We start from the raw sequence: 143,772 nt of genomic DNA, 5'->3' as shown, positions 1-143,772 counted from the left end.
TCCTTTCATTTATTTCCTTTGTCTTACCCAAAATAGAACTTGACTATTCTATCCCTGGTTCCATTCTTCTTCCTAACATAATAGCTGTACTTGCTAACTATATCTTTCAGAGTCTCTATCGCGTTATCATATGTCTGTGCTACTCAGATTTGGTCCTTTGACCACTCTAGCTAGTACTTTCACTAGCATTTAGATTATATTGCATCTGCAATCAATTGCCCAAACTTTCATTCTGCACTTTCTTTATCCATTGGCCTTCTGTGATTTATCTTCGCTAATTTATTACTCTTAACACTATTATAATTAGATTATACTATTGTTTTGAATAATTTGAAATTAGAAAGGAACTCAGCAAATTACTGATCATACTTTTATTGTATGATCTCTATTCTTATCCTTTAGCTTACATAATACCCTTACTACCTCGAACCGATTCTGCGATAATTTTATTTATTATTATTTTTATTATTATTATTATTATTTTTTTCCATGTTTACTCAATTCCAAAACTTAAGATTTCGGCACCCAAACCCGTCATCCAATTCAAAGGATTTACATCCATCGTGATCTGATTATATATGATTCCTATAATGGAACTTGTATCCTCTCCAGGATACCAGAGGCAACTACTCTCTACCACACTCTACAGTCCCATCTGGGACACTATTCCATAAGTCATCATTATCAGTAATAACCTTCGATCCATTACGAAAGATAGGACTATATCCTAACTTGTGCAACAAAGGTACTACATCTACCACCTTGCCGAACCATGTCAATTTAATGACTCTATTATCATATCATAGCTCTATAAATCATCAATTCATAGTTTCGACCTTCTCTAGGTAGTAGAGTTGTACTTTATTCCATACTGATACACACAAGGTATACTATTCTCACTCTATAAGTGTCACCTTTACTTTGCAACTAGTCAGAAACCTCTGGTCTGATGGCAACTCTTGATGTAACTCTAGCTCATGCTGGGGTAACTGAGTCACTGACTCTAGTTATCACCCAACTGTGACCTTTCAATATTCTAACTCTAGACTCTTAGCCAGGAGTTCCCAACTCTGCAAATATAGAACTCTGCTCGCATAATCGTACCAAAGCGAAGCCATCTCAAACACCCTCATTATGGAGCACCACGGGGATGCGCGACTCTACACAATAATCTCATGTCTGATCTAATCTGCGACTACAGAGCGGACATCGAGAACATTGTATAGTTACTACGATACGTCTGATGGACTAGGTCTCCTAATTTCTTATCTCTCTGAATCTTCTATTATCACAAACTTATTCGATCGAGTCATCTACCGATGACCAAGAGTGGTATCCTCATCCTTATCTAGGCAACTGTACTTTTAAGACTCACTTTTATGTACTCGTATCTTACGAAATGGGCACACCATTTAAATCCATCTTGACAAAAATATAACATTTCTTGGAGTACGTATTCTCATGATAGATCTCACATGTCTACTAACTCTATTTCACATTTCTGTACTCCACGAAAATCAAGACACTAAGCGAGGTAATCTTATATTTCCGAGGTATAATGTAGAATCTAGAAACAAAGAATTACAGGAAAAGGCAAGCAGAATCCTATACTCCATGTGACTCTAGTAGACTCTTCCCAACACTTAGATAATTTTTCCCTATGAATCTGGAGCTTAAGCTCGATACCACATTTGTCACGACCCAACCTATGGGCGGACCGCACTAGGACACAGGCGACCTAAAGCCCCGAGGCCCGTAGTAAGCCTTAACTATTCATTAACCCAACTCTAAGGCCCATTTGGGCCCAATTTCAAGAAAACAAGCGGACAGTCCGGCCATAAAATGGACTTTCTAACGGGAGTTTTCGACTCACCGACACTGTAAACACAATAAACAATCCATTGGGAGCTCGGCTCACCCTCCACATACTCATCAATATAATAATAAATGGGAGCTCGGCTCCTCATCCAATCCATCAAACAGACTTAAAATATTAAGTTTCTGGTCCAACATGAATATAATATTACGGACCAAATTCAAATAATTCTGCTAACACATGCGGAAATTCTAGGAGTAAATAAAATTACACAATTATTGATAAACACTGCGAAGGAAAAGCGAGTTAACCTGAACAAAATATCCTCCGTGGCTGTAAAAATTTTTTAACAGGAGTGAGCGTTCGACTCAGAGAGTAAAATATCAATTTTAACTATAATCTCTATAACTATCTAGTACTAATGCAACCTGTGGAGTGAAATGCAACAGCAACAACACTTTCACATCATAACATCAAAAAGGTAAATTTGGAGCACTCACGCACCCTGTAACATCAATCATAATATATGGGAGCTGATCCCCTATACAGCTCTCTTAAATCCAACCTGGTGCGTGAAGAACTCACTCGGACTTCCACTTAATAACCAAATCGAGGGTCCTGAAGAACTCAAGCCGTGACTACCCCTCGAAGGATCGGGTCCCAGCGAAGAACTCAAGCCGTGACTACCCGTCCTATCCATAGTCCACACCACATCACACGCACGCCAACGCACGCACACTGCTCCAAATTACCGCAACAACATTCATGGCACTTTAACAGTTATCAATGCAACATAAATCGTGCCTAGAGTTTAACTACATAATTATATGCATATAAGTGATGCATGGGCATGCTGACATATAATAATATCGAAATTACAATTAAAATTAATATTTTACTCACAGACTTGACGGCAATCACTGTGGCGGCTGGGCGAAGGAAGAAGGTCATCGGCTCACCTGACAATTATATTACAATTATTTAATACAAATGACTCAATACAAATCAAGAAAAGACCCAATACGTCCTAAGTCGTGCCGAAAATCCGGCATAGTCTCCCCTATACCTAGGACCTACCCAACCTGCAAAAGGGCTCAAAACACACTTCTATATCCATAATCCATATATCCACAACTCAATCACATCACACAGCCCCTCCTGGGCCCATCAAATCAATCATTCATCACAATATGTAAAATTTCAATTTAGTCCTTATAATTGATCATTTTTGCAAAAACTGCTCAAATAAGCTCTAAAAATTATAAAACTCGCCCATGGTCCTTAGAAATATTACTAAGCTATTGCAAAAAGAATCATAATTTTCTAAGCTACCACGAATATTTTATGGATTTTTAATCCTATTTAAGCACTAGAAAATTACGAAAAAGCAAGGTTCGGGTTTACCTTTGCCGATTCCGACTTCGGGAACGCGCTCGGGATGCCTGACAATGGTGGGGTAGCTAAAACCTCGATCCAATTCGGAGACTTTTCCTAGTCGGGTGCTGTTCGCGGAAATTCACAGATCCGGACAACTGTCGAATTTCCGCGAATTGAGGATACCTACACGAAGCCCAATAATAATATATAAAAAATCAGGGGTGTTACATGGTCAGTGAAGATTTCACAAGTCTCACCATACAAATAGTGCGTCCAGATTTTCAAAGCAAAAATTACAGCAACCATTTCCAAATCATGAGTTAGATAATTTTGCCCGTGCCTTTTCAACTGACGAGAAGCATATGCAATAACCCGTCCATGCTGCATCAAAACACATCCTAAACCAATCCTAGAAGCATCACAATATACTACATAACCCCCTGATCCAGATGGAAGGGCTAACATCGTGTCAGAGTTAAATGAGTCTTAAGCTCCTGAAAACATTTTTCACAAGCCTCAGACCACTGAAATTTCACATTCTTCTGTGTCAACTTAGTTAAAGGTGCTGCAATACTAGAGAAGTCTTGAACAAACCGTCTATAATACCCTGCTAAACCCAAGAAACTACGAATCTTTGACACAGTTGTGGGTCTAGGCCAATGAAGCACTGCCTCAACTTTGTTCTTATCAACGCACACCCCATCCTTCGATACTGTATGGCCTAGGAAAGCCACACTATCTAACCAGAACTCACATTTTGAGAACTTGGCATATAGCTTGTGTTCTCGTAAGTTCTGAAGGACAATTCTCAAATGCTGCTCATGCTCCTCCTTACTTTTTGAGTACACTAGAATGTCATCGATGAACACTATAACAAATTGATCTAAGAAAGGCTTGAAAACTCTATTCATGAGATCCATAAAAGCGGCCGGAGCATTGGTAAGACCAAAAGACATTACAAGAAATTCATAGTGTCCATACCTAGTCCTAAAGGCCGTCTTGAGTATGTTTTCTTTCTCGACCCTAAATTGATGATACCCAGATCAAAGATCAATCTTGAAAAAATACTTTGCACCTTGAAGTTAGTCAAATAGGTCATCTATGCATGGAAGAGGATACTTATTAAACACAGTCACCTTATTCAATTGCCTATAATCAATGCACATTCTCAAAGACCCATCCTTCTTCCGTACAAATAACACAAGTGCACAACATGGAGAAACACTAGGGTGAATAAACCCCTTATCTAGTAGGTCCTGTAGCTGCTCCTTCAACTACTTAAGTTATGCGGGTGCCATACGATAAGGTGGCATAGATATGGGCTCAGTTCTAGGAACTAAGTCTATATCAAACTCTACCTCTCGCTTCGGGGGTAAACCTGATAAATCTTCTGGAAATACATCAGGAAACTCCTTAACCACTGCAACATTCTCCAAACCTACACCTTCTACCTGAACATCTCTAACATAAGCTAGATACCCCTTACACCTCTTTCGCAATAATTGTCTAGCACTCACTACGGAGATAAGATTACTAGAGGCTATACTGCGATCTCCCTGAAATTGAAATTCTGCCTCCCCAGGAATTTTAAAGAGTACAACTTTATTATGACAATTCAATGAATCGTGATAAGTGGCTAATCAATCCATGCCTAAAATCACATCAAACTCAAACATATCCAAAGAAACAAGATCTGCAGCTAATTCCCTATCTCCAATGTGCACTATACATCCCCTATACACCATATCAGTGTCTATTGCATCCCCCATAGGTGTTGATACAGATAAATGATACTCTAATAAAGTAGGTGGTGTACTAAATCTCATGGAAAAGTATGGAGAAACAAAGGAATGATTGTGCCCCAGTCTTAGCCATAGGCGTCTATTCAGATGTCTGATTAATAGTTTGAGGTGGTACCTCCCCTGTTGGATCAAGGTTTGCACCATTAAGACCCTTGGCCCTAGTTCTCCTCTTAATTCATTTTAATAAACAAGCATTAAATTTGAAAATGTGAGCCAAATTAAGACAGGTGAAAAAGTACGAAGGACGCAGATATCTGAAGCAATGATAAACTGAAAAGACGTTAAGGATCCTATACTCCGCAAGTTTACTAGACCTCAACCGAGCTTTGATACCAACTTTGTCATGACCCAAAATTCTGAACCGTGACCGGCGCATAATTTAAATTTCTTAAATCATGCAAGCCTTATCAGAGTATCTTGAATGAATATATTGTCACTTACTAATCCCCAAAAAAAATAGACAAAATCCAAATAAACAAAATGCTGAATAAACATCATAAATATCCCATAGGTAAACTGCAGAGTCTCTACAGATTTCAATAAAAACTTAAACTGTTCAATAAACTAAACTAATTATTAGCCCGAGAAAACATGAATTCGGGCATACCATGAGAACAAATCAAAGTTGTCCCTCTCTAGAAAATGGACTGAATATTTGGATCACTGCGAATTCTACCGATCCAAATAGATAATGCAGAGAAAACGTGGTTTGAGCTAGATGCTCAGTGAATGATAATTATAGCACACAACGGAATAGGAACAGGCAGACGCTTGATTAATTTCACAATAAATTTTCTATTCAATAAATTCATGCTCATGCTGCCAAAAATCATTAATAAAATAACTTCATAAAACATATATATAAAAGAAATTCATTCAATAAAAATTTTATGGTACAGTGCACCAGGGTGATGATACCCCACATCACCAAAGGCCAGATGGTAAGCGCGCTACCAGATATTAGATACTTTCCTCCTCATTCACAGATATCAATGCATATGATACTAATGCAAACCATAAACTGCAATGATGCATGACTCAACAATGCAACCTAATACCGTGATAGTCCACACGGAAGGGCCAGATAACAGAAACAGATACTGGGCACAGGTACCAATTCAAAATAGAAAATCAATTTGTACAAATCAATAAAAAGTTTCAGATAGCAAATAATAACTGATAGTGCAATTCTAATAGTGTATTTCAATAGTTTCAGAGAGTCAATAAAATCAAATCAATTCAGTACTACATCGGTAAATTTTATAGTCAAATATCAATCAATATAAATACATTAAAGGCCTGTTCCCGGAATCCTAATGGGTCTAATGCAGAGATAGTTGACAAAATCAATTATTTAATCAAAATCGAAATAAAATTCAATAATAAAATAAAACTCTATAAAATCACATATAAAATAATTGTTAAAATATTGATTTAAAATTTCATTTAATAACAAACTTAATGCTAAGAAATTTTAAAAGGGACTAAAACGGTGCCATGTACTATAATTACCACTCACCTGGAACCTCCAAGACAATAGTTATTTTCAATGGAAGAGAGACAATTTCAACTGACTGATCGAATATTCAAATCTCCTACACACCCAAAATATAAGAGAGAAAAAGAGAAAAGAAAAAATATTAAATAATAATAAAATATAATATATATATATATATACACATTTGCGGATTTGGATCTGTGCATGCGGGACGAATGGTTTGGGGATTTGCGGTGGAGGATTTGTGCATGTGGGAGGAATGGTTATACTGACATATATATATATATATATATTTCCAATAATAATTATGATCAATCCAATTCAATATCAATTATAAAAAAAAAAATAAATTTATAGAGTAGTTGTAACAGATCAAGAAAATAAAATAAAATTATATTCACCTATTTTTGAACAAGGGATAAGAAATTTTACCTTAAAAATAGAATCGAAGGTGATGAATAGAGAAGTAAAAATTTAGGGATTCTCTGTTGAGAGTATTTGATAGAAAAAGGAGGTGACAAACAGGTTTTGAGAGCAAAGTTTAGCAGAAGAGATGATTAGGATATATATATATTTCAAGAGTTCTATTAGGTGTAGAATGGGATAAGAGTTATTATTGAACTGGGTTGTTCAGATTGCAGATATATATTTAATTTCAAAAATAATATATATATATATCTAAAAATAATTAAGCAGACCATCCAATAAAATATATATATATATATATATATATATATTTATAAATATATTAAACTATTATTAGCTAATTAAAATAAAATAATAATAAATAATAAATGTATATGGGTTTCCACACAAAAAGGGGTACTGCTTGAACTACTTAAATGGGGGATACCCTTAAATTGTTATTGACTATTAAAATTTATCTTAATCAAATAATCTAAAAGGGATACCCTTAAACTACTTAAATAGAGAATACCCTTAATTTGTTATAATACCCTTTAATTTGTTATTAGTTATTAAAATCATTTAAAATTTTCAAATAATATTTTTAGTAATTAAAGGGGCGACCCCTCAAACTACTTAAATAGGAGGATGCCCCCTAAATAGTTCTTAATTTATCAAGTCAAATAAAATATTTTTATAAAAACACTTTTTTTTTTATGTAATTAAAGGGCTACCCCTTAAACTACTTAAATAACTTAAATAAGGGGTACCCTTTAAGTAATTCATAATTTATTAAGTCAAATAAAATATTTTTATAAAAACACTTTTTATTTAGTAGTTAAAGGGGGCTACCCCTTAAACTACTTAAATAGGGACGTACCCCTTAAGCTACTTAATTGGGGAGTGCGCTCAAATTATTATTAATTAATTTGGGCCAAATAATTTTTTATAGTTTTCTTAAAGGGATCCGCTCAAATAGGGAATACACTTTAAATCATCTAAATTAATAAAAATGAATCAGTCCTTTCTGCATAAAATGTCTATTTTTTTAGTAATTAAAGTGGGTACCCTTTAATTACTTAAATAAGGGGATACCCCTTAAATTGTCATTATTATTATTATTTGAATTATTAAACAATTTTTTTGTGAGGTTCTTTTGTTCATTGTGCTTTTAGTGTTATAAATTGCAAAGTAAATAAATGACTAATTGAAAGGAATAACAAATAAGAGTATTTTAAGTTTAGTCTAGTTTCAGTCAATGTCTTACCTAAAACCAAAATCGACCTCTAGTTGAATTTCTTTATTTTATTTTATTTTATTTTATGTGATTTTCTTGTTGAGATGGAAAATGTATGAATAAATGTGCAGGCCAGTATGACAATTTTGTACAAGTTGGGTTTTTGGGAAACTTGCTGAATTTTCAGTAAATTTATAAGCAACTAATATTTGATCTAATATGTATTAAATCTCTTTTGTTATTAAATTATGTTTAAGTCATGAATGATGAAATGTGTATGGTATTTTTTTTAGTTTGATTAAATTAGTAAAGGTTAAGATTGTGATTAATTAGTGCCAATGATGAGACTTTGATATGTTTAGTGAGATACTCACCAGTGGTCAAATTATTTAGGTATTAATTGATATATTTTTTTAATTGGGGTACTGGTTAAAAGAATGAAAGCCTTGACCTATATTAATTTAATTTTATTTCTGTAATTGTTAAAGATGTTTAATTCATGGATTACAAAATGTACGATTGCTAAATAATTGAACTAATAAAAGTATGTTTTTTAACAAAACTAGTAAATAATAAATTTATTTGAATTGATAAAAATTAAGATTATGGTTAAATTAATACCGATAATGAGACTTCGATTCGGTTTGGTGGGAACACCTGCTAATTAATTAAACTCCTTAGGCATTAAATTAACACATTCATTTTAATAGGGGTACTGGTTAAAAGAATGAAAATTTTAAGTTGTATTAATCCAATCTCTTCTCTACGATATTTAAATTATGCTTAACTTATTGATAATTTTTTAATTAAACTAATAAAGATTAAGATTGTGGTTAATTAGTGCCGACGATGGGACTTTGACCTTATTAAGAAGGGTACCTGCTAATGGGTCAAACTCTTTAGGTATTAATTAATCGTTCTTTTTTAATTGGGATACTAATTAAAATGAATCGAAGTCCTAATCTATATTAATTTAATTTCTAGATCGATAATCAAATTATACATTGAATTTTTTTAAATTCTAAAATGGCTTTCATTTTTGACAATGTGGTTCTATCTTAAAAATTCACCCCTTTTAAGCAAAACCTAATTTTCAGTTGGCGAATGACTCAATGTTCAATTTTATTTTTGACATACATTTTAAACTTTAGCAAATTTAGTTTTCATCAAGAAATTCTAGATTTTATTTTCCCGCAAAATTAGCTCTCAGTCCCTCTTTAAAATAATTTAAAAGTTATGATTCATTATCATAAAAATCACCAGTTATCAAACTGGACAGCCCCCTTCTTTGCTATATTATTTTAATCATTTTATTATACATATTAGAAGATCAAAATTAAAAAAAAATTGACTTTTTTGGAATAGATAAAAAGATAAAAATAAATAGAGTTGAAATTCACTTTTAAGATCGTTTCACTTACTTTTATATTTGACTTACCCTAACAATGAGATATTTATGTATTTCTACATTTATGCCCCTTTGTTTTTTTGAACACAAGGAACCAATATTATAATTTAAACTTCATTAGAATTACTGACATTAAATTATTGTGAGCTCATTATTAAATCTACTTAATGTTTAGGGACGATTGTAGGGTGCCTAACACCTTCCCCACATGTGTACGGACCTCGAACCCTGGATCTCTAGATTAGAAATGGTAAATATTCTTTTCTTTTTTAAAATAATAAATAGTTTTCTTTAATTTTCCCTCGAAATTAAAGTGGCGACTCCTCATTTTTCACTTCGATAAGAATTGCCTGGTGACTGCAAAATCCTTGCAACATGCATGAAGCAGAAGATGGCGAATGGAAAAAAGTAAGAAAGAAATAGGGATTTTTAGGGTTCTTTGTCGAATGAAATAGGTAAAAGGTCTCTCACCTCTCAAATGGGCTTGAATGGTTGAACCTTAAAATGCATAGTCTTTAGTAGGCTTAATTGGTTGTTCAGTTTTAACCAGTAAAAAAACCGAACCGAACAAAAAATGAAACTGTTAAAAACCACTAACTGAACCAAACCGCTGGGACCGAAAAACTAAACTGATTAAACCGAAATGGCTCAATTCGATTCGGTTTGTCTGTTTAGACCGAATACTGCTCAAGCCTAGTCCTATTATATTAGTTGACCTCAATTAGGAGTTTTTTTTTTTTTTTTTTTTTTTTTTTTTTAAAGTGGGGTATTGGAGGAGTAATGAGACTCGAACTTATGACTGCCAAATAAGTAATATGCCTTTAACAATTAGAGCAAATTAGGCTAGGCGACCACAATTGGGAGTTTACTAGTCATTTGCAGTTCTTTATTAGTTAATGTGAAAATTACTTTTCCCAATGGAGACTTATTAAAAAAAGTTTATATATATCTTTATCCTCCCATAAGTTAGATTTAATTTATATTTATTTTTATTTTTTTAGTTAAAAAATTGAATTATTTGCTTCCTTTAAAATAAATTATTTATAAGAAAATAATTTAATTGAATTATCACACAATTATCTTTGATTTTTATTTATTTTAAAATAAAAAAAAACTTTAAGTTAAAAAGAATTAAATTCTCTAAGCTGCGTTCATATCTATCTTCAATAAAAAAAATTTAAATTCTTTCATTTCAAAAATAAGAATTAATAAGAAAGAAATCAATTGAATTAAACATTTATAAATTTCTAGTTTTCAAATAGGTTGTACATGAATCGAAACAAACATTGTGAGCCTAGTTGCAAATTTAGTTGTACTATTAGTTAGTTTGATTTTGCTTCTAACCTACTTATTTAATCATCATACTGATGATCATGGAATTCCTTTTGCTCTAAGTTAATGATATAATTATCACATATGATTCTGTAATTCGTATACTTGAGTTACAATAGTATCTTAATCAATGGTTTAAAATGAAGAACTTGGCTCTCTCAATGATTTTCTAGGGCTAAAAGTTTCATGCAATTTTTATAGGGTAATTTTTATAGTATGTCTCTAAATTTTACTCTATATTTCACTTTCGTCCCTTGACTTCAATTTATTACTAAAAAATTCCTAAATTTTAATTCTATTTCACAAAAATCCTTTTAATCTGTTATAGCAAGTTTCCAGATTAAAAAAATAATGAAATTATCTTTTTATCTCATTTCCTCACACATTTAAAAATATTGGTCATTTCAATCACCATTTGGATTTATCACAAAAATACTAATACTGTTACAACAATTTTCTAGAAATAAGGAGAATTTATCTTTCATCAGAAAGTGCTAAAACTTTATTTGTAAACATCATACTATAGCTTAGAAGATTTTTTTTTTTTTTTAATTTGGAAATCTGCTATTGTAGATTAAAGAGATTTTTATTGAAACAAAATTAAAATTTAGGGATTTTTTAGTAACAAAATGAAGTTAAGGGATATAAGTGAAACATTTGGCAAGGTTCAGGGATGAGCTATAAATTAAAAATTACCCAATTCTTATGAATATTAGGGAAAGTCTTATTTAAACCCAATCCATCATGAATTTAAGATACAAATATATGAGATTAATATATTTAATAGGTGAGTCTCATCATATATTTTGCATGTTAATTTTATGATGGACTGATTTAAGTAAGAAAAATCCATTAATATTATCCTTCTTGATCCAAACATACCATTGACTTACTTTCCTATGCATGAATCACATATGGCAATGATAGAGAGAATAAAGGAGGGAGGAGAGTGTCTATAGCAGAGGAGATAAGGAAAAGGATTTAAGTAAGAAAAATTCATTAATATTATCCTTCTTGATCCAAACATACCATTGACTTGCTTTCCTATGCATGAATCACATATGGCAATGATAGAGAGAATAAAGGAGGGAGGAGAGTGTCTATAGCTAAGAAAAATCCATTAATATTATCCTTCTTGATCCAAACATACCATTGACTTACTTTCCTATGCATGAATCACATATGGCAATGATAGAGAGAATAAAGGAGGGAGGAGAGTGTCTATAGCAGAGGAGATAAGGAAAAGGATCACTTCAATTTTATTATACCTCTTGTCTTTTTCACTATTAAATAAAATGAGAATTATCAAATAGCAGGTTGTCTGATTTAAGGATGAAAATAGATAAAATACTTGCGAAAATTGCTCTAACTAAATCCGAACTTGATTAATATTCATAATACGTGAATCTATTTTAAATCTGATTAAAATTTACTCTCAATTATTTGAACCAATTCCAAATTCGATTGTAATTACTGAAAAAATATTCAAAATCATTTAATTTTATATTTTAATTAATAAATTATATAAAAATATTTTTTACATAATTTATATTTAAAAATTTTAATAATTTTATAAAATATTTCAATTCTATTTATTTAAAATATAATATATATAAAATTATAAATAATATTATAAAAAACTTATATTTTATATTTAATTAATTATTTATATAAACGGATTTAAATAACGGATATTCAAAATAAAAAATTCAAATCCGATTCAAATTTATCACAAATATTATTTATCAAATCTAAATTTTTCTCAAATTTAATTATTTACTATCTAATACCGTCCTATTAGAGTTTGATCGAGTTAAGCACTTGTAAATACTTGACCTGTTGCTATCTCTAGTCAGATTAGTCTTTTTTTACCTGTAAGGTGTAAGGAATGAGGAGGTTTGAGTTCAAACCTCTTCATTTATCGATTTTGAAATTATTTATTTTTGTAATAAAAAAGGAAAATGATTATCTTTTATTGTGTAATTTATCAATTATTATTCAATTTATTTTACCTGTATTAAAAAAATAAAATAAAATTTATTTTTTCTATCACAATCAACAATCAACAATTTTCAACATTTTTTCAATCAAAGGAGTGAAGAGGTAGTTAATAGAGAGAAAAAAAAAAAAAACTCCATTCTTTATGATTGATAAAACTATGAAGCCTAAATATGGCATATAGTGGAGAAACATGGCAAGGAATTAATTTATTTATTTGTCAAAAATAATTATTTAGTTAATATTAAAATATCATTTTAAAAGTATTATTTAAAAAAAATTCAATTATTTTATATTTTATAATTAAAATATATTAAATTTAATTTTAAGTTAATTTTAATACATTCTGATTAATATTTAAAAAAAAATTCAATAGCAATAGCAATGCTAGACACACTATATTAATATTTTAATTAATTTTACATTCTAAAAAAAATAAATAGTCTTAAAATAATAATAATAATAATAATAATAAAATAGTCACGTGAGAAATTTTCCTCTTGCTGTTACTGTTGCAGCAGAGCTTCTGTTGTCACTCGTTGGATTCTCTGGTGTCCACTTATTTCCTTTCTCACCATCCCATTTTATATTTTCCCGGAAAGCAAACATCCAATCTCTTTCTCACTTCTCAAAGTCAAACGTACCCCTAATCCGATGGAGCTCCGACCCTTGGGAAACACAGGGCTCAATATCAGCTCTGTGGGTTTTGGGGCATCCCCTCTTGGCAGTGTCTTCGGCCCTGTATCCGAGGACGACGCCGTCGCCTCCGTTCGTGAAGCCTTCCGCCGGGGCATCAATTTCTTCGATACCTCTCCGTATGTACTCTCTATATAGTACACATTTTTTTTTTGTTTGTATTTCCATCTAAATTTTAATGTGTGTATGTTGGGTTTCTGGTAAAATTGGGGAAACTCAAGGAAAGTTTAGATCTTTTTAATGTAGTTCTATTCAATTCCTCTGATACCTTGTTGGATGTTATTTTTGTGTTCTTGGGTGTTGAAATTTACACTGGTTTATCATTTTGGTGACCGAGAAAATGTAAAATTAAGAAGAGGAAAACGTTTATGTGTATGTGTGTGTATACAGGACGCGCTTTTTGTTAAGGTTTCTGGAGAAATGTAGTGAAGAAACCAGTTAATGCTACCATAAAGTAATTGAATTAAAAATTTTGACTCATCAGATTCTCGTTGTTTTGGATTTTGTGACTATTGACATGTAAAATTCTTTTCTAGAGCCGGGAAATAGCCATTTAGGTGTTGAGAAGATGTAATGAGAAAAAGATATGTGAAGTTTTGAGTTTTTGAATTTCAGTTTTTTGGTTTCAGGTAGAATAAATTGTCAAGAATTTGTGTTAATGGTAGGGAAACTGGGAAACTGTGTACTAAGTGTTGGGATTTCTGAGAAATTGATATTTTGAACTCTGTTACTTCATTTGGTTTCAAGTTTCTAACAATAGAAACCTATCTGAGTGCTTGAAAGAAAAAAGACACAGTTCTTAAAGTCTAATAATTAGAGAAAGAAAAATATTCATTCACATACCCTAATACCACATGTCTGGCTTGTTGAGATGAATTTTCATTGTGATGCAGGACTGCTTGTTAGGGATTTTAGGACTACGTGTTTCAGTAAGAAATTTAGAAAATGGTTTATTTCATTTTCTCATTAGAACCAGGAGAGCCTAAAATGTTGGAGAGACTTCTTGCGAGCCTTGTGTGGGTATCATACTTATGGACGTGACATCATCTCCAACCATTGCCTGAAGCCATTAGGTCTGAGACCTTCCCACTTATATTTTCCTCACTTGGCCAATAATTCTACGTCACATTGTTGACACCAAAACAGTATAGATCCTAAGTTGTGCACCTTTGTTCCCTTATTATTTCCTTGAATTTTGTAGCAACCAAACTTACAACAAATCAAAATAAGTTTCCAATGAATTCAACTGTATTTGCAACTAATATTTTCTTTTTGTTTTTAACCATTATTGTTCTGAATTCTTGTATCCATAATTTGTAACCCATGACCTGGCTTCAACAATGTGAATTCACCTTATTTATTGTTTGCTTTTGCCTGTTCTTTTCAGTAACTTTTCATTCCTATTTTGAAGGTATTATGGAGGAACATTGTCAGAGAAGATGCTTGGTAAGGGACTTAAAGCCCTAGGAGTTCCTAGAAATGAATATGTCGTGTCAACAAAGTGTGGGCGGTATAAAGAGGGCTTTGATTTTAGTGCTGAAAGAGTAACTAGGAGCATTGATGAGAGTTTGGAGAGGTTGCAATTGGACTACGTTGATATATTGCAATGCCATGATATTGAGTTTGGGTCTCTTGACCAGGTCATAGATTAAAATTTCTGCTTAGTCTTTTGTTATTGTTCTCTCTCAGTTTATTTACTTGAGATTATATTATAAATGTAATAGGTAGAAAATATTCTCATGATTTCTATTAGTGGTTCCAATGGCAGATTGTGAATGAAACAATTCCTGCCCTTCAGAAACTAAAGGAGGCGGGGAAGATCCGTTTTATTGGGATAACCGGACTCCCTCTAGGAATCTTTACTTATGTGCTTGATCGAGTACCATCTGGTACAGTTGATGTGATTCTCTCATATTGCCACTACAGTATTAATGATTCAACACTGGTGGATTTACTTCCATACTTGAAGAGCAAAAGTGTAGGTATAATTAGTGCTTCTCCACTTGCAATGGGACTCCTTACAGAGAATGGTCCTCCAGAGTGGCACCCTGCTTCTCCTGAGCTAAAGGTTCACCTTATCACCCTGCAATGATCTATGATGTTTTTTTCCCATGTCATCTTAATTACAGTGCTGCTTATATCGAAGGACATTTTGCCAGCAAAAAAGTCTGGTTAGGCAGCATTATCTCAACAAGAGGTGTGTTTGTGCCTCTGGATCATGAATTTAATAGGCATGCATCTATGCGTGCACGCTGATGGTGCATCAATCCACTTCCACTCTGTATGCTCTTTCTCGTCCACCCATGCGTACTCTCACTGTTCTTTAAGATGACAATTACGCACTGATCAATCTTAGAGCTTCCTTGGTGCAAATTAGGGGAAACTGAGTTTGTAATCATGAATATTGAGTTTTTACATGGCATATAGTTGTCTTCTAAATAATGCCCCTTGCTCACTTTGGAAATTTTCAGGGTCTAGAACTAGGCAACTAGAACTTGTATTTTGTTCTTTTATAGGATAAAGAACTGTTGCTCACTGAATAGCCAAGATCTGAGATTATGTTGTTCAATATGGATCTCATCAGAACACTCTAACTCAGAACTTAGACATGCACTTGATAAGGTGCCTACTCCCCTATTAATGAAAGGGTTCTACCTTGAGCATTTCACTAGGTCAACAATTGAAAGACTAATCACCGTTATTCATTGGCTAACTGGTGCAGAGGGCTGCCACATCATATGTCTAATCTATAAGATATTTTCAAATGCATTCATTTTTTGCTTGCTTTAAGATGTATTCTTTTGGCAAATTTAATTAATCATGATAAGATGTGATTTGTCTGTTCTCCCCCCCAGTCTGCATGCCAAGCTGCTGCTGCCTATTGTAAAGATAAGGGAAAGAGTATTACCAAGTTAGCAGTGCAATACAGTTTATCGAACAAGGATATCTCTACAGTGCTGGTTGGCATGAACTCTGTTGGACAGGTTATCATGCATAGTTTGCCTTAATTGCTATATTTTCTTTGATATGCAACTGTTAAATACAGTTTTGTATGCTTCACATTTTCTAATCCTTTGATAGTGTTCAACCTGTTTCTTGGGAACTAAGACTACAAAGTCAAAAATACTTTACTTTGACTGATTCTCCTGTCTCATGTTCACTAATCACTACTTTAATGGTATGATCTTGCACATTATCATTATCTTTTTTAGATGGAGCAGCTCTATTTCTGTAGATATTATAAGCTAGGATGAGTGCTCTGTGACCTGCTCAAACGCTTGTATGTTTGAGACATGAAAAGAAGCTGCCTGATTGACTAGTACTCATTTTTACACGAACTGTTATCCAAATTCTTATGTTTACTGTTGTTATTGGATAATGGAGTGCAAGTTTATACTAATGGCATTGACATCCAGAATGAGATTAACTGCCAAAAAACCTTTATGCTTTATGCAAGAGAATTCTGCTTTGATCTTGAGCAAAATTTTTATGCTTAAGAGATTTGTTATCGATTTGAGCTTGAGCCGAACTTGTAGTTTGGCATGTTAGTGATACAAAGCTTTTCAATGATCAGGTTGAGGAAAATGTTACTGCTGCCCTAGAACTTGCTACATTTGGGAAGGATCAAGAAACACTAGCCGAAGTTGAGGCGATTCTTAGCCCTGTCAAGAACCAGACATGGCCGAGTGGAATCCAACAGGGCTGATGGTTTTGCCATCTCTGAAACCGTTTTCCTCATGTACTGTTCATAATTTCAATTGCCAACAGTGCCCTACTTAATCCATATGGTTCAGTGGGAGGGCCTCCTCCATTACAGTTCTCCCCTCTAGAAAAAATGAGTTATGAATGGAAAGAGAGGGTCATCACTCATTGTTATGCAGATGGATCTTTGCTTAATAAATTGTATGATTTTTTCATTCTGGTCATGAGACATTCAAGAGGTGAATATTGTAAACTTGGATTTGGTTTGTATTTCAAGTCGTCGTAAAATTGTATCGTAATATTCTATTGTAAGCTTCCCTCAGCTAATATTTCCATTTTTATTTTGGTATAATGCTTAGGGGTAGATTTGTTCCTAATTCCAACCTAATATGATAAAAATTAGGATAAATTACAATTTAGTTTCTGAGTTAAAATTCACTTTAGTCTTTACATTTTAATAAATCTGCATATTAGTTCCTACTATTTAAGTTAATTTTAGTAAAAATAAATTTTAATTAATTATAAAATTATTCATATATTTTATAAAATATCTCTGAATATTATAATTATTCATAAATAAGTACTTATACTTTTATCATTAACAAACATGTAAGGATCAATTTATAAATAGTTATAATTATTAAAGAATGAAATAATTATTTTAAGATCTTTATATCTTTTTTAATTACAAATTTATCCTTATATTTTAAGGATATAACATAAAACATAAATACAATTTAATAGCTATTTTGTAAAATTAGATACAATTCAAAACAATTAAAAATTAGGATTTATTAATAGTTAGTTCCGTAAAATTTCACCCTATTAATTATTAGTAATTTTATAATTAATAGTAATTTTGTAAAATTAACTATGAATTATATGAAAATTTTAAAATGTAATTTAAAAAAATTTAATTTATAAAATTAAATGTTAAAAAAATTTTAAATTTTAAATTCTCACATCAAGAACTATTTTGTTAATAAATCAAAATATCTCGGAAACTATTTTGTTTCATATTTAAATTCATAAATAAAGGGCATTTTGATATTTTTTTTTAAATTAATAGTAATTTAGTAATTTAGATAGAGAGTATATGTAAGTTTATTAAAATATTAAGGACTAAATATGTGAGTTTCAAAAATGTAAAGACTAATATGTAGTTTTCACAAAATTTCATAAAAATTTATAAGTTTTACAAAATCTCAGGAATTAAATTATTTCAGACAAAAAATAGAGCAAGGCCTTTTGATATTTTTACTTAAACTAAGGATGATTTAACCGTGATTTTAATAGTATAGATTAATTTATAGTTGATTAAAATGTTAAAGACTAAATAGATGAATTTTAAAAACAGAAGAACTAATCTGCAAATTTTATCAAATCTCAAAATTAAATTATAATTTAATCGAAAAAATATATAATATTAACATTCGATTAAGCGAGCAAGCGGAGTTGATACGAACTCTTTAAATACCTCTACTCAAGATAGGGGCAAACTCAAACCTGTCCCTGTGCTACTTTGTATAAATGGTAGAGTTGATAGTCTCAGTGCTCAAAAAATACTTTGCACAAACGGTAGAGTTGATTATGCACTGATCAGATGGTAAACCAAATGGTTTTCTCCAAGATCTATTTATTTATTCATTTATTTAATTTATTTTTATTCTCGATCTAATGATAAAAAAGATAAGAACCAAACTAATTTAAAATTAAGAATTAACAGTTATTATTGTGTTCTTGATCACTTTAAAATGGAATGTTATTCCTAGTTCCTGACATTGATAAAAACTTATTCGACTAACAGCTTTTAAGATAAAATTTAATATTTTAACCTTAATTAAAATATTTATAATATAATATTTATATTAATATTTAGAAATTAAGTGAGTAATTCATGAAAAGTTACTTCTTCTAGTTTTTTTAGAGGTTGAGAGGGCATTTTCATACGGGTCAATAAGATTATATAACTATTTTTATATTTAACAGCTAATCCAACGGCTATTTTTAATTGACACTTCTGCTTTAATAGCTATACAAACAATTAACTAATAAAAATTAATATCTGACCGCTAATAATTAATAAAATAGCTGACAGCTACTAAAACAATTAACAACTATTAAAACAGTTAATATTGCCGAATAAGGCCAAAACATGAAAATGGGTCGAATATTTCACCTCTATTTCTATTTCATGGTATTGAATGTACATGGAATGATCATTGTATTATCTATATTTACCAACACGAGTGAGAACTGCACAACAATACAAGGATCTTGGCATTTGCTGGCATGACTCCACCTACCAAGGCAGCATTTCAATGCATGAGTTCTGGCTGGCAACCTGCTGTAATGATGGCCAGGCAATTTCATCATCATCTGTATAGCCATGAATAAGGAAATCTGCAGAATTCTTTCTGCATCCATGGTTATACGGATTCCGAAACCATCCATCTGGACTACGAAGATATCCATAACGAGAAGCATTTGCAAGTTCATTAGTAGTGATATTCCGAGCTATCTGTAAAAGATATTTATAAAAGATATCCATTAACACTGAACTTTAACCACAAACCTCTTTCATATATTGCAAAAATCATTTTCACCTCCTTCCCTTTGGTTGGGGAGGGAGGAGCCTTATCCAAATTAATCAATAATATCCACAAGATTAATTATTTCTTATTCCTCTACGCTTGAAGCCATTGTGGCATATTGTAAGCCAAGGTTCTTTACAAAAGAATATGACCCACTATACGCCACAAGCCTTCTGCGAAAAGCAGCAGCAGAGAACAATATTTCATCTTCTTAGGCCCGCATAGCTTGCTTTCATTTGGCATAAACAGATGAAAAAATTTAACAGGAAAATTCAAATCAATTTCAGAATCAAGATATAACATGGATTTTTAGTTAATTACCTGTAACGCTTGTGCAGTGGTTAAACTCGAAGCAGAAAAGAAAATAATCATGTCCAAAACCAAAAATGTAACACCAGGATTTTGAACTACCACATAATGAACCCATCTTCCTTCTGTATGCAATGACTGCTCAGCTGTCCAAATCCCTGTAATAGCAAAAAGAATACAAAAAGATTTAAAAGAAAAAGAGGGGCAAAACATACTCTAAAAGAGCTAACATGTATACCGCTACACTGTACTGGTGATTGAAGATTGATGATCTCTACGGGGGGACAAGGTGATTTTTCAGCAAGTCACTTACTTTGAACTGTAATAGCAGCACCGAGGAATGATGTCAAAGTTCCCAGGCATAAAAAATTAACAAAGTCCGGTTTGTTCCTCTTCAAAATACCGAAAAAAAAGGTGGCATATGAGAAGATTGGGAGAATGAAATTTGATAGAGAGTCGCACATATTAATGCCATTGTCCTTTAATAACTGAAGCAAAAAACACATGGCAATGACAAATTTTGCTAAGTGTCTAAAATAATTGCATAGAAGTATGGACAGCTGATATAAGTTGCACAGATCTCTATGTCAACTTTTGATTTTGCAGAACACCACTGCCACAGAGCTACATGGTGACATCATCTGCTAAATTTCCACATTGTCATTGGAATTAGAGCTTGTTATATATCAGACCTGCACAATTACTGAAACAGAGAAATAGGGAGAGAGAGAGAGAAAGGAATTTGGCGAGAAGAGAATTAGACTGGGTAAGAAGAGAAATAAAAAGGGATGAGATTAGAATTAGAGGAGATAAAAGAAGAATTTTGCATTTGTTATTGATTCTGGAAATGCCCAACTACAACTGTTCTCCACCCATTTATACTAACCCCAACAAAATAACAGAATACTGTCCTGTCCATTACATTCAGCCCACCAGCCCACCTAAGTCAACTTATCCAGCCCAGTCAACTCATATAGCTCATCCCATACCTTAGTCATAACAGAGCATATGCAACAGCTAATCACATCCACTTGCAAGTATCGAAAAGAATAAGACCATTAAACAAAGAAACCAACATTAAATAACAGAAGCACCCTTATGAACCATGTTATATGTCATGATAACTAAAATAGGAAGCCCAATTTCTCACCTTTCCCACACAGTTAGATATCCATGGAAAGTGGTGGTCAAACTGCTCTACGCAGCGCTTACATGCACAGCAGTGCTTGGAGCGAACAGGTCTAATTATCTGAACAGAATTTTAAACTAATGCAAATTAGTCAAGACAGCATTTAAGCCATGCATGAAATAGACATCAATGCTATTTGCAATATATCAAGTCTTTTGACCATACCTTGCAGGTAGGGCAAAGCTGAGACCAATTCCCCTTCCATACAGAGGAGTTGTTCAGATCGACATTTAAGAAGGGATCCTACATATTGTCTAATAGTGATCAGATAATGAAGTGGTATACAAGAAAAGGTTAAAATAAGCATGGCCATGAATCTGAAAAGATACTGATTATAAAAACTGTTCTGCTGCAAAGCATGATGCCTAGATATCCAAAGATCAGGAATTGAAATTTAAAACTGAACATAAAATAGATAGAAAAATACAGTTATCCTTCTTATGATCAACAAAATAGTAAGAGTAAAGGAAACCATAATGCTACATTTGGCTTGAGGGAGAAAGGATGAGGATAGAAACCTGATGCCAAAAAGGAAGGGAAGACCATTGAACTTTGAACCCATTCAGTTTGAGGAAGAAGGAAGGAAGGAAGGAAAAGAGAGAGATACCCACTTCTTTCAAGTCCAAGCATTTACACTCACCCAAACAAGAGGGATAAGAAGAGAGTGTTTCCTATTATTACCATCTTTTCTTTTGTAAAATTTTTAATCCTACAGAATCATATAACACTGGTTTTCTTGTCTATAAACTAAATGAGATTTCACATTCCCTCCTCTAACCTTGAAATTAACAAAACCTGAAAGTTGTTATCCCCATCCCTCTCTTTCCTCCCTATCTTTTCTCATCATTTTCCTCTTTTCCAACTAAAGATAGTGTTAAATGTCTAAGAGGTATCACCATTCATATATCATTCTTTCCTGAAATTCCAAAAATTACAAAGCCAAAAAAAGGGGGAAAAATTACCCAAAAAAAGGGGCCCTTTTATATTTCCACTCGGCTATGGAACAAGTACTTTAACAGAAACAACTAATACATATAATGATTTTTCTGTAAAATAAGACATTTTACAATGAGAATGGCACAGAAACAATTAATTCACAGAAGCTGCATACCTCTGTATCTCTGTCTTTGCCCAAATCTTCAGTCTTTTGATAAAACCTGGATCTCTACTGCAGGTAATTGTGAAAGAACAAGAAGTAAATTCCAAGAACAAATTTTTGAAGAACTTAAATCAGCATCTCCAATATGAAAGAGATGCATATTCTGCAAAACAGCAAATTTTTAAAATGCAGATGCAATAGTAGGAAGCAGAAACTGCAAATCTAAGTTTTAATAGAATAACCCAATGGGCACCTCAAGCTAAATGTAACTATCAAAATAATTGCAGCACAACAACTAACCCAAAATCAATTGCAGCACAAGAAATTACCTACTACACCAGTAGAACATGATCAGTGAAACAACAGCCATAGAAAGAGCAGCCCATCCCCAGAGTCCAACAACAGCAGTTATTTTGGGAAGATTTGGAACTGGAATGACAGTGAAAGGATAATCATAAATGACAAAAGGACATATTGCCATCCACCATCAAAGTTAAACTTGAAACATTAGAAACATACTATCTTACCTGCAATAACTGAGTTAACAAAGAGGAACATAAGAAAGATTATAACAGAAAATAAGAGAGGAGCATAACCAATGTTCCCCATCTTTCCACAGCAAATTTTGTCACCCCAGCGTTTCCTTTTTGCTTGTTGTGCATTAGACTGAAAAAATAAAAATAAACAATGTAAATATTTGACTATTAATTGTGAAGATATAGATAGTCTCAACGCATCCTATGAGATATTTCCACAACTGAATTCATAAAAGGTTAAACTAAAAATTTGACGATAGTAGATACCATTGAATTACAAGAGAGAGAGAGAGAGAGAGAGAGAGAGAGAGAGAGAGTAGAAAGGTGATCACTAAAATGTACAAGTCTAATAGCTAGAACGGATAAACATCACCATCCACAATAACAGTAGCACTAATACATGCCAATACACCATTTTTCAAATGCATTTATATTTTAAAAAAAAAAAGTTTCCATTATAAATAATGTTTTCTTAGCGAGAGTTCTTCCATTCCAGCATGCCTTTATTGTCAGAAAGTCATGGCTCTCATCTGAATGTTGATGCATAGCCATGCTATGATATCACATAATAGGGAGGAAGATATTTTTTAGGCTATGAAAATGGCACCTTATCATAACAACTAGGATACTTGAAAATAACCAAAATTTTTCTGTCAAGCAGTAATAAAGAGACAGAATAGAAGGCAAAGATGCAAGAACTCAAGCCAAATTAGCTATGAAGCACAGTATGAGATAATTCTCCAGTACCAGCAAGAAAGCCAACTACCACTCATTATTCAGTGACGTCTGACATGTACTTTGGCAAATGAAGGCCAAGGCTACAGCATCCAAGTGTTAACTACGTCCAGCAATTGATCTTATATTCTTCAGCATGAAATGCAGCCAGCCAAAACATTCATGAAACTTGTAGGCTCCTCACACCTCAGATCCTTATAGGTATTCACATTGACAGAGCTTGGTCTAAAGTTTATTTGCATTCAGCTAGGAGCTATTAAGGATACATTATTAATACACAGTTACGTACAAGGAAAAGAGCAACACGCTGATGACCTTTATCAGATGCAAGCTGAACAGGAGTAAATCCGGCTTTATCCTTCGCTGTCAGCTCCTGCTTTGTGCAATTTTGCCAGCATGTACAAGAACAGTGCATGCCTCTACATTTCCTCTTAAAGCCGCCCAATGCAAAGGGGTGCAACCTTGTTAAGATATGTACCATAAATAGCTAGGATATGTGTATTTGTAGTGATTGTGTGAATATATTTAGGTGCTAGAATTGTGGTTATAATTACGTATTTAATTAAGATTGTATTTCCTATTTAGTTGTCCTGTACAGATTATAAATTGACACAATTGGCTTGAAGGAATAATAAAAGCTCTTCAATCATTCTCAATATTCTTATTCTATTATATTTTCTCACATGGTATTAGAGCACTCCGTGGGTCTGATTTGAAATCTGAAACAAAGTCTTCATAGGGAGGAACTTTTTCTCTTTTTCCAGTCACTTTTGAGAGTTCGTGGCTGTCACAGCCTAGCCTAGTGGATTACGTAGCCCAAGATCGGCCTCAGGCGACCTCAACCACGCTGGTCCCGTCACCTGTTTCTCACTTTTTTGTCACTACCTCTTCATACAATAGGCTTTTCTGACGTATTTCTGAGCAATATTTCAACGTGCTTCTCTTACCAACATGTTTGAAATTCAGGAGTCCTCCAATACAGCCTCCAACACAGGTTTTAAGATTCTCACACTCATATCCAACACGGATTCTGAGATTCTCAAACTCATATTTTCTTCCATTAGTAATTCACCAGCTATTACTACTGTTAAATTAGTAGGAAGTCAAAATTATATGTCTTAGGCTGCATGAGTGGAATTATAATTTATGAGGCAGGGCTATGATGATCACTTGGTTAAAAATGCCATAAATATAGCTTTAACAAATAGAGCTAATTGGACTAAGATTGATGCTCAATTATATAGTCTCTTGTGACATTCTTTAGACCCAAAATTATTTAATATTTTTCAGTCTTGTAAAACCTGTTGCAAAGTCTAGACTAAGGCGAAAACCTTATATACAAATGATGTGCAATGTATTTATAAGATAGTATCAGATATGGTTCATCTGCAGCAAAATCAACAAGATATGTCTAGTTATTTGGGACAGATAAAATCACTGAAAGATGAATTTAATTCTATTATGCCATGTACTGATAATATTTCTAAGCAACAGCAGGACAGGTTCTTTAAGGTTTTAGCATTGATTGGGCTAAGACTTGACCTTGATTCTGTTAGAGACCAGATATTAACTAGTACGGTTATTTTCACTCTAGAGAATGCGTCTGCCAGCCTTCTACGCATCTCATCAATAAGAATAATTTCTCTAGAATTGAATCTTCAGTTTTAGCTGCACAAAGTGGAAACCAACCGAAATAGGGTACTTATCATTGAGGCAAGGGTAAAAGGCTCCATTGCACTTATTATGATAAGAGTAATCACACTCAAGACACTTGTTGGGCCCTTCATGGTCGACCACCACTCCCCATTCAGTCAAATAATGTGGGCCGATCAACTGCTCATATGGCTCAATCCAGTGAAAATGGTATTCTTCCATTACCTGATGGAAAGGATCAGATGTCAGATTCTATCCTATTAAATGGAGCTGATTACAAGGAGCATTAGCAATAGCAAATAGCCAAACAACAATCTTCCAGCAGTGCTCATTCTGATAATTCCTTTGCTTGTCTAACACAGTCTTCGCTCACTAGTCCATGGATCCTAGACTCTAGTGCTTCTGATCATATATCTGGTAAAAAAAGTATTTTCTCATCTCTAGTTTCTCCTCCAGTTTTGTCTAAAGTACTTTGGCCAATGGTTCACAAACTTTAGTTAAGGGCATAGGAGAAGTAAAAATCTTTCCATCTATTCCTTTAACTACAGTTTTATTCACTCCAGAATGCCCATATAATTTAATCTCCATTAGTAAATTGACTAAAAATCTCAATTGTTCTGTCACCTTTAAAGCTGACTTTGTTGTTATACAGGATCGGAGTACGGGGAAGATGATTGGAGTAGGATGTGAGTCACAAGGGTTGTACCATCTTTCTACTTCAAATTCTCCAGTTGCTCTTGCCTCTACCACTTCCGCTGATTTTCTTCACAATCGTCTAGGTCATCCGAGTCTTGCCAAATTGTAAAAATTAGTTCCTAGTCTTTCTAGTTTATCTTCTTTTGAATGTGAGTCTTGTCAACTTGGGAAACAAAGTCGTGTTTTCTTTCCCAAGCGAGTCAATAATAGGGCTAAGTTCATGTTTGAAATTTTCCATTCAGACATTTGGGGTCCAAGTCGTGTTAGTACAACTTTGGAATTTCATTATTTTGTTACTTTTGTTGATGATTATTCTCATTGCACTTGGTTATTTTTAATAAAGACTCGTTCTGAATTATTCTCTATATTTCAAAAATTCTCTACTAAAATATGTAATCAATTTGGTGTTTTTATTAAAATACTTCGTAGTGATAATGCAAAAGAATATTTGTTTACTCCCTTTATTCATTTCTTATCTTCTTAGGGTATTACTCACCGAACTTCATGTGCTTATATCCCTCAACAAAATGGGGTTGCCGAATGAAAGAATCGTCATCTAGTTGAGACTGCCTGCACTTTACTCATTCACTATAATGTTCCTCTTCGTTTTTGGGGGGATGCTATTCTTACTGCTTGTTACTTAATTAACCGAATACCTTCTTCTATTTTGCAGAATCAGAGTCCTCATTCCATTTTGTTTCCTGACCAAGATGCCCATCAGTTGTTCCTGCGTGTATTTGGTTGTATTTGTTTTATTCATGATCACACTCCTGGCAAAGACAAACTTCACCCCAAATCAATAAAATGTGTCTTTTTTAGATATTCTAGACTTGAAAAAGGTTAGATGCTATAATCCACTTACAAATAAATACTTTGTGTCAGCTGATATAACCTTCTTTGAAACAAATAAATACTACCGAAGGGCAAATCTACTGTGGCTATTCATGGGTTTATATAGTCAAGGTGGGGCCTGATGGCTAGATTGATAGACTTAAAGCTCGCCTTGTTGCAAAGGGCTATACTCAAATCTTTGGCCTCGATTACAGTGATACCTTCTCTCCTATGGCTAAGATCGCCTCGGTTTGCCTTCTTATTTCCTTAGCTGCCATCCATCACTGGCCACTTCATCAACTGGATATCAAAAATGCCTTTTTACATGGCAAGCTAGCTGAGAAAGTTTATATAGAACAACCACCAGGGTTTGTTCCTCAAGAGGAGTCTGTTTTGGTGTGTCGCCTACTGCGTTCTTTATATGGCTTGAAATAATCTCCCAGAGCATGGTTTGGACGGTTCAGTACTGTAGTCCAACAATTTGGAATGTCTCGAAGTGAAGCTAACCATTTAGTATTTTTCCACCATAATAGCCATGATAAGTGCATTAATCTCATTGTTTATGTTGATGACATTGTTATTACAGGAAATGATCATGTTGGGATCTCAAAACTGAAACAACACTTGTCCAGTCATTTTCAGATTAAGGATCTTGGGAAGCTAAAGTATTTCTTGGGAATTAAAGTGGCACAATCCAAGACAGATATTGCCATTTCTCAAAGGAAATATGCTTTGGATGTACTGATAGAGATAGGCATGTTAGACTGTAGACACACAGATACTCCTATGGATCCAAATGTCAAACTTGTTCTTGGACAGGGGGACCTATTGGAGGATCCTAGTAGATACCGGAGATTGGTTGAAAAACTCAATTATCTTACAATCACATGCCCAGACATCTCATTTACTGTAAGTGTGGTCAGTAAGTTCTTTCAAGCACCATGTAGTAGTCATTGGGATGCAGTTATTCGAATACTTAGATATATTAAAGGAGCTACAGGACATGGCCTATTATATGAAGACAGGGGTCATTCATAGATTATTGGTTACTCAAATGCAGATTGGGCAGGTTCTCCTTCAAACAGATGGTCTACTCCAGGATATTGCTTTATGGTTGGAGGTAATTTGATTTCTTAGAAAAGTAAGAAGCAAGATGTGATTACTAGGTCAAATGCAGAAGCAGAATATTGAGCTATGGCTTTGGCAACTTGTGAACTTATATGGTTGAAACAACTTCTCCAAGAGTTGAAGTACGGGGAACTTAAATAAATGCAGCTAATCTGTGACAATCAAACTACACTTCACATTGCCTCTAATCCAGTGTTTCATGAGAGAACGAAACATATAGGGGTGGATTGTCATTTCATTAGATAAAAGATTGAATCTGGGTGTATTGCCACTAGCTTTGTTAGCTCAAATGACTAATTAGCAGATATCTTGACAAAATCTCTCAGAGGCTCTCGGATTAAATATATTTATAACAAGCTTGGAGCATATGATTTGTACGCTTCAGCTTGAGGGGGAGTGTTAAGATATGTACTATAAATAGCTAGGATATGTGTATCTGTAGTGCTTGTGTGAATATATTTAGGTGTTAGAATCGTGGCTATAATTACGTATTTAATTAGGATTGTATTTCCTATTTAGTTGTCCTATATAGATTATAAATTGACACCATTAGCTTGAGAGAATAATAAAAGCTCTTCAATCATTCTCAATATTCTTCTGTTCTATTTTTTCACAAACCTGATGGCATTGGATATTCAACAGCAACACTGTTTCTTTCATTTTTCACAAAAAGAAAAATAATAAAATAAAATAAAATGCCAGAAAAAGGTGCACCCCCCTTAAGAATTTAATTTAATACTTGAAGATTGATTCTATCTATACTGCAGTGTCAATTTTTCATATAGTAAAGGTGAATCTGGAAACAATAATCTCAGGAATGTTAAGAGAAACATTGAACTGAAATGTCCTGGGAAACCCTCTAGAAACATTGGACTAAATGTGAAGAGAAATAATGCAGCTGGTGTCATCAAAAACAAATTTATTGGCAAATTGATCTTATATTTAACTCACAGTTAAGGATATTCAAATGAAAGTTTAATCTCTTTCATTGTCTTCAATGCACAATGGTGATACTTCTACCATCAACCAATTCTTTTTCTTATTTAAGAAGATTAGAAAGAGCAACTCTGAAAGAATTATGGTAAGATGAGGATAATTCCTTATCAAAGTTTCACCTTCAAGCATTTAGATTTCTAATTGAATTTCTGATTTGTTCACTCTTTTTCTCTAAAGGAAGCCATGCCTGTCCCCAATAAAAGGAAATGAGAGGTTTTGTTTGATCATATAAATGCTGCAAACACATCATCAAACATATATACTATAAGGGTCCAGCCTCATCATCTGCACATGAATTCTCTCCTAGAATGTTTCTTAATCTTTCCAATTTGAGATGTCCCAAATTAAATTTTCCACTTTAAACTTCACATATTTTGTGAATTGCACAAATATGTAATTAATGCTAATAGAAAAGAAAGAAATATTTTGGGTTTGGAAAACCCAGAATAGGATAAGCAAACTGGGAGAGAGGTAGCATACTGTATTTACATAACATAGTGATGGTCACATATATCCAGATTCACACCCCACATGGATGTTTAAGGGGATGAAAACTAATAATTGCAAGGTATAAAATATAAATTTGTTGAGGAAGGGGGTAAATTCTATGGGTTCTACATATACCTTCTCTATCTTGTCTTCCTTGGCTTGCATCTCGAAATAAAAGTAACCTAATTGTGTCGGCATATCCCTTGTATACAACCCTGATAGATAGCACGATTAGAATAAGCTTTGCACTCAAGCATTCCTAGATTTTCAAAAGAAAAGTCTAGGGCACATGATAACATTATTTGATTCAGAACGTTTTGTAAATAACACTCACAAGTGAAAACTTCAACCAGTGTACCATGAACCAGCCAAGAATCCAAAAATTTTGACAATATCAGTGTTATTAAGGGAAAAGGCGACAAGATATCCGATGGCCTTAGGTGAGAGGCGAGGACCTTTTTTAAGTGAAGTGCCATAGCCTAAATTGCCTAAATTACACACACACACACTCTTCAAACCACATAGAAGAAAAGCCATCACTAAAACCATCTATATAACTTAAAAACTATCTAACAAAACAATACCCATGACTAAAATTTCAATGGCAGAATTATGAATGATAGATTAATGATTTTGGAATATACAATTATGCAACATATAAAAAAATTCATGTCACATTTGAGTTCAATGAGGCATATAAACAACTATCAAGACTATCCCAATTCAAGACATATAGAAGAATTTATGTAACAATAACAACCACCATCAATGTTGTCCCAATTCAAGCAAATAAGAAACTAAAGTATTAAATTAATGATTTTTTTCAATAATTTGCACAATTACACTACATCATAGCAAGAGCATCAATTTAATAAAAATATATCACAATTCACAATACCCATTTAATAAAAAACATGTCACAACAATACCATTTAATAAAAAAGTATATCACACTACCCATTTAACAAATTTAACAAATAAAGGAAGAAAAAAAAGGTGAAAATGGAACTGTTGGAGTGAAGATGGACTGATATAAGAAGAGAAGAAAAGAATAAGAGGAGAGAAAAGAAGAAAAAATAAAAAGGAAAAAAAAAACCTAGATCACAAATGTTGGATGGACCTGCTGGTAGGTTACGCAGGTGAGAGGAGAAAAAATATAGAAGAAGAGTAGAAGAGAGAGGAAAGAAGGTAAAGATGAGAGAAAGGAAGGAAGAACATACCTGGGTTTGTTCTGTTTCTCTGCTCTGTGGCGTTCTCTGCTCTTCTTTGGTGGCTGAAGTTGATGACTTTAGGTTAAAGTTTGTTTTACTTTAATGCTTTCTAAAAAAAATTGAAAGTGTAGCCCTAGGCATCGCCCCTTGCTTGACCAGTCTAAGGCACTCGCCTGTTTGCAGTGGACTCGCCTCATCCAGGCGAGGCATTAGGGGCTCGCCTGCCTAGTGCCTTTTCTCGCCTTTAACAACAATATAGATTGATACAAACATAGTGATACAATACTAGAAGAAGACTCTGTTAAAGCTTGCAACACCAGCCTGATAGTTTCTAGAAGGTTGATTTGACCAAGTCAGTTCGGAATTAGTTTAATTGTTAATGCTATCTTAATGGGTTTAACTGTTATGAGTATGTTGCTATTTTTTAGCCATGAATTGTTACTGGTTTGTTTCTATATTTTAGTGGTTTAGTTGAGTCTTGTTAGTGAAGTCATGGAGTTTGTTCGAGAAATCATGTTAACGTGTCTTTCTTTGTAAGCCTATATAAGGCTGCTGTTGGATCAAATAAAGTAACTTCCTTTTGAAAACAAATTGAGTTGTGAGCTTTTCATTACTGAGTGCATTCTTATTCCTCTTGAGATTATTAACAGCTTTTGTTCTGTGTTCAACAATTCTGGTATCAGAGCCAGGTTGGTCGTGAGATAGTCTGAGTACCATTAAATTGGTGGAAGTTGATATATACTGACAAGATGACTGATCTTCAAGTTGTTGGAGGGATTAAAAAGCTCAAAAACCAGAATTACAATACATGGGCAACATGTATGATGTCTTAAATGCAAGGCCAAGATCTGTGGGAGGTAGTCAACGAAAATGAAGTTACACAATTGGAGGCAGAGGATGCAAGTGGTACCTTGCGGAAGTGGAAGATAAAAGCGGGCAATGCTATGTTTGCTCTAAATACTATAATAGAAGAAGACGTATTGGAGCATATCTGAGATTCTAAAACACCAAAAAAAGCTTGGGACACGTTGGCTACACTTTTCTCAAAGAAGAATGACATGCGACTGCAGCTGCTAGAAAGTGATCTATTATCAGTAGCGCAACGTGATTTGACAGTGGCTCAGTATTTTCATATGGTGAAGTCGATATGCCGTGAAATTTCAGAATTGGATCCAACAGCTCCAATTGGAGAAACTAGGATGAAAAGAATAATCATTCATGGTTTGAGACCTAAATTTAGAGGCTTCATTGCTGCAGTACAGGGATGGCCAATCAACCATCACTTGTTGAGTTTGAAAATTTGCTTGCTGGTCAAGAGGCCATGGCTAAGCAAATGGGAGGAGTCTCACTTAAGGGTGAAGAGGAAGCACTCTACACCATTAAAAGCAGAGGGACCTACAAGCAGCATGTCATTAGTGGATCTAACAGGAATGATGAGAAGGTGAAAAATCATCAAGGAGAGGGAAGCTCTCATCCAGGAGAAGCTTCAAAGAATCATGGCAATAGTAAAAGGTTTGAAGGGAAGTGTTACAATTGTGGAAAGAAGGGTCACATGGCAAAAGCTTGTTGGTGCAAGATAAGGTCTGTGGAGAGCAACACTGCTACTTCCAATACAAAGGAGAAAAATGAAGATGACTGGGATGCTGAAGCATTCTTTGCTGTAGAAGAGGAGGAGTTAGCTCTCACTGTAACAACATCTGAACAGATTGATTATGACAATGACTGGATCATTGACTCAGGCTGCTCAAATCATATGACAGGAGACAAAGAAGAGTTGCAGGATTAGCAGAATACAAAGGAAGCCATGTGGTGGTGACAGCCAATAATTCTAAGTTACCAATAGCTCATGTTGGTAAGACGGTTGTTTCTCCCCAATATAGTGCTAACCAGGGGTCACTTCAACATGTCTACCTTGTCCCAGGAATGAAGAAAAATCTACTTTAGGTAGCACAATTAACATCATCAGGTCATTTTGTTTTGTTTGGCCCGCAAGATGTGAAGATGTATCGTGATCTCAAGATTTCAGAAAAGCCAATGATGAAGGGATGAAGGTTAGAATCAGTCTATGTGATGTCAGCAGAGTCTGCATATGTAGACAAGACCAGGAGGAATGAAACAGCAAAATTATGGCACATGCGATTGAGTCACGTTAGCTACTCCAAGCTAAGTGTGATGATGAGCAAGTCGATGCTTAAGGGACTTCCCCAACTTGAAGTAAGAACAGACACAATCTGTGCAGGGTGTCAGTATGGTAAAGCACATCAATTGTCGTACGAGGAGTCCAAGTTTAAAGCAAAGAAACCACTAGAGTTAATATACTCTGATGTGTTTGGACCTATTAAGCGGCCATCAATTGGTGGGATGAAGTATATGGTGACCTTTATTGATGACTTTTCTAGGTATGTGTGGGTTTTCTTTTTAAAAGAAAAATCTGACACATTTTCAAAGTCCAAAGAGTTTAAAGAGATAGCTGAAGCAGAAGTTGATAAGGAAATTCTTTGCTTGCGCACTGACAATGGGGGAGAGTATAGCTCAGACAAGTTTTCCCAGTATCTACAGGAATGTCGAATACGTCACCAACTCACATGTGCCAACACACCACAATAAAACAGTGTAGCAGAGAGAAAGAACAGACATCTTGCTGAAATTTGTCGAAGTATGCTCCATGCAAAGAACGTACCAGGAAGTTTTTTGGCAGAAGCAATGGGGACTGCAGCCTTTGTGATCAATAGACTTCCTCAACAATGGTTATGCTTTCTTTCACCTTTTGAGAAATTGTGGAACATGAAACCTACGGTTAGTTATTTTCGAGTATTCGGATGTGTGTGCTATGTATTTGTACCTAATCATTTACGTGGCAAGATTGACAAGAAAGTAATTTTTGTGGGATATGATAGCTAAAGAAAAGGGTGGAAATGTTGTGATCCTACAACTACAAGGTGATACACATCCCGAAAATGTGGTGTTCGATGAAACATCTTCATGGTGGTCCTCAAAAAAGGAGATATTACCAGACTCTGATAGTTTTAAAGATAAGTTGAAATCTGCCCAAATCTAGTTGAGTTTAGATGAAATTAAAGATTCAAATGATGACAATGATGTTGAACAAGGTATGACTTAAAATTCATAGCAAACTAGTGTGTATCAATAACCAAGTGAAGAAGGTGAGACTGATAAAGTAGAAGCCAACTGAACAATCACAACCCAAAAGGTCAACAAGAATCCGAAAGCCAAATCTCAAATATGCTAATGCTGCCATAACAAAAGAAGAAGTTATAAAAGAACCTAAGACATTTGAGGAAGCATCTCAAAATTCTATGTGGATTGAAGCTATGGAAGAAGAAATCACTGCATTAGAACGAAATCAGACTTGGGAGCTTGTACCAAAGCCAAGAGATGTGAAACCTATTTCTTGCAAATGGGTTTACAAAATAAAGCAACGCACAAATGGATCAATTGAAAGGTTTAAAGCTCGTCTGGTGGCTCGAGGGTTTAATCAACAATATGGACTAGACTATGATGAAACGTTTAGTCCAGTTGCAAAGCTTACAACTGTGCGAATCTTACTTGCATTTGCAGCTAACAAAGATTGGAACCTATGGCAGATGGATGTGAAGAACGCGTTCCTACATGGGGAGTTGGATCGGGAGATCTACATGATTCAACCGATGGGTTTTCAAAATCAATGTCACCCTGAATATGTATGTAAGCTGCGAAAGGCATTGTATGGATTAAAATAAACACCAAGGGCTTGGTATGGTAAGATTGCTAAATTCCTGACTCAAAGTGGCTATTCGGTGACACCTGCAGACTCTAGTTTGTTTGTCAAAATCAATGAAGGGAAGCTAGCTATTGTGCTAGTGTACGTAGATGACTTAATCATGACAGGTGATTGGGAAGAAGAAATTCTCTAAACAAAGGAGAATTTATCAGTTCGTTTTCAAATGAAAGAACTTGGACAGCTCAAGCACTTTCTTGGTCTAGAGGTTGATTGTACTCAAGAGGGAATAATTCTTCATCAGCAAAAGTATTCCAAAGATTTGTTAAAGAAGTTTGAAATGCTTGGGTGCATGACAATTTCGACACCAATAGAACCAAATGCCAAAATATGTGCACATGAAGGAAAAGATTTGGAAGATGCAACGATGTACCGACAGTTGGTAGGTAGTTTAATCTATCTAACTTTAACTCGACTTGATATCTCTTATGTAATTGGTGTGATGAGTCGGTATATGCAAAATCCAAAGAAACCTCATATGGATGCTATTCGACGAATGCTGAGATATGTAAGGAGTATAGTTGACTATGGTATCTTGTACAAGAAAGGTGGAGATTGCAAGCTAGTTGGTTATTGTGACGCTGATTATGCAGGAGATCATGATACCCGTCGCTCAACTACTGGGTATGTATTTGTGCTTGGAACAGGAGCAATCTCTTGGTGCAGTAAAAGGCAACCTACTGTGTGTTTGTCAACAACAGAAGCAAAGTACCGAGCAGCAGCAATGGCAGCTCAAGAGAGTACTTGGCTCATACAACTCATGAAGAATTTACATCATCCTGTAGAATATGCAATTCCCTTGTGTTGTAACAACCAATCAGCAATACATTTGGCAGAGAATCCAATTTTTCATGCAAGAACTAAACATGTGGAAGTGCATTATCATTTTCTCAGAGAAAAAGTTCTACAAGGAGAAATTGAGTTGCAGCAGATTAAGACAGAGGACCAAGTAGCAGATCTGTTCACAAAAGATTTGAGCACCAACAAGTTTGAAAGCTTTTGTCATCAGCTTGGCATAGTGGAGAGAATGAGAGCTAGTGTTGAGGGGGAGTGTTAAAGCTTCCAACACCAGCCTGATGGTTTCTAGAAGGTTGATTTGACCAAGTCAGTTCAGAATTAGTTTTAATTGTTAATGCTATCTTAATGGGTTTAACTGTTATGAGTATGTTGCTATTTTTTAGCCATGAATTGTTACTGGTTTGTTTCTATATTTTAGTGGTTTAGTTGAGTCTTGTTAGTGAAGTCATGGAGTTTGTTGGAGAAATCATGTTAACGTGTCTTTCTTTGTAAAAGGCTGCTGTTGGATCAAATAAAGTAACTTCCTTTTGAAAACAAATTGAGTTGTGAGCTTTTCATTACTGAGTGCATTCTTATTCCTCTTGAGATTATTAAAAGCTTTTGTTCTGTGTTCAACAGACTCAACTTAGGATACTTCAGAATTATATTCATTGTAAAATTAGGAAGTTTATATTTTTAGATTTAGAGTTCTATTAGATTTATTATTATTTTCCTAGTTTGAGTTTGTTTCGTTTTCCTAATTTATTTTGATTTAGTATTCCTAATTAGTCACAATTAGGATTAGTTTATAAACTATAAATACCGATGTCTAGGTATTTTATTAGGAGACTTTTATTATGATATCAGGGATAAATTTCAACAACTGTCTCTGAACTTATATGTTTGTAATAATACAGTCATTCAACTTTAAAATGTAACATAAAACCCTTTAAACTTTTAAATTTTGTGCAGTAAAATCTATCTAACTTTCAATTACTGATTTTTCAGTTAGAAACTGACGTGAACAACTCTTAGTTAATATTTCTCACTCCTCTTTTATACAAAGTGTAAAATTATTCTCTCTACACATGAAAAATTATTCTGTCTACAGAGAGGAGAATGATTCAATTTACACATGACTTGAGAGAAAAAAGAAAAATACTGACTAAGCTCTATGCTAGAACTGTTCAGGTCAACGTCTGACTGAAAAACCGTAAATTGGAGGTTAGAGGAATTTTATTGTATAAAATTTGAAAATTAATGGGATTTTATGTTACATCTTTAAGTTAAGAGACTGTAATATTACAAACAGATAAGTTCCGGAATAATTGTCAAAATTTATCCACGATATCAGTGATAATCGAAAATTAGTGAAGTTGAGAATTTGTTTCTCAAGAAAATTTGTTTCTCTTCCTCTGTGCTTTGACTCTTGAGAATGTGTTTCTCTTGATCCTTTGATTTCTTCTTGTTCTACATCACATGGGAGTGCCATCACTTGCTTTATATATTGAATGCAAACTAATAGGAAAACACATGCATCATAGCCAGAGAACAATGGAAAAGAACCTGTCCGCTTGCAAACATGCAGTTGAGAGTACCAGAACAAAGTTAATTGAAATAAAAACATTTTTCACCCTCTAGAATGACTTATTCTCTGTAATATATTAGAAAATAACATTTTTACAATATGAACGACCATTTCTTGCCACTTATGGGGGATGCAAATTATTAAGGCACATAAAAGTGTGACAGATTTTAAAAGATTGCTACCAAAATGTAATTGCAACAAAAAAAAAAAATTATAATTTTCTGATGCGCCATGTTTAAGTCAGAATGATAAATACATCTACAAACTACACAACCATATTGTTTTAACGTAACAATGAAGAAGGCTCCTGCATTCATTGTCTGGTGCATCAAAATCAGCATGATATATTGCAAAAATATGATTTAAGAAAGCTGTTTGTCCATACTGGGCAGAAACATGAACTGCCTGCAGCAGAAAAATTGAGATTAGCAGAAATGCATTACTGGCGCTAAACGAAATGACAGATGTTCAGAAATATGAATAAGGTGGTGATGAAATCTCTAATTTTAGAGAAGAAAAATTCAAAAACAATAACTATGAAATAAATGTAGAAAATTATAGATGGTTAAAAAATAGAGTAAAATAGTGATGAAATTAAATAGCCTTGTTAAAATTTACCCTTAAAAAAATGATACACCCTATATCACCAAAAATAAATGAATTATTTATAAGATAATGCTCATTAATAATTTTATAATTAAATTTGTGACACATATAAAAGTAAAAAAAAAAATCAATTGAAATAAATTACAATTTTAATTGACATATAAATTATAATTAATTCTAAATTAATTTTGTGGCATCAATATTACCAAATTTTCTTAATTTTTATACAATCATAAACAATATTAAATATAAATAAATCATCTATTTAAATACGCATATATATTAAATATTTAATCAATATTTTAAATGGACATTGATGTCATTTGAATTTTTAATTAATTTTCTATTTAATTATTATAATCAAAATAACAAAAATTTATTATAACTAAACCTACTTTGCACGGTGTCTCTATTCATAATATGTATTTGTGACTTAATTTTTTATATATGTAATTTTTCATTAATTTTGGTTTACAATATAATATAATCATAATATATTGATTTTCAATAATCAATTAAATTAAATTTATTTTCATAATAGTAAACTACTAAGACACTTAATTAAAATTCATTTATATTTTGTTAATTTTTATATGTTTAATTTATTAGTCCTCAATAAATAGTTAATTTACTTTTAAAATTGCCTAGTTTGACGTATAACAATAATGTTTTTATCACTATTAACAATAATATTAGTGTTTTTATATTAATAATAACTTAATATAGTCATTCATCATAAAAATATCAATAATATAAAATAAATAAATAAATGATTTTGTTTGAGAATAAATTATATAAAAAAAAATAAATTAATAATGCAAGCATTAGTTGAATCTCTAGGAGTACAATCATCATCACAACAAGGAAATAAAAATGTTTGTCGCGTTGCAAATTCTATTGGACAAAATGCTTCATCTGTCATTTCTGTATTGGGCTGTCTTTTCTTATGACATATTCAATAGTATGAATGAATTAAGTAGTCAAATGAATCCTATGAATCATGATAGTGTACTGTCATTGGAACTGGAATCAATATAAGAACTCGCCAACCTCAGATGTGCCCGTATGCAAATAACTTTGCTACTCAAGGCATTGCTCCAAGATGGTTCCATCTGCATATGAAATTTTCTACTATTTATTTTACAAATAGATTGGAGAGAGATATAAATAACAAAAAAGATTAAGATGAAGCGCGGTAAGTTGGACTGGAAATAAGTGTCTTAAAGTGTTGGCATGTCAAAAGGCATTCGATATGCACACATATTGATCTAATCCAATCATTAGCATTTTATCTTTAAATGTGATTAAAAGGGGCCTAATAACATCTATAACAATTTTTAGAGGACTTTAACAGGGAACAACAAGAGAGGAAACAAAAGAAGTCATTCAATGGTGTCAATAAACACACAAACACACGGTTAATAACAACATAAACATGCAACAAGCATTAATTTGTGTGCGAGGTTTGTGCAAGAAATTTATTATTTATAAAGTAGGAGCTCGAGAAAAAAAAAATTAAGGCTTTGAATATATAATACCTCATCTCACATTCTGTAACCTTGTAAGAAAATGTTACCATTTATATGTGTTAAGATAAACTATATTTTAGCAATTGGCAAACATGTTATCATATGGCTGGATATTCTAATGGTGAAATTGATCTAACTTCCTTCCAAAGAAAACTATCACACCCCAATTTAGTTGGCATATTAACAAATAATAATTTACTCCATAATTAATAAAGCATAAACGAAAATAAACAAGAATTTACGATACATAACACATCTTTTACTTTGTAATTCACCTTAGGATCTTCATGCAACACTTATTATCTTCTCCTCTAGCAGCTAGACACATAGATTTTAGGTTACATAGGTATGTCACAGATATTGAATTTCTACTTGAAATTGTTTTAAAGTCTCCATAAATTCTTGTTGGAAAATTTGCACTCCACGCCATTGCTATAGTGTGTTTCCCTACAAATTATACATTATGCGAACATATATTGTGATTATTTAATAATTCATTTAATCTATGAATAAGGAAACTATATAATGTAATAATCTTCAATTTTATGATAGTAGTTCTTGATAGGGGTCATAGTCCCAATAAAAGATTATTACTTGCAGGCCATTCACAAAATTCCCAAATTAATGGCAAGCCAATCATGAAATATCTTTTATTTATACATAGGAAAAACCTGAAAAGTAATCACCATAATCCCAATATATATTACTGATAGCTCCAAAATGAGCTTGTAATACTCATTCACTTCATTCTGTTAAAATATCTCAAAACGAAATTTAACATATAAGCTATAAATTCATATGAAGGAGATCCAAGATCGAATTGGAACAAAGAAAATAAGTTAATAAGATAGGAACCTCATTTATTTTGATCACAAATATAAGGGGATGTTGGTATTCCACTTGATTACATGACTCAACCTCTTTAATAATATGAAGCATGCTATAGTAGCTAATGTAAAATGAAGATAATTCACGAACCTCGAATATAAAATAATCAATATGTGATATTAAATTCTGAACTTTTAAAAATTTAGAATTATAATTGTATTAGAATTATAATTATAGAATAATACTAAATGTATTGATTAATTTAATTTTTATTAGTCAATTAAAATAAAATAAAATAATATTTTTTTTTCTATTGTTCATAGGTATTTTTGGCTATGCCATTATTCCTCCTTTCCCACTTTTATCTATATTGCTTATATTTATAAAATTATAGATACAGAGATAGATAAATATTACACTAAAGTATAACTATGTGAATAGCAATTCTTCTCCAAATAGAGTATTATCCCCGAGCAATGGCATAATTTATTTGAGATTTTTAATATATTAAAATAATTAATTTTTATTATATCTAATAACTAATTCAAGAAAGCTATATATATATATATATATATATATATATATATATATATATATATATATATATATATATTAACTAAAATTTTTAACGTTAATAAAGCAAATAATTAATATATTTCATTTTAATTAATTTAAGTTCTAATAAAATTAAAAAAATTTTAATAGAATTATATTATAAAATTTGAATTTAAATATTAAATCAATCTAATAAATCAACATTACATTAGCCAAATATGACCAATACAAATTTCACATTAAATTTGGTAAAACTTTCTTATTTTATTTATTTTTTTAATAATTATTAGTTTGACACAATATATTAATAAATTTAAAACTTTTTGGCCCAATTTATTAAAAATAATTTTTTATTGATTAAGTGGTTATATTAATTGTAATTATTTTTTATAATATAATATATACTAATTGTTTTTTATTGATTTTATGACTTATATTAAATAGATTTTTTTTATGAATTAATATATAGAAAGGATTATAGTTTGTTAGTTTTCTAATCAATGTCAATAATAATGAGTTGTAAAAAAAAAATTGCCAGTCTATGATACCTTTAATTCAATAATTATATTGATATCTTAATTTGTTAATGTGATTTTTGTAACACCCCTGATTTTTTATATATTATTATGAGGCTTCGTGTAGGTATCCTCAATTCGCGGAAATTCGACAGTTGTCCGGATCTGTGAATTTCCGGCCAGACAGACCAGTTACCGGAAAAGTCTCCGAATTGGATCGAGGTTTTGGCTACCCCACCATTGTCAGGCATCCCGAGCGCGTTCCTGAAGTCGGAATCGGCAAAGGTAAACCCGAACCTTGCTTTTTCGTAATTTTCTAGTGCTTAAATAGGATTAAAAATCCATAAAATATTCGTGGTAACTTAGAAAATTACGATTCTTTTTGCAATAGCTTAGTAATATTTCTAAGGACCGCGGGGCAGAGTTTTATAATTTTTAGAGCTTATTTGAGCAGTTTTTGCAAAAATGATCAATTATAAGGACTAAATTGAAATTTTACATATTGTGATGGATGATTGATTTGATGGGCCCAGGATGGGCTGTGTGATGTGATTGATTGTGGATATAGAAGTGTTTTGAGCACTTTTGCAGGTTGGGTAAGTCCTAGGTATAGGGGAGACTCTGCCGGATTTTCGGCACGACTTAGGACGTATTGGGTCTTTTCTTGATTTGTATTGAGTCATTTGTATTAAATAATTGTAATATAATTGTCAGGTGAGCCGGGACGGCCTTCTTCCTCCGCCCAGCCGCCACAGTGATTGCCGTCAAGTCTGTGAGTAAAATATTAATTTTAATTGTAATTTCGATATTATTATATGTTCAAGCATGCCCATGCATCACTTATATGCAAATATTTATGTAGTTAAACTCTAGGCACGATTTATGTTGCATTCATAACTGTTAGCGTGCCATGGATGTTGTTGTGGTAATTTGGAGCAGTGTGCGTGCGTTGGCGTGCGTGTGATGTGGTGTGGACTATGGATAGGACGGGTAGACACGGCTTGAGATCTTCGCTGGGACCCGGTCCTTCGGGGTAGACACGGCTTGAGTTCTTCGCTGGGACCCCGATTTGGTTATTAAGTGGAAGTCCGAGCTGAGTTCTTCGCTGGCACCAGGTTGGATTTAAGAGAGCTGTATAGGGGATCAGCTCCCATATATTATGATTGATGTTACAGGGTGCGTGAGTGCTCCAAATTACCTTTTTGTTGTTATGATGTGAAAATATGGTTGCTGTTGCATTTCACTCCACAGGTTGCATTAGTTCTAGATAGTTATAGAGATTATGGTTAAAATTGATATTTTACTCTCTGAGTCGAACGCTCACTCCTGTTCAAAAATTTTTCCAGGCCACAGGAGGATATTTTTGAGGTTAACCTGCTTTCTCCCTCGCAGGTCGATTACTACTGTTTGTATAAACTTGTTAAATCTTAGAATTTCCGCATGTGTTAGAAATGTTTATTTGATTTGGGTCTGTAAACTAAATTATTATTTTTGGACCTGTAAACTTAATATTCTATGCATGTTGGATGGATTGGATGAGGGAGCTGAGCTCCCATTTATTTTTATGCTGATATGAGTATGTGGAGGGTGAGCTGAGCTCCCCAATTGATGATATATTTTGTTTACAGGTCGGGTGAGTCAAAAACTCCCCGTTGAAAGGTCCACTTTATGGCCGAACTCTGTTCGGTTGGTTTCTTGAAATTAGGCCCAAATGGGCCTTAGAGTTAGGTTAATGAACAGTTAGGCTTACTACAGGCCTCGTGGGCTTTAGGCTGGCCCAGGTCCTAGTGCCGGTCCGGCCCATAGGTTGGGTCGTGACAAAGTTGGTATCAGAGCTTAGGCTCTAGATTCATGGGAAATAATATACTTGACAGTATAAAAGGAGTCTTGTTAGGATGTTACATGCGGAGTATAGGATTCTTTTTCGTCTTTTTCTGTAATTCTTTATTTCTAGATTCTGCGTTATACCTCGGGAAATATAAAAGTGCCTCAATTAGTGTCTTGATTTTCGTGGAGTACATAGAAATGTGAAATAGAGTTAGTAGACATGTGAGGTCCATCATGAGGATACGTACTCCAAGAAATGCTATGTTTCTGTCTGTATGGGTTTAAATGGTATGCCCATTTCGTGCAAGGCACGATTACATAAAAGTGAGTCTTGAAAGTACAGTTGCCCTAGATAAGGATGAGGATACCATTGCTGGCAGTCATCAGTGGATAACCCAGACAGAATAAGTTTATGATAATAGAAGATTCAAGAGAGATAAGAGATTAAGAGACCTAGTCTGCCAGAACGTATCGTAGTAACTATACAATATTCTTGATGTCTGCTACGTAGCTCGCAGATTCTGATGCAGACATGAGATTATTGTGTAGAGCTGCGTACTTCCCTGTAGTGCTTATGATGAGGATGTTGTAGGCAGTCTCTGTTTTGGTACAGTAATGCCAGAACAGAGTTCTATATCTGCAAAGGAGTTGGGAACTCCTGGTTAGGGATCTAGAGCTAGAATATCGAAGGTCACAGTTGGGTGGTAACTAGAGTCAGTGACCCAGATACCCTAGCATGAGCTAGAGTTACAGTAAGAGTTGCTATTAGACCAGAGGTTTCGGACTAGTTGCAAAGTAAAGGTGACACCAATAGAGTGAGACCATCTAGTCTTCGGTATGGAATTTTGGATGGTTTTTGCAGTATGACAAACATTTTGCTTAGAGCTTAGTGAGAATAGTATACCTTGTGTGCATCAGTATGGAATAAAGTACAACCCTACTACCTAGAGAAGGTCGAAACTATGAATATATGATTTACAGAGCTATGATATGATAAGAGAGACATTAGTTTGACATGGTTTTGGGCAAGGTGGTAAATGTAGTACCTTTGTTGCAGCAAGTTAGGGTAGTCCTATCTTTTCAGAAGGGATTGAAAGTTATTACTAATAATGGTGACCCACAAAATAGTGCCCCAGATGGGACTGTAGAGTGTGGTAGAGAGTAGTTGGCTCGGGTATCCTAGAGAGGATACAAGTTCCATTATAGGAATCATATATAATCAGATCACGATGGATGTAAATCCTTTGAATTGGATGACGGGTTTGGGTGCCCGAAATCTTAAGTTTTGGAATTGAGTAAACATGGAAAATAATAATAATAATAATAAAAAAAATAATAATCAATAAAATTACTGCAGAATCAGTTCTCGAGGTAGTAAGGGTATTATGTAAGCTAAAAGATAAGAATAGAAATCATACAATAAAGGTATGACTGCAATTTCCTGAGTTCCTTTCTGACTTCATATTGTTCAAACAGTAGTAAAATCTAATTATAATAGTGTTAAGAGTAATAAATTAGCGAAGATAAATCACAGAAGGCCAGTAGATAGAGAAAGTGTAGAATGAAAATTGGGATAATTGATTACAGATGTAATATAATCTAAGTGCCAGTGGGAGTACTAGCTAGAGTGGTCAAAGGACCAAATCTGAGTAGCACAGACATATGATAACGCGATAGAGACTCTGAAAGATATAGTTAGCAAGTACAGCTGTTATGTTAGGAAGAAGAATGGAACCAGGGATAGAATAGTCAAGTTCTATTTTGGGTAAGACAAAGGAAATAAATGAAAGGACAACCTAAAGAGCGCATAATAGAAGGAAAAAAGTTAAGATATAGGATAGGCTAAGTGTTATTCTTGACAAGGAGAATGACAAGGATGGAAAACCCAAAATGGGACCACATTAATGAGAAAAGTGATGGAGGTATGGAATACAATAATAATGAGTAAATGTTAGAAGGTGTGCGATGGTATTGCGGACTACCTAAATAGGTAGAGAAAGAGAAGTTAGTAAGCAGTAAGTTGAATAAAAGTCAGTCTAAGGGATCAAATAGGTATGATGAGAGGAAAAGATGATAGATAATGACACATAGGTTTTAGGTTAGACTTTTGAGATAGTGAGAAGGTAGTTAGAGGTTCGTTATGAATGTCAGGCAAACATTTTTAGTGTGATCAACATAATCACTTTGCAGTGAAGCAATAACGACAGAGCAACAGTAGGGTTAGAATAAAAAGTGACAAGTATGGATGGTAATAAATCACTAGAAAGTTTAAGGATCAAATTAATGACCATAGATAAGGGTGGAATTAGTGTTGAAAGAATCTATTAGCGAGAGAAATCTTTCAGGATTCAACAAGGGTTAAGGGCACAATATAAACGATGATGGATATGAATCATAGGTCGAGTATAAGTAAAGTTAATAAATTATAAAATATTATGTCAGGAAGGACGATGGTACAGTAAAGGGTTCATGCAGATGATACCTTATAGGTAGAGCACAATTGTGCTAGGAGATGATGAAATTTGAAGAGAAAGACTAAGAAACATAGGTTAAACGTTATTATATGGACAATCGGGCGTAGTTGAATATAGAGGATATTTTTCTTTCTTTTCAAGTTTAGCTCGTGTTTTTTATTCCAGAGCGTTATATAAGGAGCAGAGACTGAGGCAAGGAGACCTAGTTATTTGAGATTTTGATAGGCACCAATTCATATATGATTTCCTGATATGAGAATGACAGTAAGTGCATACCTAGTGTTAAGTATGAAAGGACGATCAGAGTAATGACAGGAGTTAAATTGAGTTAGCTACTAAGGCTTGCGACTGTTTTAAACTATGAGCTAGATGAAGTACTATTTATGGATGAGTTTCAATAGATGAAATTGTTGCTGATGGGTAATTTGAGGTTGAAGTTTAGAAAGCTATGAGCAGTATATATGATTATATTAAGGAGAATGAACACGTGAAGTATCTTGTTTGGAATTAAGGCATGACACATATTTCCTACAGCCGTGTTAGTTCAGATGGAACTTATAGTTTATGGGGCTCATATTCATCCAGGATAAGCAATTTCCTACTAAGGCTGGTAGGGAATGATAATGTTCTGATAGTTAAGTTGGAAAAAAGGGGATACAAGAAAAATTTTCTATGGGTAATTATAAGTGTTACATAAGGTGAAGAATGTGCTGGTATGAGTAAATCATAGGGTTAGAATTCTTGAAGTAATGAAACTAGTAATCAAGATAAGACTAAGAAATAAAAAGAAAGTTAAAGTTGATGATGGGATAGACATCTTTGAAGGAAAAGGTGTAAGGATGAGATAGGACTAAAATTAAGGAATAAGTACACAAAGTTGAAAAGATACCAACAATACCAAAAATAGGAAAAGGGAAGTGGATAAGATGCAAAGGACGGGAAGAGAGCTCGATAGAGTCGGTTATAATGATGAGGATAAGGAGTGTCTAACCATCGCCGTGTTAACACTACCTATGAGCGGTGAAGGATACACCGTGTACTGTGACGCCTTCAGAGTTGGCCTAGGGTGTGTTTTGATGCGAAATGGAAAAGTAGTGGCTTATGCTTCAAGGCAGCTGAAGAGGCATGAGCAGAACTATCCCACTCATGATTTGGAAATGGCGGCTGTAGTCTTTGCACTAAAAATCTGGAGACACTACCTGTATGGTGAAGTGTGCGAGATATACACCGACCATAAGAGTTTGAAGTACATCTTCCAACAGAGGGATTTAAACTTGAGATAGAGGAGATGGATGGAGCTTCTGGAAGACTATGATTGCACCATCTAGTACCACCCTGGGAAGGCCAATGTAGTAGCAAATGCTTTAAGCAGAAAATCTTCTGGCAGTTTGGCGCACATTTCAGCAGAGAAGAGACCGTTGATTCAGGAAGTACATGAGTTGATGGATCAAGGTTTAATCCTAGATCTTTCAGATGAGGGGGTCTTGTTGGCTCATTTTTCAGTGAGGCCAGACTTGCGAGATAGAGTTAGAGTTTCCCATCACAGAGACCAACAATTAATGAAGATCATAGAAAGAGTACAGCAAGGTGAAGGTGGTGAGTTTGGATTTGCCAATGATGGTGCCCTAGTGCAAGGTTCTAGGATATGTGTGCCCGATGTGGACAATCTCAGAGATGAAATCATGCGAGAGGCACACTACACACTGTACAGTGTCCACCCAGGTTCCACCAAGATGTACCATGATGTGAAAGATAGCTATTGGTGGAATGGCATGAAGAGAGACATAGCAGACTTTGTGTCCAAGTGCTTGACTTGTCAGAAGGTGAAGTTTGAACACCAGAGACCGTCAGGGAAGTTGCAAGAGCTCCCTATCCCAGAATGGAAGTGGGAAATGATTTCTATGGATTTTGTGACTGGGTTACCTCGTACCACGCGAGGATATGATTCGATATGGGTAATTGTAGACCGCCTAACCAAATCAGCTCACTTCTTGCTTGTGAAGACTATATATTCTGTGGCACAGTACGCCCGGCTCTACATTCGAGAAATAGTCAGATTGCATGGAGTTCCGGCTTCCATAATATCTGACAGAGGGCCCCAGTTCACTTCTCGGTTTTGGAGAAAGTTGCAGGAGGCACTTGGCACACAGTTGAACTTCAGTACGGCTTTCCACCCTCAGACAGACGGACAGTCCGAAAGGACAATCCAAACACTGGAAGACATGCTTCGCATGAGTGTTTTGGATTTTGGAGGTCAATGGGATGAGCAGCTAGCTTTGGTGGAGTTTGCCTACAACAACAGTTATCACTCCAGCATAGGGATGCCACCCTATGAGGCACTATATGGAAGAAAGTGTAGGTCTCCTCTGTGTTGGACGGAAATGGGGGAAGCGAAGGTGCATGATGTAGACCTAGTGCAGAACACTTCAGAGATAGTTCCTTTAATCAGGGAACGACTGAAAACAGCTTTCAGTAGGCAGAAGAGTTATGCAGACCCCAGACGGAGGGATGTGGAGTTTGCAGTGGGCGACTATGTATTCCTGAAGGTTTCTCCAATGAAGGGAGTCATGAGATTTGGAAAGAAGGGCAAGTTGGCACCTCGGTATATTGGACCTTTTGAGGTTACTGATAGAGTTGGAGCAGTTGCCTACCGGTTGGAGCTACCACCCAACCTTTCTCACGTTCATCCCATGTTTCACATCTCCATGCTCAGGAAATACATTCCCGATCCTTCTCATGTACTACAGTCGGATGTAATAGAACTAAAGGAGAACTTGACATTTGAGGAGCAACCTGTAGCCATAGTGGACTACCAAGTGAGACAGCTAAGATCAAAACAGATCCCTATGGTTAAGGTTTTGTGGAGGAGCCAGTCAGTGGAAGAGTGCACCTGGGAGTCAGAACGGGACATGCGTAGCAAGTACCCTTATCTGTTCAATGTGTAATCATGTACTTTATTCTGCCTTGTGTAAAATTCGAGGACGAATTTTCTGTAAGGGGGGAAGAATGTAACACCCCTGATTTTTTATATATTATTATGGGGCTTCGTGTAGGTATCCTCAATTCGCGGAAATTCGACAGTTGTCCGGATCTGTGAATTTCCGGCCAGACAAACCAGCTACCGGAAAAGTCTCCGAATTGGATCGAGGTTTTGGCTACCCTACCATTGTCAGGCATCCCGAGCGCATTCCTGAAGTCAGAATCGGCAAAGGTAAACCCGAACCTTGCTTTTTCGTAATTTTCTAGTGCTTAAATAGGATTAAAAATCTATAAAATATTCATGGTAACTTAGAAAATTACGATTCTTTTTGCAATAGCTTAGTAATATTTCTAAGGACCGCGGGGCAGAGTTTTATAATTTTTAGAGCTTATTTGAGCAGTTTTTGCAAAAATGATCAATTATAAGGATTAAATTGAAATTTTACATATTGTGATGGATGATTGATTTGATGGGCCCAGGAGGGGCTGTGTGATGTGATTGATTGTGGATATAGAAGTGTGTTTTGAGCCCTTTTGCAGGTTGGGTAGGTCCTAGGTATAGGGGAGACTCTGCCGGATTTTCGGCACGACTTAGGACGTATTGGGTCTTTTCTTGATTTGTATTGAGTCATTTGTATTAAATAATTGTAATATAATTGTCAGGTGAGCCGGGACAGCCTTCTTCCTCCGCCCAGCCGCCACAGTGATTGCCGTCAAGTCTGTGAGTAAAATATTAATTTTAATTGTAATTTCGATATTATTATATGTTCAAGCATGCCCATGCATCACTTATATGCAAATATTTATGTAGTTAAACTCTAGGCACGATTTATGTTGCATTCATAACTGTTAGCGTGCCATGGATGTTGTTGTGGTAATTTGGAGCAGTGTGCGTGTGTTGGCGTGCATGTGATGTGGTGTGGACTATGGATAGGACGGGTAGACACGGCTTGAGATCTTCGCTGGGACCCGGTCCTTCGGGGTAGACACGGCTTGAGTTCTTCGCTGGGACCCCGATTTGGTTATTAAGTGGAAGTCCGAGCTGAGTTCTTCGCTGGCACCAGGTTGGATTTAAGAGAGCTGTATAGGGGATCAGCTCCCATATATTATGATTGATGTTACAGGGTGCGTGAGTGCTCCAAATTACCTTTTTGTTGTTATAATGTGAAAATATGGTTGCTGTTGCATTTCACTCCACAGGTTGCATTAGTTCTGGATAGTTATAGAGATTATGGTTAAAATTGATATTTTACTCTCTGAGTCGAGCGCTCACTCCTGTTCAAAAATTTTTCCAGGCCACAGGAGGATATTTTTGAGGTTAACCTGCTTTCTCCCTCGCAGGTCGATTACTACTGTTTGTATAAACTTGTTAAATCTTAGAATTTCCGCATGTGTTAGAAATGTTTATTTGATTTGGGTTTGTAAACTAAATTATTATTTTTGGACCTGTAAACTTAATATTCTATGCATGTTGGATGGATTGGATGAGGGAGCTAAGCTCCCATTTATTTTTATGCTGATATGAGTATGTGGAGGGTAAGCTGAGCTCCTCAATTGATGATATATTTTGTTTACAGGTCGGGTGAGTCAAAAACTCCCCGTTGAAAGGTCCACTTTATGGCCGGACTCTGTCCGGTTGGTTTCTTGAAATTAGGCCCAAATGGGCCTTAGAGTTGGGTTAATGAACAGTTAGGCTTACTACGGGCCTCGGGGGCTTTAGGCTGGCCCAGGTCCAAGTGCCGGTCCGGCCCATAGGTTGGGTCGTGACAATTTTTGTTATTTAATAAATTTTATTTAATTTGTATATATAAATAAGATTTTTAATATTATTAATTAATTATATATTTAACATAAAAATATGTATTATAAATTTAATATATGAAATCATAACGATGGAGTTGGGGTTTTTTTGTTTAACTTAAGATAAATTATAAGAGTTTTATCTGTATTAGAGTATTATTTGTAATAATAAAATGATTGAAAATTAAAGGGTTTTTTTTTTTCTCTTTTCGTTATTTTTTTTTATAAAATATTGCTTTTGATATTTATTTGTAATAAAAGAAGTATTAAAAACTATTTTTTTTCTCTTTTACTTTATTTTTGATAAAATATTGATTTTGATGTTTAAAAGTTTAATATTACTTTTGAGTTATAATTAAATTGGAATTTAAATTTTAACTTTTTTTAAATATATTGATTTTTAATAGATAATTAAATTTAGTTTTTTATTAATTTAAATAACAAGAAAATATACTTTTAAATAACATAAATCATAAATACTATTTTTGGTAATATTGTCACCTCCCACATTTTTATATTATATAGGCTATAATATAAAATTATGGGTAGATTAATAATATTTTTTATTTTTATTTATTAATTTCTTATTTTAAATAATTACTTCTTATAAAATTTTATATTTAATATAAGTTAAATATAAATAGAATTAAGAATTTTAAACTTATATGAACTCTAAAATTAAGAATTTTAAATTTATATAGATTTTAAAATTAATTTAAATAATAAAATACAATTATAATTAATTTTAAGCATGAAGAGTAATTTGGGAAAAATTAATATTCCCCCTTCATACGATAACTAAATTACAACAAATGTTAATGTTTTGCAAATTATATTAAAAACAAAAAAATTAAGGGTCAAGGGGAATATAACACTCCTAATGTTAAAAAAAATTTACCCATTTTTTAAAAATATAATTTTCTAAAATTTAATTTAATTAAATTTTCATTAATTTCCATTTAAAATGAAAATATATATTTTTTTTCAAATGATTTATTTCTAAGAAACTTTAATTTTTTTCATTACAATACATCATCATGATATAAATATAGTAAAATATTAGATCAAACTAACTTATAAATATCAAAATAAAAAATTATATCCCAATTTTTTTTTTAATTTATAAACTCAACTTATAAATAAAAAAATTATTATAAACAAATAAATCAATTTATTTTTAAAACTTATGAACTGATTTGAACTGCTTATAATTAAAACTAACATCCTCTTAGTATAATTATATTTTATTAATTAGCGTTTGAAAATTTAAACCTTAAGCATGCAACACTCAACTTTTTAATCTCTTATTTATATTAAATTTTTGATGCCCTTAATATGCTTAGAATAAAATAGGTTTAAGATATTTTCTAAAAAGAGTCCTCTATTTATTGAGGTATACAATATGCTAACTAACAAAAATTAAATCTTAATTTTGGATTACGTATTATTGATTATGTTTACATAAAAATAATTTTATGGGCTATTAATTATTTTTAGGTCTCTAATTAATTTTGTTATTTTTTATAAAATTAATTTTATTTTATTAACAAAGCTATAAGGTCTAAAGTTATTTAATTAATTATTTTTGGTGGATAAAGATGAGAAGAAGTTATGAAATGTGGGAAGCTAAAGGTGTGGAGTTATGAAGAGCGGAGCCGCGCGAGAGGTTAAATAAGAGATTTTTGTCATAAAAATAAAAAAATAATTTCCATTTGTGTGTGGTATGAGAAATATTATGTAATCCTATACTCTATCATGTAATTAATTTTTATTTTATACTATATTATGTAATCCTAAAAATTAACAAAATAATTTTAAGAAATCTTTCTATTATTTTCCTACTTTATATATACATGCTAAAACTATTTTTATTGATTTGAGATTTTTAATATTATGATTTTAATATAATTGAGCTAAAATTAAGAGCATATAATGAATAATTGAATAATTGAAGGTTTTTTTTTAATTATAAAAAATAAGGGCTTTCTTAATCTGATGGTCATGACCCTTTAAATTCGAGACAAGGTTAAGTGTTTGGTTCAAACTAAACTAAATTAAATTGAATTATCAAAACTGAATTACCATGTAACACCCTAAAATTTTATTATTTATGAGTATTTTTGGTATTTTAATTTTATTTGAATTTTAGGAATTTTTTTGAGATTTTTCGGATTTTAAAAATTGGGTTCGATTTTTAGAAAATATAAACTTTGATGATTTTTAAAAATTAATTTAAAGACCACGTGGCAAAACTAAAAATATATTTGGAGTCTATGTATTTTTCTGAGTTTTATGGAATTTTTTTCGGAATTTTTGGACCTCGTTTTCGGTCCCGAGGCAGAGTAAAAATTCAAAATTTTGTATTTCGAATCGAACCGGCCGAATCGAACCGGACCGGATCGGACCGATCGAATCGGACCGGTCTCTTCTCTTTTTCTTCCTCCCGCGCGCGACGCTCCCTCCCCTCTTCTCTCTCTCGTTTCTCTCTCCTCTCCACCCCGGTAGGCCAGTAGCCCCAATGACCAGCGGCGCATGCTCCACACCCGGCCCGTGGCGCGCCGAGCAATGGGGCGCTCTGAACGCCCCTGCGTGGCGTCGTTAGCGCTTCGACTTCCTCGGCCATCCGGCCGATCCGGCCACCGATTGGACCGGGTCTTGTGTCCAAAATCATCTACTCGGCGAGAGCTTTCCATAGACACCAAGAACGCCGAAATCCATCGAGCGGATTGTCCGATTTTTGCTCGGGAAGATTTTAGCCCATTTCGACTTTTGGGCTAGATTTCTCGAAAACCGTGAATCCCACGAGAAAACCGAGGCCACCAGCACGCTCCATTCGTCGAGTGCTTCGCAACGACATAAATTTTGAATTTTTCCGACACCATTTTTCGGTGGGTCCCACGGAACTTCGCAGTGTATTTTCGAGCATTTAATGAGCTTAGAAAATTCTGAAAAATTTATGTACTAACCCCCGTGTTATGGGCTTCGTGTAGGTATCCTCGATTCGCGGAAATTCGACAGTTGACCGGTGCGCAAAATTCGGCGAATGGACCCGTTACCGGAAAAGTCTCCGAATTGGACCGAGGTTTTGGCTAGCCCCCCATTGTCAGACGTCCCGAGCGCGTTCCCGAAGTCGGAATCGGCAAAGGTAAACCCGAACCTTGCTTTTTCGTAATTTTCTAGTGCTTAAATAGGATTAAAAATCCATAAAATATTCGTGGTAGCTTAGAAAATTACGACTCTTTTTGCAATAGCTTAGTAATATTGCTAAGGACCGCGGGGCAAAGTTTTATAATTTTTAGAGCTGGTTTAGGCAGTTTTTGCAAAAATGATCAATAATAAGGACAAAATTAAAATTTTGCATATTGTGATGAATGACTGATTTGATGGGCCCAGGAGAGGCTGTGTGATATGATTGAACTGTTGATGTATGGATTGTGAGTATAGAAGTGCGTTTTTAGCCCTTTTGCAGGTTGGGTAGGTCCTAGTTATAGGGGAGACTCTGCCGGATTTTCGGCACGACTTAGGACGTATTGGTCTTTTTCTTTGTTTGTATTGAGTCAGACTGTATTAAATAATTGTAATATAATTGTCACGTGAGCCGGGACAGCCTTCTTCCTCCGCCCAGCCACCACAGTGATTGTCGTCAAGTCTGTGAGTAAAATATTAATTTTAATTGTAATTTCACTATTATTATATGTTCAAGCATGCCCATGCATCACTTATATGCATATATTTATGTAGTTAAACTCTAGGCACGATTTATGTTGCATTGATAACTGTTGAAGTGCCATGAGTGTTGTTGTGGTAATTTAGAGCAGTGTGCGTGCGTTGGCGTGCGTGTGATGTGGTGTGGACTATGGATAGGACGGGGTAGTCACGGCTTGAGTTCTTCGCTGGGACCCGTTCCTTCGAGGGGTAGTCACGGCTTGAGTTCTTCGCTGGGACCCTCGATTTGGTTTATTAAGCGAAAGTCCGGCTTGAGTTCTTCGCTGGCACCAGGTTGGATTTAAGAGAGCTGTATAGGGGATCAGCTCCCAATATATTATGATTGATGCTACAGGGTGCGTGAGTGCTCCAAATTACCTTTTTGACGCTATGATGTGAATATGATGTTGATGTTGCATTTCACTCTACAGGGTGCATTAGTTATAGATAGTTATAGAGATTATGGTTAAAATTGATATTTTACTCTCTGAGTCGAACGCTCACTCCTGTTCAAAAATTTTTACAGGCCGCAGGAGGATATTTTATTTTGGGTTAACCTGCTTTTATACTTCGCAGGTTGTTTATCGATATTTGTGTAATTTTATTTACTCCTAGAATTTCCGCATGTGTTAGCAGTAATTATTTGAATTTGGTCTGTAATATTATTATCATGTTGGACCTGTAAACTTAATATTTTAAGTCTGTTTTGATGGATTGGATGAGGGAGCTGAGCTCCCATTTATTATTATGTTGATGAGTATGTGGAGGGTGAGCTGAGCTCCCCAATGGATTGTTTATTGTGTTTACAGGTCGGGTGAGTCAAAAACTCCCCGTTGGAAAGTCCATTTTATGGCCGGACTCTGTCCGTTTGTTTTCTTGAAATTGGGCCCAAATGGGCCTCAGCATTGGGTAAATGAACAGTTAGGCTTACTACGGGCCTCGGGGGCTTTAGGCTGGCCCAGGTCCTAGTGCCGGTCCGGCCCATAGGTTGGGTCGTGACTAATGTGGTATCAGAGCTTAGGCTCCAGATTCTTAGGGAATGTCTGTCTAAAATGTTGAGAAGAGTCTAATAGGAGTCACATGCGGAAAAATAGGGTTCACATTCGTCTTGCATTGTCATCTTTGCTTCTAGTTTCTGCTCCATATATTGTGTGTAAATATGAGTCTATAGAGCTGTGTAATGCACAGTTTTGAATTTTGTGGGCTAATGCTGCTGAATTTCAGGAAAATGCGTAGAAGCAGGAGAGCTGCCACTGCACCAGAACCAGATGTGCCTGACGAGGTGTCGGCACAGGATGAGGCGCCTGCCCCAAGGAGGCGGGGTAGGAGGCCTAGAGCTGCTCAAGTAGAAGAGCAGCTACCCACAGTTCAGGAACAGTCTTTCATGGCACAGGGTCCCATGGACTCCATGGCAGCTACTCTAGCTGGTCTGCAGAGAACCATCGACATGATGGCGCAGTATATGGTCCACCCTCCATAGCAGCAGCAGTCCACCGCACCAAGAGAGGAATCTTACAAACAGATCATAAATTTCAAGAAGTTGGTGCCTGGTACTTATGATGTGTCAGACGATGCATATCGGTTTTTGGATTCTCGCACGGCAGAGCGAGTCTGATTGGCTGATAGAAGATTGATAGAGTGTATGCAGCACGTCATGGGGCCCATGCCTAGACAATGGATGAATGACTACGTGTTACCCCGGATGGAGGGTTTAACATGGGCTCAGTTTGTGGAACTTTTTATCAATCGGTTTGTGCGTAAAGCTTGAGAGATCGAAGCGGTGGGCCTTTGAGGCCTTAAGACGAATGGCAGTGCAGTAGATGAATATGCTCTGAATTTACGGAATTGAGCAGATATGCCCCTACAGCAGTATCTACAGAGACTATGAAGGTGAAAAGATTCCTAAAGGGGCTTGACAGGAGATATGCAAACCTGGCCATGATGTCTGATCAGTCTTTTGATGTGGTGGTTGATCGAGCCAGACAGATTGAGATCGATTATCTTTGTGGATGACAAATGAAGAGCAAAGAAAAAAGCAGCAGAGGGTTCCTCAGGTGTCCCTTCCATGGGTACTCCGGATAGTGGTGGCCATAGTAATTACAGAGGAAAGAGTAGGAACAAGAAAAGTGGTTTTAGACACAAACCACGAGGATCTGCACTGTGCAGATCCAGCGGTGGTCACGATGGGTACAGCCTGGTCCAGCTCAGATCCTCCTTGGCACCTTGTGCACAGTGTGGAAGAGGACATTCAGGACCTTGTTTGATGGGATCAGAGTATGCTTGAGTGTGGCCAACCGGTCACTTTGCTAGAGAATGCCCGTTTTGATGAGCCACAGATGGGGTCACAGTGGTTCTGCGAATGTTCCTCGGCTGATTGTATCCGGCGCTTCCAACATGGCAGCGGCCATCGATTCGATGTCAGGACAAGGGGGACGTGGATTTGGAGGCGGTCAGAGGTAGAAGTCGATCGTGGTTACGCCACTCGTAGGGGTCAAGCTCGGGTTTTCACCACGACCCACCAGGATGCTCAAGCTTCAAATGCGGTTGTGGCGGTATTCTTACAGTCCATTCTTATGAGGCTCGTGTTTTGATAGATCCGGGAGCTACGCACTCCTGTGTCTCCCCTGTGTTTGCCATGAGGTTGGGTAGAAACCCTACAACTTTAGAGTGAGCTTTGTCATTAGCTACCCCACGTAGTGACAACATAGATGTAGAAATGGTATTTCCGGTAGCCCGGTGGTAGTGGATGGAAAGATCCTCCCACAGACTTGGTTCCTCTACCAAGAATGGATTTCGATGTAATCACGGGATGGACTGGTTGGCAACTCATTATGCCACCTTAGACTGCAGGAACAAAAAGGTATACTTCCACATACCTGGTGTGGAAGAGTTTAGCTTTGATGGTGACAGGAGCGTGGCTCCATATAATTTGGTGTCAGCAATTAGTGCCAGAAAAAATGTTGAGGCGTGGATGCCAAGGGTATTTGGCATTAGTGAGAGATACATCTGTAGAAGGTGTCAGCATGGGAAATGTTCCTGTTGTCAGAGAATTCATGGATGTCTTCCCCGAAGAGCTTCCAGGGTTGCCACCAGAAAGGGGAATAGAGTTCTGCATTGATGTTATTCCGGGTACAAACCCCATATCCATGCCGCCTTACAGGATGGCACCAGCAGAATTGAAAGAGCTGAAAGAGCAACTACAGGAGCTTTTGGACAAGGGTTTCATACGTCCGAGCACTTCACCCTGGGGTGCTCCTGTTCTATTTGTGAGAAAGAAGGATGGGTCATTGAGGTTGTGCATTGACTACGCAATTTGAACAAGGTGATTGTGAAGAACAAGTATCCACTTCCTCGGATCGATGATTTGTTTGATCGGCTCAAGGAGCTAGATTCTTTTCAAGATAGACTGCGATCAGGCTACCATCGATTGAGAATCGTGGATGAGGACGTGTCCAAAAGCGGCTTTCAGGACAAGATATGGTCATTATGGGTTCTTGGTGATGTCTTTTGGACTCACTAATGCACCAAAGACCTTCATGGACTTGATGAACAGGTGTTCAAGCCATTTTGGACCGTTTGTCATCGTATTCATAGATGACATTCAGTATACTCTCATCGAGGAAGAACACGTGTGGCACTTGAGGATGGTGTTGCGAGCGTTGAGGGAGCACCACTATATGCCAAATTTTCAAAATGTGAATTTTGGCTAGAAAGCATCTCATTCTTGGGACACGTGGTTTCAAGTGGCGGTATTCAAGTGGATCCCAAGAAAATTAAAGTCAGAATCGATTGGCTTAGGCCTACAATACCATCGAGGTGCGAAGTTTTCTGGTTTAGCTGGCTACTACGTTTTGTGCAAGATTTCTCCAGAATAGCGGCTCCCCTAACTAAGTTGACCAGGAAGAATGTTCCATTCATTTGGACAGATGACTGCGAAGTGAGCTTCCAGAAACTCAAGGAGTGTCTAACCACTGCCCCTGTGTTGACACTACCTGTGAATGGTGAAGGATACACCGTGTATTGTGACGCCTCGAGTTGGCCTAGGGTGTGTTTTGATGCGAGAATGGAAAGGTAGTGGCTTATGCTTCAATGCACTGAAGAGGCATGAGCAGAACTACCCTACCCATGATTTGGAAATGGCTGCTTTAATCTTTGCACTAAAAATCTGGAGACACTACCTGTATGGTGAAGTGTGCGAGATATACACCGACCATAAGAGTTTGAAGTACATCTTCCAACAGAGGGACTTGAACTTGAGACAGAGGAGATGGATGGAGCTTCTGAAAGACTATGATTGCACCATCGGTACCACCACAGGAAGGCCAATGTTGTGGCAGATGCTCTGAGCGTAAAATCTTCCGCGCTTTGGCGCACATTTCAAGAGAGAAGAGACCGTTGATTCGGGAGGTACATGAGTTGATGGATCAAGGTTTAATCCTAGATCCATCGGATGAGGGTATTGTTGGCTCACTTTTCGGTGAGGCCGGACTTGAGGGACAGAGTTAGAGTTTCCCAAAGACGAGACCAACAATTGATGAAGATCATAGAAAGAGTACAAAGAAGGCGAAGGTGGTGAGTTTGGATTTGCCAATGATGGCGCCCTAGTGCAAGGTTCTAGGATATGTGTGCCCGATGTGGACAATCTCAGAAATGAAATCATGCAAGAGGCACACTATACACTTTACAGTATCCATCCAGGTTCCACCAAGATGTACCATGATGTGAAAGATAGCTATTGGTGGAATGGCATGAAGAGAGACATCGCAGACTTTGTGTCCAAGTGCTTGACTTGTCAGAAGGTGAAGTTTGAACACCAGAGACCGTCAGGGAAGCTGCAAGAGCTCCCTATCCCAGAATGGAAGTGGGAAATGATTACTATGGATTTTGTGACTGGGTTGCCTCGTACCACGCGAGGATATGATTCGATATGGGTAATTGTAGACCGCTTGACCAAATCAGCTCACTTCTTACCTGTAAAGACTACATACTCTATGGCACAGTATGCCCGGCTCTATATTCGAGAAATAGTCAGATTGCATGGAGTTCCGGCTTCCATAATATCTGACAGAGGGCCCCAGTTCACTTCTCAATTTTGGAGAAAGTTGCAGGAAGCACTTGGCACACAGTTGAACTTGATGCGGCTTTCCACCCTCGCATGCACGGACAATTGAAGGACAATCCAGACACTGGAAGACATGCTTTGCATGAGTGTCTTGGATTTTGGAGGTCAATGGGATGAGCAGCTAGCTTTGGTGGAGTTTGCCTATAACAACAGTTATCACTCCAGCATAAGGATGGCACCCTATGAGGCACTATATGGAAGAAAGTGTAGGTCTCCTCTGTGTTGGATGTAAATGGGGAAGCAAGGGTGCATGATGTAGACCTAGTGCAAGACACTTGAGGTAGTTCCTTTAATCGAGGAACGACTAAGGGGCGGCTTTCGATGAAGTAAGAGTTATGCGGACCCAGACGGAGGGATGTGGAGTTTGCAGTGGGCGACTATGTATTCCTGAAGGTATCTCCAATGAAGGGAGTCATGAGATTCGGAAAGAAGGGCAAGTTGGCACCTCGGTATATCGGACCTTTTGAGGTTACGGATAGAGTTGGAGCAGTTGCCTACCGGTTGGAGCTACCACCCAACCTTTCTCACGTTCATCCCGTGTTTCACATCTCCATGCTCAGGAAATACATTCCCGATCCTTCTCATGTACTGCAGCCGGATGTGATAGAGCTAGAGGAGAATTTGACATTTGAGGAGCAACCTGTAGCCATAGTGGACTACCAAGTGAGACAGCTGAGATCAAAACAGATCCCTATGGTTAAGGTTTTGTGGAGGAGTCAGTCGGTGGAAGAGTGCACCTGGGAGTCAGAACGGGACATGCGTAGCAAGTACCCTTATTTGTTCAATGTATAATCATGTGCTTTATTCTGCCTTGTGTAAAAATTCGAGGACGAATTTTCTGTAAGGGGGGAAGAATGTAACACCCCAAAATTTTATTATTTATGAGTATTTTTGGTATTTTAATTTTATTTGAATTTTAGGAATTTTTTTGAGATTTTTCGGATTTTAAAAATCGGGTTCGATTTTCCGAAAATATAAACTTTGATGATTTTTAAAAATTAATTTAAAGACCACGTGGCAAAACTAAAAATATATTTGGAGTCTATGTATTTTTCTGAGTTTTATGGAATTTTTTCGGAATTTTTGGACCTCGTTTTCGGTCCCGAGGCAGAGTAAAAATTCAAAATTTTGTATTTCGAATCGAACCGGCCGAATCGAACCGGACCGGATCGGACCGGTCTCTTCTCTTTTTCTTCCTCCCGCGCGCGATGCTCCCTCCCCTCTTCTCTCTCTCGTTTCTCTCTCCTCTCCACCCCTCACCAGCCCCAGCGGCCGCACCAATGACCCGGCCGCCGAAGACACCACCAGCCGCGCGCAAACGCCCCTGCTCGCGTGTGCGCGCAGCTTCCTCGCCAAATCCGGCCACCGATTGGACCGGGTCTTGTGTCCAAAATCATCTACTCGGCGAGAGCTTTCCATAGACACCAAGAACGCCGAAATCCATCGAGCGGATTGTCCGATTTTTGCTCGGGAAGATTTTAGCCCATTTCGACTTTTGGGCTAGATTTCTCGAAAACCGTGAATCCCACGAGAAAACCGAGGCCACCAGCACGCTCCATTCGTCGAGAGCTTCGCAACGACATAAATTTCGAATTTTTCCGACACCGTTTTTCGGTGGGTCCCACGAAACTTCGCAGTGTATTTTCGAGCATTTAATGAGCTTAGAAAATTCTGAAAAATTTATGTACTAACCCCCGTGTTATGGGCTTCGTGTAGGTATCCTCGATTCGCGAAAATTCGACAGTTGACCGATGCAGTAAAATTAGGCGAATGCACGATTCTGGAAAAGTCTCCGAATTGGACCGAGGTTTTGGCTAGCCCCCCATTGTCAGACGTCCCGAGCGCGTTTCCGAAGTCGGAATCGGCAAAGGTAAACCCGAACCTTGCTTTTTCGTAATTTTCTAGTGCTTAAATAGGATTAAAAATCCATAAAATATTCGTGGTAGCTTAGAAAATTACGATTCTTTTTGCAATAGCTTAGTAATATTGCTAAGGACCGCGGGGCAAAGTTTTATAATTTTTAGAGCTGGTTTAGGCAGTTTTTGCAAAAATGATCAATAATAAGGATAAAATTGAAATTTTGCATATTGTGATGAATGACTGATTTGATGGGCCTGGGAGCTGTGTGATATGATTGAGCTGATGTATGGATTGTGAGTATAGAAGTGCGTTTTTAGCTCTTTTGCAGGTTGGGTAGGTCCTAGTTATAGGGGAGACTCTGCCGGATTTTCGGCACGACTTAGGACGTATTGGTCTTTTTCTTTGTTTATATTGAGTCAGACTGTATTAAATAATTGTAATATAATTGTCGTGAGTGGCGATGACCTTCTTCCTCCGCCGCCATACAGTGATTGTCGTCAAGTCTGTGAGTAAAATATTAATTTTAATTGTAATTTCACTATTATTATATGTTCAAGCATGCCCATGCATCACTTATATGCATATATTTATGTAGTTAAACTCTAGGCACGATTTATGTTGCATTGATAACTGTTGAAGTGCCATGAGTGTTGTTGTGGTAATTTGGAGCAGTGTGCGTGCGTTGGCGTGCGTGTGATGTGGTGTGGACTATGGATAGGACGGGGTAGTCACGGCTTGAGTTCTTCGCTGGGACCCGTTCCTTCGAGGGGTAGTCACGGCTTGAGTTCTTCATTTGGGACCCTCAATTTGGTTTATTAAGCGAAAGTCCGCTTGAGTTCTTCACTGCACGAGTTGGATTTAAGAGAGCTGTATAGGGGATCAGCTCTCAATATATTATGATTGATGCTACAGGGTGCGTGAGTGCTCCAAATTACCTTTTTGATGCTATGATGTGAATATGATGTTGATGTTGCATTTCACTCTACAGGGTGCATTAGTTATAGATAGTTATAGAGATTATGGTTAAAATTGATATTTTACTCTCTGAGTCGAACGCTCACTCCTGTTCAAAAATTTTTACAGGCCGCAGGAGGATATTTTATTCTGGGTTAACCTGCTTTTATACTTCGCAGGTTGTTTATCGATATTTGTGTAATTTTATTTACTCCTAGAATTTCCGCATGTGTTAGCAGTAATTATTTGAATTTGGTCTGTAATATTATTATCATGTTGGACCTGTAAACTTAATATTTTAAGTCTGTTTTGATGGATTGGATGAGGGAGCTGAGCTCCCATTTATTATTATGTTGATGAGTATGTGGAGGGTGAGCTGAGCTCCCCAATGGATTGTTTATTGTGTTTACAGGTCGGGTGAGTCAAAAACTCCCCGTTGGAAAGTCCATTTTATGGCCGGACTCTGTCCGTTTGTTTTCTTGAAATTGGATTACCATATTTTAGAAACCCAACAAAATCGAAATGAACGAAAAATCGAACTGAACTGAGAATTTTTTAATTTAAATTTAATTTTCAAGTATTTGATTTGATTTGATTTTGATCTTGGATTGAACCTAATAACTATTAGTCAATGAAATTAAATAATTTATATATATTAAATTATATATAATTCATAAATTCCATATAAAAGTAAATAAATTTAAAAATTAATAAAACAATTTAATTCAATTTGGTTTAACTGATTTTTTTCTCTAAAATCAAATTGAACTGAAATAATAAAAATGCTTAAAATATAAAATTAAATCGAACATAATTATTTTAAAAATTAAATTGAATTATCGAATTATAATTATTTAATTAATTTATTCTGAATCAAACAGTATTCACCTTAAATCTGAGATTTAGAATTATTCAATCTTAAAAAAAAAAAAAAAACTTATTACAAAACTCAAAATTACACTTAATAAAATAAATTATTAAAATATTTATTATTTTTTATTATATTTATAAATAATAATAATATTTAATTATTACGTTAAAGTCTGTTCAGTATTGAGATGAAAAGTTTAACAGACCTTTTTCCAAAAAAAAAATCTAAATGTAGTTAATATTTTAATTTTTTACTATTATTTTATTTAATTAATATATTTAAAAGGTTAACAGGACCGAAGTCCTGCATTATGCAGAAGATTCCGGCCAGATCCATGTAACTATTTTTTATGTTGTGGTCCCCACCACAACTAAAATATTTAAACAAAAACGACGACGCAGCCTATCAGGACCAAGCCAGTTGTACCTTCTTCTGTGTGGCTCAAAGCTTCAAAATAGGTACACAGACTCAGAGTCCCACAGTCACGGAGACCTACCATCTACCTTACCGACGGCGAATGGCGGCCGCCAGAGTGATGGCAGCAACTGCTACAACCAACGCGACGTCGTGTCTGCTCCTCAAAAGAACATTCTCTTTAAACCAAAAGCCTCACTTCAGCGGATTCTGCTTCAATGGGAAAAGACAGGTGTCCTTGTCCTCTTCCAAGAGATCGCTTTTTACTTGTACCGCTTTACATAAGCCTGATGTCCTGATCAAGGAGGAAGGTCAGCCTGAGACGCTCGATTACCGTGTTTTCTTCCTCGACAACTCTGGGAAAAAGGTCCCTTTTTTTCTATGAACTGCTCTGATTTTGTTTCGCGTTTTGACTGTTTGGTTGGCTGGAAAATGTGACGATTCAAATAAATTGAAATGATTGAATCTTATATTCTCTGGTTTATATATATAACTTGTTGATTGTAATGTCGTTTTTCTGTTAAAATTAAGTTTGAAGAGAGTATATGAATGTCTCTGTTTTTGGTGTTTGATTGGAGTTCGTTTAATTTCCATTCAAGGTATATTTTTTGGCCGAGAAAATAATGCAAAATATAATTATTTAACTTTATTGAGATAAATTTCCGATCTTTTTTGATAATTACTTGTGGGACTTGAAGAAAATCTAGGAAAAAAAGGTTTTGACAGAAAGAAGGATTGTGTAATAGTTTATGTTATTGGGCCCAAGTAATTGTCATTGGAAGATTATCTATGAATTGGATTTCTTCAGGTTTTTTTTTTTTTTTTTTTTTATAGTTTTTGTTAAATATGTTCATGTGCATGCGAGCCTTTTTTGGATGGAGTGGTAGGGTAGGTAAAGAAGGTAAGCTAGTCAAGCCACTAATTTGGTGAATGTATATGATACTGATGTAGCATTTTTGAAAACCACTATTTCTGAATAATATAGCAATGGTTTCGTCAAATATATCAGTTTTATGTACTTTCTGAGACGTAGTTGTTGCCTGCCATGCAGGTTTCTCCTTGGCATGACATACCCTTGCACTTGGGTGACGGTGTGTTCAACTTTGTTGTTGAAATTCCCAAAGAAACAAGTGCAAAGATGGAAGTTGCTACTGATGAGTATTTCACTCCAATCAAGCAGGACACGAAAAAGGGGAAACTTAGATATTACCCGTAAGATTCCTATCTTTTTTTTTTTTTTTTTCTAATTTATTTATTAGTTTGAAAAAGTATGCCTCCAGTGTTTCTTGAGAAATTGCAGTCATGGAAGGAAAGGAACTTAAGGTTTGCTGTGGCTTAAGTGTGAAATTGGTCAAAATATTCAGAGTGGTTTGCACTGGAGATTGTCAACTTCTGGTCTTCCCTTTAAAGATGTTGAGAGAATCTCTTGGTCTCGCCTATGTTTCCGTGTCTCGTTGAATTAATGGCGACTGATGCATGTGTTGCCATATGATATTGATGAAGTACATAATTATTTCCATCTTACATTGGAATCTGGATATGGTTTTTTTTTCTTCATTTTGATCCATGCATATCACACTTATCACTATGTTAAAGATGTGGAGTGAGGCTGTGTAAGACTGCAAGCCCCTTGGACATGCAACCAATCTATCATAATAGCCAGGAGAAATTCCTGCACTCAACAACATGGAAAGCTTTACTGATGCTTTAAACCTCTTGAAGTTGCACAATGGGCATGGTTTGGTACCTTACTTTTTTGAACTTTCTAACTTTTTTGTATTTTCTCAGTGTTTATCTCAATGAAAAATACAAGTCCCTTAACTTTCAATTGATTGTCCAAAATTCGTAAGATTGAGCTCTTTCCTCATTCGCATAGTCTCATACTCACGTCAACACAAGCTAGACTTCGCTTTTTCATAATGCCAGAAACATGTTTTGATCAAGTATCTCCCAATGATCACTGTCGATTCACCATCCTTCAAGGACTTGTCTTTGCATACACAATCTCCACCATACATCTGATCACAATCAAATTCGAGTGTAACACAGATATGAAAGTGACTGGTATGGTTGTACAATACTAGGCTAGGAGGTTCCTCAGCCGCCACCAGTTTGCTACCCCTTTTCCCTCTCATTTGACCTTGTAAAGAAATGTGTATTGTATATGACTGACATCTTACAGTAAGATTGTACTTATAGTATTTTTACTGATATTCTGTATGTTGGCCCAGATGTTTGTTTGTTAATTTTCAACACCTGCTTTTAATAGAAGGATCAATTAAAAGCATCTAAGAGACTAAGACCAGGGATAAGATAGATGAATCTGGTGGTCCGAGAAACAAACTGAGACAACCTTTAAAGTATATATCTCATTTTTTTAACAAGTACATCGCAGTAAATTGAACTGGCACCAAAAAAACAAATTGGAGGCTCATTTACTCCATTTTACTTTTATCTATAATTTTCTCCTTGGTCTCTGCTGCATTTTTTTTTATCAGAAAGCTTTTTTAATTTTTTTGAGTGCACAGTGTATTCATATCACCTTGAAAAATGTATAAAGCTTTAGACTTATTCTTAAACCCATAATTTTGGTTTAGACTGTTGTAGTTGGCATGCAATTAAATGACCTGTGATTTTGTTAAGCATATATTTGCTCATGGTAGCTTGTGCAGTCAATTCAACTCTGCCTTAATCCCTAACTATTTGGTGTCACAGCAGCTTGTATAGTTGGATTGATTAGTTTTGTAGTTTCAATTCCTAGCACAAGCAGTGCTCCACTTGCATCTTCAACAAAAGCAATGCCATGTTTAGAAATTTTGTTATCCTCTGCACTTGTTTCATTATCTGAATACCCTGTGATGGAATCCTTATTTATTCCTGTGTTGCAGCTATAACATAAACTGGAACTATGGATTGCTTCCACAAACATGGGAAGACCCATCTTTTGCAAACAATGAAGTGGAAGGGGCATTTGGGGATAATGATCCTGGTATATCACCATATTTTGTTTCGATATTATCTTTTCTGCACAGCACCACTTCAATTTAGTAACATTGTAATGCATCACATTGTTTTCTCTATTTGTAGTTGATGTTGTTGAGATTGGCGAAAGACGGGGAAAGATTGGTGAAATTCTGAAGGTCAAGCCCTTGGCTGCTTTGGCCATGATTGATGAGGGTGAACTTGACTGGAAAATTGTTGCCATCTCATTGGATGATCCACGAGCTTCTCTTGTAAATGATGATGATGATGTAGAGAAACATTTCCCAGTAAGTTCTCTTTGGTTTTGTAAAATCCATAATCCAGCTAACAGTTGTTTTGCCATATGCTATGAAAATGACCAGAAAGAAAAGGGTATATGCTACCAAAATGACCAGAAAGAAAAGGGTACCTGTTTAGTAGCGGACCATATGGCTTCCCAGAAGCTATGGTTTGAAAAATATTTCAGGATCAAACGGCTGAACTGTGTTTACAGAAAAGAGGGTCTATGTCAAGCTTTTCTTTATCAGCATAACTGATATAATAATCGGTTGTTAGCATAAAGGTAGTAATTCATGATAAAGAAGTGGACAAATATGTAAGGGTAGCTGAAATATGTAGTTGGAAATGTTGAATTTTGTTGACAGTGGTAGTTATAGAATAACATCCAATTTTGATGAGATTGTTTTAGGTGACTATGGTATGAATTAGGCCCAGGCCAATATGTGCTAAGATTACTTTTAAGTTAGAATTTGTGCATTTGGCTTTGAATTAACAGACAAATATTGTCCTTGATAGACCAAGGACACTTGCTGAAATTTGAAATTGATGTACTGATGGCAATATCATGAACAAACTAATCAATTATTTACCAAAGAGTAGAATTATGAGAACTAATCTGCTGTTGCTTTCACAAGGGAACTCTCACTGCAATCAGAGACTGGTTTAGAGACTACAAGATCCCAGATGGTAAGCCTGCTAACAAGTTTGGTCTTGGCAATAAGGCAGCAAGCAAGGTAATATTTTCTTTTTGACCGTACAGAGGCATTCATATCAGTTCTGATTCTTCTTACTCTTCTATTTTTTCTTTAAATTCAAATGTCGTGTGTGACGGGCATGCTAAGGTGCTATTATGCATATATGGATGATTTTTTTTTTTTGGTGTGTATAGAAACTTCTTTGGTAATTTCATTTTGCACATGTTAGATCCAATACAAACTGAGGAATAAACTGAATGCCATATTCTTTAACAAGAAGCACACTTTGATCTCTTAACGAGGCTAAGAGATCATCGTACTAGCAAGAAGGATACAGCATCAACTTAGCAACATGGGTATTGATGGATGATGATGTGATATCCTTAATCTGATAATAATAGTAGCAAGTTCCTATCGAATATAAGCATACAGTGGAAGAGGAGTAATTTTCTTTCTCTATGCAAAAAAATGATATGTTTATTACTATCTAATCTATTATAATGAATATTCTTCTTCTTTGATTTACAATTTCTATGTGATAAGCAGGATTATGCTCTGAAGGTCATCACTGAAACAAACGAATCTTGGGCTAAACTAGTCAAGAGATCAATTCCTGCTGGAGAGCTCTCACTTCTATAAATGCCTCCTCTGAGTAGAGTTGGAGCTGGAAGTAGTGTTGCTTGGGTTTCTACTTGCCAGAGTTTTGCCTTCTGGCAAGCCAATCCCAGTAGTATTAGTCTTGAATGCTGATATCAAAACATTTTCTTTTCACATTATTGAGAACGAATAATACATTGGTCCTATGAAGTTTGTTTCTACTCATACGGTCAATAACACTTTTGAGATCAATTCTACTCCGTTTCTTCTTCTTCTTTTCTTCTTCTTTTCTTCTGTTTCTTGTTCTTGTACTTCTTCTTCTTAGAGGATGGTGTAGGGTTGGCAATTCGAGTTGGCTTATTACGTTGAGACATGAACCTACACCATAGCCTGTGTGATTATCAAAAACAATTGGACACATTTATTGCCTGTTTGGTATTACGTTTGGAGGGCTGAAATAATTTTTTTAAATAAAAATATTATTTTAAATATTATTTAAAAAAACAGTTTGAAAAAAAAAATGTTATTTTAATATTTTTATTACTTAAATTTATTAAATTTAATTTTAAATTATTTTTTAAATTTATTAAATTTAATTTTAAATTATTTTTTAACACTCTTTAAGTAGTATATTTTAAAAAATAATTTTTTTTAACAATAATACTAAATAGGTTGTTAATTTTTTGGGTATTACTTATTGGAGGAGTAAATATGATACGTATAACACAACTGCATATGAGTTTCATTTATTTTATAAAAAATGATTTATATATAAAAAGTAATTTTCATAAAAGTAATTTTATATAGAAATTGGTTGCAATTTTAAACTGATAAATGTGTTTATGTTGAAATCATAACAATAACAAAAGAAAAATCAATTGAAAATAAAATAAAAACTATTAATATATTTTTGTAACTTTTAATCTCATTGGAAAATTAAACATCAAAATCAATAAAAATTCAACAATTCTAACAATAAAATATTTTTTTAAAAAAGTTCTTTAAGAAATCTAAAAATTTATTTATTATTTTTTAGATTTTAATAATAAAGTAATAATATAATTCACCATCTAAAATTTAAATTATTTACTATTATAATTTGATTTTTTTTAACTTGTCAGTTAAATTAAAAATAAGTGATTAATTATTTAATAAAATTATTTAAAAATAATTTTAAAATAATTTAATTAAAAAATTTAAAAGTAATTTAATTTTAAATATTATAATTATTCAAATGAGAATAATATTAATATTTTAAAAAATTATTAAAATAATAAATCCTATTTGATTACAGAATAATTTAAAATAAATAAATTATAAATAAAATATTTTTATTTATTATTTTTAATTTATTTTATATAATTTTTTATCTTATAAATTAAATTAAACACTAATTTATTAACAACATTACACTTATAAATAAATTTAATCGATTTATAATTCAAACCGATCACTCTCTTAATGGCTTAAATCTGCTTTTAAAATGCAAAATTTACGAATTAAAAAAAAAAAAAAAAAAACACTCGAGACGTCTGAAGAGAAACCAGTGTTAAAGCACTGGCATTCATTCCCTTTTTACCCTAGCTGGCTGAGCAGAGAGCCCTGAGATTATTAAGAAACGAACAAATTATGAATCGATACGCCGGAAAGGCAGTGTCATCGGCTGCTAAAGCAGCAGTTGCTGGTCACCCCCACCGCTCCCGCCGCCCTCAAAGCGTCCACCTCCCTCCTTATGCATCTCATGGCAGCGTAGTAAACGCCCAAATGAAGTCCAAAGTAACACCATCGTCTTCATCTCAGTTGGGCAAGTTTCTTGGTTTTGTTGATCCCCCTCGCTCCGAGATCTCCAAAATCATCTCCAGGTTCATCAAACTGCACATGCGCCAGGTACGTAACCTTGAGCCTGATGTAATTTTTTTTCGTACTTCGTTGTCAATATGTTCGATGAATGTACTGAGAGAATGCTCGTAGTTTCTTTTCTCTTGTTATTTTCCGTTTTCACTTTGAAAAATCTTTCCATGTCAAGAAAAACACAATCTATTGTAACTCACCGATCAAAGGAAAATAATACCCATCACCCATATCCAGATGCTTACCTAAAAGTTCAAACAATTCAAAAGTTTTTCTTTCCGTCACTGTCTCCTCTTTCCTTCCCTCCTTGATTCCTAGAGGCAGAGAACACGTCTCTCTCCCTTGAGCTCTCTTATCTTTATCCAAAGTCGTGCAGCGCACACAAGGCACAAACCAGGTCGTAGATTGTCTATCTATCCATCTTAATTAGCCTGCAACTCTTGCTAAATCTATATTATACATGCAAATAAGCAAACCGGTAGCCGCAATAGTTAGTTGCAAGGGATGAGAATAATTTTGTATTATTTTGAATTTTGATGCAATGTCTTTGTTCTTGCCTTTTACCCATCCCTTGCAGAACCCCGGGTTGAAGAAAAACCGTAATTTTGAGGAAAAGTTGATGTCTTTGTTGGCTTTGCAACAAAGAATTGGGCTCCAAGAGGTTAGCAAAGTGCTGTTTCCTAACTGAACTGAGACTTCACTCAAGGAGACTCTGCTGCTTCAAGTCTTGAGAGTTGAGATTGAGAACCTTTATTCTCCATTGTTACTAGTGAATTTATTGTTCCAAAATTTACCAAATTGGAGGATTAAATTAGATATTCCTACATAAAATAAATGGATTGTGGCATTGGCATTTGAAGATTTTTTAGGCTGCTTACAATTTATTTCTTTCTTTCTCCCCTCGTTAGTTGTGATTATTTGTTAATGATGATTGTTTGTTATAATCTTTTGGTGGGAAGTGACAGAAAATTAAACTATGAACTGACAGTTGATGTGGCGATCAAGAAGAGCTGGGCTAATTTTCACCTACCTTTCTTCAACTTTAGGGGTTATTTCAACAAAGTCTTTGAACTTCAATTTATATCACAAAAGTTTAATTTTATATCAATTAAAATCCTTTTAATCAGATTCTATTGGGAACTCTTGCCAAAAGCTGACTTTACATGCCTTGTTGGATTTAACACAATAAAAAAAAAATTGTCTTTCTAACACTTACATTTTAATAATAATAAATATATTTCTCTCTCTCTCTCTCTCCATGATCTCTCTATCCTCTCTCTCCCTTATAGTCTCCTTCCTCCCTCTTTCTTTTCTCTCACCAATGTGGATCTCTTAAAAAACCCTCTGGTTCTTAAGATCACAGCCTTCGTTTTAATCTTCATCACTTTCTTTTACTTGGTCAGCCTTCATTTTAATCTCCATCACCTTCTTTTACTTGGTTAAGCACTGGTCTTCCAATGGCTACCAACAACTCATCTTCTTTTCTTCTGCCCCACAAACCGTTTCGCCCAACTTCGGTATGTTGTGTAACATCACTGCTCTCATCGCCCAAAACCAATTCCAAACTTTACCTGACAAGGTCCTTTCCCTTGCTCCACTTCCACCGCTAACGACGGGTCAATCTTTGCCCATAGATCAATATTTGCAGTCTGATAAGAATTGGAAATTTGGGATTATTGACAATGACGGAAGAATGAGCAATGATTTTGAGGTTGGGGAATTCAATCCAGAGGTTGTGGATAATTGGGGAAATGAGACTGGAGTTGAGAGTGGCGAGAAGGATATTAGAGTCAGGGTTAAGAGATTTGAGCTTTTTTCGGAGAGGGAGTACATGTTGTGTTTGGATAATGTGGACACAATAAAGAGGTTGAAATCAACGGAGAGTGGGGAAAAGTATGAGCGACATTGTCCTAAGGAAGTATGAGCGACATTGTCCTAAGGAAGGGAAAGGATTAAATTGCTTGGTCCTGCTGCTGAAAGGTTACCAATAACCAATTCCATGGCCGAGGAGTTGATATAAGGTATTAGTGATTTGCTGTTATTTTCCCCCCTCTTGAATTGTATATTTGTTTTAGAGAAATGGAGGGAAAGAAAAGAAAGATGAAAATAAAATTTTTTTTGGCGGTTTTAATCAAGTCAAAGTAGTTGTCTTAGATTCAATTGAATGGATTTTCAAAATAAACTCCATTCGTTATGCATTAGCTTTGAAGTTAGTTAACAATGTAGAACTTGCTGATTGTGGTGATTATTATGTCTGGTTGAGAAGAAAAACAGAAGTATACTTGAAATTTCAGGGTTGTATTGCATTCCTGCCCAAATGAAAAGCTTAGCTCTAGTAGGCTAGTTGTTGCATCAGTCTAATCCACCCTCCTTTTCTGGTGCGGTGTATAAATGTATTACTTAGCAATTGTCATTGCTGTGTGGAATTTGGTGTGTGTTAAAATATTTGTTAGGTTGATTGAGGTTCTTAAATTGATTTGTTATCTCTCTCTCTCTCTCTCTCTCTCTCTCTCTCTCTCTCTCTCTCTCTATATATATATATATATATATATATGTTATTCTGGATGTTAGCTGTCGTGTGGCTAGTTTTGGTGCCTAAGGATGTGTCAACTATGTTAATAGCTCCCAAGGATCTTCACAAGAACCAAATTCAGTTTGCTCTCCAGCGTGGTGTACCTACGTTGTGTTGGAGAGAGAGAGAGAGAGAGAGAGAGAGAGAGAGAGAGAAAAGAGAAGAGAAGGGGCAAGAGAGAAAGAGAGGACAAAGAGAGGAAGGAGACAATAAGGGGGAGAGATAGAGAGGATGGAGAGATCATGGACAAAGAAATATATTTATTATTATTAAATCAGAAAGAATTTTTTTTATTATTATGTTAAAGTCAACAAGGCAAGTACAGTAGCTTTTGGTTGGAATTTCCAATGAAATTCGGCCAAAGGGATTTTAGTTGATATAAAATTAAAGTTAAATGATTTTTATGATACAAATTAAAGTTCAGGGAGTTTGTTGAAATAACTGTGAAAATTAGTTAGAAGAGCTGAATTTCAATAACAAGACAATCTAACGGTACGGTGTAATTGCATAATCCTCAATAATTCATAGTGAAATTGCAAACTTTTTGAAAGTCAAGAATTTTTCCTTCATTTTCCCTCATCTTTGTGGCCCTTTCATTTCTGGATAGAAATTGTATTGTCCTCTCAGGCTATGGTTTATAGCGGGTTGAGTTGACCTAGGCATGGAATCCAAGTCATGGACGAGTTAGATTTACTCAGTCAGAGCTTTGAATTTAGGTAATTTAATTTGAATTCTGGTTCAAAATTACACTAATACAAAATTCCTTTTGAAATTTTGATTCTAATTTTCAGGTTAGCCAAACCGAATTTTAGGCTTACCACCAATTGAAAGTCCTAATTTCTAATCACCCTTTTTTAGTTGTCGTATTTTCACTTTTTCACAATGAGAAAATTTCCCCTTCCTTGTCATAATTAGATAGGAAGGAATGGAGGAATGGTTACCATTTTAGAATCCTATCCTTTGTTTGCATGGAGGGAAATGAATTGTTTGGATTGAGAAAAATGGAGAAGAGAGAAAAAAAGAGAAATGTAATTTCTTTATTTATTTATTTTTTGTTTAGACATTAAATGAAAGGAGAAAAAGAAAAATAACATAAAAGAAATCTTATTTTTTAAATGTTCTTAATTAGGAGATATGAAAATTGAAAGTATTATTTATATTATTATTATGGAGAAAATAAAATAATTTTTATTTTTTTATATTTTTTTATTTGACATCAAATAAGGAAGGAAAGAAGAAATAAATTATATTTTTAAAATTTTTATACTTAATTTAAAATATTCCTTTTAAATTAGAGAAAATTTTAAAAGAGAAATATGCTTTATTTATATTAAAATTACTTGAATGCTCTTCAATAATGTATTATTTAAATTATTTAAATTATTCATCTATTATTACATAGATAACAATATTTTTATACAATAAAATTCAGCCCAATGTATTTATGGAAAATATTATTAAACCTCAAAGACAAAACTAATAGTTATAAAGTTTTAATTGAATAATTAAATTAAAGAATATTTAATAATTATTTTAAAAAGAAAAATTATATTTTTCTCCTATTTTAATCATTTGTACAAATGATACAAAAGAAATTAGATTTCATTACTCTATTTAATTTCTTTTTATTTACCATTCATAATCAAGAATCCAAATAAAGGATAAGTGCTCTTATACAATACAACAGGAAAACAACTAAATGCGCAAAAGAAATTAGTTTTTTAATTCAAATAATCTAACCAAATAATATAAAATTCTTTTTCTCTTCATTTTTCTGTTCAAGCAAAGTTAAAGGATCCAAACAAAGGGTTAAGGATATGATAGGAGATGGGATTCAGGCAAAGTATAGTATCAACTAATACAAACTGAAAATGCAATTGCTTGCATCATTTCATCATAGATTCTTTCATATGGGCTTTGTGAAAGATTACGTATGAATTAGGAAACAACTTCTACTTCATGAACAATCAAGTTATATTTACACAAATTAGGTCTTAGGCCAACCAACACCAAACAAAATTATAAAACAGTATCTGAAAAAACAAAGAAAGAAATAGTACAACTTTTAAACCACCTCTACGACCAGCAGCTATGTTCAAGGGCTTCTTCAAACCTCTTTTCCAAGGCAGAATCACCAGCAGGCAAATAAGAATCTACCATTACTGACTCTTTCTCCTGATAGCTTCCATTGAAGATGGTACTGTCTTGTTTGATCCATTTCACTGAAAAGAACTTAACCCCAAAGAAAGAGGTTAGAGGGGCGGTAGAACGAGGAGGAAGAGATGGTGGAGAAGTTGATTTGATACGGGCAGAAAGAATTAGCATTGCTGCTGTAGGAGCCATTGAAAGAATGAAAGCTGGGCAAAATGGTTGGGAAAGTAACATTCTTTTATAATACACAATAATCTATGGTTGGGTTACTTGGTTTGGTTAAAAACAGGCAAACAAAATCTGTGGGTTTCAATCAGTTGTTTTCGTAAGGTGCCCGGAGCCTTGTGGTGGGGAAATAAAGATAAGGTGTGGTCAAGACCATGGGAAACTGCATGAGAATCCATAGAGAATATTGGGTATATTTTACTTCATTTGAGCTTTTTTATTTGTAGCCAATTATGAGTAGACAGATTGGTGGCATTAGTTGGGTCTTGATTTGATGTGGGTGTTTGACACGTGTGGATATTCATTGACTCTTGTCGTTTTATTGGGAAGGATGACACATCGACTCTACGGGAAATAAAATTTTTTTAATTTACAATTATTAAGTAAGATTTAAATTATTACTTAAAGTAATTAAAGGGATTAAATAATAAACTGAAAAGAAAAAAAATATTGAAAGACCAGATAGATTTTAAAATAAAGTTAAAAATAAAAAAAATAATTAAAATTAATAAAAATAGTCCAAAATAAATTCAAAATGAATTTTAAATTAACAATTAAATTCAATCAAATAGAATTGATTTAATTCAATTTAATATTTTATATAATTTGGTATAATTTTCTGTTAAAAATTTTAATTTATTTAATTTTTTTAATTTTAAATTAATTTATTAACAAATTTGATTTATTTATTTTTTTAATGTATTGAACAAAATAAAATCAAACCGATACTACCACTAATAAATATCTTTGCTTAAACAATATTTTTACTTTAATTTCGTGGAGAATTTTATTATTATTACTTTAACCATAGTAACTCAGTAGAAACTACCATTCTTCGAGTGAAATGATAAGAGTGGTAGCTTGTTTCTCTTTTTGTAAGAGAGTGTCCTCCACCTCCTCTTTAAGAGTTCTTCGGTTTTCTTTATTTGGCCAACAACTACTCCTTGCCTTGAAGGTAATTCTCCCTCTCCCAATAGTTTTGATTTGATATTTATGTTGTTGATCTGCTAGTTTGTTATGCGCTTTAACGGAGGAGGGATTTACGACAGACAAATTTCAATTTTTAAGTCTCTGTTTTTGGGGTTTCTTCCTCTTGGTTAGTTTTACAATAATTTTAGTACCACGGTCATCGCCGATTCCATCTCCGTCAAGGCTATACGAGATTGAGACACCCATGTTAAGCCAAGCGTTCTTCTGTTTCATTCTAGCATTGGTTATTAGCCATGAGCGTTAGTGGGTTACTATATGGCTCTCCCTTTCTCTTTACCTCTAGGACCAAAGTTGCACTGGGTAGATTGGCTGGTTTTGGAAGGAGTCTGTTGTTCTTGTTATCCCACATTAATTTAGAATAAAATATTTAAATTAAATATAAAATTTGATTAAATTTTTTCTCTGAGGTAAAATTAAACTTGACCATATTAATTTATAATAAAATATTTGATTCATATTAATTTATAATAAAATATTTAAATTAAATATAAAGTTTGAGCAACTCTTTTCTTCTTGAATTAAATTTTAAATAAAATTAGTTTAAATTTATTGTAATTCTATGTCTATGCTTCTCTTAATCTCCTTTTTCTCGTTAAAAAAAAAATGAAATGAGAAAATTTTCAATGATAAATAATAATTGACACATGGCTTTTAATTTAATAAAATGGTCAAATAACAATTTAATTTTATTTACGAGTGTATATTTCCACCACCAATTGAAACTTGAACCAAATTGAATATAAATAATTAAATATTTTAATAATTACAAATTAATATTATATATTTTTAAAATAAAACAATAATTATGTATAAATTTATTGGAGATACGCTTGGCCCATATTTAAAGAAAGAGCTTGCAACTATTATGACCCGATAACCCAGCTATTGGCAATTAGACCCGGACGGGGCGGGTTTTTCAAACTTTGACCCTGGTATGAATGGATAGAAAATTTTGAAATATTATTTAATTTATATTAATGAGTTTATATTTAATTTTAATTTATAAAATATAATACAATAAATAAATAAAATTATAATAAATGAGGCGAAATGATAATCTTTAATTTCATTTAAGCTTAATTTAATTTAATAATTGAAAGTATAGTATACATGTCACAGAGTTAAAGTTGAGTTTGTACTTATTTGATCATTCTATTAATTTTTTTTTTGTTGAAATTGATTTTAATAAAAAAATTATATTGAATTTTTTATTAATTTGATTATTATTTTTATAAAAATTTAATTTTTAATTTGATTTAATTATTTCAATTAAAAATTTTGACGATAACCAAATTGATTGAAATTTTTTTTATTGATTTTGTGAATTTTATGTATTATGTATTTGATATTTTGTTGATTTTGAGAATTTTATGATATGTTATGCAGATTTTATGGACTTTACAGTGGGTCCAAACAATAAGAATTTAGTTATTAAAAAAATTTAACAAAATAAATTTAAAATACAATCAAATTAATTAAATTAAAAAAAATTTCAATTTAATTCCATTTAATTATTTTTTTATGATTTGATTTTATAATTAATTGATTTAATTTTTTAATTAAATATTTTTAAACTAAATAAACTAAATGCTTAATTTTAATTCATTGCTATTCTTAAAATTAATCTAATATAAGCTTAATTAAATTTGATTTATTAGAAAAACAAATTAGTTTATAAAAAAAATTGGAATTCAAAAATTTTATTTTTTACAAAAATTTTTTTAAGGAAATTTTTTATTCAAACTTGGCTTAAGAATATATTTATAAATTATTATTTAAATATCATACAATATAAAATTTATTATATTCAAATTGACGTAAAACTTTCCTTCGTGTCCCATTTTTCTCTCTTAATTTTAATTTATCATTGAAAAATTTTAAATTTTAATTTATTTTGTAAAGAATTTCTCTTCCTAAAATATAAAATTTAGGGAACTAATCCCTCTCCTCCCTCCTAATTCCTTTCCAAACACGGTGTTACACTCTGCTCAAACTGTCACACACTCGCCTCAGAGATTCCATCCTTTTTCCCCTCTGTGTAGAGAATGCGGAAGAAACGAAGGGTCCCATTGGTCCTATGGAGGCTGTTTAGGGACCGGGCTCGGACCCTAGCCACCACCATCACATCCTTAATTCCACCTCACTCGCCACCTCCACCGCCGTCCTGCCACTGCAAGGGTCGGCTCTGCCTCAATTGCTGTGGCACCTCCGAAAATGTCATGTCTTTTCTCCTCCAATCCCGAGATCCACCCGATTATCGCAAGCTTCTCAATCACTGCTTCATCGTCGTTACTGACAATGCGCCTCCTTTCGCTGCTACGGAGTTCCGTCCTTGCAACAATTGGCCTCAACACGAGGTCCATCTTCATGAACGCCCTGTCTTTTATGTGTATTGCTATTTGTTTAGCTTGTTTTCTGAAATGTATTTGTGTTTTCAGATCGTGATAAGGACTATTGAAATGATAATGAGAGAGCAACCGACGTCTTCGAATGTAATTTGCTGTGCTTATGACAAGGCAAGTATTTTCATTTTCTATTGCTCCTTGGTATGTATAATTCTAGTTTGCTAAAGGGTCCTGTTGCTTATGACAAGGCAAGTATTTTCATTTTCTATTGCTCCTTGGTATGTATGATTCTAGTTTGCTAAAGGGTCCTGTTAGACCTTCATAATGTATTTGAAAAAGTATATGTATATATATATATATATATATATATATATATATTCCTAGATACAATTGGAGGGAGGAAAATGACCCATGTTGTCAAAGTATTTCTTAACTGAGGCCTAGTTGAATTTTTAGTGGGGTGATTCAACGCATACATTTGAAGTATCTTATACATTTGGATTGGAATGGCTGCTTGATATTTATTTTGTTTTATTGAAGGATTTATCCATTTGTGACAGTGTAATCATTCAAGCCCCATTGTGGAGCTTCTGACTTCTTCAGCATGGAGTCTTCTATTAAAAAGGGTATAATGTGGGTTCAACTTATTTCAAATGGTCTTGTGCCTTGGTATTACTTTATCAAATTATATCAGGTAGTGCACAAATTGCGTAAATGCAGGTGGGGGATGGCATCATGTTTTATCTTCTAAAGCATACGTCAATTTTTTTGCCACTTCCTCGTAAGAAACACCATCAGGTGGCTGGTCCACCTGTGAATAATTTGGTCCTTAAGTTGACGAAGCGTACAACAGAGCCACAATGTCAAGATCCTTCGGTCATCCATTTTGGTAACTAAAAGTCGAAAAGTGTCATATTTTTGGATTGGAGGTCTCTTAAGGATGTAGTTATTGCATAATTTCTTTTTGCTTGAGAAAGTCACGTTCTTAGATGAAATGGTTCATTCTTTTGTTTCAGGAAAAGCAGTTGAGAAACGCTTCCTTATGTTATTGGACTTGTGCGTGGAATAAGTTTTATTACTAGATCATCCTATCTGTGGGTCCAAAATTGTCTCCACGTTTAGATTGGCTAGATCAATCACTACTCTGATATGTTGATAAGTGACTATAATGCTATGCTTATATATTAGAAGAAGGGAAGGTTAATGTAACCTGATAGGGATGTTGAAATACCATTCTTGTGTTCAAATAAGAGAATCTGAATGCCAGAGATAATCCTAACCTTTTTTTGGAATGAAAATAATATTTTTGTCACAAATAAGAGATTCTGACTACTGGGGGGAATGTTTTATAATGTCCTTGTTTCCTACTCTTGCTCTATTCTTCTTCATGCTTTTTTTTTGTGATTTTCCTATATTTATTAGCTATTTGCAATTTATTACTACATAAAGATTGATGGAAAATTAGGACAGGATCATTGAAATAAAATTTATTTTTGTCAGGACATGGGAAGAAGAGGGATGGGGATGATAGTGCTATTTCAACATCTGATATACAGCAGCATAATCCTCTCTGTATTCTGGGTTCCATAAATTGTGTTGGTTGTAGCGGTGGTAATTATATAAAGCGTTTCAGCAGGAATCCTGCTAGCAAATATGGCCAGATGAGTGTCTCTAAAGCAGCTGCAACAACAGTTGGAGCTGATTCTACAAACTATAAAGTACATTCAAATGAACTGGTGAATCCCAGAAAGCGTTCAAGACCTCTTAGGTGGCAGCGTTGCAAAAAGCAAAAGCATTCAGATATCGATGAAAGCACTAGTATAAGACCTTCCAATGAGCATATCGCTAATAGATGTGTCCAGATGGGTGTTGCAGAAGCAGCAACACCAACAACTGAACCTTGTACTTTGAAATATGAAGGGTTCTTGAATAAAAGACTTCAAGGCTTAAATCAGGTTATAGAGAAGCCCAAAAAGCGTTCAAGAGTATTTCGGTGGCAGCGCTGCAAAAGGCACAGGCATTTAGATGTCGAAGAACCCAGTGATAAGACCTTTCACTTAAATGAAGATAGAACACTCAGGAGACTTCAATATGACCTTAATAACAGTAAAAGTGATTCTCATAAAAAGGTACTTTTTTTTTTTTTTTGAGAGAGGTATTCTTTTTCTTATGAACTTTGAAATGGTAACTTTTGAGTTTATCCTAAAATGTAGGTAGGATATCATTCTTCCCCTGGTTATTGCACATTATTAATTTTTTGTAACTGCAGATGTCCCAGCAATGCTCTTGTTTTCTTGTGTTGCAGTCTGCCCATCTAATCACCAAAGGGGCACTGATTAATAGGCAACCCATGTTCTACAATTTGAAATGTTCTTCATCTGTTCTTCCCAAAAAACGTATCCTGGAAGTACTTTAAGACATACATGGCCATAAGATTTTCTCTCTTCATATTTTTCTACTTGCTTAGCTGTTAGTGAAAAATACCCTTGAAAACACACACAAGCAGTTTAGAAAATTTATGGAGAAAACGAACACAATAACATTTTATGGTTTGGCAAGTGTGCCTACATCCACAGGCAGTTGCTTGCTTTTTCACTATATTAGGGTTTGTTTAGTATTGCTGTTGGAATTGCTGTTGAGAAAATCACTTTTTTAAATATGCTAGTTGGAGAGTATTAAAAAATAATTTAAAATTAAATTTGATAAATTTTAGTTATAAGAATACTAAAATGAAAAAAAAACTTTTTCAAACTGCTTTTTTCAATAGTATCTAAATGATGTTTTTATTTAGAAAATAGTTTTGGCCTTCCAAATTCAATGCCAAATAGGCACTTAGAATGAGAATATTACAACACTATTTATATTTACCTAATCCTTATACACCTAGGATTCCTACCACAAATAGGATTAGGATTTACATAATCACCCTCAATAATACAGAATGGCCTAGATCATCAACATTGCATTGTAACATGAGAATGTTACACTAGCAGGTTTTTTCGGAAAACTCCATTTATTCTGGTGTGGATGCCCTTGCACCCCCTACTACTTGCTGATGGGCTAAACAAAAACTACCCCTTCTTACGGAGCTCCTCCCTTTGCCAGGGTCGTAGCGAATAGTAAATTTCTCTAAGAATTATGAGCCATAACTCAATGTTAGCATTGTGGTATTCATCACCTATTCTACTGATTCTTAATTCTTTGGTCGTCCCTAATAACATTATGCTGTTCTATTTGTAAGTACATGTTTCTTTCCTAGAAACACAGTGCAACTTTAAATTTGTGCTGTATTAATGTTCTGTTGCTTGTTTTCTTGATTATAAAAGAAATTGTGTACAACCTTAATTATATTCAGATTTGTTAAATTCCTTAAAGCCCAATTTTGCTGGTTCAAAGTCTCTTGTTGGGAGTATTTTTGGCCTATCTGATGTAAATGTGAATGCTCCATCAGTGCCATGCTCCCTCAGCAGTCACTTCTGTCTCATTGGATCTTCAAGCCTGTAAGCTAAGTTTTCACACTTATTAATATAGGATTTTAATAAACTTAATTTTTCCTTCTTTTATGGTTTTCATTTAGTTGATTTTCCAATAAAATTCACCTCTTTATGCTTTTCTTGACAACTAAATCAAATCTAATATGTACTGCTTCACTTTGTTAGGCTTGTTCAAAAACCAGATTGGATGGCTTTACCTCATTTAGTTAAATTTAGGGTCCACTGCTACTATTAGATGTCGCATCTACAATTTGTGAATTCAAGAACATGTCAACATGATATTTTCCAGTTGAGGTGAATGTGAATGGCCTGGGCTTATACAGCTCCGCATGGAGAAGACTTGCAATTTAAATTCCTTGAAAGGCTTAGTTCCAGAGAGATGAAAGAATGGGAGTGGAAGATGATTCATGGGCCATATTGTGATTGATGTGTAGTCTCTTGCCTCCTTCGGTGTTTTTGTAGAAAACTAGACACATGATAATGCTTCTAGTTAGGTAGTCCTTTTAGTGAAGCTATTCTTTGCATGTGATAGGCTACACTCATATGTGGGCCATTAAACTAACAAGTAACAACTAACATTGTATTAATCTCTTTATGCTTTCATTCCTTAGGTACCATTCACTTGTTAAGTTGCTTAAGATTCTGATACGCCGAACTCATTGCTGCAAGCATCTTAGATTATTGGATAAGCATTGCGTTCTATCATTGACGCAGATTACCAATCTAAATTCAAACTCAGTATTTAAGGTTAGTTTCCAATGTTTTTTATGTGCAAGTGTAAGGTGCATCCAATTCATATTTAATGTACTTTGTTTTATTATAAGAAAGGTTAAATGCATAAGGAAGTTTGTTTTCAGGATAATGATTCAAAGAGAGAAGTATCTGAGAAATTCCGTGGTCTTAATATTGAACATTGCAAAAGAACACCAGAAACCAATGATCCCCAGACTGAGGCCATAAAGTCTTATTGTTCAAAAAGTCAGGTGGTATCATTTATATGGGCTGTTTGTAGAAATTTAGTTCCTCCAGATTTGTTGGGATCTCCTTCCAACTGGAGAATCTTGAGGAGAAATATTTCCAAGTTCATTCAGCTAAGAAGATTTGAAAAATTTTCATTAAAACAATGTATGCATAAATTGAAGACTTCAGGGTTCCCGTTTCTATCAGATAAACATTCTTTGTGCTACTTGGATGCTGGGGTGCCAAATAATGTGCAAGGGCAAAATTTAGAAATGCACGAGGAATTCTGTAAGTTGAATAATGCTGCAAGTAGTTTGAAACATATGCTTTTACAGAGATGGATATTGTGGTTCTTTTCATGTTTGGTTGTTCCTCTAGTGCAAGCCAACTTCTATGTCACTGAAAGCGAGCATGGTAAACAGGACATCTTTTATTATCGGAAGTCAATTTGGGAGAAGTTGAAAAATCGAACCATAGGTTGCTTGAAAGATCAGAACTACCAGTGCTTAGATGCCAGTGATGTAAAAAGAATCATAAGCAAGAGGTTATTTGGGTTCTCAAAGCTCAGACTATGCCCAAAAGAGAATGGAGCTAGAATGCTTGCAAATCTGAAAGCACCATCAAGAATGCTTGTTCAAGAATCCTCTTCCATAGGAATGCCAAGAAAAGCACAAGTTTGCAGTAAGTCAGTTAAATATAAGCATTTCAAGTCTGTGAATTGTGTTCTTCGCGATACTCATGCTGTTCTAAAAGGTATACAGTTAAGAGAACCAGAGAGGTTAGGGTCGTCAGTGTTTGACTATAATGATATCCATAAAAAGTTATGCCTGTTTATTATTGGCCTGAAGAATGAATTGGGTACCTTGCCTGATTTATTCATTGTTGTTTCTGATGTATCAAAGGCATTTGATTCTATTGATCAAGATAAGTTGCTTAATGTAATGAAAGATGTCATACATGAAGATGAATATCTTCTACAGCAGTCTTCTCAAGTTGTCTGCACCAAGAAGTCTTTGTGGGTTCATGAGAATCTTATATTAGCAGATCCAGATATTAGTACTGGTTTTGCAAAGAGTTATTCTGCTCGCTTTGGTTCACTGCATACTGTGCTTGTTAATCAGGTATTTGATCTGAGATGCTTTGTTGATTTTGACAGTGCTATTTATTTAATTGGGAGAACTACACCCCAACTTCTAATATTTTACAACTGTAAATTTTATATTTTCAAATCAAGTCTTAATATTATGTGAACATAAACCATTAGTCATATTCCATTAACAGAGCCTAACAGTGCTGATGTTGTGTCCTTTGGCAAGGAATCTCTGTTAAAATTTCCATGTGAACAGAACGTGGAATCCAACTAAGAATTTAAATAGTGTGAACTTGAAAAAGATATGCTATAAAATGTGCATGCGAACCTAAGATCAAATAAGCTTTTGCCTTGATAATCACGAAAGATTTGACCAAGAATTCAGTAGTAGCAGAGATTATTGGAATTTACCATATGCATATACTTCATTGGTACAACCAGTTGCTTTTTGAAACAGATCTGAAACAAGAAGCTGCCAACCTTGAAACAAATTGCAGATCTTTAAGTCTATGAAACTGAAACTGCAAGATGCATAAATTTTTTGCACATACCATATTCTCTAGGACTGAACATGTAACTCTTCGCAATGCAAGACCTTAGATCAGACTTCTGCCAAGTGCCATGTACTGATCTAGTCCATGAGCCTTATGGACTGCCCATTGAACTTGTCCCATCTGTGCCTTGATTAAGGATACCCTAGCCATCAATATGGGATAATCCAATTAAATGTAAAGAAATTTGAAACCCCTTTGTTTCTTCCTGGCCCTTCCTAACAGGAATTTAATCCCTCCTATATATGTTCAAATATGTCAGCCAAAGAAAATAGTCAAAATACCCAAGTGTGAAGTGTCACCTTCAGAAAATTGGAATGTTAAGAAATTTTTGTACAAGCAAGCATAATTTAGCACTTACAACAAGATTGGAGTGTCTTGCAATTTTTTTTTTTTGAAATTAAGTTCATTGCAAAATTATTGATATGCTTTCAGTTTGAGGTTTGCATCCAAAATATACAAAACATTTGCATGCTTGTCCATGCATAGGTACACACACAAAGAAACAGATACAGAGAAGTATCTCGAAAATGATAAATATGCAGTAGTGCTTACCTCTCTACTAAAGCTGCGACAAACATCTTTCCAAGTAAAAATTCCAGTAGGGTTGCTAATGTAGACAACCTTTCCTCTTAATGTATATTATAAGCCTATTGTTTGCTTAAGTTTATGTTGAACAATATTTTGATTAGTATAACTGTAATTCTATGAATAAAGGTTATCTGGTGTCACTCTTTAAGGTTTTAGTCTTTTTGCTTTGTGTGGCATCTCATATATAGATATAAAAAACCAGCCAATCATCCAAACACACATGGTTGATATGGCCTAAAAGGTGTAAATATTGTACTCTAATATATATTTAATTGGGATAGCAGGATACCTTATCCTCCTCAATAATATATTTTTCTATCTTAACAAAATTTCTTTTCTTATCAAAAGATGATCATCTCAAAATTAGATTTTTGCCCTGTCAGAAGCTTAAAGTTGTTAATTACTTTCCTTGTTGCAGGGGTCCAGCAGGTATATGAAGAAGAGGGAACTCTTTTTCAATCTAAATGAGCATGTGAAGCGTAATGTACTGCAGTTAGATAAAAAGTTTTATTTACAAGGCGTTGGTATACCCCAAGGAAGCATTTTGTCTTCTCTGCTTTGCTCATTATACTATGGGCACCTTGAAAGAAATGTGATCTTTCCATTTCTTGAAAAAAATTATGAACTGGCAACTGAAGATTTATCTAGAAGACACAAATGTCAGGATGCTTCTGTTGCAGGAAATAGCAGTGAGGATAGAATCAGCCCATCCCATTGTTATATGCTACTCAGATTAATTGATGACTTCTGCTTTATATCAACGTCGAAGAGGCTGGCTGCTGGCTTTTACACCAGATTACGGAGAGGATTTCGGGATTATAACTGCTATATGAATGAGGAGAAATTCTGTCTTAATTTTGATGCCAGACATGCATCAGGGCTTCCATCAAACAGGGTTTATGTTGGTGAAGATGGTATCTCATTTATTCGATGGAGTGGCTTGCTTTTGAACTCTTGTACTTTAGAAGTTCAGGCAGATTATACAAGGTTTGTACTAGTGATTTTGTGGACTGATGCATGCCATACACTTTATTAGGCTTATTTATTTTTATGGTTGTGTTTCTGGTATCATGCAGGTATCTGAACAACCATTTGAGGTCAACACTTACTGTCTCTTGGCAGGGTAAACCTGGTCACCATCTGAAGGCGAAATTGTGTGACTTCATGAGACCCAAGTGCCATCCCATATTCTTTGATTCAAACATTAACTCAGAACCTGTTGTTAGATTAAATATCTATCAGTCATTTTTGTTATGTGCGATGAAGTTCCATTGTTATGTTTCTGAGATGTTGTACATCTGCAAACTACACCCGAGATACCATTTAAAAACCATTGAAAGGTCGTTAAGGTATGTAGATACTTCTATATTGCTAACCTTAACAAGGATTATCAAATGATCATATGCCTATTGTGATATATGCTACCAATGGTCGTGCCCAGGATATGCTACTAGTTGCTAAAAAATGACCCCAGTGGCATTTGCATAAGATATTTTCTTTTATAGCATCTTAATGTAGATACTGGTTTGGCTTTTGCACCGCCCTCACCCCCCTAAGTTTTATCCTTTTTTGCTGTCTTTTTGTTCACTGATTCTAGGTATATGTACATGCTTATAAAGAAAAGGATGCTTTCTGCAAATACTGGTTCTCATTTCCATACAGTTCTTCAACTGGCTGCGGAAGAAGTTGAATGGCTTGGGTTGAATGCTTTTATCAAGGTATTGAAGAGAAAACAATCTCAGCATAAAGAGTTGCTATGCATGTTGAAGTCGAAATTGTTGGCCCATAAAATAAATGGGACTGTATCTTCTCAACTTTCATATGCGGTTGATAGCTCACATTCATCTGTGATGTGGAAAATCAAATATTAGATATTCAACATGTAAAACTTAGCTTGATGATTGACTTGCTCCTTTCGGAGTCACTTTTATTCAATTACCTAGCGTGTTTTCAAGTCTAAAAATGCCATATCATGTCTTTATTATCATTATTAAGAGGCTAAATGGACCATGGATGATACACTGAGCGTTATTTCCTTTTTATTTTTTGATTACGTATGTAGGGAAAGGGAGAGGAGAGTTTAACCTCAATTTCTCAAGTTTAATATAATTATTATTGAACTTTGCCCACTGCCGCATCATTTCCCCTTTTACTCTCACCATATCAGTGGCTAAGCCCACCATACTAGTATACGTATAGGGTTTTTTTTTTTTCCAGAAATTTTTAAAGGGAAATGAGCTTTTAGAGTTTGAACTTTTTGCTCCTGCGCTATAAGGTAGAAGCTTAACCATTGACTAAGCAAAGGTATTACAAGTTTACAACTGCATAATTGACATTATTTGACTGTAGGACATGCTATCCCTATCAATATGATAAAGATTTAATTTTCCTCGGAGAAAGTTTGTTCATTAATATTGGATTAGGACCTGCATTTCAGAATAAAGTTACGAGGAAGAAGGGTTTAATCTTGAAAAAGGATCTGTTATTACTATATATAGAATTTGGTTCATCATGGGATGTAGAGGCAGGTGAGAACAAAATGGAAGACGAGTTATCGCTCAGCTCATGGAACTCCACCCTTGATCCCTGTATTACTTGAACCAATGCATTAATTATTCAAACCATTGAAGTTTTTCCTGGACTCGTACGAAGCTTATTTACATGAGAGAGCATCACATAACCCTCAAACCTATAGGATGTGTAGAAATTTAAAAGCAAAAAAATAAAATAAAATAAAATAAAAAGAAAAGAAGAAGAAGAAAAAAGCTTTACAATTCTTGCAAGGGCTTGCAGGGGAAAAAACTACTTCTGGTAAGGATTCATGGCTCTGCAGAAGTTTCTGTTGTTCCTGCTGTCTTGCCTTCACCTTCAAGTAAAGGCGTCATGTTTGTCCTGTCGGTTAAAATTGTTGGATGCCCACTTTCTTCATTAAACCTATCTACACTGCGCATGAATATCCCTGCCAAGCACACATAAATTACATAACTATGAGTATGCCGATGGAAATCTGTACAATTGTATGGTATTTTGCAATTAATCCTAAAATACATATAAGTATATATGTTGATATTAGATCAATTATCTCGTTATCAACCAATTTAACTGCAATGTAGATCACTGAAATAGTATCTCTCTCTTCCGGTGTGTGCGTGCGGGAATGGTTGGACTACATACCAAGTGGGTAGCCCTGAAGTTAAATCTTTTCAGTCATAACTTCACATAACCTTAGATCTCCAAAGCCAGAATCTCAAATTTAACCATGGGACAGTCCCCTCAGGGAGAACAAACATTTGCTTCTTTCCTCTAAGAAATCAAACAAAAAGGAGATTCATTCCTAAACCATTTTTGCAGTGACCAACTACCTATGTGTTGGGTAGATGAATGATCATGGAATTCCCATTCATACATGCTAAATGAGTATCACTGCCCAGGACTAAAATTCAATTCTGTGTCCACAAAGTGTTGACCTAATAGCTTATTTGATGAAAATAATAGGAAATAGCCATTAAGAATCAATTACCTATAAACCATATCCCAGCTGCTATAAACAAAATGGCTGTCAGAATAAGAGCAGTCTCCCTCCAATTGTTGATATAGTCCTGCAGGATATCTCCAAAGTTGAGTGATTTGCAAGCAAAATATTGACTACTTAACATCTTAATTTTCAATGTTCTAAGGTAATATAATGTAGACAAGTGATATTTTCAAAAATAATCACAAAATCAGTCTGGCATGCTTTTATATCTAGTTTATTTGTACACGCTGCTAAGAAGATACAAGTGCTTTCTTCATTAGCAATCTCATAGTCATGTTTCTGAATTTGAATTCAATTGTCCTTGCATAGGCTTCTAAGAAAGAAAATGGGTTATGCTTCTTTCTTCAAAATTCTTGCAAATCCTATGGGTGTATCTTAGTCTTTCATTAGCAAACAACAACAGTTTCACTAGTGGCAAAGGCCTGGCCATTGAAGCAATGAAGGCAAACCTGGAGGACCCCAACAAGGGGGGAGGAAGGCACATCTCCAAATAAGTGAATTGAAACAGTAGAAATAGCCATAGATAACGGTCTCATACTTGGTTTGACACAATGGAGACATATGTAATTTACAGGGCCCTACACAAACAAACATCGTTTGTTATATTGTGATAAATACATCAAACGATAATCGATAAGCATTAAGAATATAATAGCTTGTATTTGAACACTGAATGGAGCAGGCAATTAAGAAGAGGTCATTTCTGCTTAAGAAATGAAAGTACCTGAGTTGCAAAGACAAGAAGCTCGCCAATTGCGAAAAGAGCAAGGAAAACATACATGCTTTTAAAACAGAAGGCAGAGAAGCAAAATATTGCTCCAAGAAATGTAGCCACTGAAAGAAGCTGTAAGAAGTTAAAAAGAAATTAAGAGATGCAACCAATTTCATGAGGATCAGATTCATGTTTTAAAGAATTTAAAACTATAGGAAAGTGCTTTGTAACATTAACACAACTGATCTCATTTAAGACAAACACCATCAGACTAAATCTGCAAAACCAATAAGATCAAGTAATGACTCTCTTATTGTGATGCAGTCCAGTAAATGGCATGAAGGTGAGAGAGCCTTTGATAGTGAACTTCTCAATCTCTTAAATACATATGGTAATCCTTTGAGGGGCTACAGTGCAGTGCCATTTCCATATAAGTGAGAGAGCCTCAAAAGTAGAGTGAAGATTGTCAGTGGACCCATAAGAATATTATAAGACTTTGAGGTCTACACCTTCAATCAGCCCAATAAATTATTAATGTTTGTGGTCATCTTAAATATCCCTTATATCCTTTATAACAAAATCTTTTCAGTTTTTGGAGTATCAAAAACTGCAGTCTAAATTATAACTATAGACAAAATGCAAATATTTCCCTTAAATATGAGAGAGCATGTACCTTAAAAGCATTGGGGATTGTGGAAGTCATGCGATCCAGAATAAAACCCCCTGCTATCGTGCCAAATATTCCACAAACTATTGTAATACCTCCAAATATCAAATCTGCATTGGTCTGCCAAAAGAACATGATTTACATAGGGCACCTATCTACTCCACCAAGCCTCTTCTTTTCTTAAAGCTATTTTTTTGCATCAATTTATTTTCGTAAAACTATTATCTTTGCTGTGCATATAGTGTGAGATTATGCATCAATAATTGCCATCATTGCATCAAATGCTAAACGCCAAAGTCAAATCTTACCATGTTATAGATATTATAACCAGCCTTAGGGCCCCAATATGAGTATGCACCGATGACAAAATTGTATGCTATGTAACCTAAGAAAAAGAAGGCCAAATTCAGTTCAGGAAGTTGGTACTTGGTACATAGATGCAAAGCAACAGCAGCATGCTTAGGAACATTTTCACATCCCAGGTATTCTGTAAGAAACTACTAGGGAGTAAATCCAGAAACTAAATGACTGTAATTTAATTATGAAGGACATAAACTAAATAGAAGTAGCAGAGGCATGAACAGTTTGGAGCATAATTTAATTGCAAAACTTTTATTTCATCATCCTAGAAAAAATAATAAGGATGGTATTGTATAAACTCTAAGGGTGAAAAAATACCTAGAACATTTACAACATAGACCTTCTCAACTAAAAGAGCTTTCATGTCTTTCATAAACCTCGAAAATTGATCCAAACTAATGGATGCATATCTTGATCTGCAAAATATTAAATCCAATAAAATCAAATATATATGACAACCATCTGTGTTCACACACATACTGATCTAAACAAATAAACAAATCTAAACTGAAATGGCAGACAACCTACAATATAGATGGCATATAAAAACATAGCTGGTAATATTTCATGGTAATACAAATACTGGCAGATGAAAGCACTATTTAATAATGCATACTATGAGATAAGGGTGAGTAACCTCACATGGAAGATTGCTTTGAGCTTTTATCATTTAACTCTTCCTTAATAGCCAATGTGCCATCATTACCAGCTGCCATCTCTGTAGTTGTATTAACATTTAAATCAGATTCATAATGTCTTACAACTAAGAAACACATTTTACTTACGAAGAACGCAAATTAACAGAGAACAGGTCTACATTACTGGTGAAAATAATTTCACGCAATGAAAAGCTTAAGTAGCAGGTAATAAAAAAGATCCAACAAAAACACTTAAATAAAGAATGATGTGATAAGTCACATAATTACACACTAATATCTGTCCCGGTCCATTTGCGCTTTTTTAAGTAGCATATAATAAAAAAGATACCATCATCCCAACAAGAACATTTGCAAATAAGTAATAATGTGAAAAGTAGTAAATGCACAGATTTTGTTGAATAATAAGATGCAATATTGTCATAATTCCCAGCACCTTGATCTTCAGAGACAGCTTTCTCTACAGATGTCAGTGCTTTTTTTGATTCAGCAGGAGCAAAACCTGTATCAGAAATTGTTAGAGACGGATGGAAAATGCACACAGGTCAAACTAAAAAAAGATATAATCAATTCGCACCTTTCAACTGTAAAGGCTTCATGACGTAACCTAAAACAACGAATGGAAACATCAAAATTGCCTCTCCAAAGAATGCCCAACGCCAATTAAAATGACCTCCAACCTATTAGGAATGAGAAGATAATTGGTATTTGGAATTCCAAGCAAATTCAATCCTAATAATTTTGAAGGGAATGAAAACATAATGGAATTTTATAGTAATAATTACAATTCTTACAATTCTAATCTATGTATAGAGATGCGATAATATTTGAAAAAAGACCTCAACAATCAACTACATTAATAAATGAAAGAATAGACTTACCAATCCACCATACACATAACCAACAGCATATCCAGTAGGTATACACATGTAAAATATTGCGAGCCACGCTGTTTTCTGATACAAAAGCAGGTATGAGACAGGTTTACAGCACATGAAGTCAATTGCAAAAATGATGTACCAAGTCCAATTCAAGATGTGCATGCAAAAGGTGGAGCAAATATAAAATAAAGTTAGGTCTAAAAGCTACTAAGATCTTTAGGAAGGGCTTAAATTAATATAGTTTGAAGTAAACGCGAGTATTTCAACATTCCACAAATGTATTTTAAAATCAGTATTTTTCTCCAAGTTCATCAACAAGGTACTTGCTAATTTGGTGGTAACACACCTTGCTTCATTATCAATAGACCACATCTAGGCCTACAACAGATAGAGCTCATGTGCAATATAAATTCTGTAATAAGAGAGAATTATCAATTTGTGCTCTCAGAAATCAATCTTTCCATTGTTGTGTAGCCTATGACACCAAATGACAGTAAATGAAAAAAAATTCATGAGATGTTTGCTGATTGCATGGTGTAGCTTCATGGGTGCACACTGCATAACATATTAGACTTTATTTTGGGACAATTTCAATGGATGTTTCAATTTTTTTGTTTTACCATGTTCCGCTTGACCAACCACCAGATAAGTGCAATGAAATTATTGCAAACCAACTGGATAATGTATCCAATTGAACTGAAAAAAAAAACCTCTAATATAGGCTGATTAACATTCTGACATTTCTTAAATCAGCAAATCCTATAAAATATGGTGCAAAATTCAAGATTCTGATACACTTGAAGCATATCAGCTTGGTAGAGTAATATTGTGCAGGATTTGATGCTGCTAAATAGCCAAAAAGTTTTAAATAGTGTAGATAATAATCAGAACACTTCATAAAATCAAGAAGTATCTATGAAAAGGCAACCATTAAACAGCATAGTCATATATGCCCAACTGAATTAATTGATGTATCATTATCAACCATCAAAAAAAGTGCGTAGGTTTTCAAGCCTCCTATGATAAAACAGCTGACACATTTTACATAGCAGCTCTGATGTATTTCATTTATATCCAATAAACCTCGCCAAGCATGCTAATTTAAACACCATCCAAAGCAAAAAGGAAGAAAACAAAACCTGAGCAACAGGGGCATTGTCATCAATAAATGGGGCTGCAAGACTTATAAATGAAGCCTCACCAAAACCAACTAACCTAGAAACGACAAAAAAAGTGTTAACAGTTTATTTTAGCTGTGAAGTTATGAACAAAGAGAAGAAGATAAGAAATCTACTTACATGCGGCAAATTGTAATGGACCAGAAATTAAAAGAAAAACCACAGCCAACAACAGCAACTGTCCAAACTGATAATCCAACTCCAATAAGTCTAAATGGATTAAAGCTGCAAAATTTCATTTATCCGTAAGGATTCATTCAATATACATATATGACAGCAAGTCAGATCTAACTTTTGTCAAGTACCAAAAATAGGGGGAAAACTACTTATTTTTTCTTGAATTCTTATTACTACATTGTAAACAACAATGCAAAGACACAAGAAAAATTGAATATTTGGACTTTCAACAAACTTGGAGAGAATTTTTAATGCGCAAAATGCTAAATAGGCAGCATGTCCAATTGAACTTGACATTGCGTGCATTATGTGTAAGTGGATTTTAGGGAGACAGTAGAAGGATAATTTTTGCATTGGAACACTTGCATGTCACATCATATACAGACAAAACATACCAAAATTCTTCTGCAATTGAAATCCATCATAATGTTAACATCTCACACTGATCTTGAAATCACTGTAAACAGAGGCTCAGTTGGCATTGATGCTTATGAGCATGACACAAGGAATACCATTCACCTAATTCTTAGAATTAATTTAATTAAATTTGCTTGCAAAACAAAAGTTTCGAGCAGTTCTGGTTAATCATGGCTATCCACTGCCATCATCAAACAAAAAGCAACATCCCATCCTCCAGTACATTTTACACAAGGATCATGATCCCACGAGAATCACCATTCATTTGATTTTTTTTTTTCAGGTGTTTCTATCATTCACCATAGTTTTGTTCCAAAAAAGTTAGCAAAAATTTCTCCTCCATCAATCTCCACTACATAATAATTTTGGGATTTAACTTTAAACCAAGTCCCTAATTTTCTGAGAACAACAAACCATCATTAGACAGCAAAAAGCACCTGAAATTCATTACCTCTTAGCTAGTGATGCAAATATTGGAGAAGCCACAAGAAGTCCAACCATGAAAGCAGATGATAATACTCCATCTTCAAAATTGTTTAAATTGAAGTCCCCCCTGTACACAAGGATCCAAATTTCAGTAAAAAAAATGCATTTGAGTTGTGCAAACAGTAAGTGTCATCAGTGCCCAAGTTGGTGAGCAGAAGTTTATAGGAGAATATAATGACAAAACATTCCATATCCGTTAAGAATAAGCAGAACTAATCGGAGCAGGAAACATGAAAAATACAATTTAAAAGTTTTTCCAAATAAAAAATATCTATTGTATTTTGCAAGTTTCCAAACTCAGTTACTTAACAGTGGCAGTGGACAAAACTGATTCAGAAGCAGGTTTCTCTGTCTTCACATTTTTCAGGTTCCCCATAAGGAAACAAATTTTGCCAAATGTATGTATTCTCTCACAAATGCACTACTTTCTACTTCCATATTTTTAGAGATTTAGAGATATAAAACTATTCTTGGTCTCCCAACTAGACTGGTTTTTCACAGGAAACTTGGAGCTTCTTTGATTGAATGGGAAAAGGTTGAATCCTACATACCCTCATTCTTTTTAATTAAATGCATGTCCATGTATTCAAGCCCAACAAGCTTATGCATGAGAGGTGATATGAGAGAGAAAAAATAAGTTTTACATTTAAACTAGAAATATGAGATTTTAGACTCCCACAGTCTCACTATAAAACCCATTCAATCTAATGTGATGGAAGAAAAGAGATTTAAAGACCAACCATTAGCCACTAAAGTAACGAAGACCATAGTTTGGACCAAGTGATTTAGGTCCATTTCTGAGTTCTGACAATGTTATCCCAAATAAATGGCTTAAGTCCATTACAGGGCATTAACAAATCTTTATTCTGTAACCAAGTGGTTTAGATCAACTACAAGGCCAACAGAAAGCCAAGGTTGTTACATCCACCGTCACATTAACAAAAGGAACCACAAAAAAATTGCCACTAGCCTAATATTAAATGCCGGCAAAGAAAGCTTTCGATGTTCAAATAAATGCCTTCAAGTAAGTCTTACTGTATTCCGCTACCAGATGTGCATGTACCACCTTTTGTGCAAGTTCTCCGACTCCCATTGACGCCATTGCTAGCTATTGCTCCTCTATCCACATAATTTATCAAGTTGATGATACAGAAAATAACTAGCAGCCTGAAAACAGAGTGTTACAGAGCTCAGTATGGACCTATTTAGCAACAAACTTCACACATGGACCATAAAATTTGCAAATCCGTACTAAAGGCATAAACAATCTTAACTCAAAATTTTCTCAATTCCAGCCAGAAGATACAAAATTAGGATATCTAAAAGTTTTTCTATCATGAATAACTAGGCCAAGAGACTTTTTCAAAAATAAATAAATAAATAAATAAAAAGGCCATCAATAGTCCTATTAGGGTTTTACTAACTCCTTCCTGTAAAAAAAAATGAACAAAATGTTGAATTGAAATTGTACATTTGCTACTATTTTTCCTCATTATTTCTTTACAAAGTTAGAAAATTAACATTAGGTACAATAGTTTTCACGTTGGCTTCACCTAAATTAAAGAATCATCTAATCCAATCGACAATCCAAAACATTTCCAACAACAAAAACCTCAATCACTTACAAAGTCTCAAATACACAATGCTAACAACCAAATTAAATAAAATCATAATAACAATATAAATTCCAACTCCAGTTTCAAATCTTGAAAAGCCCCAGCAACCCAGAAACAGAAACCAAAATTGATGCTTTAAGAATTAAAGCAAAGCGTAAAAGACGTACCTTTTAGGAGTGAACCATGAAGGTGAAGGAACAGATAATGAGGTTGAACTTCTAGCCATCTGAGTTTCCCTTGATGGGTTTGGCTCCTCAGTCGATGATGGTTTTGTATCTTTGGCTTCTTCTTGAGCCATGAAAGCGATATAAAGAGAATATCCAATTGTACGAACGAAAAGAAAAACAGCTACTATGACTTGGCTCTTGAATGGTAGTTAAGGAAAGTTCACTGCTCCTCTGTATCTGATGATTGACTGGTTGTTTGTCCTTTTCTTGTTCTTGGGTTGGTGAAATGTGAAAGTGGGTTTTGCAAAACTTACCATTCGGGTTTCTATAATGATTTATGGACACAAAGAAAAGCAACAGTTACGAAATTTTTGAAGAGAATTGAAGATAGAGATAAGATTAATATTAGATATCGTTGTTTTGGGATTAGTATCAAATTAACAAACACATATCTTTAACTAGATTTGATGATATTCTTAGATTTTCTTGAGCTGTGTCACAATTTTTTCCAACAAGTTTTTCACCGTGGTTTGTTAGCTTTTTTGCACAGCAAATACTGTTTTTTAAAAAAATAAAATACAAAATTTATTAATTTTAGATAAAATGGTTAAAAAGAAAAAACTCAAATTTTATTAGTTTTTATAATTGTATAGTAAATTTTTTTTTTACATCATAATAAGTATTTAAGGATAAACTTATTAAACAATGTAAACTAATTTTCTCGTAATAAAAAGAAAATATTAATATATTTTAATTTTATTTATTTTTTTAATTTTGATATTGAATAAATCAAATAATTATATACAGTTAAAATAGATGAGATTTATTTGCCATGCTAGCTAGCATACAGAGGTTTGTTACATTACCATATGTTGTGCCATTTATTTTAAGTGCTAATGCCATTTATTTGAATGTACTTATTGATAATTTGAAATAAAGCGTGAATTATTAATTTTTTTTAGTTAGAGACTCAGGTATGGTAATGTTATTCTATCAATGGGGCCTGATAGTACCATTTATTTCTTTAAATATTTAGTAGTTTAATATCTTTTGTGGGCCATAAAGATAATAATTTTCTAAAAGTACAATATTACAAAATTTTTTTTTGAATATCTAAACTAAAAAAAAGACTAGTTATTATCTATAATATTATTTAACCTTATTCGGATCATCTTTAAATATAATATTTTGTTTTTTTTAAAATATTATACCTTATTAACAAATAACCAAATTTTTTTTTTTTTAAAAAAAGAAGAGTTAAGATAATAGAAATGACAATTCTGTTAATTTTTAATAATTTGTGATGCAATTATTGAAAAAAAGTTAGGGTGTAATTCTAAAAATATTAAAATTTCAGATTTTTGACATTATCTTTTAATTTTATAAATTTATAAAGCATTTTTTATATAAAAAAAAGTAATTAGTTAGTTAAAAATTGAGATTTAAAAATAATAAAAATTAATATTGATAATTTATAAAATATTTGGATATGTTTTGCTTTTCTTTTCCCAAAATAAAAAATTATGGAATAGAATCTAAAATGTTTTGCCTTCCACGCAACTTAAAAAAAAATAAAAAAATCTGCTAGGATTCCAAATTTTGACTTCTGTGAGCAAAATTCTTCATATATTAGAATTTAATCATATTCTCTTAATAAAATTTAAATTAATATGTCTTTTAATAAAATATAGATAAATCGGTATATTAAAAAGTAGTGTATTCATTACTTATAAAAAAAGTAATTTTTATTTAAACTAAAAAATGCGAGACTCATTGTATTGTAAATAATAATACACATGAAACCCGAGCATTAGATAATTTACGATATTAAAAAAAAAGAAAACAATGTTGATCAGAAAATTTCAAATGCAAATGTTATTTTTAATATATTATTTGTTATTGTTAGGGATATGCATAATTCAATATAAAATATTAATTTGATGTTAGATTTTTCAGTTTAGTTAATTTTTTATAATTTATTTATAATATAAATAAAAAATAAATAAAAGATTAGCTTGTGAACATATAAAAATAGTTTAAAATAAATTATAATTCTCATTCTAATTTTTTTTTTTATTTTGATAATGATGCTAATGATACTATCAATAGAAGAAACGCAAACTTTTGATTGCTTGATAATTCACAATATAGATTAGAGTTACCTATTATTATTATTATTATTATTATTATTATTATTATTATTATTATTATTATTATTATTTAATGTTCTTAAAGTTTAAAGAGCTTACTTTAAGTAAAAGAAATATTTGAGTATGTCTAATCATTAGTCTTTTAAAATTTGAATGTATGATTTCTTTTTTTTTTTTCTTAAAGCTATTCAATTTAGTCTATTTTTATTTTTTTTTTAATTTAGTTTAAATCTTTTAATTTAAATTCAAATTAACCCAAAAATTAATATAAAATATTCTAATTTCTTAATTTTAGGGTTTCAATAAAAAAAATTAAAAAATTTAGTTTCAAAATTAAAAAATTAAACTTCTTGATTTTTCATTTAAATCAATAAATTTAGCACATAAGTTTTAATTTTTAGATTAGATTAAGTTTAAATTTAAATTTCTGAATTATTTTAGATAAAAATTTAAAAATAGACTAAATTAAATATTTTACCTTTTTTTAAATTATTAAAAGAATATGCAAACAAACTGGATAAGGAAGATACAACCCTTTAATATAATTATAATAATTTTATCAAATAATAATGTTCTGTTGGAAGGATAGCTTTGATGTAACAATGAAATTAGTGTCTGTCTGATACTGTGATTTAAGGGTACAAAATGCTTTTTAGAAAAAAAAAATTATTTTAATTGTTATTAAAAAATAATTTAAAAAATTTATTTTATTATTTTAATAATTAAAATTGATTACATTTAGTTTTAAGAAATTAATTTTTTCAACACTAATTTCAACCTTAATACAAAATAGATGCTTTGTTTCTGAAGCTTATGGGTTTAAGTTATGATAAAAGCTTTTTTATAATTTTTTTATATTAATATTTTGTAAAATATTGAAAAAACTTTTAATAATATTTATAATATTATTATATTATAATAAAAATCAAATTCTTACTATATTAAAAATTAAATTAAATCGTAATATCTCAATTTGATTTAAGTTTTATATAAACTAATAGAATGCTCGCACTTTGTGTGGGTTTACATTGTTAATAATTTAATTTATTTTATTTTTTAAATATAAAAATAATTAAATTAACAAATATATTTTTACCTTGTTAGGTATTATATTGATTATAATAAGTTTGGATATTATTAAATGAGTTATAATAATATTTAGATTATGATTATCTATTGCACGTAGCATCATTTGTTTTGATTATCTTGATCTTTAGTTGGTACTTCAAATAAATTGCCTTTAAATAAGTAAAATGGGTCTATTTTTAATACTAATAAAATATTTTAATTATTCTCATATGAAAATAATTAAATATTTTAGAAATTAAAAAGGAGAAAAAAAATTACAAACATTGAAGGAATTATAACTAAAATAAAGAAACTCAACTCAATTAAGCCTTTATTCCAAAAATTTGGAGTCGGCTATATGGATTCGCTTTCTCCACTCTAAATGATTTTGGGTTAAATCCTCAGAAATGTATAATGCTTCTAGGTCATATTGTACTATTCTCTTCCAAGTAAAATTTAGGTCTACTCTTTTTTTTCTTTTTATCCTCTAACCTAATGTGTAACTGGAGTAACTAAAATAAAGAAAATTTACCTTAAATGTATTTTTAAGGATTACAATAGAGGGATATCAAAAGTTAAAATAGAAGTGGAGGAGTAATTTCAGGAGTTATTAGGCAATAAATAAATCAATAATATACATAAAATGCGTTTTGAGAAATGCAATAGAAGGATATCAAAAGTTAAAATAGAAACAAAGAGTAATTTTATGAGTTGTCAAGTAATAAATAAATCAATTTTAACTAAAAATTTATATTTTTTTCTTCATTAAAAGTTACCAAATAGGAATGAGAAAATTGCTCTAATTCTTTGTTTTTTTTTTTTTATGAAAATTACTTATTTTAAAATTAGAGAAAAATAATAAAAGGACAATATTTTTTCCTTAAATCTAGGGGTGAGCATTCGGTTCAAATCGAACCGAACCGAATGGAACTGAATTAAATTATAAAAACCGAACCATAAAATTTAGAAATCGAACCGAACCGAAATGGGTGAAAAACCGAATCGAACCGAATCATTCTATTTCGGTTCGGTTCGATTAAATCGATCGGTTTGATTTTTTATTGATTTTTGAATTTAGACTTGATTTTCAAGTTATTTGATCTAATTTTAACTTTGGTTTGAACCTAATAACGATTAATCAATGAAATTAAACAATTAATATATATAAAATTAAATATAATTCATAAATTTTTCATAAAAATAAATTAATTCAAAAATCGATTCGGTTCGATTTAATTTGATTTGACTATATAAATTACTATTCGGTTCGGTTCGGTTTAACCAATTTTTTCTCTTCAAAATCGAACTGAACCGAAATAACCAAAATTTTTATAATTTAAAACCAAATCGAACTGATTTAATTTTAAACTGAACCGATTAAACTGAATTGACTCAATTCGGTTCGATTTTTCAATTTGAATCGAATTCTGCTCGCCCTACTTAAATCTACCTAAATTGAAACTCACTAATTTGAAGAAAAAATATAAATAGTAAGCTTTTTACTGTGTAAAAGGATTTATAGGGTGGAAGTTTGGGATTAAACAATGAAATTGAAAAGTGATGAGGAAAGAAAAAAAATAATAGTTTAAATGGAATTTTCTTATTTGGAAATTACAAAAGAATAATGAAAGGACCAAATTTTTTCTTCAAGCATACCTAAATTAAAGAAAAAAAATTATAAATAATAAGCTTTTTCATTGGCCGGAGCTTGGGAAACTGTGAAAATTAATGAGGAAAGAAAAAAAAATAATAGATCAAATAGAATTTTCTTTTACTTAGAAATTAAAGGAAAATAATGGAAAAACAAAAAAATAAAAAAAATATAATTAATAAGTTTTTTAATTATTAGATAACACTTTTTATCCATGATGGATTTTATCTTCTTATCATCAACCTCACCATTCTCTCCTATATATCATCGTCATCATGTGTGTGTCTTCTTTATCCTGTGTGTGCTCGTTATTAATTAATTAAAAAAATATAAAATATTTTTTAATACAAAAGTATTTGTGCGAAAATGATATATTGTTAATATTTTTTAAAATTTAAATTATTAAGATAATAATTTATTAATTGAGAACAATTAATAAAAAGTGGATAAATTTTGAGTTTAAATTTTTTTATATTCAACTTGTTCTCTTTCAAATGGTAATAATAGAAAATAACAATCTATGATGACACAAACCTTCTCATTTAAATATCATTATGAATCATGTACAACCTTTTGCAATATAAGACTTGAAGAATATTTTAATTTGAATTTTTATCACTCTATGAATTTGTTTTTTTAAAAATTAGCATATAGGTAGATCCGACCAAGGGCCAGTTTAGAATCGAAACTGAGCTGAAATTAGTTAAATTCGTCTTTGATTCGAAACATAAATGAATCAAATTGGAATTAAATGGAATAAAACTAGACGATTTTGGGTTGAATCACCATTTTTATTATTTAAAAATTAAAAAAAATCTAAAAATACAGGCTGTTCGATTTGAACCTAAATTGAATCAGAATTGAAATTAAACCAAAACTAAATCCTGAACTGTGGGAGGTTCACAATTCTAATTTTGATTCTCCCTTTTAAGCGAATCAAAACCAATAATTTTGGACCCATTCAAACTAGAATCAAACGATGGCCAAGTCTATATATAGGAATTTCACGGTATGTTAATATTTTTTTTTTTCTAAAAATTCATATTAGGGTGAAAAGCCCAAAAAAAAACACAAATATCAAATTTTTTGAATGTAAATATCAACCTTTCAATGGGGTAAAAACTAAGAATGAAGTTTTTTTTTTTTTTTTAAATTTTCTATTTTGAGGGAAATCTCCTTTTAGTTATATTGATGGAATATGCTAAATTTATGCTAGCAAGGGCAGCTTTTGAAATCCATTTTAGCTCTTGCTTTTACCCTGGTATGGTGCGACGCATTACGTTATCAGATAAAGCAGTCTTCTGCTACTTTCCATCCATGGGTGGATGGATGCAGAATAAAATAGTACCTAGTTATATAATAATTAACAAAAATTTATAAAATAATTATATTTTTATCAAACAATTTAATTTACATCACAGATTATTCATTCATCTTAGTCAATCACATTACATTAAAATAATTAATTATGTTTATAGTAATTATTTTTTTTTGTTAATAAATTTTTCGTCATTATCGGTTAAAATGGATTATAAAATTTTATTAAATCATGTAATTTTCCGAACTTTGTAATGAAAAGCAAGTATTTTTTAGTCAAGTGATACCGAGAACCGTCTGTGTTGTAAACTCTATTTTCTGAGAAATCAGATATATAAATTGAGTTTAAATACATTTTCATGTGTTCTGTTTGCTGTTTGAATCAGGCATGGCTATGGCGAGAGCATTGCAAGCTCCTGATACAGAAAATCCTCATGGAACTCCAGGACATAAGCATTATACTTGAGTGTTCTCCAGCAGCGTGCTGCCCAAGATGACAATGGAATAGGTCTTCCATGGGAGACTTATAGTGGTAAGAAAAAGATACGAATTGTATACTCATTTTCTTTTCTTGGAAAGAGAAGATCAGCAAGGCTTTTGATCCCATATTTATTCATTTTCTTGACATTTTTCCCCCTCTTGAATTTTCCCCATCCCCCCAATTACCACAGGATTTTGTTCAATTGATTTCAATCCAATTTTTCTCTCTTATCTGGTTGTTGTTATCAATGGAGTCTTGAGCTATGCTACACTGACCATGGATAACCTCAGCTTCTGATTAATTGTCACCCAGCAGAAGGGAAGAAGCTATGTATGTATGTGTGTGTGTGTTTTGTACAATTGTAGCTCTCTTAGTGCTTGATGTTTCAAAATTTCACAATTTCAAGTTCTTTATTATCAATACTTTGACCATTGTTGAGGTTGAAGATGGGATGTTGTTTATCATGTACTGTTTTCTTATAGGGATGGTTTCCTTCCTCCTTTTCCTCCATATACATATACGACATACACAGAGCCAACATGGCAGTTATTAAAAATTATAAACTAAGTAGGTGATTATAAACTAAGTGGGTGCTTGTCAAATTATGTAATTTTAAAAATTCAGGAGCTAATATAGCAAATAGTAATTCTTCTAAGAAGTCTTCATCTGCTACCCGTAAGAGGTCAATTTTGTCTTTTCTTTTCTGTCTTTTCTTTTTGAGGTCAATGGTGGGAAGAAGATAACATCTTCTGTTCTCACTTAACTGCCTGCCAAAAGGGCTCTTGAAACTTCATATAAGCTTAATTTGGGAAAATGATCTTCCTATCAGATAAATTTTACTTGTCAGTTTCATTCTAGCTACAATCCTTGATTCTTGTGATAAAGCTTTAATGGCAGACATAGTTCTATCTCCGGTTCTGCAGGTGATTTTTGACAGACTAGCTTCTCCAATACTACAAAAGGCTGCTGATGTTTGGGGTCTCAAGGATAACTTCAAGAACCTGCAACATGCCTTGTTAATGGCACAAGCTGTTCTTGAAGATGCAGAAGACCAACAAGGAACCAATAAGGCTGTCAGAACCTGGTTGTCAAAGCTTAAGGATGCAGCTTATCATGCTGAGGACCTGCTTGATCAAATCACAGCTCGTACAAAGATGTCTAAAACAGTGGAAACAGACTGGATTTTCAGCTACTTTAGAAAAACGGGGTTTGAATATGCAGAAAGATTGAGATTAATGCTTCAAGAATTAGAAAATACTGCAGTGGAGGGTTCAAAATTCCATCTAAGACAGGGCAGTATGCAATCTAAAAGAAGGGAAACAGGCCCTTTTATTATCGAATCAGAAATCTATGGAAGGAAGGAAGATAAGGAGAAGATAGTCAAACTTTTATTGTCCAATGAAGGATGTGTGTCCTTTATTCCGATTGTTGGAATAGGAGGACTAGGCAAGACAACTCTTGCTCAGTTAGCACATAATGATGAGGAGGTAACAAGATATTTTGATGTTAAGATTTGGGTTTTTGTATCTGATGATTTTGATGTGCAAAGGATAATGATGGCAATAATTGAGTCTGCAACTATGGATAAATGTGATAGTTTGGCAATGAATGTACTTCAGTCTAAGATCTGGGCATTATTGCACAAGAAGAGGTACCTAATCGTGCTGGATGATGTTTGGATTGAAGATCATGAAGAGTGGGACAAACTAGAACCTCTCTTGAGGGCTGGCATTGATGGGAGTAAAATCATTGTCACTACCCGCAGTAAGAAAGTGGCATTCCTAACGACCTTCCCAACTATTCCATACTATTTGAAAGGTTTGGCTGAGGAAGATTGCTGGAAATTGTTCAAGAGTAGGGCTTTTCTACAAGGGGAGGAAGATCAGTATCCAAAACTCTTGGCCATTGGAAAGGAGATTATCAAGAAATGTGGTGGTGTACCATTAGCAGCAAAAACTTTGGGAAGTTTGATGCGCTTCAAGAGAGAGGAAAGGGAATGGTTGTTTGTGCAACACAGTGAACTTTGGGATTTGGATGTATATCACACTGGAATTTTACCTGCCTTAAGGTTGAGTTACTTTCATTTGCCATCATACCTCAAATGCTGCTTTACCTTCTGCTCAATTTTCCCTAAAAGATATGAAATCAAGAAAGAGAAGTTAATCAGAATGTGGATGGCTGAAGGCTTAATCCAATCAGATGGAGCTAGAAAACGACCAGAGGACATTGGAGAGGACTACTTCCAAGATTTATTGTGGATGTCCTTCTTTCAAGATGCTGGGGATACTGATGGTAGCGGCATAAGTGCATACAAAATGCTTGATGTTATTCATGATCTTGCAAAATTTGTTGCTGGAAAAGAGTCCGTTATAGTAGACCAAGGCCTTCCATCAGATAATCTTGCACAAACTCGCCATGCATCTGTAATTTTTGATTTTAGGTCTCCCAATATTCCTGAAGCTTTATTTGATGCAAATCATTTGCGGACTCTCATATTTTTTCCAGGAGGTAACACCACAGACGGTTATTTTAAGGTGTTCAATAGTTTTCCTTTTTTGAGGGTTTTAGATGTCAATACCTCAGCCTTTCGGTATTACCAATTTGGTCGCTTGCTGTGTTTGAGATATCTTGATCTGTCTTACACATCTATCATCACCTTGGATTTTAAGATTGAAGAACTTCCATTTTTGCAAACTCTTATTCTATATAGTTGCTATAATCTTAAGGAATTGCCTACCATTGCAAAGATGCTGAACTTAAGACATCTCAATGTAACCAGATGTGAATCACTGTGCACCATGTCAAGTATTTTTGCTGAAATTTATCGACGTCTTGGATGCTCCTCCAGCAGCAGAACCAAATGTGAAGCGCTCTCCTACTTGAGCTCTATACCTGGACGGTCTAATCAGCTTCAGACACTGCCAACAATTATGGTTGGTGGTTTTCTAGACCTCATGTTTCTGGGACAGCTAAATCTACATGGTGAGCTAATGATCAGACATTTGGAGAATGTGCTTAAGTCAGATGATGCAAGAAATGCCAATTTGGTTAGGAAAGACAACCTTGATTCATTAGGGCTCTGCTGGGGAAATAATGATAATGTGTCAACCTTAAATCCTTGGATGGAATGCAAAAAGACTATGTTCCTTGGAAAAGACCGGCATCCCTCATATAGACCATCAGAAAGGCATCAACTTAGTGCTGACGTTGCAGAAGAAGTTATTGAAGGCCTCCAACCACACCAAAATTTGAAGGTACTAGTTGTGAAAGGATACCCAGGAACAAGATTTCCAAATTGGACACTGCCAAATCTTACGGAGGTTCATTTCACCAACTGTGAAAGATGTATATGTCTTCCTGTCCTAGGGGCTCTGCCATCACTTTCTAGACTCTCCCTGCACGGAATGCCTTCCATGAGGGGAATTGGGAGAGAGTTCTATGGTGAAGAAACCGAAAGGCCATTTCCTTCTCTTCAAGAATTTGAACTCAGCAATTTCCCTAATTTGCAAGAATGGTTTGATGAAAATGGCAGAGCTGCCTTCTCTATATTGAGAAAATTAATTGTCAAGAAATGCCCCAAGTTGACTTCATTGCCCTTGATTTTGTCTCTTCAGCATTTAGAACTGCGGGATTGCAGTGCTATTCTATTTAATTACCTTCAAAGTTCATCCTCCCTTAGAATTCTTGCAATTGAGAAAGTAGCAGATTTGATATCTTTCCCAGGAGAGTTTCTTGCAAACAGCCCCCTTACTTCTCTGGAGATTGTATCTTGCCACAAAATTTGTTTATTGCCATCAGAGTTGGGTAGCCTCAAGAGTCTTAAGTCACTAAAAATTCGTTGGTGCGAAAATCTTTCCTCGCTGCCACAAGGTTTGCAGAACCTCAAGGCTTTGGAGTTGTTGGAGATTGCTGATTGCCACAGTATAGTTTCCATGCCAGATGACGGGATTGGAGGTTTGAGTTCCCTTAGAAGCTTGTCCATTGAGAACTGCAATAATCTGACTTATTTATCAATGAGTCTGCAGAATCTCACATGTCTTGAGCACTTGACCGTCATGTATTGTCCAAGTCTTGTTTCTATGCCGAAGGATATGCATCACCTCTCTGCCCTTCGGAGTTTGACTATCTTAAGCTGTCCTCAGATTTTATCTCTGCCTGAAGAATTAAAATATGTAACAACACTGGATTGCTTGGAAATTGGGAGTTTTCCAGGGCTAATGGATTTGCCAACATGGATTGGAGACATTTCTTCGCTCAGATCTTTAATAATCTCTGACTGTCAAAATCTAAAACAGTTGCCAGAAAGTCTGAAACTTCTCACTGCTCTGCAGCATCTGTCTATTCAAGCTTGTCCTAAGATTGAAGAAAGGTGTAGGGAGGAAGTTGGTGAAGACTGGCGAAAAGTAGCCCATGTTCCATATAAATATATTGGATCACCTGATGTTGGGCAGTCCAGTGAATCAGGCAGCTCCTCCGTTTGAAATAGCCATCTTGCTATTCTTGAGTAAGCTATTTCTACTCTATCATCATTAGCTATTACAATATAATCAGTGTTTTTTCAGTTATATTTGTTTCTATATTTTTCTTGTTGCACTGTTCACCTTCGTTGTTGTAGTGTTAATTTCTCTGAATCAAATTTTCTGATCTAAGAAATGGCTGGTAGAACATAATTCCTTGTGCATTAGACCATGAAAGGCATAACTGATGCTTTATGTCTTATGTTTTTTACTAGTTCTAGTAATTTGTTTCAAGTATATCTCCCATATTCCATGATGTCTTACACGTTCCATATTTGTTGTTAGTCATCCAGAAACCGATATTGGGATACGTACAGGAAAGAAAAAAAATATCTTTATATTATGTCATTCTGCATCTCATTGGTCAATATGCTTTTTGTTGTGACTTACAAGCTTCCGCGATTGTGACGAGGTAGTTTTGGTCGGAACAATAATATTACCATAAAATAAAATAAACAATTAGCGTAGGGTACTTGGTCATTTTGTTATATCATTTGTTTGGAACAATGTCTTGAATTGAAGAATGTGAAGGGAGAAGATTTGAATTCTTAACTGCCTGCATCACAAGGAAGGCATTATCAAGATATTGGGACAATCATTTGCATGTACGTTGCAGGCCAGGATCTTATGGAATTCATAATCCACTAGGCATGCAATACAATTCTTTAGAATTGCATAACACGTAACGTTGTACTTGTTTGGTCACTTTGGTGTTTGGAATAGAGAACTAGAATGCATGTTGAATCTTTTCAATTCACCAATTCTTGTAAATCCAAACAGTTGAATATTGTTCCAACATTCTCAGCAACCAAACAAAAGCTAGGAGTGACAACATAAGAAAAATCCCCCTTTATCCAAAACTTGCACCCTGATCAAATAGTTCAACCTACTTAAGAACTTTTTTCAATGTTAGATTGATGTTCCTAATTGCAATTCACTAATAATATGTTCTGCTCTAATTCAGAAAAAGTGGACAAAAGAAAAGAATTGTGAAAAGGTTCTTATAAGTGCAAATATGCAAATAATAACCTCCATTATATGACAATTTATTGTATCGAGATTTTCTCTCAGCAAACAGCAGCTGATTAACAATAGTCTTGTGTTTGTGTTTGATGATCTGTAGTTGTCTGTGTCACAGTAGGCATAGTTTAGAGTCACGAATTTTCTCTGTCATCCTTGTATTCTTAATTCTAACATGCTTATGCTTCATTATGATTGTAGAATTATTGTGCTTGACAAGGGAATTTGTTGCAGGTGACTATAATCTATACATTCAGTTCATCTGAACGATTTTCACCAAAGCAATCCTGTAAGAGTGGCTCAACCCTCAAAACTTGACATTTCAAGTCGAACATGAATATTTCAGAGTGAACTATTTTATTCCGTGTGTAGTTAAGAATAAATGAAAGAAAAAAGAGAAGAGCAGCAGCAAATAGGCTTCTGGAAACAGAGCAGCAAGGTTGGGATAGCAGCAACAGTGATCAGATCCAAAATCCACAAATTTCCATCCAGATTCCTCCATCTCTGTCTGTTCATTCTTATGAAAAATCAAAGCTTTGGAAAATATAATTTGCAGGCTCTAATTCATTAAGCTTTACAAAAATTCCAGCAGGTGGAGGCTGCTGTGGAGCTCACCTAAGCCTCTTTCTCCATCACTTGCTAGTCGATTAGGTTACTTTTTTCTTGTTTTCCCTTTTCCATTTGTGATATATATATATATGCAGTTTGATATTGTATGTTTTGTTTTGTATTTGTGTAGAAGATTTCAATGAGAAGAGAACGATTGATGTTGGTTTGACTTCTATGAGGGATAATTTTTATTTATTTATTTGCTTTAAGACATGGTTTTGTTTACAAGTTAGTTGAAGATCCAACTGTTTCATGGCTAATTAAGATGACTTTCTTGGTTGGTTTGGACTTTTAGATAGTTCAAAGGATGTAGAATTTATGGTTGTTTTGTGGTGTTATGTTTTGGAATAAAGTAGAATTTAGGCTTGAGGGAAATTGTGCTTAAAGATTGTAGAATTTAGGCTTGAGGTACATTTATGGTTATTTGGGTTTACTGTACGATTGAGGGAAATTGTGTTTCCTGATAATTAGTTAATTGATTTCACTAGTAGAAAATTTAGTTTGATTTATGATATTTAACAGTGTAGCAAGGCAATGGTGGTGGTTTGATAATCGATTTGATATGATATGATCCTTTGCTTTGGATTATTGCAATCTTCTCCTTTTTATATTTCTTTCAATCCAACATATTGCCTCAAGACTTTCAATTTTGGTGATTTCAAATTAGTTTCTTCTCTCTTTTCAATAACTTGCTATTTCGTTCATTTATCAACTATTCTTAATTGCTATTTATATGTTGGGTTAAATCTTTAGTCTCTGATTAAATTAATTATATGATGGCTATGATCTTTGTGAAGTGAACTAGAATGATATATTTAGTGGTTCCTTTGTATCCTTTGCTAAGCATTGGTTAATATTGGGAAAATGGTTCTACTTGGATCCTTTCATCATTACCTTTTGCTTAAATTTCCATACAGCAGTAATTGGTTGTTTAGCATACAGAATTGAGTTACATATATAGTCTTTTATAAATATGATATGTGAGTCTTTAGTATATATTATTACTATTATTTTTTTGTAAGTTTTATTGTTTCTTTTTCTCAATTTATCTAGTTAAGGTGATGATTCTTTAGGATTTATTGATTTAATTTTGTAGTCAATATTGGAATGGCATTTTAACAACTCTCTATCTCAGGAACTCTCTTAGTTATCTATTACCATCCAACTTGTTTGACTTCATTAGCTCAACAAAATCTTCATTGAAGTCAATGTAGTTTTGGGAATTATTAAATTATGTTGGATTGCTAGTTAAATTACATAAATTGGTGCAGGATGTTAATAATGTTAATGAGAAGGAGAATGAACTTCTAAAATTAACTTTTGTTGTGGTTAAATGTGAGGTTTTGAATAATGAGATTATGGAAATTATCAAGATTCTATGATATATGAATTGTGATTGGGGTATAAAAATCTATTAGTGAAGGTCTTGGATGGACATTTGTGATTTTGCTGAGTATAGAGTATATTCGCTCGTCTTAAATGGGGGAGGTATCCAAATTTTTAGGTAGAATTGTGCCAAAGTGATGGTAGAATTTTTTTAGAGCTATGTGGACCTTATCCTCCATTTGTAATGGAGCTATATAAGCAACCTTCGGGTCCGGTACAAAATAGGTAATTAAAGTTCCCTTACTTTTGATGTCTATCGGTTTCTTTTTCTTTTTTTTTTTTTTTTAATTTTATATATATTGTTATTGCAGTACAGTTGGTTTTAGGATTGTTTTTTTTTTTTTTTTTTTTTTTTTTTTTTTGCATATAGTAACATTATGTATTATTGAATCAATACCACTTGTTGACCATTGTTTTGACGTCTAAACTTGGGCATTGTTCTTCCAATTACATTGGTTATTGGGAGAGGATTGGTAAAATTCTAGAAGTACTTTTGAAGGAGTTGGGTGTGACACTGTGCATGCAGCTATAGTGTTTTAAGATGGCGAAAATGAGAATCATGCAGTTGGTAGATGGTTGAAGCTTCAAGAATACATAGTGCTTCATCAAGATTCTTGTTCTTTCAAACCAATATTGTCCATGATCATAATCTTAATAAATAAATGTTAGGAGTGAGTAGATTGCCCTTGCAAGTGGGATCCTCCGATCTTCTCCTAGTTCATTGAGTCACACGCGCGCGCGCACACACACACACATGTTTCTGTTCTGAAATATTCCTGTTCTAATTTGCCTGATGTGTTGAATCTTTATAATGACTAGCGAGTGCCTGTTTTACCAATGCTTTGCCATTCTGCCTTTTGGCCATGCTACTGGAAAATAGAAGAAGACATTGGCTTTGAGATCAATCGAAGACAAATAACTTTGTAAGGGTGCAATATTATTTTTCTATGAGCCTTGGAGTTAAAAAGAATTTCCCATACTTCCATTTTGTTCCATTCTTTTCTAGCTTGCAAACTCATAGATAAATGTGAAAATTTGTTTGGTAAATTTGCTTTAATACAAGCTGTGTCCATTATTGCACAATATTGACTGTAATGTCTCAAAATTTAGATCTGAGTGCAAGAAGGATCATAAAAATGTGAAGGGAAATGTTAAACTAAATTACATATAAAATCCATAAACACATCACGAATTGAAGAACTAATTCGATTACATTAATCAATTGGAACAAAAATGTCATCCCAAGAATCTTGATGAGTATCTTCCCACTTCAATTCTTGCCACCAACCATGCTCGCCCTCGATCTTTCTCAGATTCTCATTGAAAGCTTTGCTTATTGGGAGACTCTTGAGATTCTTGCAATCCTGAAAGCTCATCAATTCTAGCCTCGGTGAAATGAGCCAACCATTGGAGATGCTAGCCAATTTTGGTAAGAAATGAAGTGATATCCTCTTCAGGGCTGGGAGAATGAAAGTGATCTTATCATCACATCTGTCGCAACTCACTAAGCATGTGATTTTGGGACAAGAATCAATTATGAGCTCTTCAAGGTTAGAGAAATTTGCAAGCAGCCCTGGTGTGAAGATGTTGGTAAGCTCTGGACATGTGCTGAAGGTCAAGTACTTCAATGAATAAAAGCTAGAGTTATTCACAGCACCTTCCCATATGCTCCTCAGATTCTTCATGCAATATATGTGCATGTATTCTAGTGAAACAAGACCAACAGTTGCATCACTAGATGGTGACTCAATTTGATCTCCATCAATAATTGCTTGAAGATTGTTGCATTCCCCAGCTACTAGACATTTTAATTGCAGCATGTTTCTGTAGCCAAAATCAGATAACTTTCTAATAGTCCAGTGGCGATCCAAGAAAAATGCAGTTGAATGTCTGAGCACCTTCTTAATCTCTCCAGGAATATCTTCACCATTTACATACTTCAGGTACCTATCATATCGTTCAAGCTCCAATTCAGCATCACATGAGAGTCGAGATATGATACGTTCAACAAGATGACCAACAGTGAATCTAAAATATGACAATGATGGAGACATTTTTTCTCCATCCCAATTGAAATAGCTCAGAAGTTCCACCCTGGGAAAGTGGAATTTAAGCGTATGCAACCTCTGCAATCTACAAATCTCAGAAGCAACTTCTCCTGCAGATGCATTCCACAGATTGTCATTAGAACGCACATCAATATTTAATTCTTCTAATAGAGATAAAGCTGAAATAGTCCCACAAGGAATTATTTCATGTGATTGCTCTAATCTCCTTCGACTTGTAGGTTCAAAAAATGACACTTCCAAGCACGTGAGATTTGTCAATTTTCCAACTTCCTTGGGCAAATACATGATCTCTGTCCCTTCAAGATCAAGTACTTCAAGCTGCTCGAGTTCTCCAATTTTGGGTGACAAGGTTGTGATAAGAGCACAATGATTCAGAAAGAGCCTTCTAAGGTTGAACAATTTGAAAAGAGACTCAGGCAAAGATTTGATAGAAGTTCTTGACAAGTTTAGAACCTGGAGCGCTGGCATATGATCAAAAAATGGAGGTGGTATGATTCTTAGCTTGTAGTTTCTTCCAAGAAACAATTTTTGGAGTTTGGGGCAACTCGGACTAATGGGCAATTTAGATATGTCATTATCCATCAAACAAATCTCAATTAACCCATCCCATTGCTCAACCTTTGGTGGCTTTGTCAACCCCATACCACCATTAATAAGAAACAATACTGGAGCTTCCTCAGGTAGGATATTATCCATCAAACTCTCAAAAGAACGACACACACAGTACACAAAGTACTGAGAGAAAAATAACTCTGATGAAAATTGTATGAACTGAAAACTAAAACTTAATTGGTATTTGTAGAATTCTAAACCTAATAGGAAAATAGATATTATAGAATTCTAGACTCTAAACCTAATAGGAAACTAGATATACTAATTAGGAAGTTTAGGAATCTTAAATAAAAAAGGAAAATTAATAATTAATTTTTGGTAAGGCAATCAATTTTTAGGTTTCAAATACTATAAATTATTAATTTCATATATATATATAGATAAACTAAGATAAAATTTTAAATACTTTAAAATTTATAAATTCTAAATATTTTATTCTTTTTAAATAAAATTATTATTTCTAATTATAACATGTGTTAATTAATTACGCATCCAAGTGTCAAGTTTTTGTGAATTATTTTTGAGTATTAAGCTTATTTACTTTCAAAAAAAATTCATAAAATTTTTTTTATACTCATCGTTAACTCATAATTTTTTTTTTTTTTGGAAATGACTAATTTCTAGTTTTAATAAATCCTGATAACTAATTAAAAAACAAATCAAAGTTCATTGCTATCATAACATGATTTTCAATTGATTTTTACCTCATTAGGGTGGACTATGACCATTTCTTAGTCAATAACATATTAATAATTAAGGCCTAATTTCCAAGAAACAATGCCTTTCTTCCTTCCACATGGGCAATTGAGATATGTCATTATCTATCAAACAAATCTCCATTAACCCATCCCATTGCTCAACCTTTGGTGGCTTTGTCAACCCCATACCCCCATTAATAAGAAACAATACTTGAGCTTCCTCAGGTAGGATGTTATCCATCAAACTCTCAAAAGAACACACAAAGTGCTCTGAGAAAAATAATTCTGATGAAAATTTTATGAACTGAAAACTAAAACTTGATTGGTGTTTATAGAATTCTAGACTCTAAACCTAATAGGAAAACAGACATACTAATTAGGAAGTTTAGGAATCCTAAATAAAAAAGGAAAATAATTAAATCCTATTTAGAATAGGAAAACTAAAATAAATCCTACTGCAGACAAATTCTTCAAATTTCTCAGATTTCGAACTGTGGGAAAAGTAACCCAAATAATGTTTTCAAACATGCCGGTGACAATGACTGCAAACAAAAGTTTCAAGGCAAACAGAAGTTCTTTTCTGAACCTTTGCTCCTCCATAAATCCCATTAATCCTGCCCACATCTGAATTTCCAATGCTTTCCATGACTCTCTTGAGATTACATTCCAATTTTTTTGAACTGTAGACACATCAAATTAATGGTAAGAGTAATTTTGGGTGAAAAATTAACTGCTCTCCTGAACTGGTGCAACTTCTGGTTCTGTTTTTTGTGATCCTGCTATGCTTTGATTATAGTCCCAGTCTGAAATCTCACCTTCAGATAGTATAAATTCTGGGATGTAGCTTGCTTCTACCTGCTGTGTGATTGAAGGAATGAGCCTTGTGCAGCTGTCGCTCTACAGATGCCTTACGGTGTTGGATAGCGCTGCAAAGCTACATACTATTTTTATCTTGAAATATTTTTTATTCCAAGAGATTTTTTTTTTATAAAATTATGATACCAAACTTTTTGGTAAGGCAATCAATTTTTAGGTTTCAAATACTATAAAATATTAATTTCATATATATATTAAAATAAAATTGTTAAGTTCAATATTATCTATTACTAATAATTAAATTTATAAAAAATATAAACTAAAATAAAATCTTAAATACTTTAAAATTTATAAATTCTAAATATTTTTTTCTTTTTAAATAAAATTATTATTTTTAATTATACCATGTGTTTATTAATTACGCATCCAAGTGTCAAGTTTTCGTAATTATTTTTCAGTATTAAGCTTATTTACTTTAAATATTTATTAAAAATAAATAAATTTTTTTTAAAGGAGCCAACCAATAAAAAAATTTCATGAAAAAAATTCTATACTCATCTTTAACTCTTTTTTTTTTTTTTTGGTAATGAATAATTTCTAAAAAAATCAAAGTTCATTGCTAAGAAGTAAAATCAAAGTCCTTAAGATGAGTATAAAATCACTAAACTAAATCTCATTGATAAAATATGAAGTAATTATATTTACACGTGTTCCAGCCAAAGAAAATCTATTAAGAATCTAATATAAAAATTTACATAGCGTAGCTCATCTCCTAAATTGTTAGGTTTTCTCCAAAAACAAGATGCACTGCTACCAATTTTCTTTGATTTCAAATCTTTGCATTTCTTGTTCTCAAACAACTTGAGATCTGCAATGGGTGAGCATTGTAGGGAAGAACATTTGTCGAACTCCTTTTGCCTTTAGCCTTTATGATAGGGAAAATGATTACTAATGCAACCTAAAGAAAGAAAAGAATATGATAGAAATTAGAAATTTAAGTATATATTAATGGAAGTCATTTTAAATATAGGAAATCATCGAAAGTACTATTAGCAATACACACCGAGATCATTCTAGCTCCAATCCACATGCGTGGAATTGAAGGAAATGGAACTATTAAGCGGCTGACGCCATAGATAGCCACCGCAAAGAAATGGAGAACCAATTTCAATGGACGAGGATTTAGACCAGAGAGTAAAGCAATAGGTCCATTCGAAAATACACCTCCAAGAGTCAAATAGTCAAAACATGCTTCACGCATTTCATTTCTTGCAGGATCAGTTGATGCACTTAAAACCTTGTATAAGGCTCCAGCCAAAGTATTTATGGTAGATGCCACAGGCTGAATGGAAGTGGATATAAAGGGTTAGCACCAATTTTAATTTCACCGTTGTGGCCAAGAGTACTGCCCTATTGTTTATCCAAACTAGATCCCAAATAATTTAAGTCTTGAAATTATAAAAACAATGCTCATATGTAACTTGTGAAAAATCATTTAATCACCTTGCGTAGAGTGTAGAAAGGTTCAAGATACTTGCAAAGGGAATATACATTGCTTAGATCATGGAAAGGCCTCAGAAGATTCCTCAATACAACAATATCAGATAGCGCAACTGTCATTCCTCCTCCTGTTAAAGGGTGTCTCATGTTAAAATGCATCCCCTAACAGAAGAGCACCAGGAGTGGGATAAGGAGCAGCAGGCATGCTTCTATTAGGCATTGTTCTTATGTTTCCTTTGCTAATTGCAAAATCAAAAGCATCACGTAGCTCTTGGGGAATTTGAAACACATATAAAAGCTCTTGATTATCCTAAAGATTCAAAGATAAATGACTTGTCAAATATATGTGAAATTTCATATTAAAAAGTTCAAAGCATCATAAATCAAGTTATTTTTATGAGCTTCTTATTAGAAACACATCAATCTTCTTATTAGAAAAAAAAAAAAAAAAGAAACGTTAGCTTCCTTTCATTCATTCTACCTTTCATTCCTCCATTGATTTTTGTGATACGAATGGCAGACATAGTCCTTTCACCAGTTCTACAGGTGATCTTTGACAGATTAGCATCTCCAATCCTACAAGTGCTTGGTGACAGATGGGACCTCAAAGATAACTTTCAGAATCTACAGCAAGCCTTATTAATGGCACAAGCAGTTCTTGAAGAGGCAGAAGACCAACAGGTCAGCAATAAAGCTGTCAAAGCTTGGCTGTTGAAACTTAAGACTGCAGCTTATGATGCTGAAGATCCGCTTGACAAGTTTGCAGCTCGTCTGAAGAAATCTGATGCACAGGAACACACATTTCTAGCTTCTTTGATGCAAAAAAGATTGTATTGGAAGCAGATGAGGTGAGGAAAAAGCTTCAGGAACTGCAAATGGTAGCAATGGAGGGTTCTAACTTCCATTTTCAACAGGGTAATATGGTAGCAGCTAGTCAATTTGATGAGAGAGAAACAGGCCGTTTTGTCACTGAATCAGAAATCTATGGAAGCAACAAAGATAAGGAGGAGATTGTAAAACTGTTATTGTCGCGTGAAGAAACCAACAAAGCAAATTTGTCCTTTATTCCGATCATTGGAATGGGAGGACTAGGAAAGACAACTCTTGCTCAGTTAGCATACAATGATGATGAAGTAACACAACATTTTGATATTAAAATATGGGTTTTTGTTTCAGCTGATTTTGATGCAAGAAGGATAATTAAGGAAGCTATTGAGTCTGTAACAATGGAGAAATGTGATAGTTTGGTCGTAAATGTGCTTCAGTCCAAGCTCTGGGCATTGCTGCACAGGAAAAAGTACCTATTCGTGTTGGATGATGTTTGGACTGAAGATCAGAAGTCATGGGACAAACTAAAACCTCTATTAAGGGGAGGCATGGATGGGAGTAAAATCATTATCACTACCCGCAACGAAAAGGTTGCACTTACAACAAGCTCCCCAACTTATCCATACCATTTGAAAGGACTGGACGAGGATGATTGCTGGCAGTTGTTCAAGCATCAAGCTTTCCCACAAGGAGAAGAAAGTAAGTGTCAGAACCTTGTACTGATAGGAAAGGAGATTATTAAGAAATGTGGAGGTGTTCCATTGGCAGTAAAAACATTGGGAAGTTTGATGTGCTTTCAGAAACACGCAAGGGAGTGGCTATTTGTTCAAAACAGTGACCTGAGGAATTTAGATGTCTACCATAAAGAAATTTTACCTGCAATGAAATTGAGTTACCTTCTTTTACCATCTCACCTCAAACACTGCTTTGCTTCTGCTCAATTTTCCCCAAAGGATATGAAATCAAGAAGGAGAAACTAATCCAAATGTGGATGGCAGAAGGCTTAATTCTGTCTGATGGAAAAAGAAAACCGCTGGAGAAAATCAGCGAGGAGCACTTCCAGGATTTGATGTGGATGTCTTTCTTCCAAGACTCAGGAGATTTTGACAATGGGGACATAAGTGGATACAGAATGCACAAAATCATTCATGACCTTGCACAATCTGTTGCAGGAAATGAGTCTATTATTCTAGAGAAAGGTCTTCCATCAGGTAGTCTTGCTCAAACTCGCCATGCTTCTGTGATTTGTGATTTTAAGTCCCCTGAAATCCCTCAAGCTTTATGTGAGGCAAAACATTTGCGAACTCTCGTACTGTTTCCTGGAGGTGACACCACAGAGTTTCTCAATCAATTGTTTAAAAGTTGTCCATCTTTGCGTGTGTTAGATACGAATAGATCTGGCCTTCATTTGGTTCACTCGATTCGTAACTTCCTGTACTTGAGATATCTTGATCTTTCTTACACACTGATCAGGTTCTTGCCTTATGGCACTGTTGAACAACTGCCATTTTTGCAAACTTTGAATCTTTGTGGTTGCTATAACCTCAAGGAATTGCCTCTTATTGCAAAAATGATGAGCCTAAGACATCTCAATATACCTGAATGCGAATCACTGACTGCATGTCACCTTTTTTTGATGCATTGTATAAAAAATATGGATGTTCCTTAAGTACGACAGCCCAACATGAAAAATTCATTAACTCAACGTTTCAGCCTGGATCCTCTAATCAGCTGCAGACATTGCCAACAATTATGGTTGGTGGTTTTCTAGACCTTATGTTTCTAGGAAGCTTAAACCTTCGAGGTGAGCTAAAGATCATACATTTGGAGAATGTGAGTAATTCAAATGATACAAAGAATGCCAATTTGATGGAGAAAGACGGCCTTGATTCTTTAGGACTATACTGGAGGGAGAAAGATGACAGTTCCATCCTAAAGCTGATGCAGGAGGACTTAAAACCTACATTCTTCAAACGAGAACAGCAACAATCAGCTGGATCATCAGAGCAGCACCAACCTGATGCTAATGCAGCAGAAGAAGTTGTCAAAGGCCTCCAACCGCACCAAAATTTGAAGATACTAGTTGTGGAAGGTTATCCAGGAAAAAGATTTCCACATTGGACAGTTCCAAATCTAACAAAGGTTGATTTGAGAGATCGCCTGAATTGCAATTGTCTTGCTGTCCTAGGGAATCTACTATTTCTTAAGACTCTCTTCCTGCATGGAATGCTTTCTCTGAAGCATATTGGGACGGAGTTCTATGGCGAAGACACTAGGCAACTGTTCCCTTCACTCGAAGAGCTTGTTCTCAGTGATTTCCTTAATCTGCAAGAATGGCTTGGTCCAGACGGCAAAGATACCTTCCCTAAGTTGAGCAAATTAATTGTCAAGAGATGCCCCAAGCTTACTTCAATGCCATTACTTGCCTCTCTTCTACACTTGGAATTACGGGACTGTAGTGAAGTTCTATTTAATTCCATTAGGAGTGCCTCTCTTACAGTTCTTGCTATTGAGAAAATAGCAGACTTTTCACCCTTATCAGGAGGGATCCTTGTAAACAATCCTTTTCTTTCTTCTTTGGAGATCACAGCTTGCCAAGCGCTTTGTTTTCCGCCATCAGAATTGGGAAACCTCGCTACTCTCAAGTCACTGAAAATTCGTTGGTGTGAAGAGCTCTCCTCTTTCCAACAAGGTTTCCAGAACCTCAAGGCTCTAGAATTCTTGGAAATTTGTAATTGTCTCAGTATAATTTCTATACCAGAGGGGATTGGAAGCTTGACTTCCCTCAGAAGTTTGTCCATAGAGAACTGTGATAATCTGACATCATTACCTTTGAGTTTGAAAAATCTCAAATGCCTTGAGCACTTGACCATCATGACATGTCCAAATCTTGTGTCTTTGCCAGAGGACATGCATTGACTTTCTGCTTTTCAAAGTTTGACCATCTTAAGCTGTCCCCAGGTCTTATCTGTGCCTGAAGAGTTGCAATATATCACAACAACGCATTGAAGAGTTATGCTGGTCTAACAGCTTTGCCAAAATGAATTGGGAATACTGTCACTCTGATCTTTGATAATCTCTGACTGCTATAACCTGAAACAATTGCTACAGGGTCTGAAACTTCTAACTGCTCTACTGCATCTGTCAATCAAGGTTGTCCTGAAATTTTGGAAAGGCTACTGCATCTGTCAATCAAGGTTGTCCTGAAATTTTGGAAAGGTGTAAACAAGAAGTTGGTGATATTGGCCAGAAATATACCATGTCCTGCACAAAAATATTGGATCACCTGAGGTCAGTCAGTTGAATGAAGCAGGCAACTCATCTGCTTAATTTTATTCTGAAGTAACCAACTTCCTGTCCATTTTCATTAAAATTGTTATAATGGTGAATGAAAATGATTGCATTTCTTTCCATCTTCTATTGTTGCATGGCCCATCCTTGTTGCTTTGCATCTCAATTATCTCTGCACTGGTCAAATCACTGCTGTCTTTATAATTTCTCCAGGTAAAGGGAACAATTCTCAAGTATGAGCAAGGATACTGTTATAGAAACCTAGAAAATAATCAAGACAGTATATTTTTCCCGGAATTTTTTTTGGTGGTTAAATTCAATGCCTTCCAGCTACAAAGCCACTTGCAGGGTTGATTTTGTGCCTAAAAAATCATAAGATTGTTGGTATTGAATTGAAAGTTAATGAAGTTTTAACCTCTCTTTTTATGTGAGGATGATGTGGGAACACCAAAGGAACAAAAAGAAAAGGTAAAATGAAAAGGATGGTATTGATGAATAAACCTCCCAAATACAGAATCCTGACAAAAAATAAAGGTTATGAAATCCTACATTACTTTCTCAGTGCCTATTCCTATTCTTGTAAGAAGACCACATTCTTTATTCGTGGATGCTGTTAATCCTCAACATAAACCAACACAACAAGAATAAAAGCCATAGTATCTAAGCAATTGGGAAGTCATTGTATAATAAGCAAAGATTCTTAAATTTCTCAGTGCCTTTGAATTACATGAATGAAGATATGACAAATAATAATATAAACAGAGTAAAAATACAAGCATACTTCTCCATGTGAAAACTTCTCCAAAACAGATGACAAGGCCTCTTCTGAGAGAACAATGTCAAACGGGAAGTCATGTTGCCTATCCTATACCTTTAGCAACAGACTATATAGAGTTATATACAACTGGGTCCTGCTTTATCAATAAAATCAATGTTATTTTGGTCATGAAACTGGCAAAATTAACAAACAGGTTCAAATCCTTCTATGACTTTTCAATCCATGTTAATTTCGAATAAGACCATTAAACATAAACATATATGCATACATTTTTATCAGTGAGTGGCCTATAAATCCATGTCAAACTTATGTTCGTGTTTTAGAAAGTGATTGAAACTTAACGCCTTAAGCAGCAAGGCCTAATATGTAGAGCTTAATGACTTAAATGTGTGTGGCATAGTTTGTTAAGAGAGCAAAAATTTACAAGAGATTAAGGTCATGGCAGGATCTCACCCTTCAAAGAGAGCAGGTCCCTCAATCCAGAAAGAGAAATCTTAATGATACATAGCTCCATCTTGCACATCGTCTGCAGTTTCCTCTGATTTGATGGAGTTGATGTTTGAATCAGAACTTCTAGATACACTGAGAGAAACATTCTGTTATGGATGGGTTGCTGCTCTCGAGCTCTTGTCGACGACAAGGAAAGAGGCACCGTAATCAGAAACTGAAAGACAGCAGGTGCAATTGGGGTTTTGCGAGAATTGATTTGAGTGAGGATGTGTTTAAGGCCCTACTATGGTAGAAGACAGAGATGGACAATGTATTTCGCGAAGGAGAAAGATGGCTACCGGATTGTGCGAATTGAAAGGCGCAAGTTTTGGGCATTCCACCTTACAATTTATCTTCCCCTTCAATTCATGGCAAAAATGGCGGCCGGGAAGGATGTTTCAGTGTCTACAGGAGGTGGGGGAAGGATTATTGGGTCAGGTCGGCGTCAGAATCGACATGAACGGCGAGGGGTAAAAATGGCAGCGACGACTATTGTCTCACTATCTTCCGTTCGCTCGAAATTTCGATAAATTAAATTCCAGCTGAACCTCACCGAAGCCAACAATGAACGGCTAAAGAGGGGGGGTAAATTATACCAACCGTTCCGTTGTTTATTTCATTTCAGCCGGTTAATTTAAATTTATTAAAATAAAATTTCTTAATTTTAGATTTAATTTTGTTTAAGAAAAAAATCCTTAATAAGTTTTATGTTTATTTTTTAAAAAATTAATATTTTTTAAAGGAATTTTTTTTAAATTAAATAAAAATTAATAAATTTTATTTTAATAAAATAAAATTAAGTAACCCATATAAAATAATTACATAAATTAAAAGATAATTAATGTAATTTACTTGAAAAAAGATAGGAGTTAAAAATAAAAATAGCTTTTTTCAAGAGAGAGCTTTGCATTATCTAGAAACCCCTCTTTGCCAAGTGCTTTTTATAATTTTATGGCATTTGAAAAAACAATTTATATATTGAAAGTATTTATAATTTTGGGTGGTAGGTCAAGTGGGTTTCAAAATCTCGACTTATATTTCTCTGTCATTTATTTATGAACAGGACTATTGTCAAATGTATCACTTTTCAGCAATTTCACAGGCTTTCGCAAGAGATTCCTACCATACACCATCAAGTTGCGCACATAAAAGCCAACTTTATTGTTTTTTGTGTTGAAAAGGGTTTTGCATAAATCACGTACCCTAGCAGCTCCCTGTCTGCCCGTCATCTGTTAGTCCCACTTCTCTGCTACATCCCATCCAGCTGCCAATCATGATTTGGAACCATGGCTTGAGATTGGTCGTGTTTATAAATGACGACCAACACACGTCTCTTTTCTGTTTCACCCGTCTTATTAATACACCAAATCTCCATAATATCCAAAACTTATTAATCATTGATGCCAGTTTCCTCTCCTCCCCCTTCCTCTTCTTAATCCTTTCCTACTAACTTATGTCTCTCCTTTCCCCATGCTCTGTGTTTGACTCCAAAGTAAATATCATAATAAAGTCTAATAAAAGCATGCAAGCTCATCTGAAAGTCTAATAAAAGAATGCAAGCTACTCCTCATTCTATTCCAGTTGCTCTTCTATTGCAGGGGAAGAGTGACCATGGTACTCTTAGATATTGTTGTATCAAGGAATCTTCTCAAGCCTCAACTTGAGTTAAATAACGCATCTGCACTTTTCAAGTATCGACAAATCATTCTACACAATGGCAAGGTAGGCCAACTCACATGTCTCTTCTATGATGTCTTTCCACTTTCTATAATCTGCAAAGCAAAATTTCTAAATCTGAATTTATGATGGCCATCTATGGAAAATAATTGACATTGATTCTTTGGTATAGTATTCCTGGTTCATTTCTCATATTCCCTTGTGCTATGTACCACATTGCAGCGGGTTAAACAGTGATAAGAACCCATAACAGCTTATTAAGCAAAGACAAATCTGTGAATACGATAGATTGATAGAACAATACACAAAAGGGGAACAGGAAAAACAAAAACAAAAACTAGATCCTATCAAGCTTGAAAAGTGGATTTTGCTTGATTAAAAGCTGAAGACCAAACGTCTTAAAATCAAAAGTACAGGAGTGATCTTCAGGCAATCGATGGTAGACACAAAACATATTCCCACAACGGCAACTGAAACCCATTAATCCTTGGCGATTGTCGCAGCATGTGCACCTTGAACCATTGGCCAAAGAAAGCTGAGCCATGGAGGAAGCCAGTGCTCTGATTGCATAGTCTTGATTTTGGAATTCTCGATCAGATGAAGCAGCAGCAACAATATTTTCATTGGCCAAAGAAAGGTGGGCTATGGAGGAAGCCAGTGCGTTGATTTCATGCTCTTGCTTTTGGTATTCATTGTAGCAGTTAAAGCGCAAATTGAAATACTCTGCTGATCCATAGAAGCCACAGCCATTAGCGCAGAGTGGGTGATTCATGTTCTTGGTAGTTATAAATTACGAATGAGTTGAGAGATTTATATCTGTTAGAATTTCTAATCTTTGTGGATTTGAAAAACCATTTCAATACCAGAATTGGATTTAGGAGATAGGACAGTGTTAGGAGCAATGACTCTGGACACCACCAGGGTTTCCCATTTGTTAAGCGACAAGTCGTTCTACGAGGTGAAGTATGTCACTGTGCGACAGGCCGTTTCATGAAGGGCTCTACCGATTAATGACAAGTCGTTTGATGGTATGATTGCTATGATGATTTGGGTAAATGAAATTAGGACTGAGTATTCGGTTCAAACCGAACCAAACTTTGATTTCAGTTCGATTCTAAGCAATTTTGGTACAATTTTGATTCTAACTGCAATTCTTTTGTATTTTAATTTTTATTCTAATTTCATTTCACATCTCGATTTTTACACCTAAAAACTATAACATTTTTTTTTGTTCATTTTAAAATAGAAAATACAAAAATATGAAAACAACATTAAAAATAATAATAATACTAACATTAAAATATTAATATTAATATAAAAATACATTCTTTAATAAAAATTTTATATTATTTTTCACATATTTCTCAATTATATAGTCTTTAACTGAATATACATATTTAATTAAGAATTAAAAAGTATATTATATAATTGACAAGTGATTTAGTCATGTAATTAAAGATTATAAGATAATTTAATATATTTAATACTAAAATTATTTAAAAAAGTTAGAAAAATAAAAAAATATTAATATGCACTTATAATTAAAGATACATTAAATTATATATATATATTATTTTGTTGAAATTATAAAATATACCTGAAAAATATATAAAAAAAAAATCGGTTCTTTGGTTTAGTATGATTTGGTTCAGTTCTTGAGAAAGAACTAAAACTAAACCAAAATAATAAATATAAGTACAATTTAATACTGATTGATTCTTTTAATAATGATTTTCTTTTTTGGGATCTAATATGGTTCTTCGGTTCAGTTTGGATCCCGAGAAACCATGCACAATCCTATAGCCAACCACCCTATAGCCAACCACGATACAAGTAATACTTGATCTTACAGAAACATAAACTAGGACAGTGCATGGTGACACTCCAAATTTTGGAAACAATAGAGAAGCAACCATAATAATTAATAATATTTTAAAAAATGTGGTGTTAAATGACAAGTGGATGGAAACTTTTGTTCCCAATCAAAGATAATCTATTAGGAATCTAAAATAAAATTTGCACTGCTTAGCTCATCCTAAACTGTTAGCTTATCTAAAAATTAAAAAATGAAATGCTGCCAATTTTGATTGACTTAAAGTCTTTGCATTTTTTGCTCTCAAACAACTTGAGATCTGCAAAGGCCTTAGAAGATTCCTTAACACAACTATATCTGCAACAGTCATTCCTCCTCCTGTTAAAGGATGTCTCATGTTAAATGCATCTCCTAACAAAATAGTACCTGGAGTGGCATGAGGAGTAGCAGGCATGCTTCTATTAGGCATTGTTCTTATGTTTCCTTTCTTAATTGCAAAAACAAATGCATCACGTAGCTCTTGGGGAATCTGAAACATATATAAACGTTCTTGATTAGTTAAATATTCAAAGATAAATGATTTGTGAAATATATGAGTAATTTCACATTAGGAAGTCCAAAGCGTTACAAATAAATCATTTTTCAAATTAATTATATTATATATTTTTATTATTTAAATTAATTTTAATGTTTGTATAAATTTAAAATTCTTAGTCCTATTTATATTTAATTTTAATTAAATATAAAATTTTATAAAAATAAATTAACTAAACAAAGAAACTATAATATTTGAAAAATAAAAAATACAATTAATCTATAATATATACATATATAACTGCATTTGAAAAAAATAGTTTGGAAAAATTATTTTGTTATTTTAATATTCTAATAATTTGATTTTAGATCATTTTTAATATTCTTTAACTAATATATTAAAAAATAATTCGCGACAATGTCAAACGGACCCTTAATGTTGTATTTTAGTTGTATTACAGATCTTGTAACAATTAATGATATAATTAAAATTTGAATTGTGTACAAATTCCGCGTCTTGACAAACATTTTGGCATGTAAATTAATTTGGAGTTTCTAAAAGTAAGTGGGGTATGGCTTGCAAACCTTATTTTGTATATTCAAGTATTTGATACAATGAACGTAAATTAATGATTTAGTAAACATTGTTGTTATTTTTTGTGGCTTGAATTTTAGATATGTTTTCATAGGCCTAAATTGTGATCCGACTCAAAAGTTTTCACGCTGTGACCCGATTGAGATAAAAAGTGAGATCTGTGGTGGTAGTGGAGGGCACAGGCCAGTGTAAATATTGTAATATTCTACTCTTTGTGGTAGAGTTGTGAGATATTCTGGAAACACACTGGAGTTAGGTTTTGAGAGTTCTGAGTGATTGTATCTTGGTCTTTTCATCATAGTGAAACTTTTTCTCTTGTCTTGCCCGTGGACGTAGACCTTACGGTTAAACCATGTTAAATCCTGTGTTATTCTTCTTCTCTTTTCTATACTGTGTGATTGTGTGATTTGTGTGTGTGCCTTAGATTTGCTTGCCTGCCATAACAAACTGGTATCAGAGGTTTGTGCACAAAACGTAGGGCTTGCAGATGGCATTGTCTTCAATGAAGTATGAGATGGAGAAGTTTGATGGTGGATTGAGTTCAGTCTATGGAAGATTAAAATCAAATCTTCCTTGATCTTACAAGATCTATAGAAGGCAATCGAGGATAACTTTCCAGAAGGTATGAAAGAGGCGGAGAAGGCTGATCTGAAGGAGAGAGCCTTGAGTGCGATTTTCATGAGTATAACTGATAATGTCCTATGTGAGATTGTTGGTGAAAGCTCAGCGTCTGTGGCATGAAAGAAATTAGAGGAGTTGTGCTCTGCCAAATCGCTGACCAACTGCTTGTGTCTGAAGAAAAGGCTTTACAATCTGAGAATGAGTGAAGGTACGCCCATTAAAGAACATCTGGATGAATTTAATTCAATCATTATGAACCTGAAGAATATTGATATTGAGATTGATAGTGAGGATCAGGCCCTTATTATGTTATGTTTTTTGCCACCCTCCTATGAGACTTTTATTGATATTCTAATGTATGAGAAAGACAGTATTTCACTAGACGATATTAGTAATTCTCTAAAATCAAAGGAGTTGAAAAAGATTTTTCTAGATAATAGAGAAAGATTTGAGGGGGAAGGTATGGTGAGCAAGGAAAAAACACATTCAAGGAAGGATTTTTCCAGCAAGAAGAAATCTAAGGCCAGATCTAAGTCAAGAATGAAAAAGGCCAACTATTTTGAGTGCGGGGAGTAAGGTCACTACAGGAGAGACTATCCAAAGTTGAAAAATAAAAAGGGAAAGCAACTAGAAAGTTTTGTGAATGTGGTTGATAGTTTTATCTATTTTGATGGTGACGATAGTGCTGGGAAAATTTTATCTATGAGTTTAGATCATGGACAAAATTCCTGAATTCTTAATGCTAGTGCTACTTATAACATGTGTCCACACATAAACTAGTTTGTCACTTATAAACAGATGAGTGGCAAGGTGTTTCTAGGTAATGATCGTGCATTATATGTGAAAGGAATTAGTAACATCAGATTGTGGATGTTTGATGGCATTGTCAGAACTATAGACTGCTGGCATGTTCCAGGACTAAAGAGGAATCTGATTTCTCTTGGGACACTCGACTCTCATGGATTTAGATACCATGCAGAGAATGGAGTTCTCAAAGTGTGTAAGGGCTCTATGGTACTCATGAAGAGCAGTTTGGTTTCAAAATTGTATTTTCTTCAGGGTAGTACAGTTTCAGGGGAAGCTGCAATAGCATCCGAAAGCAATAATCGGAATCAAACTCAATTATGGCATCTGTGTCTTGGTCACATGAGTGAAAGAGCATTATCTGTGTTAAGCAAGCAGGATTTATTGGACGGGCAGAAAACAAAATCTGTAGACTTTTGTGAACACTGTGTATTTGGAAAACATACCAGGGTGAAGTTCAATAAAAAGGCAGTGCACAAGACCAGAGGAATGGTGGATTAAATCCACTCAGATCTATGGGGTCCTAACAGAATCCCTTCTAAGAGCGGTGCCAAGTACTTCATGACTTTGATTGATGATTACTCTCAGATGGTATGGGTGTATTTTCTGAAAACAAAAGATGAGGCATTTTCAACCTTTGTAAAGTGGAAGACAATGATTGAGAAGCAGATAAAAAAGAAGGTGAAGCATCTTAGAACTAATAAGGAGTTGGAATTTTGCAATCGTGAGTTTGATGTATTCTACAGCAATGAAGGTATAGTGAGACACTACACTTGTACAAGGACACCACAATAGAATGGTATTGTAGAACGCATGAACAGAATGCTTTGTGATAAAGCACAAAGCATGCTCTCACATTTAGGATTGGGAAAGGATTTCTAGGTGAAACAATTAATACAGCCTATTTCTTGGTTAATAGATCTTCATTTATAACTATTGAGTGCAAAACTCCTTTTGAGATTTGGTCCGGTTCACCTATTGATTACTCTCAGCTGAGAGTGTTTGGTTGCCCTACTTATGCTCATGTGAGAGATGGTAAGCTTGAGCCGAGGGCAAGAAAACGCATATTTCTAGGGTATGCATCTGGAGTGAAAGGTTACAGGTTATGGTGCAATGATCCAAAGTCTCTAGGATTAATTATCAGCAGGGATATGATATTTAATGAGTCTGCTTCATTGGATGGTCAGAGGGATAAGTTAATAGCAAAATCAGATTACGGTGTTAAAGAATAGGTGGAGCTTGATATTAATATTTCAGTAGTTCAGTCCAGTGATTCAGAGGATGAGGTGCAAGATCCTAATCAACAAGAGGATGCACCTGAGCAACAGCAATAGGAACCATATAGCATTGCAACTGGTAGAGAGAGAAGACAGATTAGACCACCGCAGAGATATGCATATGCAGATCTAGTTGCGTTTGCCTTGTCAGTTGCTGAGACAGTTGATGTGCATGAACTCAGCAATTATAGAGAAGCTATTTCTTGTTTAGATGCAAATCAGTGAGTCGATGCTATAAGTGAAGAAATTGAATCTCTTCACTAGAATCAGACTTGGGAGCTTATAACATTGCCTAAGGGACAGAAAGTGGTAGGCTGTAAATGGGTGTTCAAGGAAAAAGAAGACACTTGAGGGATTGAAGCACCTCAATATAAGGTACGATTGGTAACAAAAGCCTTTACTCAAAGGGAGGGGATTGACTTTAATGAAGTGTTTTCTCCAGTTGTGAAGCACAGTTTTATCAGAGTCTTTCTTGCTATGGTTGCTCTTCATGATCTAGAGCTTGAGCAACTAGATGTGAACACAACATTTTTGCATGGTGAGTTAGAGGAGAAAATTTATATGAGTCAGTCTGAGGGATTTGTCATTCTAGGTATGGAAAACCATGTTTGCTTACTTAAGAAATCTTCATATGGTCTAAAACAATCCCTTAGGCAGTGGTACAAAAGATTTGATACATTTATGGCTCGTAATGGCTTTAATCATAGTTCATAAGATAATTGTGTATATCATAAGAAGCTTTCAGATGATTCCTTTATTTATTTCCTATTGTATGTGGATGACATGCTTATTGCTACTAAAAGCCTGTCACAAATTAACATTCTGAAAATGCAATTGAGTGATGAGTGTGAGATGAAGGATTTGAGTGCTGCAAAGAAGATATTGGGAATGGAAATTAGCAGGGATAAAAGTGTTGGGAAGCTTTTCTTGTCTCAACAGGCCTATGTTGAAATAGTGCTTAAGCATTTTAACATGAATAATGCTAAGCCCATGACTATTCCGTTTGCTGTCCATTTCAAGTTATTTGCAGACATGTCACCAAAAGTAGGTGAGAAGATAGAGCACATGTCCAGTTTTCCCTATTCGAGTGCTGTTGGTAGCATTATGTATGCTATGGTATGCACCACCTGACATTTCACATACAGTTAGTGTTGTGAGTAGATATATTGCGTGTCCTAAAAAAGAGCATTGGCAGGCAGTGAAATGGATTTTGAGATATTTTAAGGTGACTATAGATGTTGGTATATCATTTGACAGGGCCAAGATAAGTGATTCAGTTGTTGGCTATGTAGATTTAGATTTTGCAGGGGACTTGGACAAGAGGAGATCTTTGACAGGTTATTTGTTTACTCTTTTGGAAGTGCTACTAGTTGGAAGGTAACATTGCAAGCTACAGTTGCTTTGTCTACCATAGAGGCTAAATATATGGCCTTAGCAGAGGCAGTAAAGGAAGCTTTATGGTTATAAGGCTGGGTGGGTGATCTTGGGTTGATGCAGAACAAGTCAACAGTGTTTTGTGATAGTCAGAGTACAATACTTCTCACAAAGAATCAAATGTATCATGAGCGAACTAAGCACATTGACGTTAGATATCACTTCATTCAAGACATTGTATCTTAGGGACTGTAGTTGTGCAAAAAGTCTCTACACATGATAATTCGGCAGATATGATGACCAAGGGAGTCCCAGTCAGCAAGTTTAGGCATTTCCTTGACTTAATTGGTGTTTGTAGTGTCACGACCCAGGGATGGGGTTGGGACGTGCTTGTTCAACCAGCTACGCACTGGGGTGGAAACTTCGTGTCCCACATCGGAAACGGGAAGAAAAGATTTGAGCCATATATATGGGAGCCTTCCTCACCTGGTCAGCGCGCTTTTGGGAATGAAACCTCTCAAGGGACAAATCCGTGAGGCCCATGGGCCAAAGCGGACAATACTAACTGGAGAAGGATCGGGCTGTTACAATTTGGTATCAGAGCTGGACTCCCTCTAGTACGGTGTTTGGTGCGAGGACACACCAGACGGAAGCTGGTGGGCTTGTCACGACCCAGGGATGGGGTAGGGACGTGCTTGTTCAACCAGCTACGCACTGAGGTGGAAACTTCGTGTCCCACATCGGAAACGGGAAGAAAAGATTTGGGCCATATATGTGGGAGCCTTCCTCACCTGGTCAGCGCGCTTTTGGGAATGAAACCTCCCAAGGGACAAATCCGTGAGGCCCATGGGCCAAAGCGGACAAGACTAACTGGAGAAGGATCGGGCTATTACATGTAGTGCTCAGTAGTGATATTGCGAGGGCATATCGCAAGACAGAGCATTTGTGATTTTTTTTTTGGTTGATGATGGAGGAAATTCAAGCCAAGGGGAAGAATTATTATTTTTTGTGGCTTGAATTTTAGATATATTTTCATGGGCCTAAATTGTGACCCGACCCGAAAGTTTTCACGCGGCGACCCGATTGGGATAAAAAGTGAGATCTGTTGTGGTAGCGAAGGGTATGGGCCAATATAAATATTGTAATATTCTACCATTTGCGGTAGAGTTGTAAGATATTCGGAAAACACATTGGGGTTAGGGTTTGAGAATTTTGAGTGATTGTATCTTACTCTTTTCATCATAGTGGCACTTTTTCTCTCGTCTTGCTCGTGGACGTAGACCTTACGGTTGCAATGTAACATATTGCATTTCAGCAAACTAAAAAATGCTAAAACCCCATAAAAGCTTATCAAGCAAAGACAAATCCATGAATATGACACAACTGATAGAACAATACCCAAAAGAGGGAAAAAAATATAAACAAAAACAAGATCCTATCATTTTGTCTTTGTCACTGTACCATGACCAAGCATTTTGTCTTTGTCACGGTACGGTATGCCGTTCATGGAGGGCAAAGTCGTTTGATGATTGGGCAAGTGGAATTTTTGAGTCCGGTGTTCATACTTTTATACGACAACTCGTTTTGACTAGATTTGTTGACAATTTAAAGTACTTGATTTTGTTTTCTACTTGCCACATGTCGATGTATCGAAATGCTTAAATTATCAAATTTTATAAAAGATGGGATACTTATTATTTTTTTCTAATCATTAGTCTATGAAATAAGATTTATTACAATAAATTAAAATTTAAATCAAAGCAAATTTGAGTTATTAATAATTCCATTTGCTTTTACTATTTGAATTTTATATGCATGTGATGTAGTTTAAATTTTATAAATTAGGTAGATTTGAATTACATGATTTTACACGCACATGATTCATGTGCATTGAGTGATATGTTTTAGCATATATGGTGCTCAACTAAGTCCATCGTCTACTATGTCGCGAATTATAAAAATTAGCATATCTCATACCCATACTTGTTGTATGTGCCATGGTGAAACACGGATCAAGGAACACTGTCTTATGGAAACACAAACCAACACAATACATGGTGACATTCCAAATTTTGGAAACAATAGAGGAGCACGCACAAATAATTAAAAATATTTCAAGAAAAGTGTGGTTAAATTACATGTGAAACTTTCGCTTCTAACCAAAGATAATTTGTTAGGAATCTAAAATAAAATTTACACTGCTTAGCTCATCTCCTAAATCGTTAACTTATCTAAAGAAAAAATGAACTGCCACCAACTTTCACCGATTTTAAATCTTTGCATTTCCTATTCTCAAACAACTTGAGATCTTCAATGTGTTAGGGTTATAGGGAAGAACATTTGTCGAACTCCTTCTGCCTTTATGATGGGAAAAATGATTCTTGATGCAACCTGAAAAAAAGTAAAAGAAATGTGATAGAGATAAGAACTTTGAAGTCATTTAAAATATAATTATGAAGTCATTGAAATTATTGTTAGCTATACGCACCGAGATCATTCTAGCCCCAATCAAAAAGCGTGGAATTGATGGAAATGGAACTATTAAGCAGCCAACACCAAAGATAGCCAGAGCAAAAAAATGGAGAACCAAATTCAAGGGACGAGGATTTAGTCCAGAGAGTAAAGCGATAGGTCCATTTGAAAATACACCTCCAAGGCTCAAATAGTCAAAACATGCTTGACGCATTTCATTCCTTGCAGGATCAGTTGATGCACTGAATACTTTGTATAAGGCTCCAGCCAGAGTATTTATAGTAGATGCCACAGGCTGAAATGAAATGGATATATAGGGTTAGCACCAATTTTAGTTTCATTGTTGTGGCAAGTATACCACCATATTGTTTATCCAAACTAGATTCTAAAGAATTTAAATCTAGAAATTATAAATTTACTTCTCATATGCAACTAAGTGAAAATCATTTACTCACTTTGCGTAGTGTGTAGAAGGATTCAAGATACTTGCAAAGGGAAAATGCATCGCTCAGATCATGCAAAGGCCTTAGAAGATTCCTTAATACGACTATATCAGATAGGGCAACAGTCATTCCTCCTCCTGTTAAAGGATGTCTCATGTTAAATGCATCCCCTAACAAAAGAGCACCTGGAGTGGGATGAGGAGCAGCAGGCATGCTTCTATTAGGCATCGTTCTTATGTTTTCTTTGTTAATTGCAAAAACAAATGCATCACGTAGCTCTTGGGGAATCTGAAACATATATAAAAGTTCTTAGATTAGTCTAAAGATTCAAAGATAAATGACGGTCCAATGCTTATTAAATCGAGTCATTTCTATAATCCCCCTTAGCACTGCAAACTACAAGTATCAAAGCCAAAATGCGAAAAAAGAAAAATTTAAAAAAAAAAAATGAATAAATAAAATAAAATAAAAATAAAAATAAAAATTAGCATGCCCAGAAAACTAAGAATACCTGGGGAGCCACCACAGTTTTCAAGTACTTGGCCATTTCACCATTTGAAATGGACGGTAGATTTTGGCCAGGTATGTCAACCAAGCATCGAATTTCAGAGCTACTAATACGATAGAACAAGATTGGTGAAGGGTCTGCCAGAATAACATGTCCGTGATTTGGGTATGGAAGCTCGCAATTCTCTAAGATCAATGCCACAAAACAGGAGGGGATATCAACCTGAAATTCACATGGCTTAGTTCATCTCCTAAATCGTTAGGTTATCTCCAAAAGCAAGATGCACTGCTACCAACTTTATTTGATTTCAAATCTTTGCATTTCTTGTTCTCAAACAACCTGAGATCTGTAATGCGTGAGCATTGTAGGGAAGAACATTTGTCGAACTCCTTCTGCCTTTATGATAGGGAAAATGATTCTTAACGCAACCTAAAGAAAGAAAAGAGTATGATAGAAATTAGAACTTTAAGTATATATTAATGGAAGTCATTTTAAATATAGGAAATCATCGAAAGTACTATTGGCAATACACACCGAGATCATTCTAGCTCCAATCCACATGCGTGCTCCAATCCACATGCGTGGAATTGAAGGAAATGGAACTATTAAGCGGCTGATGCCATAGATAGCCACCGCAAAGAAATGGAGAACCAATTTCAATGGACGAGGATTTAGACCAGAGAGTAAAGCAATAGGTCCATTCGAAAATACACCACCAAGAGTCAAATAGTCAAAACATGCTTCACGCATTTCATTTCTTGCAGGATCAGTTGATGCACTAAAAACCTTGTACAAGGCTCCAGCCAAAGTATTTATGGTAGATGCCACAGGCTGAATGGAAGTGGATATGAAGGGTTAGCACCAATTTTAATCTCACCGTTGTGGCCAAGAGTACTACCCTATTGTTTATCCAAACTAGATCCTAAATAATTTAAGTCTAGAAATTATAAAAACAATGCTCATATGTAACTTGTGAAAAATCATTTAATCACCTTGCGTAGAGTGTAGAAAGACTCAAGATACTTGCAAAGGGAATATACATTGCTTAGATCATGGAAAGGCCTCAGAAGATTCCTCAATACAACAATATCAGATAGCGCAACTGTCATTCCTCCTCCTGTTAAAGGGTGTCTCATGTTAAATGCATCCCCTAACAGAAGAGCACCAGGAGTGGGATAAGGAGCAGCAGGCATGCTTCTATTAGGCATTGTTCTTATGTTTCCTTTGTTAATTGCAAAATCAAATGCATCACGTAGCTCTTGGGGAGTCTGAAACACATATAAAAGCTCTTGATTATCCTAAAGATTAAAAGATAAATGACTTGTCAAATGCACGTCAAATTTCATATTAAAAAGTTCAAAGCATCATAAATCGAGTTATTTCTATGAGCTCCTTCGCACTATTATCTATACGTATCAATGCCAAAATGAAAAAAAAATGCATTAGCATGCCTAGAGAACTTTGAATACCTGGGGAGCCACCACAGTTTTCAAATAGTTGGCCATTTCGCCATTTGAAATGGAAGGTAGTTTTTGGCCAGGTATGTCAACCAAGCATCGAATTTCAGAGCTACTAATACGATAGAACAAGATTGGTGAAGGGTCTGCCAGAATAACATGTCCGTGATTTGGGTATGGAAGTTCACAATTCTCTAGGATCAATGCCACAAAACAAGAGGGGATATCAACCTGTATAAACACAAAGTTTCCAAATTTCACTTAAAACTCATGAAATAGAAAACACCTACACATTTAGGAATCTATCAACGAAGTTCAGAAAGAAGTTTTTGTTTCCTAGTTGAAACATAATCTTTACCTTAGGATTGCAGAGAGAGCGTCGCAAATTTGAGAAGCATCCATCGCATACTATTGTGAGTGGAGCATAGGTAGTAAGTTCTTGACCAATTTTAGTTTTGTACTGCACACCCTTGACTGTCCCCTCAACTTCAAGTAGGGATGTTACTGTCCCTTCCTCCAGTCTTACACTACAATGAAAATAAGGGAACATACATGAGCTGTTGAAAGTAATAAAGTGATGTTCTTAATTATGCAGCATGAATTCAATAATTTGGAACATGAAAGGCATGGCAAAGTGAAGGAAGTAACTGGGGGAGAAAGAAGATTATTACTTAGGTAAAGATGCAGCTTTTTCACGCATTCTTTGAATGAAACGTCCGTTGTGAAAACTTCTTCCAGCCACATCTTGATCGAAGTTTTGCAAGGGGTATGATAGTTTAGTACTTTTCCCATTTTTGTAAAGAGCATATCCAAATACCCGTTGAGCATCGATTTCTTCTACACAATCTGCAACAAGCATGCATGTTAAGAATTAGAGCAAAAGTTGAATGACAGATGACCAAGACGGAAAGATTGATGGAATTCACACTGATTCAACAATCCATAAAAGATTATAATAATAATAATAATATCGTACTCACCTTCAAGGCCCAACTCAATTAATTTTAGGTAACCCCCAGGTTGCAGAAGTTCTCCAACAATTCTGTCAGGCAGAGTGAGGTCTCTTTCAATCACATGCACTCTCCGTCCATCCTGCAAATTGAAGGAAGGAAAAGAGATTATTATTATTATTATTATTATTATTATTATTATTATTATTATTTACTGTAAACTTGGTTTAAATGTTAATATCTGCCTGATGGGTCGCTAATTTTGTGAATTTTTATCCTGTTATACATTGCCATCTAAAGTAGGGAGAGAAGATTAGATTCACCTTGCCAAGAGTGTAAGCAAGAGCTGACCCAGCAACACCTGCTCCAACTATAATAATATCAGTATTCGTGGCATTCTCCGACTGGCATAACACTTGTTCTGAGCTCTTCACAACTTCATCTCTGACATTTTCCCTTGATTCCTTAGTTTTCTTCATTCCTGTCGACCTATGCCACAGTACAAACCCCAAAATAAAAGCTAGAATTCCTCCAATTATATATTGATATTCCATTGCCAAGGATTGAGCAAAACCAATGTTGAAGCGTAAAAAGAAAGGGACTTTTTCTCTGTTTTACGGGTGGTGAGTGCTTGAGTTTTGAACTTGCAGGCTGTGCTGTACACGAAGCAAATGTTGGTGCCCCTTATAGGTTTAGTTGGTCAAAAGATTGCACAAAAAATAAAAAAACTCTCCAAAAGTAGGACTAATTAAATTGGCGAAGTGGTCAAACATAGCTTGTAAAATTTGGGAGTTGAACAGATGAATACAAATTTTCAAGTAACGTTAAAAGTGTTGTCAAGATCAAGAAAAATATGAGGAGCAAATAAGAGAAGATTATTAATGTACTCCCTTGTTGGACTTGACTCTCCAATCTATATATGGAATCTGTCCACATCTCTTTGGATTTAATAAACTATTGAGTTGGAGATATAGGATGATGAAAATGGAAGGCCAGTCAATTTTCAAGAGTGTTTCTCTGTCCATATCTACTTAGCTGACAATAGGTTGTTTGAATAATTCATGGTTAAATCCATAAATAAAAATGAAATGCAATTCTTGAAAAAGGATTTCCTTTTCTTGTTGGATACAAATGGGATCCGAGTTTTAATAATAATTTGTACAAGCAAATTATATTTAGTTATTTCAAAAATAAAATTGAAAAAGAAAAATCATCCTGTGTTTGCACTTCTATTTCCATTCAAAGGTTAAACAGGCATGCTTGCACGAAATTATTTTTGCATCCCTGCATGCACTTCTTAAAATTATGCAACTGTGATGTGCAAGAATATGGAACTCAGCTGGGTGTGCAGTGAGGGAAATGTGAAAGTTGCGACTAACATATCTACACTTTGAGAAACTCTTACCAATACCTAATCTATCATGAAATTATGACACAATATGTATATTTAATGATGAAATCAACATGAATCAATGTCCTAGAAACGTTAGCTGAGTTAGGACTCACGCTTGTACTCTCATATAATAACCAATTAACATGTAGTTTGAACTTATTAAATCAATCAATGGAGTATGACTAATGTAGTCGAAGCAAAGCACTGGTTTTTCCATTTGTCTTTCAACTTTCAATTGAAGAGTCTAATATAGGACTAGCAGAAATATATCATAAAGTTGATATGCTTTGTCTAATTGTATCGTAAAATTAACATCATTTTGTACGAAGCAATAAATAACATCAAGACAATGTATTTAGATGTCATGACAGCATATAACGACATTATGCATAATAATGTTGTAAATTAGTATGAAAGTATTGTTAAAAACTTTAGGTTGTGGGGTTTATGTATCACTTTATGCTTACGGATAATTCTTATTAATAATTTGTTTTTAAATTTTCAACCTGTTAAAGCCTAAATTTATTGTAGAGAATGGTGGCTGGGAAGGATGTTTCGAAGTCTACAGGAGATGGGGGAGGAATTATTGGTTCTAGCTGGCATAGAATCTCTATGAACGGCGAGGGGAAAAAATGGCAGCGGTGACTAACAGTGTAGCGAGATTCCCGGTAGGAACTTAGCACATCCTATCAGGATGCATCGAACTTCTAACCGAACACCCTATTTTGTTTGAGCATCCTATATTTCATCCGAACTTCTTGCTCATTGTCCAAACACCCTGTCTTATCTGAATGTAGTTCCAGACCGAGCACCTTGTGTTCTAATCGAACATTTCATGTCCTGACCGAACGCCTCATGTTTTGTATGAACATATTATGTCCTAACCGAACACCTCGTGTTCTAATCTAATCCGGATTCTAAGATCTCGATTACTTTACATTTGGATCGCATTTTTATCCATACTATATCAATATACAAAATCTCTTTGTATTTGTTATGTTGTTAATCATTCCTCTTCTTGCAGGGAATTTGCAATTGGACACACTGCAGCCTAAATTATCAAACAACCTTCAGACTCCTGACTTTTTTTTTTTTTTTAATTTTCTTTTTTGCAATAGGGAAGGCATACACACATTGTCTGCAACTGATTTGGGATACTGAGGGAACACGCGCTATCCGCAACAATGTGGGATTCCGAAGTAACAGCCCTCCACTAGCACCAACAAACCACAGAGACTTTTATAAAACTAGAGTATTGGGGAAAAAAGTTTGCAAAACTACCATGGAGAGAGATGCTTTTTAAAGCAGGGTTTTCAACCCATCGTTCGCCATTCAAAGTGGGGAACAATGGGTTACAAAATCTTCGCCAACATGACTGGCGAAAAACAATATGTCTTCCTCATGCAATTTTTTTATTTTATTTTGCATTTGTTGTTTTTTTATGTAAAATTCATTAAAAATATTTCTGCAAATTAGAAAATTATGAAAAAATACTTTTCAACTCTTTAAAATATTCTTAATTTTTCTTTCATGAGAGTTTTTATTTTTAATGCAGGAATAAACTGAGCATTAAAAAAAGATTATTTTTTTTATTGTGTATTACTTTTAAAATCATGAAAAAATAATTTTATAGATCATAAAATTATAAAAAATTTATTTTTGATTTTTCCAATAATATTTTTATTTTTTTCATATCAAATTTTTCTTGCATGAAAAACAATAATATTTTTTATGCTCAAATTATTCATGCTTCACAAATAAATAAAAAGAATTACGTTAGAAAAATAAAAATATTATGAGAAACTCAAAAATAATTTTTTTTTTTTTTATAATTTTTGGATGCCTTTAGAAGTAAAATACAATAAAATCACATTTTTTAATGCCCAATTTATTTCCGCAATGCAAATAAAATTTTCAAGTTAGAAAAATAAGAATATTGTAAGGAGTCCAAAAATATTTTTTCCATAATTTTTTTTTTGGACAAATGTTTTTGATAATTTTCATATGAAAATAACAATAAATGAAAAATTAAAAAAAATTGCATGAATCAATGGGTTGAAAACCTGAACTTTGAAAATATGCTTTTTGGTTCGTCCTGGTATTGTAAAATTTCTTCCCTAATTGACTGATTTGAAAATTTCTCCATTCTTTTTGACAACTTTACAATGAATATAGACATAGGATAGAAGCACACATTATTTGACAAAATCATAGTAATTTAATCAAAGCCTGCTAAGATTTATATCACAAATACATGCTGTCAACAACCATCCATGTGGGATCTCGAATGACCAACTCCTGACTTATTTTTTATCAAGAAATCGTGAGCAATGTAACATATTGCATTTGCAGCAAACTAAAAAATGCTAAAACCCCATAGAAGCTTATCAAGCAAAGACAAATCCATGAATATGACACAATTGATAGAACAATACCCAAAAGAGGGAAAAAAATATAAACAAAAACAAGATCCTATCATTTTGTCTTTGTCACTGTACCATGACCAAGCATTTTGTCTTTGTCACGGTACGATATGCCGTTCATGGAGGGCAATATCAATTAAAGTGAGCTGACGTTGATTTGTAAATGACAAGTCGTTTGATGATTGGGCAAGTGGAATTTTTGAGTCCGGTGTTCATACTTTTATACGACAACTCGTTTTAACTGGATTTGTTGACAATTTAAAGTACTTGATTTTGTTTTCTACTTGCCACATGTCGATGTATCGAAATGCTTAAATTATCAAATTTTATAAAAGGTGGGATACTTATTATTTTTTTCTAATCATTAGTCTATGAAATAAGATTTATTACAATAAAATAAAATTTAAATCAAAGCAAATTTGAGTTATTAATAATTCCATTTGCTTTTATTATTTGAATTTTATATGCATGTGACGTAGTTTAAATTTTATAAATTAGGTAGATTTGAATTACATGATTTTACACGCACATGATTCATGTGCATTGAGTGATATGTTTTAGCATCTATGGTGCATCAACTAAGTCCATCGTCTACTATGTCGCGAATTATAAAAATTAGCATATCTCATACCCATACTTGTTGTATGTGCCATGGTGAAACACGGATCAAGGAACACTGTCTTATGGAAACACAAACCAACACAATACATGGTGACATTCCAAATTTTGGAAACACTAGAGGAGCACGCACAAATAATTAAAAATATTTCAAGAAAAGTGTGGTTAAATTACATTTGAAACTTTCGTTTCTAACCAAAGATAATTTGTTAGGAATCTAAAATAAAATTTACACTGCTTAGCTCATCTCCTAAATCGTTAACTTAACTAAAGAAAAAATGAACTGCCACCAACTTTCACCGATTTTAAATCTTTGCATTTCCTATTCTCAAACAACTTGAGATCTTCAATGTGTTAGGGTTATAGGGAAGAACATTTGTCGAACTCCTTCTGCCTTTATGATGGGAAAAATGATTCTTGATGCAACCTGAAAAAAAGTAAAAGAAATGTGATAGAGATAAGAACTTTGAAGTCATTTAAAATATAATTATGAAGTCATTGAAATTATTGTTAGCTATATGCACCGAGATCATTCTAGCCCCAATCAAAAAGCGTGGAATTGATGGAAATGGAACTATTAAGCGGCCAACACCAAAGATAGCCACAGCAAAAAAATGGAGAACCAAATTCAACGGACGAGGATTTAGTCCAGAGAGTAAAGCGATAGGTCCATTTGAAAATACACCTCCAAGGCTCAAATAGTCAAAACATGCTTGACGCATTTCATTCCTTGCAGGATCAGTTGATGCACTGAATACTTTGTATAAGGCTCCAGCCAGAGTATTTATAGTAGATGCCACAGGCTGAAATGAAATGGATATATAGGGTTAGCACCAATTTTAGTTTCATTGTTGTGGCAAGTATACCACCATATTGTTTATCCAAACTAGATTCTAAAGAATTTAAATCTAGAAATTATAAATTTAGGTCTCATATGCAACTAAGTGAAAATCATTTACTCACTTTGCGTAGTGTGTAGAAGGATTCAAGATACTTGCAAAGGGAAAATGCATCGCTCAGATCATGCAAAGGCCTTAGAAGATTCCTTAATACGACTATATCAGATAGGGCAACAGTCATTCCTCCTCCTGTTAAAGGATGTCTCATGTTAAATGCATCCCCTAACAAAAGAGCACCTGGAGTGGGATGAGGAGCAGCAGGCATGCTTCTATTAGGCATCGTTCTTATGTTTTCTTTGTTAATTGCAAAAACAAATGCATCACGTAGCTTTTGGGGAATCTGAAACATATATAAAAGTTCTTAGATTAGTCTAAAGATTCAAAGATAAATGACGGTCCAATGCTTATTAAATCGAGTCATTTCTATAATCCCCCTTAGCACTACAAACTACAAGTATCAAAGCCAAAATGCGAAAAAGAAAAATTAAAAAAAAAAAAAATGAATAAATAAAATAAAATAAAAATAAAAATTAGCATGCCCAGAAAACTAAGAATACCTGGGGAGCCACCACAGTTTTCAAGTATTTGGCCATTTCACCATTTGAAATGGACGGTAGATTTTGGCCAGGTATGTCAAACTAGCATCGAATTTCAGAGCTACTAATACGATAGAACAAGATTGGTGAAGGGTCTGCCAGAATAACATGTCCGTGATTTGGGTATGGAAGCTCGCAATTCTCTAAGATCAACGCCACAAAACAGGAGGGGATATCAACCTGTAAAAACCCAAAGTTTCCAAACTTCACTTCAAACTCATGAAAAAGAAAACAGCTACCCAATTTCGCATCTATCAGTGACGTTCATAGAGAAGCCAACTGGATTCATAGAAGTTTTCGTTTCCAGGTTGAAACATAATCATTACCTCAGGATTACAGAGAGACCGTCGCAAATTTGAAAAACAACCATCGCATACTATTGTAAGTGGAGCACAAGCGGTAAGTTGTTGACCAATTTTAGTTTTGTATTGCACGCCCTTGATTGTCCCCTTTACTTCTAGTAGGGATGTTACTGTCCCTTCCTCCAGTCTTACACTACAAAGAAAATCAGGGATCATATTAACTATTAAAGGCAATAAAATGATGCTATTAATTATGCAGCACGAATTAAAAGATTTTGAACATGAAAGGCATAGCAAAGTGAAAGAAGTAACGTCGGGGTGAATGAAGATTATTACTTGGGTAAAGTTGCAGCTTTTTCACGCATTTTTTTAATGAAACGTCCATTGTGAAAACTTCTTCCAGCCACATCTGGATCTGATCTTTTCAAGGGATATGATAGTTTAGTACTTCTCCCATTTTTGTAAAGAGCATATCCAAATACATGTTGAGCATCAATTTCTTCTACACAATCTGCAACCAAGCATACATGTTAAGAATTAGAGAAAAAGTTCAATAATAGTAGACTCAGACAGAAGGGCTGATGGAATTCATACAGATTCAACAATCCATAAAAGATTATAGAAATTTCTTTTTCACCTTCAAGGCCCAACTCAATTAATTTCAGGTAACCCCCAGGTTGCAGAAGTTCTCCAACAATTCTGTCAGGCAGAGTCAGGTCCCTTTCAATCACATGCACTCTCCGTCCGTCCTGCAATTGAAGGAAGGAAAAGAGGTTAAACAGCCCGATGGGGTAGCTAGTTTTATGAGCATTCGTCTTATTATATATTGCCATCTAAAGTAGAGGGAGAAGATTAGATTCACCTTGCCAAGAGTGTAAGCAAGAGCAGACCCAGCAACACCTGCTCCAACTATGATAATATCAGCATTAGCGGCAATGTCAGACAGGCCCTTAATGTTGTATTATGGTTGTATTGTAGACCTTGCAACAATTAATGATGTAATTAAATTTTGAATTGTGTACAAATTCCCAATCTAGACAAACATTTTGGCATGCAAACTAATTTGGAGTTTCTAAAACTAAGTGGTGTATGGCTTGCAAACCTTATTTTGTATTCAAGTATTTGATACAATGAATGTAAATTAATGGCTTAGTGAACATTGTGAATTGAGTTGAATTTGGAGAATCAGGGCTATTGACTCGTTTTACTATCATCCGTAAGGGCATGTTTAATTAGTCTAATTATAAGGAAAGTGTTGGAAGTCTGATTGACTCTCTCCCCTAAAAGAATTAAATTTGAGTTATATTCAAATGTATACAAGTTCATAGAGGTTGACCCATTCACATACCACAAACAATTTATAATATTTCAAAAAACATGGATTTTCTTTTGCATTTGACTCCAACTGCGACTCGAACTCAAGAGTTCACAGTGTTAAAGATGAGTACAAAATCATTGAACTAAAACTCGTTGATAAAATATAGGGTAAATACATTTACATGTGTTCTAGCCAAAGAAAATCTGTTAGCAATCTAATATGAAATTCACATGGCTTAGTTCATCTCCTAAATCGTTAGGTTATCTCCAAAAACAAGATGCACTGCTACCAACTTTCTTTGATTTCAAATCTTTGCATTTCTTGTTCTCAAACAACTTGATATTAGCAATGCGGGAGGATTGTGGGGAAGAACATTTGTCTTCTGCCTTTACGATAAGGAAAATGATTCCTAACGCAACCTAAAGCGAAAAAAATTTAAGAAAAGAAAAAGAAAAACTACTTTAGATGTTGAAAAAAAATTTGAAAACAACTATTTTGTTATTATTGTGTCATAATTACTAAAACTTATCAAATTTAATAGATTATTTTTAGCACTCTTTAACTCATATGTTTAAAAAAAAATATTTCTCAACAGTGGCAATAGCAACAATGTCAAATAGACCACGCTTGTTGTGTTTTGATCGCATTATACATCTTGTAACAATTAATGATGAAATTAAATTTTGAATTGTGTACAAATTCCAAGCCTAGACAAACATTTAGGCATGTAAAACTTGTTTGGAGTTTTTAAAACTAAGTGGTGTAAGGATTTGCCAAAAATGCCATTCATTTTTCAAATTAATTATATTATATATTTTTATTATTTAAATTAATTTTAATATTCGTATAAATTTAAAATTCTTAGTCCTATTTCTACTTAATTTCAAATAAATATAAAACTTTATAAAAAGAAATTAACTAAAATAAGAAACTAATACATGAAAAATAAAAAATACAATTAATCTATAATATATACATAGATATATAAATATATGAATGAAAGGACAAATGAGGGGGCGGACTTTTAAATTGACTAAAATATCCTTATAAATTTATATTTGCATTTTAATTAATAATGTACTTATAAATATATAATATAATCTATAATTTTAAAAAATAAAATACTTGTTTAATATATTAAATAAATAACATATTAAATAGGTTTTAAAGTTGTTTATACTAAACAATACGACAATATAAAATTTCAAGATATCATTTTAATGAAAATGAAAATTTTATTATAGTAATGCGCTAAATTAAAAAAAAATATATTT

At 34.2% G+C, this 143,772-nt stretch overlaps 14 protein-coding genes and 1 pseudogene across 16 annotated transcripts; 7 read left to right on the top strand and 8 right to left on the bottom strand.

Moving 5' to 3' along the window:
• The first annotated feature begins 9,918 nt into the window (after window positions 1-9,918).
• LOC110646472 (L-galactose dehydrogenase) lies at window positions 9,919-17,623 on the top strand. The gene is made up of 6 exons (XM_021799911.2): window positions 9,919-9,951; window positions 13,354-13,688; window positions 14,981-15,209; window positions 15,338-15,637; window positions 16,425-16,553; window positions 17,144-17,623. The coding sequence occupies exons 1-6, from the start codon at window positions 9,919-9,921 to the stop codon at window positions 17,273-17,275; spliced, it is 1,158 nt and encodes a 385-aa protein (XP_021655603.2). The 3' UTR covers window positions 17,276-17,623.
• A 1,804-nt stretch (window positions 17,624-19,427) lies between these two features.
• On the bottom strand, window positions 19,428-39,704 carry LOC110646465 (probable protein S-acyltransferase 23; annotated as a pseudogene).
• Window positions 39,705-62,915: 23,211 nt separating this feature from the next.
• LOC110646468 (soluble inorganic pyrophosphatase 6, chloroplastic-like) lies at window positions 62,916-67,747 on the top strand. Its single transcript, XM_058134988.1, has 6 exons — window positions 62,916-63,286; window positions 63,971-64,131; window positions 65,808-65,908; window positions 66,007-66,188; window positions 66,816-66,914; window positions 67,422-67,747. Exons 1-6 carry the CDS (start codon window positions 63,023-63,025, stop codon window positions 67,512-67,514), a joined length of 900 nt encoding a protein of 299 aa, XP_057990971.1. The 5' UTR covers window positions 62,916-63,022; the 3' UTR covers window positions 67,515-67,747.
• Window positions 67,748-68,967: 1,220 nt separating this feature from the next.
• LOC110646462 (uncharacterized) lies at window positions 68,968-70,184 on the top strand. Its single transcript, XM_021799902.2, has 2 exons — window positions 68,968-69,359; window positions 69,901-70,184. Exons 1-2 carry the CDS (start codon window positions 69,102-69,104, stop codon window positions 70,009-70,011), a joined length of 369 nt encoding a protein of 122 aa, XP_021655594.2. The 5' UTR covers window positions 68,968-69,101; the 3' UTR covers window positions 70,012-70,184.
• A 4,907-nt stretch (window positions 70,185-75,091) lies between these two features.
• Window positions 75,092-86,311, top strand: LOC110646456 (telomerase reverse transcriptase). Its single transcript, XM_021799894.2, has 13 exons — window positions 75,092-75,226; window positions 77,304-77,618; window positions 77,700-77,777; window positions 78,167-78,232; window positions 78,327-78,495; window positions 79,107-79,735; window positions 79,876-80,002; window positions 80,962-81,106; window positions 81,712-81,847; window positions 81,958-83,181; window positions 84,711-85,279; window positions 85,369-85,641; window positions 85,890-86,311. Exons 1-13 carry the CDS (start codon window positions 75,116-75,118, stop codon window positions 86,161-86,163), a joined length of 4,116 nt encoding a protein of 1,371 aa, XP_021655586.2. The 5' UTR covers window positions 75,092-75,115; the 3' UTR covers window positions 86,164-86,311.
• A 544-nt stretch (window positions 86,312-86,855) lies between these two features.
• On the bottom strand, window positions 86,856-95,393 carry LOC110646470 (probable sphingolipid transporter spinster homolog 2). Its single transcript, XM_058135496.1, has 16 exons — window positions 95,145-95,393; window positions 94,397-94,528; window positions 93,327-93,428; window positions 92,402-92,506; window positions 92,243-92,318; window positions 91,104-91,178; window positions 90,800-90,902; window positions 90,659-90,724; window positions 90,209-90,284; window positions 89,885-89,982; window positions 89,515-89,591; window positions 89,213-89,326; window positions 88,552-88,671; window positions 88,277-88,405; window positions 87,813-87,891; window positions 86,856-87,251 (listed from the first exon to the last, which is right to left on the bottom strand). Exons 1-16 carry the CDS (start codon window positions 95,273-95,275, stop codon window positions 87,112-87,114), a joined length of 1,623 nt encoding a protein of 540 aa, XP_057991479.1. The 5' UTR covers window positions 95,276-95,393; the 3' UTR covers window positions 86,856-87,111.
• Window positions 95,394-101,629: 6,236 nt separating this feature from the next.
• On the top strand, window positions 101,630-108,170 carry LOC110635152 (putative disease resistance protein RGA1). Of its 3 annotated transcripts, none has more exons than XR_009143511.1 (3): window positions 101,630-106,315; window positions 107,583-107,637; window positions 107,721-108,170. XR_009143511.1 is itself a non-coding variant. In XM_058135291.1 (3 exons), exon 2 carries the CDS (start codon window positions 102,831-102,833, stop codon window positions 106,290-106,292), a length of 3,462 nt encoding a protein of 1,153 aa, XP_057991274.1. In that variant the 5' UTR covers window positions 101,632-101,862; window positions 102,735-102,830; the 3' UTR covers window positions 106,293-106,315; window positions 107,583-108,170. The 3 variants fall into 3 exon arrangements, 2 of the variants coding, with proteins under 2 accessions (XP_021640059.2, XP_057991274.1); XM_058135291.1 differs by having other exon boundaries at window positions 101,632-101,862; window positions 102,735-106,315; window positions 107,583-108,170; XM_021784367.2 differs by having other exon boundaries at window positions 101,631-106,315; window positions 107,583-108,170.
• Window positions 108,171-110,557: 2,387 nt separating this feature from the next.
• Window positions 110,558-112,108, bottom strand: LOC110635159 (disease resistance protein At4g27190-like). The gene has a single exon (XM_058134423.1). It carries the CDS (start codon window positions 112,106-112,108, stop codon window positions 110,558-110,560), a length of 1,551 nt encoding a protein of 516 aa, XP_057990406.1.
• A 2,259-nt stretch (window positions 112,109-114,367) lies between these two features.
• LOC131172887 (squalene epoxidase 1-like) lies at window positions 114,368-115,258 on the bottom strand. Its single transcript, XM_058134422.1, has 4 exons — window positions 115,216-115,258; window positions 115,042-115,166; window positions 114,602-114,880; window positions 114,368-114,496 (listed from the first exon to the last, which is right to left on the bottom strand). Exons 1-4 carry the CDS (start codon window positions 115,256-115,258, stop codon window positions 114,368-114,370), a joined length of 576 nt encoding a protein of 191 aa, XP_057990405.1.
• Window positions 115,259-115,922: 664 nt separating this feature from the next.
• On the top strand, window positions 115,923-116,846 carry LOC131172886 (disease resistance protein RGA2-like). The gene has a single exon (XM_058134421.1). It carries the CDS (start codon window positions 115,923-115,925, stop codon window positions 116,844-116,846), a length of 924 nt encoding a protein of 307 aa, XP_057990404.1.
• An 11-nt stretch (window positions 116,847-116,857) lies between these two features.
• Window positions 116,858-118,785, top strand: LOC131172885 (disease resistance protein RGA2-like). Its single transcript, XM_058134420.1, has 2 exons — window positions 116,858-117,484; window positions 117,598-118,785. The coding sequence occupies exons 1-2, from the start codon at window positions 116,858-116,860 to the stop codon at window positions 118,783-118,785; spliced, it is 1,815 nt and encodes a 604-aa protein (XP_057990403.1).
• Window positions 118,786-122,438: 3,653 nt separating this feature from the next.
• Window positions 122,439-122,995, bottom strand: LOC110635158 (zinc finger A20 and AN1 domain-containing stress-associated protein 5-like). Its single transcript, XM_021784374.2, has one exon. The coding sequence runs from the start codon at window positions 122,871-122,873 to the stop codon at window positions 122,439-122,441; it is 435 nt and encodes a 144-aa protein (XP_021640066.1). The 5' UTR covers window positions 122,874-122,995.
• An 8,434-nt stretch (window positions 122,996-131,429) lies between these two features.
• On the bottom strand, window positions 131,430-132,581 carry LOC131172884 (squalene monooxygenase SE1-like). The gene is made up of 4 exons (XM_058134419.1): window positions 132,546-132,581; window positions 132,047-132,322; window positions 131,608-131,886; window positions 131,430-131,510 (listed from the first exon to the last, which is right to left on the bottom strand). Exons 1-4 carry the CDS (start codon window positions 132,579-132,581, stop codon window positions 131,430-131,432), a joined length of 672 nt encoding a protein of 223 aa, XP_057990402.1.
• Window positions 132,582-132,872: 291 nt separating this feature from the next.
• LOC110635163 (squalene monooxygenase SE1-like) lies at window positions 132,873-135,503 on the bottom strand. The gene is made up of 8 exons (XM_058134983.1): window positions 135,273-135,503; window positions 134,980-135,091; window positions 134,671-134,845; window positions 134,358-134,526; window positions 134,012-134,230; window positions 133,535-133,810; window positions 133,077-133,373; window positions 132,873-132,971 (listed from the first exon to the last, which is right to left on the bottom strand). The coding sequence occupies exons 1-8, from the start codon at window positions 135,501-135,503 to the stop codon at window positions 132,873-132,875; spliced, it is 1,578 nt and encodes a 525-aa protein (XP_057990966.1).
• A 4,226-nt stretch (window positions 135,504-139,729) lies between these two features.
• Window positions 139,730-143,145, bottom strand: LOC131172883 (squalene monooxygenase SE1-like). Its single transcript, XM_058134418.1, has 11 exons — window positions 143,092-143,145; window positions 142,792-142,917; window positions 142,043-142,129; window positions 141,818-141,929; window positions 141,517-141,691; window positions 141,205-141,373; window positions 141,016-141,058; window positions 140,840-140,910; window positions 140,347-140,622; window positions 139,908-140,186; window positions 139,730-139,810 (listed from the first exon to the last, which is right to left on the bottom strand). The coding sequence occupies exons 1-11, from the start codon at window positions 143,143-143,145 to the stop codon at window positions 139,730-139,732; spliced, it is 1,473 nt and encodes a 490-aa protein (XP_057990401.1).
• Between the last annotated feature and the right edge of the window lie 627 nt (window positions 143,146-143,772).

Source organism: Hevea brasiliensis, chromosome 14 (assembly GCF_030052815.1).
Source record: "Hevea brasiliensis isolate MT/VB/25A 57/8 chromosome 14, ASM3005281v1, whole genome shotgun sequence".
Lineage (NCBI taxonomy): Eukaryota > Viridiplantae > Streptophyta > Magnoliopsida > Malpighiales > Euphorbiaceae > Hevea > Hevea brasiliensis.
This window is presented reverse-complemented; position numbering and strand designations above follow the sequence as displayed.

Coding starts and splice junctions, on each gene's coding strand:
- LOC110646472 (XM_021799911.2), top strand. CDS start 9,919: ATGCATGAAGCAGAAGATGGCGAATGGAAAAAA. Junction 9,952..13,353: donor AAGATGGCGAATGGAAAAAA/GTAAGAAAGAAA, acceptor ATAATAAAATAG/TCACGTGAGAAATTTTCCTC. Junction 15,210..15,337: donor AGTTTGGGTCTCTTGACCAG/GTCATAGATTAA, acceptor TTCCAATGGCAG/ATTGTGAATGAAACAATTCC.
- LOC110646468 (XM_058134988.1), top strand. CDS start 63,023: ATGGCGGCCGCCAGAGTGATGGCAGCAACTGCTACAACCAACGCGACG. Junction 65,909..66,006: donor ATTTGGGGATAATGATCCTG/GTATATCACCAT, acceptor CTCTATTTGTAG/TTGATGTTGTTGAGATTGGC. Junction 66,189..66,815: donor ATGTAGAGAAACATTTCCCA/GTAAGTTCTCTT, acceptor TGCTTTCACAAG/GGAACTCTCACTGCAATCAG.
- LOC110646462 (XM_021799902.2), top strand. CDS start 69,102: ATGAATCGATACGCCGGAAAGGCAGTGTCATCGGCTGCTAAAGCAGCA. Junction 69,360..69,900: donor TCAAACTGCACATGCGCCAG/GTACGTAACCTT, acceptor CATCCCTTGCAG/AACCCCGGGTTGAAGAAAAA.
- LOC110646456 (XM_021799894.2), top strand. CDS start 75,116: ATGATAAGAGTGGTAGCTTGTTTCTCTTTTTGTAAGAGAGTGTCCTCC. Junction 80,003..80,961: donor ATCTGTTCTTCCCAAAAAAC/GTATCCTGGAAG, acceptor AATTATATTCAG/ATTTGTTAAATTCCTTAAAG. Junction 83,182..84,710: donor ATACTGTGCTTGTTAATCAG/GTATTTGATCTG, acceptor TCCTTGTTGCAG/GGGTCCAGCAGGTATATGAA.
- LOC110646470 (XM_058135496.1), bottom strand. CDS start 95,275: ATGGCTCAAGAAGAAGCCAAAGATACAAAACCATCATCGACTGAGGAG. Junction 93,429..94,396: donor ACATCTGGTAGCGGAATACA/GTAAGACTTACT, acceptor CCTTGTGTACAG/GGGGGACTTCAATTTAAACA. Junction 89,983..90,208: donor AGCTCAAAGCAATCTTCCAT/GTGAGGTTACTC, acceptor AATATTTTGCAG/ATCAAGATATGCATCCATTA.
- LOC110635152 (XM_021784367.2), top strand. CDS start 102,702: ATGGCAGACATAGTTCTATCTCCGGTTCTGCAGGTGATTTTTGACAGA.
- LOC110635159 (XM_058134423.1), bottom strand. CDS start 112,108: ATGGATAATATCCTACCTGAGGAAGCTCCAGTATTGTTTCTTATTAAT.
- LOC131172887 (XM_058134422.1), bottom strand. CDS start 115,258: ATGCCTAATAGAAGCATGCCTGCTGCTCCTTATCCCACTCCTG. Junction 115,167..115,215: donor TGCTCCTTATCCCACTCCTG/GTGCTCTTCTGT, acceptor ACCCTTTAACAG/GAGGAGGAATGACAGTTGCG. Junction 114,497..114,601: donor TTGGAGCTAGAATGATCTCG/GTGTGTATTGCT, acceptor TTCTTTCTTTAG/GTTGCATTAGTAATCATTTT.
- LOC131172886 (XM_058134421.1), top strand. CDS start 115,923: ATGGAGGGTTCTAACTTCCATTTTCAACAGGGTAATATGGTAGCAGCT.
- LOC131172885 (XM_058134420.1), top strand. CDS start 116,858: ATGGCAGAAGGCTTAATTCTGTCTGATGGAAAAAGAAAACCGCTGGAG. Junction 117,485..117,597: donor CTGAATGCGAATCACTGACT/GCATGTCACCTT, acceptor TCCTCTAATCAG/CTGCAGACATTGCCAACAAT.
- LOC110635158 (XM_021784374.2), bottom strand. CDS start 122,873: ATGAATCACCCACTCTGCGCTAATGGCTGTGGCTTCTATGGATCAGCA.
- LOC131172884 (XM_058134419.1), bottom strand. CDS start 132,581: ATGGCCAAGTACTTGAAAACTGTGGTGGCTCCCCAG. Junction 132,323..132,545: donor AAACTGTGGTGGCTCCCCAG/GTATTCTTAGTT, acceptor TATATGTTTCAG/ATTCCCCAAGAGCTACGTGA. Junction 131,887..132,046: donor CCTTCTACACACTACGCAAA/GTGAGTAAATGA, acceptor ATTTCATTTCAG/CCTGTGGCATCTACTATAAA.
- LOC110635163 (XM_058134983.1), bottom strand. CDS start 135,503: ATGGAATATCAATATATAATTGGAGGAATTCTAGCTTTTATTTTGGGG. Junction 134,527..134,670: donor AAAGCTGCATCTTTACCTAA/GTAATAATCTTC, acceptor TTTTCATTGTAG/TGTAAGACTGGAGGAAGGGA. Junction 133,374..133,534: donor CTTTCTACACTCTACGCAAG/GTGATTAAATGA, acceptor ACTTCCATTCAG/CCTGTGGCATCTACCATAAA.
- LOC131172883 (XM_058134418.1), bottom strand. CDS start 143,145: ATGCGATCAAAACACAACAAGCGTGGTCTATTTGACATTGTTGCTATT. Junction 140,911..141,015: donor GGCGTTGATCTTAGAGAATT/GCGAGCTTCCAT, acceptor AGTTTGACATAC/CTGGCCAAAATCTACCGTCC. Junction 140,623..140,839: donor AAACTGTGGTGGCTCCCCAG/GTATTCTTAGTT, acceptor TATATGTTTCAG/ATTCCCCAAAAGCTACGTGA.